Raw genomic sequence first — 144,179 nt, 5'->3', positions numbered from 1 at the left:
TCCGGCCTCTGAAAGACAAAGGCTTACCTACTCTTCGTGCGCTCCGGAGGTCTTCACACTGTATTCCGGCATCTGAAAGACAAAAGATTACCAACTCTTCGCACGCTCCGGAGGCCTTCGGCGCTGCATCCCGCATCTGAAAGACAAAACAAGGTGCGTTTAAAGACATTGGGGAACTTTAATACTCACGTGCCATTACTCCTTTCCACATCTAACCCAGTGGGTATTCCGGCACCCTGCAGCCGCTCCAAACTTGTACCTGCAAAATAAAAAGACAGTTAGAGCGCATCGTGAAGCAGGCAACAAGCGCTTACTTACGTGCTTCCAGGCGCTTCTATTCATCACACGGGCTCCATCTTCAACTCACTTCAGCCCGTCATCCGCCATCGCCGGAACCCTGCAAAACAAAAAACATCATTACTAAAGACTTTAAAGACATTAGAATTACTCAAAACTTACCGTTCGTGCAGTAAACGACGGACAGCAGTCCTCTGAAGTCAAGAGGCCTGCTCCCCTTATCCAGTGAAGAAACTGGTTACAGCACCCTGCCCCGAGGCAGATGGAGAGCACGGCGTTCACTTACCTAAGGTGAGAGCGTTAACCTTTGGGGTTCTACAGGAGAAGAGAAAGGGAAGAAGAGAGAGACATTCAATAACCCAGTTCCTTAATCCCATATTTTCTATCTGCAGACATCTTACCCTTCGAGTCAGATATACAGTGCACAGAGGTCCAGCCCAAAGAGCCAGCCGTGTGTTACACATCACCTTTGAAGATACGGTATACGCCCAGTCAAGACCGGCGCCTCTACGGGAATCAGGTGAGCGTTACAGAACGCAAAGCCTACCACAAAACTCCCGTCCAGGCGCTATGGAAACCTCGGATACCGACCAGCTAGCCCAGTTACTTGGGGAACTAAGGGCAGAAGTGCATGCAGCCCGTCAGGAAACGAACGCTCTAAGAAGGGAACTGATTATTTCCAAGGAGCGAACAGATGATCTCGCTAGACAATTGCTACAGTCACAAGCCGGACAGACCCCGTTACCCGCATCTGGGGGAAATCTTCCTTCTACATCCTCTATGAATCCAGTGCAGATCAACCTACCTGGGAATGTACCTCTGGCTCTGCCCGAACGATTTTCTGGTGACCCAAAGAGGTTTGCAGTATTTATCAATCAGTGCCGGTTGCATTTCTTATGCCGGCCAGCAGCCTTTCCAACTGATCAAGCTAAAGTAGCTTTCGTGCTTTCGTACCTTAGTGGCAATGCGGCAGACTGTTCGATCCCTCTAGTAAATCAAGATGATCTGGTCCTCCATGATTTTCAATCTTTTCAGCTCAGTATGGAAAAACTGTTCGCAAGACATTCACAGGGGCAGGCCTTGGACAATGAGCTTCTTTCGTTGCGACAAGGTAATCAAGACCTTTTGGCTTATATTGCGTCTTTCAACAGACTGATAGTGGAAACTCAATGGCCTGAGGACAAAAGGATTATGCTGTTTTATAGAGGTCTACGTGGAGAGCTCAAAGATGTGTTAGCCCAAGTAGTGAATCCCCCACAAGATTGTTCGGACTATATAGACTTAGTCGTTCAAATAGATCACAGACTGCAGAACAGGAAGGCTGATCGTTCCAAGTTTGATGCTCGAGTATTTTCCAAACCGCCAACTCCTTCCAAAGGAGTAGACTCCGGTGAACCCATGCAAATAGGGGGTCTGAAAGGTCCTCTAACACAAAAGGAGCGGGAAAGGAGAAAACAGTTGCAATTATGCCTCTATTGCGGAAACTCAGGGCACTTTCTTCGAGACTGTCCGGTGAAACCTGCCAAGAAGGCAGTAGGAGCTGCAGTTACCAAAGTTACAAACTCTGAGCAGGGAAACGACCTCGCCCGACAAGAATAGAGGTCCTCTTGCCGAGCGTGAAAACCAGTTCCGTGACCTCGCATTTCGTGATACTCATTAGCCCTGATAATCCGGATCGATTACATGCAATTGAAGCTTACGTCGACAGCGGTGCCATCGGCAATTATGTGGATCATGAAATGGTTTTGAGGATGAATCTAACTCTTTGTCCCAAGGCTGTAAAGGACGTCATTACTACGGTGGATGGTACGGAGATAGCCTCCGGGCCAGTAACGCATACCACTCAAGAGGTGACGCTAGTAAGTCAAGATGGACACCATGAGAAGATCGTGTTCGATGTGATCAAGGCCCCTCAGTTTTAGATTATTCTAGGAATACCTTGGTTAGAGAAACACAAACCTCTGATCGATTGGCGAGCAAGAACGGTCCAGTTTCCAGAATGTGTCTCTACTTGTCACCCTCCACCTGGTGTTGCACTGGCAGCAATTTCTTCAGAGACTCCCCAGTTACCTCCCGAATACCTAGAATACCAAGATGTTTTCCGGAAGGATCAGGCTAACTCTCTACCTCCTCATAGGTCTTATGACTGCCAGATAGACCTGATACCTGGATCTACTTCTCCTTGTAGTAGAATTTATGCCCTCACCGAGCCTGAGAACCTTCACCTTCGACAATACCTGGATCAATACCTGGCAAATAGGTTATTCGTCCTTCCAAGTCCCCTGCTTCTTCAGCTTTGTTCTTAGTTCCAAAAAAGGAAGGAGACCTTAGAACTTGTATAGATTATCGCTCCCTGAACCAGATCACCGTTAAGAATAGATATCCGTTACCTTTGATCCCTGAACTCCTGGACCAAGTCAGAAAAGCATGCATATATACAAAGCTGGATCTTAGAGGAGCTTACCACTTGGTACGAGTAAAAGAGGGCGATGAATGGAAGATGGCCTTCCGCACCATGTATGGGCTATTTGAATATCAGGTCATGCCCTTCGGACTTTGCAATGCCCCGGCCGCCTTTCAATATTTTATGAACGATGTCCTCAGAGAGCTCATAGATGTGTGTGTTGTTGTTTACATTGACGACATCCTCGTTTATTCTTCATCGGAATCTGAACATCGGAAACACGTGAAAATGGTCCTCGAAAGATTGCGTCAACACAAACTTTTCGCTAAATTGGAAAAATGTGTTTTCAACGTGACTGAAGTTGAATTCTTGGGATTCATATTATCACCTGGCGGAGTGCGTATGGATTCAAAGAAGGTCGATGCAGTTCTCAAATGGCCATCACCATCCTCCGTAAAAGGTGTGCAAAGCATATTAGGCTTCGCTAACTTTTACCGCAGGTTTATCCCCGAATTCTCTCGAATAATCCAGCCCATCACTGCCTTGTTAAAGAAAAACAAACGTTTTGAATGGTCTACCGAGGCGGAACAAGCTTTCCAGGATTTGAAGACTATATTTATTTCTGCACCAATCTTAAAACACCCTCGCCCCGAACTTCCCTACATCATGGAAACTGATGCTTCAAGCCTTGCCATGGGGGCAGTTCTATCACAAAAGGACCCGGTAACCAATCAGTTGCATCCCGTGGCATTTTGGTCCCGCAAATTCTCGCCTCCTGAAATCAATTACACGATTACTGACAAGGAACTTCTGGCTATCAAGTCTGCCTTTAAGGCTTGGCGGCATTATCTGCTGGGGGCCCGACACACCGTTACTGTGATTACGGATCACCGAAACCTGCAATATTTGAAAACCGCAAAAGCCCAATCCTCTAGACAACTCCGTTGGGCATTATTCTTTGCCGAGTTTGACTTCATAATTACCTATCGACCTGGTACAAAGAACGGTAAAGCTGATGCCCTTTCTCGGATGGGAGTGGAAGAACACTTGATCAACCCTAAACCTGTACCAATCATTCCCGAACAAAGAATTCTGGGTGTAATCGCCACAGAATCCATAGAGGAAGTTAAGGATAAAGCCAGGCAACTTGTAACTCCAGCAGACATACAGAATTGGCATCTGCAGGGAAAGGACTTTGCAGTAAAGGACAACTTATTGTATTTCCAAGAACGATTATACCTACCCAGCACAGATTTACAGAAAAAAGTAATCTCTTGTTATCACGATTCTTTAATGGAAGGACATCCCGGTATGGCCAAGACCTCAGAAAAGATCAAGCGCTACTTCTGGTGGCCGTCTTGGAAAAAAGATATCAGAGACTTTATAATGTCCTGTGGAGTATGCGCCCAAAACAAGAGTCAAAAGGAAAGACCAGCAGGCCTCTTACGCCCTATTGACATCCAACCTCGCCCTTGGCATACGCTTTCTATGGACTTCATCACCGATCTACCTCCATGCTCCGGATACAATACAATTCTAGTAATCGTGGACTTATTCTCCAAGATGGCGCATTTCATTCCGCTCAAAGGCTTGCCAACAGCAGCAACTCTGGCCCGAGAATTTCTCGAAAACATCGTCCGACTGCACGGTTTTCCTTCGGTTCTAATTTCGGATCGAGGTAGTCAATTTATTTCTCATTTTTGGCGAAGTTGCTGTCGGTCGGCTCAAATTGATGTGAGACTATCGACCAGTCACCACCCTCAGACCGACGGACAAACCGAGAGGACCAATCAAACTCTGGAACAGTATTTACGCTGCATGCTGCAACAAACTGAAAAAACTTGGAAAGACATCCTTTGGATAGCCGAATATGCCTACAATAACTCTGTCCATTCGGGAACTGGGAAAACCCCGTTTTTTCTTTTGTACGGCAGTCACCCTCGAACCTCGGAGTTGGATCCCCTCCAAGATCTTGAAACACCAGGAGGAGACTACCTGCATTCTACAATCACCCAAGCCTTTAAGGAAGCTGTTTCTCACCTTCAAAGGGCTAAAGAACAATGGAAGAAAGGAGCAGATCAACATCGAAAGGAAGCCCCTTAATATCAAGTAGGGGATCAAGTCTGGTTATCCACCAAATATCTACCTCTAAAAGGGCCACGCACATTCAACCCAAGATACCTTGGCCCCTATTCCATCACTACCATAGTAAACCCAGTAGCGGTCAAGTTGGACTTGCCCCCGCACATGAAGATACATCCGGTCTTCCACGTCTCTCTATTAAAACCCGTGCAACCTCAAACCCGACTAACTAAATCTCCAAAACCTATCCTAGTTGATGGAGAACTCGAGTTTGAAGTCAAAAGCATTCTGGACTCCAAGATCTCCAAATCTAAACTATTTTACCTAATTGACTGGAAAGGCTATGGCCCCCAAGAGAGATCCTGGGAACCTGCTGAATATGTCCACGCTCCTCGCCTAATCAAAAGATTTCACTGAACATTTCCTGACAAGCCAAAACCCCCGGAGAAGCCCGGTTTGGGAGGGGCCTTGAGGGAGGGTACTGTCATGATCTCTGCTTCCAAAAGATCAGGGTTTTCCCAACTCCCTTGGAAGCAGATCCATAACCCAGGTTCCGAGTGCCAACCAGTCCCAATTGGGACCTTTTGGACCCAGTCCTGGCGCCAGTGGCACCAGGCTCATAAATATGCCCAGTCCCAGCGCTGGAAGCGCCGGGCTCATAATGCTTGGGTGGACTTACCTGCAGCAGACCATGCTGCTTACTTGCCTGCCAGTTGAGCCTCTGATCCTCTTCTGTTTGGAACTACTTTTCCTGTTGGGTGGGGCAGGAGCCACTCCCTAGATTCAGAACACTGGAACTCTTCTGGAAAGCAGGAACTCTTTTCTTACCTAGGCGTGGCTGTGGAAGGAGACACCTAAGCACTACAGGAGGCTATTTAAACCACACCCGATGGATGAATCTTGCTTTGCGTTATTCTGCATCCTCTGCAGCAGAACGCTCATCGTGTCTTCTGCATCTGATCCTGGGCCTAAGGAAAAAGGCTTACCATCCTGAATCCAGTCTTCAGCAACACCTATAAAGACAAGAAAGAACAGGTTAGCATTACGGTCTTCAGTGACAGCTCTTCACTTACCTGGTCCATCGGCTGTCACCAACGCCTCGCGCTGCATTCCGGCATCTGAAAGACAAAGGCTTACAACTCTTCGTGCGCTCCGGAGGTCTTCACACTGTATTCCGGCATCTGAAAGACAAAAGCTTACCAACTCTTCGCACGCTCCGGAGGCCTTCGGCGCTGCATCCCGCATCTGAAAGACAAAACAAGGTGCGTTTAAAGACATTGGGGAACTTTAATACTCACGTGCCATTACTCCTTTCCACAGCTAACCCAGTGGGTATTGCGGCACCCTGCAGCCGCTCCGAACTTGTACCTGCAAAATAAAAAGACAGTTAGAGCGCATCGTGAAGCAGGCAACAAGCGCTTACTTACGTGCTTCCAGGCGCTTCTATTCATCACACGGGCTCCATCTTCAACTCACTTCAGCCCGTCATCCGCCATCGCCGGAACCCTGCAAAACAAGAAACATCATTACTAAAGACTTTAAAGACATTAGAATTACTCAAAACTTACCGTTCGTGCAGTAAACGACGGACAGCAGTCCTCTGAAGTCAAGAGGCCTGCTCCCCTTATCCAGTGAAGAAACTGGTTACAGCACCCTGCCCCGAGGCAGATGGAGAGCACGGCGTTCACTTACCTAAGGTGAGAGCGTTAACCTTTGGGGTTCTACAGGAGAAGAGAAAGGGAAGAAGAGAGAGACATTCAATAACCCAGTTCCTTAATCCCATATTTTCTATCTGCAGACATCTTACCCTTCGAGTCAGATATACAGTGCACAGAGGTCCAGCCCAAAGAGCCAGCCGTGTGTTACACATCACCTTTGAAGATACGGTATACGCCCAGTCAAGACCGGCGCCTCTACGGGAATCAGGTGAGCGTTACAGTTAGACAAATGTCATTCCCTGTGGCGGACACATTACAAGCTAGGAATAATGGTTATTTTGGCAGTTGGTTACCGAGGAAGAATTCAAAGGTAGCCTTGCACTAGATTGCTGTATTAATGCATAGGACTGGCGTAAGCACTTCTCAAATCTGTACGGCGCCCAGGACTACGCATGTGAGTTCTCCTGCCCCTGCATTGTAACTTCCCATCCTGACCTATTATGCATTATCATAGGCGAAGTGGATCGCTTAATAATCTCTCAGAAACAGGGCAAAGCAGCAGGCCAGATTTGATCGCAGCTGATTTGTTTAGGGACGAGGTGGGCGTCTGGGCCTGGTCCTGTGTAAGGTCCTGTGTAAAGTCTTCAACTCTATTGCTAGGAAGGGTTCAATCCCAGAGTCATGGCGTAAGGCAGTGATAGTTCCACTATACAAGAAGGGTGGAAGGAACCTCCCAGTGAATTACTGTGCTATATCTTTACTGCACAGTGTGGAATGGGAAGGTTATCCTGGCACACCTCCAAAACTGGGTTGATAACAACAATGTAATTACCGACCTAGAGGCTGGTTTTAGAAAAAACAAGGGAACTCTAGACCAATGCATTATGTTGTATCGATTAATCCAGACATATACTCTATTTAAACAAATGAAATTGTATGCAGCTTCTCTAGATTTAAGGAGGGCTTTTGATTCGGTTTACAGAGAAAAACTATGGATCCTCCTTGAGTCACGCAAAATCCCAGCCAATCTGATTAATATTATCAGTTTACTATACTCGGCAAACAGTGCCACAGTTCGCTATTGAATGGGGGAGAAAACATATCATCATTTGCTGTTAACATGGGAGTATGGAAAGGTTGCGCCCTGGCTCCCCTTCTTTTGAACTTGTATATTCAAGAAATAATTGATGTGCTGCTGAGGGGGTCGGGGGGGGCTAAAATGGCCCTAAATAAATGTCCACCATTATTTTATGCAGATGATGCTCTGTTGGTGGCAACTACCCCTCAAGGTCTTGAGAACTCCATGGCGATCATTTCAGCCAAATGTAAAGAGATAGAACTAAAATTGAATATTGATAAGCCCAAGGTACTGGTGTTCAAGCCCCGTTTTACAAAACACACACCATTGGTGCTTAAGGTGAAAACAGTACAGCTCGCCCAAGTAAAATTCTTTGATTACCTTGGAGTGAGATTCCAAGAGACAGGAGGCTGGGTTGAGCAGTGGGCCGCTCAGTCACTACAATGGAGAAACTCAGCCCTCAATCAAGTAATTACATGTTAAACATGGGGGAGGGGGCATTTCCCCTGCACTGAATTTATATGAAAAGCAGGCCCTACCAGCGGTTCTGTATAGTGCACGCCAATGTATGTAGACACCCTTATAAAAAGTGAACGCACGTTCCTAGTATTTTTACATATCATCGGTTACCTTATGTATTATGTACTATAACAACTTTCAATGCATACTAAAGATCTTTCTTGGTGAAAGAATTTCTGAGGTGGTCTGTGTTCATTTGCAATCCCACTGTTTTGTCCTGCTTTTCATAATAGGATGGGCCAGCAACAAACAGAGTTGTGGCATGAGGATAGGCCAGTGATATCCTGTGAGGGGAAAAAGGGACAAATACCTGAGGCACCTACCTTGGGAAGGGTCACCACATGGCTGCCTGTTTCAAAGAAGGGAGTGCCCCACGTTTTTTTCACACAATAAAATAGCACATGCCATGATACTTTTCAAGGTACTGCTGAAGCTCTTGCTCTAAATCTACTGCCTAGATTTTTCCGAGAAGTTCATTTCGATATGATCCATTTAGCATTGTGTGCTGTGCTTGTTGTGTGCTGTGCTCATAGTAGTAGATGCAGAATGTTCCCCCACTATAGCACACGTGGTGTAGTCTTATTTTTTACATCTATCTGGTGAATATATTGATCATGTGCAGAAAACAAAATGTAAATTCTATTAATACATTTGACAGCCTCTCTTTTATAGGAGATATCACATTGTGTTATGCACTTGTTGCAAAGTTAAGCTTGTGAGTGGTCAAACAAAACAAATGTAATCAAACCTATTTCATATATTAAACATGCACAGGCATAAGACAACCAGCATTTAGTTAAATGGAAAGTACAAAAGTACAAAAAGTGCATTCAATAAATACATCACATACAAAATACACGTAAGTGGTATTTCATTTCACAGATTAGTACATTGAGTTCACTGTTGTACATAATGTTATTGACAGCAGAAATATAGAGATGTCGACACACTGTATTTCAGCCTTATCAAGCTCACTTTGTGTTGCTCCCTTTGTCTATTAAGGCCTTTATGCAGGACATGATTATTGTAAACGTCTCGGATACTAGGCTCCTGTGTCAATAATGTCTGACCGATTCTTGTCTTGATATCTTTATTTCAGAAAAAAATTATTAGCTATATATTGTGGGACGCACACTATTACTCGCTTTGATGTCTTCGTGTTTGGTTTTGTAGACATTGCCTGCAGTGTAATAGACATATTCCTCATAAATAAATCATGAATTGCGGTGGTAAGTATAAAAATGAACCACTGTAAATAATCACATAACGATTCCGTGTGTGACGAATAGTATAGTTAAGTTATATAGTCTCACTGATACAGGTGATGAACTCAATGGAGTCATCATGGATTCCCCAGAGGTAATCTCCTCCCATGTGGCAAGGGGAAGGTTGCCGCTACCTGATCCTGACCCTGGGGGTGGTTATATGAGGGAGGATCACATGGGAGGAGACGACTACTTGGGAGATGTCATGACTTCATTGGATGAGACATGGTATCCCCCATTTGCCCATGTAGAAAACCGCTTAATACCCAATACCCTAATGGCAGGTTGCCTTATATCTGGTCCCCCAAATTTGGAGAATATTAAGACCTTTTCCCCACAACATTCAATCCAACCTTCTATTTCTGTTCAAAGCAGCACAAGCTCCAACTTCTCTTTATTGAGAAATGATTTGTATGTGGAATTATTTAGAACCATTTTTCCAATGTTAAACATCAAGTAACATCAGTGGACTTCAATTCCCCCAACCACTCAAGTAATGAGATGAGGAGCATGAGGGAATTGATGCAGAACAACAAGCATAGTGAACGTGCTACTTGTTGGAGAAAGACACTGATACCCGGGACCGTTAAATATGGTAACAGAACTAAGGACAGCAGCTCAGAAAAATACATGACCTCTTCATTAAAGGTGGTGAATGGAAGCTGGAGGCATGCGCCAGTGTGGAAGAGCAGAGAAGCTTGCCATTGGAGCGGGACAGAGGCGTGCTGCAAGAGTGACCTGCCTTGAAGACACCATGAACCGCGAGAGGAACCCTGGGCATTCGGCAGCCAAGTGAAGCAGCACAGTCCTAACTGGGAGCTGAAGAGAAGCCTGTGCATCAGAGGGTAACTATGGAACTGTGGAAGATGCTGGAAAGACATCAGAGCTTCCCGGACTGGGCAAGAAGTGGCAGAGAAAAGCTCTGTACATGCAAGGAAGGCTGAAAATGCTACAGAGAACCGTCAAGTCTGCTAAAGCAATGTGGGGCCCCCGCACATATCGGACACTGCGCCAAAGAGAGTTTTGAACATTAAGAGAATGCAAACATTGTGCATTTACGGAAAGTGAAATACAAAAAAGAATTGGTTCAAAGAAATTGAGTGGCAAAAGTGGGGAAAGCTTAAATAAGTAGATATACCAAAACCAGAATGGTATATGCTACTTGCTTATAAAGAGACACTGTAACACAAGTTGAGAAATTCCTCGCAAGCCAATACCAGGCAGGTGAAGAAGAAAAGTCCTGCCATTGAAGGCAGTTGTTAATGCAGGGTAAATCCTGGCAGGAGAGTATACCTGGAAGTTGCATAGAGTTGTTGTGAGTGCAAGAGGAATCCTGGTAGGAGAGTATGTCAGGAAGTTGCAAGCCGAAAAGATGTCCTGGCAGGAGAGTACACCAGTAAATTGAAAGTGCATAAAGAGTACTGGCAGGGGAAATTACAAGCAAAGTGTAAACATATAAGAAAAGACAAGATAAGACTGTGTTTGTTGACTAAAGAAGGAACTTGTGTTGAAGAATGACTAATAAGGTTAATCAGATTTTGGGATTGTTATAAACCAAGAGACACCTCAAGAACTGTTAGTCCAAGAGACATTGTTAAACCATTAAAAAATCCAGGGAAGGGAAGCCCCTCTTGAACTAAGGTCTTTCCACCTTGGAGAACATTGTTTTTACTTTGTCATTGTTTTTACTTTGTCATTGTATTTATAGTTTGAGGGTCAGGTTAGAACATTTGGAAACAAGGATGGCAATTGATTTTTGACATCCTGGCACACACAGTTGCTTCGTTTTTGGTTTTAGTTAGGGGAATTCCTCTGAGTTTAGGGTCTGAGAAGCATTTTTCCAACCCATTTTATTTGATAAAAGTCTTTAACCAAAACATGACAACATTGTGTCTGGCTTTCATTTCTGACCCCTCACATAATGTTTTGTGTACTGTTGCAGTGATTCACACAGGTATCAATCTTTTGTGTTCTGTGTGATTGGCAGCGTTTGTTAAATAATGTTCATTGTGAAAACGAAAGAAGGACTTACTTCGCACAATCCCATAGCACAAACCCATATTGTATGCCAGTACAGTAATTCTCAAGGATGTTAGCATTTTATAAAATAGCATACAACTCGAGTACCAGTATTATAATATATATGTGGATTTGTTTTTGTCTCATAGTGCTACATTTTTTAAAGGGACAGATTGTTTATTGTATAAGTGTCCCTGGAAATGTTATCAGATGACAGTTTTTTTGTATGAACTTTCTGACAATGTTAATAACCAGGATATATGTTGTAACACATACCAACGTATTTACAGCTTGTTTTGTTTCCGTGGATAGTCGCAGTTCTCTGTTGATATTGGCAGCTCTTTTTTTAGACTATTTTGCAATTTTTGTTGGATATGCTCTTTGTGTTAGTCGATTTTTGTAGACCTTGTACTTGTTTCTCAAAGTCACATTTCTCAGTACAATTGCATCTAATTCTTAGAAATTGTCTGAAAGGCAAACTATAATTCAGACCCATCGGATGAACGCTGTCAAAGTAAAGGAGACTGTTTTAATCTGTTGAGTTCCTGTAAAGATTTGTGTGTAGATGCCAAACCTTCTTGATGATTAATAAGTCTAGAAAGGGTAGGGCATCTGTATTATGAGACATTATCAACTTGATGTGGGGATCTCGATTATTGAGCCAATGGTGGTATTCTGTCAGATCAGTTTTGGGGCCGTCTCTATATCGTTTTCATTTCAAAATGTGCCATAAGTAAAATGGCCATTTGGGGCAAAAAACACCCCCATGGCTGCTCCTTTTAACTGTTACAATTGTTTTTTGTTTGACCACTTACACGATTAACTTAGAATAACAAGCCTTTAAAATATCCTCCATGTGTAAGACATATCAAATCTATAAGTGATACAATCAGAGAAGGACATTGGTGGACCACTCCGAGCATGATCGATAATACTTCAAGGGGCATTTTGAAGACCCACTTTGTGGAGTGGATTATCTCAGCACTGATAAATAATGATTGAAATATCCCCCATGTGTTTCATACTTGCATATTTGCGTACATTATGGTCGACGGTTGAAGGTTAGTGCACGGATACTACCTTTACCCACATTAATGAGCACCTGGAAATTGGGTACATCGCAAATGTGCCCCTTATGTCGCCAATTGAAGAAACAATACATCATTATTTGATGTTATTAAACATAACATGTTTCGTAAACATAATTAAATTAATGGCAACAGTGGCTTGACATTACATTTGTTTAAACTTAAATGGAATTTATCCTTAATTCGATCACATCGTTTGTTTCTATATTGGCACAACAATCATTGGCTAGTCATTAATGGAATATTATTAATTTAAAATGCAAATACAATTTGGCGATATCTAGTGCTGCTTTTATTGTTGATGTCTGATTATATACATCGATTTTCAGGCATAGATGATAACAGTACCTGGATTACCATTTGCATAATTACTAATGTATCCAGCTGGTCAGTCATCTGATTTCCCAAGGGGTGTGGTTTGATGAATGGATGAATAATAAGTCAAAGTTGCAAGCATAACCACATTGACTTGTACTTCCTGTATCTATTTCAATCATGCAAATAACTGTAATGAAGACTACGATTTTACTATGTTTTAATGTATTAAAACATGTATGTGTTTTTGTATTGGATAACATGTGTTTTTGCTTGTATGACACTTGTGTCAAAATAAAGATTTGTTGATGATGATGATTTAACACAAACAAGAGTTTTGTTTTCTGGACAATATCAAACTTTCTTCTATACAGCATGAATAAGAATCTGCAAGTTTGTGTGTTGAGTGTATTTAAAACTAAATTAAAACACATATAGCTTATGTTGGCCTCAAATTGATTATTATTGATATATATGCGTACTGTTCTTTAATTGATGGAGAAGAAGATTATCTACAATCTATCTCGACATGTGTCTGAAATATGTTATAAAAAATATTGCCAGGATGGTTTATTATGTGCATTTTGTAGTTTTCAAGCCATATCTACAGGGCAGGTAATTATTTTAATTGATGCAGTAAAACATTCACACATGTTGCCTGAAAGTAACAAGAGGTGGGACACAATATGGACATTTGCAGAAATAGCATACTCAGTTCTAAGCCCATCTTCACCATAGAACAAAGGTGTGTGTTTGTGGACAACTCATTCAATCTCACAGTCCCAAATTCTCTACATTTCCAGTCCTTCACTCATAATCGTCAGCATCAGCCTCTTTTGATTTGGTTGTCAGGGTAAGCTTTTCAGAAAACAATCATAGTATTATGTTGCTGTATATATAATAATGGTGACTGTTAATGTGCTGTCCACCACAAAATAACTTGTTTATTTGCTCATTAGTGAAACACCATGTGAAAACTGTGTCCTTTGTATAGACGGTATACTGTGTCTATGCTGGTATGTGAGTACAATTTTTATATGACTATTGATCTGTGGCCTGCAACTCTACTGACTTGAATGGAAGACGTGCGCATCTTTAGGCTTTTACTTGAGATGTCCTGTTGCAAAATGTTTGGGACGCAGCAGATCAATAAAGAACAAAGACATTGAAACATGTAAAGTTAATTGTAGCAATGGTGGCTGGTGTAGCTGAAGGCATGCTTTGTGAACAGACAAAACATAATTTGGGGTACAGGGTCACAGCTGGTGGGAGCCTGATCAACTTGCCACTTACATATGTATTCGGCAGACACTACAAATAAATGTGTCTGAGGCACCAATGCCCATCATTTCTGCATCAATGTTACTTCAGAAGATGTGATTAATTTAAACGAAACACTATTGGTTTCTTGTTTTTGCTAATGAAACTGTTGCAACTTACACTGTTCAATAGCAGGTGGTGACATTGCATCTTTACCACATTACTTTGGAGTAAACAGGGAGTTCCGCCTATTACCACCCCCATTAATATGCTTTATGGAGCTAAGCACATTGAGGCATTATGTCAGTGTCATCCTTAGGTTAGGGGTGATTAATAAAGGAAATAATTCATTGTGTGTCAGGGACAATATTGGACTGGATTCCAGAGGAATTGAGATGTGTGTGATGAAGTGATGGTACAGCAGGGATGGGGAGTCTGGGATACAGTCAGACAGGAATCTGATAGAAGGACATTCCAGGTAATAATGTTCAACTTTGGACTTTCACTTGGTCACAACCATATCAAAGGGTCTTTGTGGGGAGCTGGTGAATGGCATGCCATGGGATTAGAGGGGCCAGTATAGTAGGGATGGGAGGACTACTGGTTTCGGATTTATATAGGGCCCTTGACCTTTCCCGAGTTCCAATGGAACATGTATAATTTCTGTTGAACAGTTGCCTTCTGGTGACTGTTTGAAGAGGCTCACCTTTCTATTTTTTAATATGCTGACTGCTCAGGATGTCATTTGAGCATACAACATATGTATACATAGTATTGCCCTGATGCTTGGAGAGTGCAGGCAATTGAACAGTGAGGAGATGCTCCATAGATGCTCATTATTCCCTCCTCATATTTTTCTAGATATCCTCTAGATGTTGACCGTGCTACTTTGCATACGTAATTATGCTTTCTATGCATTGTTGTGATATTACTTATAGACATGAAAACACTATGGTCTTGTGCCTGGATTGTTCCCCACTGTGGCCTCACTTATGGTCTGTGCCTAGTTGTGATATAGATCCTGGGCCCTAACCGACTGTGTTCTTGCTCCTAGTTTGTGCCCTGATTTATTTTGCACCTTGGTTTAGCCCCACTGTGTTTCTGCTCACCGGTATGGTCTGGCTCCTACAGAATTATGCAAACTACAACTTTGTCCAGGGCTTGGGCACCATTGTGGTCCTGATCCTGGGCTGCACATCACTGTTGTCTTGCTTGTGGGTAGTGACCGGTGTGGTCTTGCTCGTGGGTTGTGCCCTATTGTATGTGTTTCCCTGTGTTGTGCTCGTTGTGATTTTGCTTCAATGTTGTTTTATCATTGTGTTTTGTGCTGTGATTTAGCTCTTGAGTTGTGCCCCACTGTATTCCTAATGGTAAGCCATTTCAAATGTTGATCTTGAATGCTTCTGCTCTCCATTTGGTTTTGCTGCTGGGTTTTGCCCTTTGTGTCCATTACCCAGCTCATTCAACTAACTATGAACTATGGCTCAAGGAATAATTGAGATTAATATTGTTGTTTAAAATGCAAATAGAGGTTTACAGCCATTTAAATACAGCCCTTTTACAAGCAGGTATGCTCATATTTTTAACTACACAATATGTATATTTTGCAAATTAATATCTCCCGCAACATTATACAGTGTTATTCTGTGCCTGAAATCCCTCACTTCCATTAATTAGATTTAGTCATATAATATGTTGCCAAGAACTCACAACACAGAAATAAACAAATTCCTATACCATCCCTTCTTTCATTATCCTTAACGTTTTCCTTCTTCTTTTTCCTTTTGCATAGTATTGTCAGACAGGACGGGCAGTCCTGAATTCAATCTATAAATAGTTCATTTGATTTACATAAAAAATAAAAAATTATAGGTCACAGACCTGTTAAAAAAATATCCTAACAAAACAATGCATGCACACTATCATCAACGATACGTAATCCATAATCGCCCACAACCAATTAATCATATATTTTATTTACATCCTAAGTTTACACCATTGAAAAAATGGCAGACGTACCCCAGTCAAATGGTGATCTATAGATGTCTAAAATGTAACGTTTTCCAGGGCTAGTACTAAAACTTGCTTTCCAAGTTGTTTATGGGTTGGACATAAAAACGGGCAAATGTGTTGGGTTTCGAGCGTTTCCAGAGTGTGGCTATCACATTAGCTACATTCATTTAATCAGTCATTTATTTAGCCTTATCGAGACATTTTCTGTCAATTTTGACAATTTTGTGTCGGTTGCCATTTGCTGAATACTAAAATCTGTCATTTGTTATTTGTTTCTTATAAAACCTGGCTTAATATAGCCAATATAATATTCTCCACCTAGACCCTCCATTCTTCTTCTTGAGGTAGACATATAAGGAATTCTTCTTCTTGAGGTAGACATATAAGGAAAATGATTCTTTTTCCTGCAAATAGCGTAAGCGTACATTTAGAAACTATTTTTTTTCCTTGATGCCAATACTACGGCTGCAATCATACCAATGCCTTAGGTATAGGCCAGTAAAAATATGTCTCATGTACTTAAAAAACTAAAGAGGTAAATTCCACTCCCATATTTGACATACCAGATTCAGGATACATAACCTCTCTTGTAGTTGAAGGAGCCACCTTTTTACGAAAGTCAATCCATACCCACATATGGGACCACACCTGAAAAGATACAGAGGGGTAGCATACCTGTGGGCCAGAACTGCAGAAAGTGTCCTTCTTGGAACAGGATTGGTGTTGCACTAAAAGGTGAAGGTGCTTGGAAGGGGGACAGGAACGTTAGCAAGTAGTGGGGCTGAGAAATCACATTCAACATGTGGACTAGGATGTACTCAATCCTTCACCCTTCCCAAGTCCATTTGAAACAACAGGAATGGAACATCTATAAAGATGGGTAGATCCAGCAGGCACCACCTCTACTGGATGAAGGACTGGATTAGACTAAGGTCTCTGGAGCTGAGTGAGTCATATGGTGGGAATGACAGGGATACAGATATAGGGAGAGAGGAAAAAAGCAAGAGACAACAAAGAACCTCTCCAGTTTACTGAGAAGCGAATGCCCATTTTCACCTTCTGAGAACATACCAGTAATCGAAGAATATAGGAACTGTTTAAGGACACTCACAGGTTTTCCAATACATGCCACAAATAGTCCTCACCAGGCATTAACCAACATTCACAGCTTCGTGCCGAAGCAGCATTGTGTCAAGTGGAAAGGAAACATGCAAAGAGGGTAGAGTGGTGTCTGTGTATGTCAGAGTGAGCTGCTGATGAGGGAAGAATATAGCTGAGTACGGTGCTTCCAAGAATGGCAGCCACATATGCCAGGAGCAGCCGCCTATGAGGAGAGGAGCCAAGTGAATAGGTTAAGTAGGAAATCCAAGACACCTGCATCGACAGCAGCATAGGCCATAATGTTGTTATTATTATGAGCGCAGCCATAGCTTATTGAGCGCTTTATAATCATAGGGGAAGAACACATTGAGGGAAGGAGAGAGAAGGGGAATGGAGAGCTAAGAGCACGGGCCAGAGGATGCAATTGACAGCAAAGGATCTACAAGCAACCAGGGGAGGAGACAGGGAGGAGCAGATCACTGATTCCCATGTAGGGTGGGGAGTGCAGGGTGTGTGGACCTATGTGTTAGGGAGAAGCCATTTCTTGAAGCGGAAGGTCTTGAGCTCTTTTCCGAACTGCACAAGTTATGGGGCAAGCATGATGGTGACAGGGAGGAGGTTCCAGAATCTTGGAGCATAGACAGAGAAGACCTGTCTTTTAGTTCTTTCCTTCCTGCAGTGTCAGAGTTCAAGACTGAACATTTACTTGCTTCTGGGGTTCTCAGGCCTTCAGAGATGCTGGGTTTCTCAGTGAGGTTGCTTGGGTACTTCAGGGCGACAGTCTTGTAGATGATGCAACAGGATTTGAAGATGATACAGGCTTGCAGCAGCAACCATTGCAGTTAGATGAGGGTCAGTGTGATGTGGTTGAATTTGTGGAGTCCTTTAATGAGTCTCACTGCAGCATGCAGGACACATCTCAGGGGTGCCAAGGTAGTCACAAGTAGGCCTCATGAAGGGTAATGCCACCATCCAGGTTGGACAGGACAAAGACTTTGACAGCGGATCTGAAGTTGTTTTCTGGGATGAAGGGCTTGATTTTCCACAGGAGAGACAGTTGTTACCAAGCCGTTTCTGTCTTCCTTCCTATGTGCTGTTTGAACGTGAGATTTCTGGTGATGTTGAACTCAATGAACTTGGCACAAGTGGTTTGCTGGGGTGCAAATCCCTTGAGGTTCATAGCAGAGAGCCAGGTCTGAATGTCAGGGTGGTCAGCATTGTTGGTCAGCAGTAGGAGTTCAATCTTGGAGGGGTTGAGCTTCAGGTAAGTTCTGGATAACTAGGACAGGATCAATGTGAGGCAGGCCAGCCTTGAGCCTGTGGATGTCTTCTATGGAGGATGTCTTGAGGTAGATCTGTTTGTCATCTGCACATTGGTGAATGTGGATGCTGTGTGGAGTGAGGAGGTTCTAGATGATTCTGTGTGAAGATTTAAGATCATAGGGCACTGGATGGATCCTTGAGAGACTCCACAGGAGATGGGTAGAGTTGGGGATCTGGAAGAATCCTTTTGAATGAACCGTTGGCGATTTGCAAGGTAGGATTTAAACCATCTGAGGATGATCTCACTGATCCCCATGTAGCAATGTAGATTGTGAGTAAGTGTCTGGTGGTTTACTGTGTCAAATGCTGCTGAGAGGTCAAAGTGGAAAAAGCAGTGGGAAACATCAAAGAATTTTAGTGACACCGATCACCTTGATGGCAGCCATTTCTGTGTTGAATCTGAGTCTGAAGCCAGATTGGTAAGACTGAACGATGTTATTGAATTCGTTGTGTTGGAGGAGTAGCGTAACAACTGATTTCTCAAGTATCTTACATAGGAAAGGAATATGCGTTATGGGGCGGTAGTTGCTGAGATCGTCAAGGTCCAGTGTTGGTTTCTTAAGAAGAAGGGTGATATGTACAGATTTGGGGGTCAGAGGGAAGGTGCCTTGAGTTAGGGAGCTGTTGATGATTGCCAGGTAAAGGAAGTGCTTCAGTCAGAAGGATCTTGAGTATGGAGGTAGGGAGGATGTCGTTCGCTTACAATGTGGCCTTGAAGGATGCTAGGATGGCAGTGCGGTCTTCCATAGTTAGTGTCTTGAAGGTTGGCCAGGTAGTTGTGATTTAGCGAGATGGGATGTGTAGTGTGCTTTCCATTTTGGAGTTAGTGTCTATGTGTTGGTGGATCATGTTGATCTTGTGGACGAAGCAATATTTGATGGTGGTGGATTTCTTGATATAGTGTGCTATGAGAGGGTCAGGCACTGGCCTGATGCAGTGCTTAGTGGTTTCAAAGATGGCTCTGCTTTCATTGTAGGCTTTTGCTATGGTGTCTTGGTAGTAGTTGGCCTTGATCAATTGTCTGCGTGTAGCACAGAGTTCCTTGAGCAGGGTGAGGTCAGATACGCTGCAGGATTTTCATGTTATTTTCATCTTGTCTGATGTTTTTGTTGTTGAGGTTGAGTTCTTGAGTGTACCAGGGCTCAGAAGGTTTAGGCTTGAGTATGTGACATTTCACTGGGTTATGGTGGTTGATGTTGTTTGAGAGGGTGGTGTTGAGTTCTTAGAGAAGTGAGTTGCAGTCACGGTTTGTCAGAGGTAGATTATCCCTTTTGATGTGGAGTTTGGGGAGGTCTTCCTTAAGATCCTCCACTGGGAGGTTCTTGATGGATCTGAAGAGGTCATTGCTTGGTTTGAAATGGGTTTTCCTGAAAGGTGTGGAGTGAAGTATCTCAAAGGGGGTTACCAGATAGTCTGACCAGTCAAGCGGAATAGGAGAGATGTGATGGGGGGGGAGCAGGGTGGTGATGATGAGGTTGAGGAAATTACCTTACTTGTGAGTTGGGTCTTTTGTGTGCTATGTGAGGTTCAGTGTGTCGAGTAGGCAGTGGAGATCTTCCTTATTGACTTGGTTGCTGGGTTGCCAGGGATATCGAAGTTGCAGAGGAAGATGTTGTTGGCATGTATGGCAGAAATGCTGGTTACCAAGTCAGTGAAGTCTACGATGAAGGAGATGTTGGGCTTGGGTTGTCTTTTTATGAGGTAAGAAGTGACTGTGTCCACTGGGGAGAGTGAGAAGTGTCAGGATAGGTTTCTAAAAGAGCCATGGAACTCATGTCTGGCATGCGACAGATGAACTTCTGAGGTAAGCCGGGAGAGCAGTTCTCTCGTTTTACAGAGGAGTCATCAGTAAGTGGGAAGAGCAAGTCCATGGTGGGGCATGGGGCTCCAAGGATTTGATCAAGCATGTTGCAAGATGCATGCACTCACACACATGAGCTTTAAGAGCTCACCTACCAAATTCTTCAGTGATACCTCAGCCACAGAGATACACGCAGGCACAGCCATCAGAATGTGAGCCTTCACACACACACAAATCCTCTTATGAGAACCAGGTAACTATTAAAAAAAAAATCTCTATTTCATGAGCCCAAACCACTGCCTAATCAAATTTTACTGCTCATTGTTGCTTTATAAACACTTACGGCCATATCAGAACAACCCTTCAATCACAAATACAACTGAAGGATACCCATTTTATCCTGGGACACACGGGCTGCTACCTTTAATTTTTTATTTTTTTATTTTTTTTATTGCTTTGGTTTATTTACAAACCTTTACAATATCCCAAAATACAGTGAACAGTATCACGAAATTTATCAAACAATGATTATACAAAAAGTTTAAAAGAAATGCATAAAAGTACCAAACATAGAGTACAGGTTAATCCTTTTGCATCAAAATTTCCATATCAAATTAAACTTACATTACATTCACAAAGTAAGAAAAAAAACACAAATGAGAGAATTATCCTCAGATCCTGATTCACGTAAGTCAAAAACAAGTAAAATCTTTACCCAGGTTAACTCATATCTGCATAGATCAAAACAAGTAAAATCTTTACCCAGGTTAACTCAAGTCACAAACATTTCTCAAAAAGGTTGTCACAGATATTTTTAAACCTATGCAATTATCATGCAGCATTCTATACCATATGAAGTCTCTATGCACTTCATATATAGAGGCTACAAATTTTGAGAAGTACTTTATCCTCTGAGTCTTTAAACAAGGGCAAACCAATAAAATATGCTGGAGAGTTTCAACAACATCAACAGTCTTGCAGTACCTGCACCATGGATCACCTTCAATTGTACGATTTCGAATACATTGTATTTGTTTAGTAGATAAGACGTTAAAGCGAAAGCGCATGAAGTCACTGCGCAGCCTCTTGCTCGGGTATTTAATCAGATAACCTTCAATATCAGCTTGCCATTTCCAAGTAGAACAGGCAGATTTGTACAATTTTGAGTCTAGAATTGTAGCTTTCGTTGTTTGCCAATCAAAGCCCATTAAGCTGAACTTTACTTTGCACGGTTTGTTGCACAGTGAGATCATGGATAGACCCAGCTCTTTCAAACAGGTCTCACTTTCAACTTTTAGTGCATTCATAAAAGGATTCAAAGATTCACAATAAGCATGTTTGTACAATGTTTCATCCTTGCTAGTTTTACATTTTTTCCAAAGGCAAAGTCTCTTCCAAACCGCATAAGAAGCTAGTGAGTGCAGACCTAGTTCATATCTTATTAAAGCTAGTGGTACGCATTTAGGCAGAAACCATAACACAGCTCTCCAGATTTTTCCTTCAATAGCAGTCAGATATGCATGCAGTTCATTAGTAAATAGTTAAATCCCATAGGTTAAGGTGGTATGACCTTTTTGGTATAAAATTCCCTCAGCGGGACCATCGTAAATTTTCCAAATTTGTTGTCAATAGCCCTCAGCTGTCTTATGGCTATGTCTGCTTTCAGACTTAGCTGACTTTTTATTAGGCTGGAGGAGTCCTGACCAGAAAAGTAAAAACCCAAGTACTTAAATGAGGGTTGTGCCTTAATCCTCTTACCTTCACAAGACCATGTGTAAGCATTCTCCCTTTTGTTATTTTTACCAAACCGAACAATAACTGTTTTTGCAGGGTTTATTATACCTAATACCTTTAATTTAGCTTATCTTCAGGCTAGATTATCATAGGACATCAACACCAGATTTTCAAAATGTTTGAACTCCTGTAGTTTAACTCCATTCCTAAAAATAACCCTTTTTGCTGTGTGTTTAGAGACTGACTACAACACTGCCAATCATGAGACGTTTCGGATTAACTTCTTTGCTGCCATAAAGGAGATATACCCATTAACCAGCTTCAGAAAGGTTAGCAGGGGGTCTGTGCGTGCCTCCCGTCAAAGGGACATCAGATGTCAGCTTGCTCAGCTCCCTCACCAGATCATTATGACAAAGGACACTGGGCAAAACTACAACAATGGGCAAACACACACTAAGCCTTACTCCACAAGTACCAGTGAGAGGGTCTTGTGATCTCATTTTGCTTAAAAGCCTAACTGAGCTATCCAGATTCAAATACATCTGGATAATAATGCTCAGCAAGCACTCATCCACCCCTGTCTTTCCTGACATTGCATTAAAAAGCTACATTCACATGACTGAATACTGTGGAGAGGTCCATGAATGCCAGACTGCTATATATGTCCCTCCTCCTAAATTTTTGTAACCAAATTCACACACTGTTTCTCCAACCATACATGGTGACAAAACCCAAATTGAACATCTGCTCGAACCAGTTTTGCTTTGCATCACTCCTCAAAAGCATCAGAAACATTTTGTCCATTATTTTGATATAGGAATTTGTCAGGATGAGGTACTAATAGCTAGTTAGTGACTTCCAATTATCTTTCTTAAACATAAGTGTACCAAGCAATTTCTTAAATATTAGAATGATTCTAGAACTTTAGCTATAAATCGGACCCAAACATCAATGTGTTCTTAATAGATCCCCTGGGACCCAGTCTGGCCCTGGGGCCTATTTATTATTCTGTGGTTTGGGTATTTAAGGTTCCACTTGAGCACATCTTAAGCCCATCACACTGTCGAACACTACATCAAGTACTATGAGATTATCACTCAGACACTTACTTCATGCATGTCCCATCATAAATAAAGTTTCAATTTGCCATCCTAATATAGCACATTCTCTTTGATCTACCTGTTGGATCAATAACCATTCAAAGTTCCATAAAGATTATGACTTGTCCATCCCTGCTATTCTTTTGCCAAAATTATCTTGACTTGTCTAACAATGTACCCGATTTGCCACCTCCTTCCCTCTTTCTGTATTGCTCTAGCTCCACCGTCTGGGCGTCCATGGCAGGGGTACAATACAGCAACTACTGGACAAGCATGCATGTTTTTAAATCACTCTGGAATTATTCTGGCACATTATACAAGATGTTGAACATCACATGGTTGGAGCCAGAGTTCACACATGGGTCAGATTGATTTCTGACTATTTGGTTATTGAAGGTTATTCATTGATTTTTTTTGTAAAATACAGGGGTGACTCATCCATAATGTGTGAGGGGGCTCTGACCAAATAGAACCCTTGCCCATCAAGGCGGAGCTGCACAACCTAGTAGTGCTGCATCAGCTGCTTGGTGCAGCTGAAAGAGCACTCCTGGGCTGGCTTGAACTGCCAAAGTGAAAGTCGGGTTCCCTTTAACAGTTGGACCCCAGCCATTCATGTCCAATGGTCTGTGCAAGGCCATGGGTGTTTTGCTTCTGTAGACCTGCATGGCCCATTGGGTATGCAGGCTGTTGTACTGCACATTTGTAGGCGCGAGCAGTGCTCCTGAACCTCCTTGTAAATACAAACAGATAAGGGTGTTCATAATCTCCTGTTCCTGTGCTCACGTGCAGGAAGCAGAAAGGACTCTTTGTTTCCTAGTTCCTGTTCAAGCTTTGTCATGCTTCGTGGGATCTGGAGTGCTTTTGGGTACCGGATCTGCACGAAGATCGGGTCTGTGTGCCGGTAAAATTATATTGTTGTCTATATTATATGCATGTGAATCATTGAGTGTTTGTTGTATGGGCCTGCGTGTGAATACTGTGTGTGAATGGAATGAGTGAATTAATGTGTTGTGTGAATGTGTATGTGCATGTGTGTTTGTGTTGGGCTTGGGAGCAAGTGGGGTCACAGCAACAGCACATTTGTAAGGGGCATCTCTCATAGAGTCTCAGTTAAAAATGATCATCCTATCAACCGGCTCTTGATAAAAGAAAGGATGTTGTGTTATTTCCTGGCAAGATTGGCTTTTTGGGACAGCCAGTTTATCCATTAGTGTGGCATGACATGTTTACTTGATATCTATGATAAAGCAAGCACGTTAAGTGTTATTACTTGGCTAGGCTGGCATTTTGGGGAAGTCAGACTAGAAACTTTGCACAGGTTGTGGCCTTTTTTTCTGGGCTTCTATGATAAACCAAGTATAATATGTGTTATTACTTGGCTAGACTGGCATTTTGGGGCAGCCAGTCTAGCCCTTTCCTACGGTGACATGGCATTTTATTTTGGGCATCTATGATAAAGCAAGCCTATTAAATGTTATTATGTGGTTAGACTTGCATTCTGATGCAGCCAGGTTATTTCCTACTGTGGAATGGCATTGTGTTCTGGGCATTGATGATAAAGTAATCATGATAAGTGTTATAGCGTGGCTAGACTAGCATTTTGGTGCATCCAGTCTAGCTATCTCTTATTGTGGAATGGTATTTTTTACTGGGCATCCATGACAAAGCAAACATGATAAGTTCTATTATGTGTCTAGATTGGGCTACATTGTGCAGCCAGTTTGGACATGTTTTCAAATTGTGGCATGGCATTTTCAAAAGCAAAGCTAACAGGAATGTCTTCTTATGTGGGCATACTGCCATATTTTGGCAGAGCCAGTGTGGACAGGTTATATTATGGTATGAGTATTGGCCATATGTGCAAACTTGTGTGTGTTCTTTTATAAGAATTCTAGAGTATATTGGTGCAGCCAGCATGGAAATGTTTAGGCACAGGCAGTGTGAAAATTATTTTATACTGGCATACATTGCGAGCGAAGGCATCATGACAATTATTTGTGAAACCCTCCTGTGGACCGTTGGTGACTTGCATCTAGTGCATTTTTATTTCGATTTACCCTACAAAACCAATCACAAACTGTCTGGCTTTTTACCCAGTTTTTCACAGAAAGTGGGCTGTATAATGCACAAAACCCCCTGATTCCCTCTTGGTTAATTTGACTCACTTGGAACACTTGCTCGCTCTGGAATATTTGTGGGAAATATGTATGCCCCTCCAACTGAAAAAAATCACCTCCACCAACTGGAAATGTCCATACTCAGTCTGCGCAAATTAGTTCTAAAAAATTGGCATATCATAAAAACTGAAGATTTTAATCCAGCATCCCCGAGATTTGCGTTTAAAAGACAGAAAAATCTGAAGGATAATTTGGTCCACACATACCCTCAAGTAAAAAAAGCAGAAACACAGAAAACCCTTTGGGACCTCCCATTGGTAACAGGACACTTTAAATGTGGCATGTGCTCGGTCTGTTCACTCACGAAAAGCATGAAGAGTGTCAATCTAAAAGAAAGAATTTGGTACCTTAAATCATTTCCAAACTGTAGTTCCCAGTGGGTAGTATATGCAATCAAATGCCCGTGCCAACTTCTGTATATTGGGACAACAAAAAGACACATCAAAATACGTATTGGAGAACACCGGACCAATATAAGAAATCAAACACCTAGCAAACCCCTTGTCGCTCATTGCCTCCTTTTCAAACATAAACCATGCAAAATATTCTGGTTCATTATTCAAACGGTCCAGATTTCGAAAAGAGGAGGAGACCGCGACTTGGCCTTGCGCAAATGCGAACAAAAGTGGATTTTTGATCTAGACACTGTGAAAAATGGCATAAATTCATCAGTCGAGTGGGGTATCTTCTTTTGAGTGAAAAAGTTGTTTCCTGCTGATCAGGCCAAGTCAAAAAGGTTTTCCAAAAAAAGTGGTTTGAATTATAACAAGTACAGGGGTGGCACTCTATGAATATCCATAAGGGGTGTGTGGCATTATTGCACATATGGAAAAAAAACATTTTGCCTGCATTTTGATAGCCCAAAATGGGTTTTCAATAACACACTCAGGTCGCCATACACGGCTTCTCTAAACATCAGAATGCGTGTTGTAATATTTACATTTGAAATCCAGTATTTAAATTACCTTAACGGATTACAATTAACAGAGTACAATTGTACTTCAATAAGAACAAAACAAAAAGGAGCTTTGTTATACACGCTCCAAGATGGCCGCCAGTGTTACTAAGCAAAAATGAGTAGGCGTCCAGTATCCGTATGCGGTAGTCACATGACACGCGAATACGGAAAAAACACAATCTCCTCCCACGCGGCACCAACTTCGATCAAGTCGGTTCTCTGCGCTAACACTGAGAGGAGCTGCACGACGAACAAGGAAGACTGACCTGCGGAATTCCTCAAAAGGTAAATGAATTGTATTCCTGCGACCCGCTGCTTTCTCTACCTTAAAGAAACAACCGAGGAATTCCGCGAGCTAGCGAAAATTTTGTAGTTAACATGGGGTACACGCCTCAAACAACTTTGGGTCTGTTTTTACAGGTCAACTAAATAAAAGAAATAGACGATACCTTTGAAAAATCATTCACAGCGCAAACATGCAGCGAACAGAAGATCCAGCGCGTAACCAAAATCAGAGGACTTGGATATTAAACTACCAGGTCAGTAAATAATGCAGTTAAGTCTGCACTTTGGAAAATAAGCATGTCAATAATGTTCTACCAAAAACCAATATATGAAACTTGTTGTAGGTCCAAAGTCTGAAGTATCTCGACGTAAGCCGAAATAATAGAGAAGGAATTTTTTGCATGACGACACACAGAAAATAAGGAGTGACTTCACTGTGTTTTTTACAACAAAAATCAAAAACTTGAGTCCGACCACAAAAGCATATAAAGGTCAGTGCCAATTGGGAATGTGGAAAATAGAGTATCCATTTCGCATGAACTTTTACCAGAACAGTTTTTATACTGTATCTCAGACCAAGCACTAACACGAATTCCATATTTCCATTCTTTTCAGCATTGGAAAATAAAGTGAATACCTGGGGTTTTCTGAATTTATGTCAACCTAAAAAACAGCATCCTGTCCTGCAGAGGGCCACAACTAGAGCAGCAGAACACCAGGGATGGTGTTGTTGCAAATTGTGTGCCGAAACATATGTAGACATCCTGACACAAAATAGATGTGCCTTTTTTGCAGCGTTAAAATTCTCATGCTGCGCATTTAATGTTTTGGTTTCCCCAAACAGAATAAGAAATCTAAACAAGTGATTTGGAAAGGTGTTTCATAAGAACTGTCACTTTACTAACCCTAGACACCACGAATAGAATATGTGTGTGTTTTTGCTGGACTTTTTAATTTTATGTGTTCCAATTTGTTTCTAAAGTCTGAAGGTGCCTTGTGGAAAGCACCGACCATTTATAGAAGTGTGTAACCTAACCTATTAAAATATTGTGTTTTTTTTACTTTGAACGCTCTCTGGACAATGATATGTCTTTATGCGACTCCTAGATAGATAAGAAATATATCTATCAAAAAATCCCTTGGTCCCTGACCCCTTTGCAAGGTGGACAAAAAGAGGGGTAATTGAGCTTTTGCTACGCTTTCTCTCAGAATTTAGTCCCATTGTTAGCTCAATCCCCCTTAACAAAAAATAGGAACTCACCCTTTTTCATACACACACTTAGTCTGGACTGAGAAGAGGTAGCAGGATTAAATTGTAATGCCCCAGTAACTTATAAAGACCTCTGAATACACTCAACAAGGTACCTCAGCTAGTTAAGTGCCCATTTATGACAACTTCAGTCAATTTCTGTCCTGGATTCAGACTTTCCTCCTTCTGACATAATTAAGTCATTATGCTGGTAAGATTGCTCAGTGGGTTGAGTGCTTGCTGATGTGATTTATGTGTCAACAGAACTGGGGCCTATTGTTAAGGCCCTATAACTTGGACTGCAGGGGGAATATCCAGAGGTTTCTAAGCGTGGACCCAAGGATCAAATCTGTGTTTCTCTGCTATGCTCAGGGGAAACACACTTGCCCCTGAGACAATCCTCCCGAGACAATACAGCCTTCTGGATCAAGTTGTATTGCTATTTTAGCAGACCACAGTGTGTTTCTAGCAATTGTGTTCTATAAAATAGACGACTATTAGCATTATTTCTTCTCCCTGTAGGCCATTATATGTCTTTCAGTATTAAGTTGTCATTTGCAGTCAGTCCGTCAGAGTTCCATTTGTTAGCATAATGCAGCTGTCTCCTCTGTTTGAATTATTATGTTTATTATTATTATTATTATTATTATTATTATTATTTATTATTATTTATATTATTACTTATTGTGAACGTTTTGCAGCAGCATTTACTCGTGAAGAAAGGGAAGTGAAAATAATTACATTTTAAATACATATTCTTTGATATTATGTTGGTGATTTCAGAAGCTAAACTCTACCGCTGTTCATTCTAGTCATTTTCTATCATTAAAAGTCCATTCTAAACTCAGAGAAGTCTTCGTAACCTGCAAGTACCAATTAATACAAGTACACCCGGGAAAGCAAGGCAGCATGTCCTTGTAGAAGAATCAGTATAGATGTCTTGCTAAAAATATATATATCTGTACTTCTGTAGATTTATTAGAAATACATTGGAAACAACTCCCTCGGAAAATTGGGTCAATAGCATTTTCGTAGCCATAAAAATAACTTGTTACAGAAATAATTGGCTGCTGCACAGCAGGGCTAGTGACATAATCGAATTCAGCCCCAAATACTGGTGAAATGCCCCAGCAATTAAGTGGATTTATGCGCATCCTTCGTGCTCTGTGCTGAGAAATGTGAAATATCTTTCAGTAGGATTGGGTGCAGGCAGCAGTCGCAGCGGTCACGGTTGCCTTTCTTGATCTCGGGTTCTGCAGATTAAGTAGGGACTGATTAACACGGAAATTGTGAAATTAGTTTCAAACTGTGACTAATTGCAAATTGCATGCATATAGGCCATTCAGTAAGAATGCAGCAGAAAACTTCCTTAAAGCTCGTTAGATTCCAGCCAAATGGGCTTGTAAAAATCCGTGTTTTTCATTCTAGACACAAGTATACGCTTCACATTCAGGTCTAACTGCAGAATCTTTGCACATTGCACCGACATACACAGATGTCACGTGTGCACAAAGAAGAGATAACAGATAATCAATGCAATAATAATAAACACATCCCATGCATGTCCACCAGAGGCACAGTGATGGGACCTAAACAAAAGCTAGAGACCAGAGAGGAAAGGGATAAAGGAAAGAGCACTGCATGGAGACACGTAAACATAGGTATGCATGCGTCCAAAGGATGCAACTGCCATGTTTGGTAGCCAGCACTGCCACACATGACTACCCAGCATATCCAGAGCTGCTGTATGACATCTGCATCATGCAGAAAGCACGCAACTTACACCTACACCCACAACCACGTATACAATGAAATGCCCTGTAAAACCGAAGTTTCGGTGCTTAATGTGCTATTTCTGAAGATGTGCACGTTTTCCGTGGTTCTCTGCATGTGAGGGGCCACCAGCACAGCAAGCACCACTTGATTGGGATTGCAAACCACAAGGCACCTCCCTCATGTCCCTGTGCAACCACACAGAATGACCAAGTCATGTAAACATCCAGGTAACCCTCGAAGTGGAAGGGTGTGGGCCATGGCAATAGTGTCAGAAGGCCAGAAGGATACATCATAGTAACTCATAGAGAGGGTGCATGCCAAACCAGAAAACAAGTTCCTTGTTGCAGCACTCCGTACACAAAGTACAGCCCACGCCCATCAGTATGCACAGCAGAAATGTGTACTCATAAAACAATTGTTGGCTGAAGTGTTTCATCGAGCAATCAATAATACATACTTTTTTATGTTGATCGAACACATGATTACCTCATGTATAACCTCGCAAGCAACTAGAACCTACCTACCAGTATTTCATGTACTTCTTTGGGGTTGAGAGTAGAACCCCCAGGTTCTAGAAGCGCAGCTCGCCTACTTATCTGCCTGGATCAGAGCGCACTAGCAATTGGTTTTACTCACCAACTTTGCAACAGGTCTCATATATAAACTGAGCAAATTCATCATTCAAGCAAATGCATGCAACTCATCTGGAGTAGTACATTGCACATCTTGATGCTGAAGGGATGAGCTCGGTTCCACTTCATCACACTACAGCAATGTGACAGGCCTCCACACAAGCACATTTATGCAACACATGATACAACATGTGCGCAAAACTGCCACCTTCATTTTAATTTAGTCAGCAAGTGGTTTGCAGAAGGCACAATGACACAGGAGCCATTTGGAGAAACCCACTTATCATTGTCTTCTATGCCAAGAGTAATACTGATCTGGAGTTTCACAACCTTTGTCATAAAACCATTGTGAAAGGAAATAGTACATGTTGCTAAGAGTATAGGCTGGGAAACATGTCTTACAATGGAGTAGGAGCTAGGAACTATGGTTCTCAGTGTTGTGGTCAGGAGAGTTCCCTCAAGTACATTGTTGTGTTTGCTCAGTTTTAGGCTTCGTAATTCAGGTGTAAGGCAGCAGGAGCAAATCTGAGATATTTACGGATTTGCTCCAGTGATTTTCTTTTTTTAATTTAATGATATTGGCATGTAATGCAATTATGGAAATGTGGCTAGATACACCAATACCAGCGGTGTATTTAGTATTGTAGGTACAGGTAAACACTGGTGATCAGATTACAGCCATTAATTGAAATAATACATGTCTTGAAACAGGAATAAAGCCCTCAATGAGGCATACAAATAACTCTTTCGTGGAGACTGAGTGAAACACATTGCATATGTTGTCATTTCTATATGGTTTACTGGGAATCTTTGCTATCAAACAATTCCTCTGTTGACATTTTCCTATATCCGTCACTTTCTCTAAATGCCCATTATTGATGTCACTGTAAAAATATACATGTTAATGCACTTAACTAGCTTTGTTACTTTATTGAATAAGACGTATACACCATTTAGGAGCATTTTTCTAATCATCCCGCCCAATTAACTATTTGTAGCTGAAAGATTTAGTGAAACACTTTGCTTCATTAGAAATATCAGGTAACTGAATAGAAATACATGTAACCCTTCCAAGAAGCACTTGCAATATCTTAAAGATGTTAAATAGTTAAGTCTAAGTAAAATGTACAAAATCGCATAATTGTTTTATCCTGACAGATGGTCCCAGAAGAGAGTGGCAATCTGAAAGGGAAAAAAGGGGACAGGTGCACCTCTGCCAAACCACAGTAGATTTACACCCCGAGCTCTGCAAAGTGATCATGTGTTCTAATTGAGATATTGTAGTGTGGGGAAAGCAGACATATGTGGAGTTCCCATAGGTCACATCAAATCAACACTTCCATGAACATAAACGAACAATGTAGCTTAACGTAGAACAGGGCATATTTGGACAAATGTGATTGTTTGATACACCCAGCAAGGATAGCAGCATATCTAGTAAACTCAGTGACCTGTGTGTGGACGTTCGTGCAGACCTCCTGCAGGACCTGCAACCCCTGTGTGGTGTTAAGCAGACTCACACATTTTGTTGTGACTCTAAAGGAGCTCCCAATCATCCACACAAACTAAACAAGGGAGCAAACCAAGGTGCACGAAGAAACCAGCTTTATTGATACATTCGGCTGACAGAAGGTCCACAGACTTTCTCAATGACTTCCTGGTAACCCAGAGGTTATAAACTATACAATTGACATCATCATATACATACAAGACAATGTTCACAAGCTGCCATTGGTTGTTAAAATTAAATCACTTATGTTGTTATATTACTTCTCCTAATCATGGATAATCATTATTTGTAAGCCTGCCCAGGGTCCCTCCTGCTATGCAAGATGCCAATTCCCAAGCATCATCGGACCGTGATATAATTGTTTGGCACCACAACATGCTGATGTTGTTTTAATACTGGTGTCTGTTACTGATGTGGCCTTGGATGTTGCACTTATTGACAACAGTCCAATTAACTTTGGTGGGAAAGAAGAGATTGAAACGTTGACCTGGCCAAAGAACTATCACACTCACTCCAATCTCATCTTTCCAATGCAGACCCAATGTTCCACACAGTTTGATGAACCTTGGACAGCTTGTCCCGTGCTCCCTTATGATACATGCTGCTGCTTGCAGGGGTTTGATCTAGTTGGAGCATGACATGCATAGCTTATTCATTGCAGTGTGATGCAGTGTGAGACCAGTGTATGAGACCTTTAACCTTTAATGTATTCAACTTAGTTATGTATTTATGTGTTCTTCATGTGTGCATTGTACTTGTTTCACCATTTGAGGCACTGTGGGTACATCTTGCTAGTGTGTTACTGGCAATGGTATTGCACCTGGAAAATAAAACTATGTGTCTCTCGGTCTGCTAGCAACACAATTAACTTAATTGTTGCATTTCTAAACTGTAACCACGAGAAAGGCCTAGTTGTGCAGTTTCAGCTATCCTCCCTCTTTTCTCAACCTTGCCACTTTCAGTCGTCTGGACACTATCATGAACCAACAAAATGCCTATTAAGCCATTTAAACCAAAATGTAATTCATTAATCTGATATATATTTGTTAAAGGGACGTTATGGTTAAGTTGCGCTACTAAAAACCTATGAAATTCAGTGAAAAAACTTTGTTAAAGGGACGTTATGGTTAAGTTGCGCTACTAAAAACTTCTGAAATTCAGTGAAAAAAACGTCGTTAAAGGGACGTTATGGTTCAAGTAAAACCGAAAAACCCCTGAAATTCGGCAGTTATGGTAAGATAAGCAACCATAACTCGCGCCACCGTGCACTGCTAACACTTAACACCCAGGACATCAAAGATGACATCACAAATGTCATTGATGACATCACTGATATCCCTGACTTCATATACATGTAACATAGAACATACTGAACCCCCACGTAGTGATTTTGATGTCCGCGGACTACCGCCATGTCCGCGGACATATCGAGAATCTGAGCGTGGTGAATGTAAATTTAAATAGTGTGCCCCATTTCCCCTTTGGCTGTGAAAAGAGCCGTTTTTTTTTGTTTTTTTTTACAGATGCTTGACAGACACCTGTTATTTTGTATTTTTTTTCTTGTTTTTTTTCTTACTTTACTCCTAAAATCTTCACATAACCTCCTCCAAAGCAACCCTTACATTCCAAAATAGAAAGGCATTTCCCGTAAAAGATAAAGAGATGCCATCTTCTTTAAAATTAACAGTATTACTGGCATCAATATTCTCATTATTACAGAAGAACATACCAGCTCTAAGCATGAAGGCACACATGCCTCAGTTGATGACACACATAGCAATGTTTTGCTGAGGGCAAAAAACTGAACTATTGTCCCATATTGCCCTAGGTAGTAATCCAGAAAAAATTACTTTCGCATTTGGAAGGATCTTCATTACGGCTTGAATCCAAGCGTTCCAAATCAGCCAACAAAGTAGGGGCACTGACGTTGCCCAAATGGAAAGCACCATAGTGCAAAACTACTACATGCGGACTGTTCATCGTGGCCACATCCTCACAAACTTGTACAATTCCCTGTACATTGCAATCAGGCACAATGCTCCACACCACCTCCACTCCTTTCACATCAAAGTGCTTTTCAACATGCCTGCATCGAGCGTACTGTTGTAAACCATGCACAAACATATCTCCAAGCACCAACACCCTGACTTTCTCTACTTCTGCCATCTTCACCACACACAGTCTCTTTCAACACAAATCCACAACCTCGACCTCTGATTGGTTAATCCGTACAGTCTTCTTTCCATGTTGGATTTGCTGGAAAACCCTGGATGTAGCACGCACTGTCCACGGACGGTGTCCGCGGACCGCGTAACTCTTCGACACCCCTTCTACCATTTCCACTTTACTCTCTGTGCCATTCCCTCATTGCATACAGCTAAGCAGTCACACAATACGAAGAACGTCCTCAGAACACCCCCATTTTGTTTATTTTCGGACATTTCAGGACAATTATCATTTCATTATTCAACATATTAACATTACAAATATTATACTTTCATGTTGTACGCTGCACACAATGCTATGTTTCTCCATTAGTAGCTCAGTATACTAGATAGAACCCCATAATACAATGCTATTTATATCACTGCATCGTTCAAAGCACTAATTACGGTATGATATTTATTACAATGATCTTGACACTTTTTTCGCAACATTATAATAAAAATCCCTAGTACACAAATTTCATGAAAAGTAAATGCACATGTGATGTCATCAGTGATGTCATCAATGACATTTGCGATGTCATCTTTGATGTCCTGGGTGTTAGTCTTAGCAGTGCACGGTGGTGGCGCGAGTTATGGTTGCTTAGCTTACCATGACTGGCGAATTTCAGGGGGTTTTCGGCTTTACTTGGAACCATAACGTCCCTTAAACAAACTTGTTTTATTATCACGCAAACAATATACAAAGATGTAGTGTAAACAGCAAGTTCTCACAGATGGCTTTACACAGAATGTTGCAAAGTAAGCATTTATGCTCGTCCACAGTGAAGGTCAGCTGCTTCCATTTTTTTCTCACGGCCCGGAGAGGCCCACGACTCCCAGTATAAGGTTCTATTTTTTTTTTACCTTGACAGACAGAGATTGTGCTGAGAGACTTCTTTTGAAGAAGTGTAGCAAAAACGTAAGACACGATAAAGATTAAATTTCTGAAACAAAACCACTTTTGTATATTATATCACTTTGAGAAAGATCGTTGGCACACGCGGAGTCATATTTTGGGACTGCACTACACTTGCACAATGGAAAATGCAATTATAATGTAAGTAACCCTTTAAATTATTTCATACCGGAATATAATAACAATAACGTGGGATTAAAGCCCGGTCAAGTTGTACTAATTCGTTCAATGTGGCATATTGTTTTCTACCGCGCACTATCACTGCCGAATTGATCCCCTGTCATTTAGAGGACTCTGAAAAAGGCAGACGGCACATGGTGGGTTAATAGAAATAATTTAACCGGTCTGTAGCCGTTCAAGTGCTCTACTCGCTGTGCCACTTCACTGTAGCCGGTCAAGTGGCACAGCGAGAAGAGCGCTCGCTTTGACATCCGTGCACAGCCCACTAACGCAGGTTCGAATCCCGGCACGGCCAAACTCAGCTTTTCATCCTTCCCTGGTCGATAAATGAGCACCACACACCAAGGGAAATAATAAGCAGCGCTGAGATACCTGACGGTTCTTAGCGCTATATAAATGTGAAAATATTATTATTTTATTATTAACATACTCGTTGCACTATCTTCGCTAGCAAATAGTTTCACACCCTAATAAATAAAATGAATATTTTTAATAAAGATCGGCTGGTGAGACTAATGTATGTTTTTTAAAACAGGTATGTTGCCCCATTTTGCCAATGTCACGATTTTCAGACTCCAGCGGATGGATTTTTCAACTGCCAGGTGCAGCTCCATGTAAGCAACTTCATGACCCTCACGATTTTATGGGACAATCGCCTAGGACCAATATGCCTTTACGCAGTACTAGCGGCTAGAAGCAACATACCAACCATTACGGTGGTCTAATGCCTCGTTGTTGGAGCAACCTTCCGATTATCAGTGCGACCATTTAATGCTTTTATCATAAACCAACAGCCTATCTACAGCAAATGAACAGCACATGGCTCAAAATAAACTTTTGCTGATCGGCAGCAGAGACAATTGCAAATCGCGGAATATTCACTAAACATTTCATGTGAAATAAATGTACTTTACCAAATGTACAATCCTGCTGTTTACTTTTAAAGCACAGTTTCATATTCCGAATTGTGGCGCACTGTGTTCTAAGCTGATCTAACACCCTTTGTACCGCAAAGGAACATCGCGTGGCTCAACATTAACTTTTGCGGATCGACAACAAAGACAAATGCAAATCGCTGAATATTCTCTAAACATTTGATGTCAAATAAATGTACTTTACAAAATGTACAATCTTGCTGTTTGCTTTTAAATCACAGTTTCATATTCCGAATTATGGCGCGCTGTGTTGTGACATAATGTGTGTTGTCTTCCGGGTTCTGTGTGAAGTCGCGTAGGACTGGAGGCGACTGGGCGCGTTTGATGACGCACCCTGTAACGTCACGGAGAGAGGCGGGGAATATGAATGCTTTCATAATGTCAGGCTTAGGGGCGGGAGATATGATTTAGTGTCGCAAAAGCAAGTCAGCCAGGTCAATAGCGCCAGTCATAGGATTATCACATAATGTCGGCGCACATCAGCCTGATTTATCGTTTCTTAGTGGACAAAAAGTCGGGTGAGGCCCATAGGAAATTGTACTATCAGCGGACAAAAGGGGGGTTCGTAGAACACTTTCAACCTGACAACGAACAATACAAACAATGTTCTCAGAACACCCCCATTTTGTGTAATTGCAACCATTTCGGGACACCGCGAGTGTTCTTAGAACACATTCAACTTGACAGATTACAATACGGACAGCGTCCTCAGGACACCCCCAGTTTGTGTATTTACGAACATTTAAATACACCGCAAGTGTTTTTAGCTCAATTTTACCTTCCTTGCGAACAAAAAGGACACATACTCTGTCCTCTGAACACCCCACCATTTAGTTTATTTACAAAATGTCAGAACAGCCGTGTTCTGCGCAGACAAATCGAACACAACAAAAGCATATAGCACATAAAAAACAAAACATTGAACCTATCTCATACTCCCCCACCTTCCCCAAACACTCTTACACACCAACACACTCCACTAAATACAATTTTTAATCCAAGTTTCACCACGCTGTACGCGATCGACGGCGAATACAAGATGGCGGGCGCCACAGAAAATCTGACGCGCTCCACGCCCCACGCCGTCCAATCAGCGAACATGGCGCATGTCCGCGGACATGACGCAAGCCCATGGGCCAATCGGGGTGCTGTCCGCGGAGCGAACAGGGAAGTCCGTCCGCGAAGCGAACACAGATATCACTCATTTTTTTGCCTTACATTTTGGTCATTTTAAAAAAAACTACTGGACGGATTTACACCAAATTTGCAAAAGCACGCTTTCGGGACCAAGCCCCCACTCCTGCCGCAAATTTGGTGTAAATCCGTCCAGCGGTTCGGGCTGTAGGCTTGCGCAAAGGTTTTTCCCATTATGTCTATGGGAAAAAACAAATGTTTTGGGACCCCCCCTATAACTTTGCCCCTCCTGGACCAAACCTCTCCAAACTTTGCAAAAAGAATTCAGAGTGGGCCATATACTTTTTTTGCAAAGTTTGGTGAGGATTCGTCCAGAGGGAGCGAAGTTATAAGCCGCCCAAAAAATGCTCTTCCTACGGAAACACCAACTTAACCATAACTAGCGTGCTTTTGCAAATTTGGTGTAAATCCTTCCAGTAGTTTTTTTTAAAATGACCAAAATGTAAGACAAAAAAATTAGTGATATCTCCGTTCGCTTTGCGGACAGAGTTCCTGGTTCGCTCCGCGGACAGTGCCCTGATTGGCGGAGCGGCTTGCGCGATGTCAGCAGACATCTGACATGTTCGCTGATTGGACGGCGTGGAACGTGGAGCGCGTCAGATTTTTGGTGGTGCCCGAAATCTTGCATTCGCGGACGACCGCAGACAGCGAGGTGAAACTTGGTTTAAAAATTGTATTTAATGGAGTGTGTTGGTGTGTAAGAGTGTTTGGGGAGGGTGGGGGAGTATGAGATAGGTGCAATGTTGTATTTTTTTTATATGCTAGACGCTTTTGTTGTGTTCGATTTGTCTGCGGACAACACGGCTGTTCTGAAATGTTCGTAAATAAGCAGAATGGATTCGGTGTCAAGTTGAAAGTGTTCTAAGAAGACTCGTGTGGTCCTGGAATGTTCGCAGGGGGTGTCCTGAAGACGTTGGGCCTCATTAGGACCCAGGCGGATTTCGCGGTGCTAAATGCACCGCGAAGCATGGCGGAAAGCCGCCGATAGCGCCATGGGGGTTGGCGGATTTACCGCCCCATTCCGACCTTGGCGGGGCGGTAAATCCCCAATCCCCATTCTGCCCTTCCCCATTCCCATTTTTGCCCCATAGGGTATAATGGGAGTGGGGAAGGAGTTAATTACGCCACCGTAAAATACGGTGGCGTAATTAACAACGAGGTCCCGTAGCGCCATGGTTTTCTCCGCCTGGTAAAACCAGGCGGAAAAGGCCGCCATGGCGCTACGGGAACTCGTAGTATGGCGGAGAGGTACGCCATGCACTACGCTGGCGTAAAACCCTCTCCGCCAGGGTCCTAATGAGGCCCGTTGTCTGTATTGTTCATTGTCAAGCTGAAAGTGTTCTAAGAACACTAGCGGTGTCCTGAAATGTTCGTACATAAAGAAAATGGGGGTGTCCTGAGGACGCTGTCCATATCGTCCTCTGGCAAGTTGAATGTGTTCTATGAACTTCCTTGTGCCCGCAGACATTAAAATGGTTGCAATGCTTGAATCTATGGGTGTGATATGCTGCGGTGGTTGTATTTATCATGTTATACTTACTATCTGGTTTAGTAACGGGAGTCTATGTTTTTCTTGTTCATTTCTGTGATAAAAGAAAATAGCATGTTAGTATTAGTATTTTATAAAGACTTATTACATTGTACAATCAACATTTTCTTCTTTTTTTGACCCTCATTTAGTAGATTACAATCCAGAGTACTGTGCAATTTGCTCAGTTTCTGTGTTTGTTGCTAAAATCATTGGGTCTGTGGGAGAAAAGAAATCCATGTTGGATTAAAAAAAGCAACCTTTTTGTGTTATGCTACAGTTTGTTTGTTTGTTTTCAGTGTTTACTTGTTGTTTCTGGCTAATGTTTTATACATTGGATTGTTCCAGTTTTTGGGAGCAGTACGATATTAGGTATTTGTTTGGATATTGTAAAATTTTGAAGCAGTTAGATACCAGTAGGCGTATTCTAACTGTTTATTTTTGATATAATTTCGTGGTATTGATTTATCTGTTTGGATATTTCTAAATTTTGGGACAGTAAGATACCAATTGGCGTATTCTAACTGTCTGTTTTTTTCTCTATTTGAGTGGTATTAATTTATCTGATTAGTTGTTGTAGCATCTTTGGGCAGTTAGATAGCTTTTGGAATATTGTGACAGTTTAGTTATCAAATTTTGGTTTTAAGAACATTATATAAGCGTTTGTAAGATTTGCTGGTAATCTCTGCTTTAGAGAAATGGTACTATCATTACATTCAAACCATCCACATTTCTTTTTTATACATGCAGTGTAGTGCCCTGAATTGGTTGTGGCTCCTGCGTGGTAGATTATACCTATTGTTGTGAAGGTTTTCCTACCAAGTGATATTTGACCATGTGTGAATCCAGTCAGCTTGCAGTTGTTTTTGGTACCATCTGCATTGTAACGTAGAAGCATTAGTATTACGTATTTACTATTTGTTTGTATTTCTAACGTGGAGCGATTATCTGAATTGCAGATCGAACATAATCTACCATGGTTTGCATTTTGTACAAGTTGCTGAAATGGAATGGATTCACAATTAGGTATTGATATATACACAAAGCGTTCATTTTGGATTTGTTCTTGTGTCACATTGTTGCAGAGAGTGCATGTATGTTTCCACATGCATGAAATCTGGAAGATTTCATTTATAGGTATGTTTTTGTTTTCCAGTACTAACAGTAAGTACATTAGAAATTCTTGTGGATCTTCCTGTGAGTTTATAGTGAATTTCAACATTCCAGCACAGTAGTCCAATTGTTGCCTTATTCCATAAACACTATACGTGTTGTCAGGATTGTTTGCTGCATTTCTGTGAAGTACTGACATTTGCAAACACAATGGGTCTGTACTGTGTAAGTAAATGTTCTCAACAATTGTTGGTAATTGAAATAGAATATTCATTGCTACATTTGCGTAGCAACTTACACCAACTATATTTGAGAGTTTAAATGGACCAGGTAGTTCTGTATCTGACTGTTTTTTTGGAGTTTGTCTTCCTTCTTTGAAGAAGTACCTGGTTTACTTTCCCTAATTGATTCTTTTTTGCTTGTGGCACTTGATGAAGTTTTACTTTCTTTTACTCTCTTTGGAGGATTTGCAGTGACATCCTGTTGCTTTTCTGATTGATTTATTTTTCTTTTATAATGTTTTACTTTTTGTGGAACAGAATATGTGTTTAGATGGGGAGTGTATAGTGAACAAAGTCTATTGTATTCTAAAATGCAAGGAATATCAGCATTTATTTTACTTGCATCAAAGTTGATTAGAAATAGACCGTCAAGTGTACATAAGCGTGATAGTGCTACGTAGCTCATGCCTTCTTTAAAGACTGTATTACCAATGTCTATCATTGCTTTCTCTAGGGTAAGACCTTGTGATTTATGAATGGTGACTGCGTATGCAAGAGTTAGAGAAAATTGTTCTCTGCATACATACATGTCTTTGAAGAGAAGGAATCGAGCTGTTAAGCGTCCTATTCTTTTTACTTCTGAAAGTTTGTCAAAGAGAATATTGACAAACTGAATTTTGTTGTCACGTGGGTATGTTTGAAAGCCAACAACTTTACCCAGTGCTCCATTAACTAGTCCTTGGTCCACGTCAAGGTTACGTTTCAGCATTACTCTGCAATTTAAGGATAATTTTAATATCTTTTCCAAGCCTGCTGTGTTTGAGATTGATTTTTCTCAACTATTTAGTCTTGTTGTGGCTTGGTCACACATGGGTAGTGTCATTCCATGTACATCTAGTTTGTCTGTGGCGCTAATTTCCATTATTGGTTGCGTTTCTTTACTTAACATTATTTCATTGAATTTGAAACAGCTTGCAAGAGTTGGCATTAAGGACATACAATTAACATTTTTGTGTGCTAATTGTTCCATAACATCTGTAGCACATGCATTATCACCATAAAGTGCATGAATGTGCCAGGTTTTCAATATTGCTTCTGCTTCTTTAGAAAGTATACCAACTCTGATACTTTTTAAGATGTTGGCATAAGTGAGATCTGCAGATTGGCGCATGTTTTCTGTTAATTCTCTGTATTGGAAATGTTGCCAAAGGTTCACATTTCCAATGCTGCCAACAGTTTTATGGCAGAATTTGTGTCCTAATGTTTTAAAAATAGGCTCACCTTTTACTGGTGTCAATTGAAGAAGATCTACGAAAACAATAATGTGTTTTCCTGCAAAGAGCTCTTCATAGTTTGTTTTGAGTACTTCTTGTAATCTGAGTTAAATCAAAGCCAACATTAGGTTGGACACCATGCTCACTTCATCTATTAGAAGCATTTTCATTTGTTTCAATACTCTGCGTAGTTCCATTGCAGCTTCTGCAGAAAGTTTGTAACAATCTAATTTGTTTTGGTGTTCTACTGGCAGGAGTAGTAATCGGTGTAAAGTGACACCACCTGTGTTGTAGGCAGCTAAACCTGTGGGGCCAGTGACAACAGCTGACAGTTTGTTGTTTGTCAATTGTTGAAGGAACTTACTGATGATTTTAATTAGGAATGTTTTGCCAGAACCAGCTTCACCACTGATATACAATAGTATAGGTTGGTAATTTTGACAGGTGCATTCTTTGTTTTCATGTTGTACACCATGTGCAATTTCTGTTGGTACTTCTTGAAAAATGCTGCGTTGCTCATTGTTTAGCTTTGATTGTAGTATAGTTAAGTCTTCTTTATCTTCATACTGACACATGGTGTTTTCTACTTCTATCATAGCTAATTCTGCCTCATTTGTTATTAGTGGGTCTCCCAGTGGTTCTTGGCTTCCTGTGACAGAATGTTGACTACTGTCAGGAGTGTCCTTATCTAGTTGGGCCTGGAGTTCATCTTCGTGTTGCTGTTCATTGTGCAACATTGTTTTGTACTGTGCAAAGTTTACATCAGTTATACTGATTTAATTTGCTTTGAAAGCATCTTCATATGAGTCATAGTTATCTAGTATTTCTTCTTCTTTTCTCCATGGTTTAAAGAGTTGTAGCATGGACATGTAATATACTTCTTTATGTTGAGGAGTCTGTAATGACAATTTGATATGATTAATTAAATTTGGTTTGGTGAGTTTTACTAAGCTGCCTTCACAGTTTGTCACTTTGTAGTTATGGTTTTGTTCATCAGGTTTTATATTATTTTTGTATGTGTAGTTTTGGGCTATGTGGTATAGACACATGGTTTCCAAAGTGGTACTCCTGTTTGGGTAGTATGTGTCCAATAAATTGTTTTTTAAAATGTCTTGGCTGTTGGGATCATGTTTGGCTATTGTTTCTATATCTTCGTATGATTTTAGAACTCTTTTTCTAGATTTAGCTGGACCAAGACTTAGCCATACTATATTTGCAGATTTACCATACAATGCAGTACCAGTTAATCGATCAGCTGCTTCATAGGATCCACATTCTATATGGGACAGCATTTTTATGCCCAAGCTGTATAATTTCTGAGACACTGTTTTATCTGATGACAGGTCATTCCAGAGGTCTTGGAGCTCTGTCTTTTCTGATTTGGTTAAGTATGCTGTGATATATCGTGCAACTGCAGTAGAATTGTCTGCAATGTACTGCACGTCTATGTTTGCATTCCATAAGTGGGCAATGATTGCATTGTAATCATTGATATATTTTTCTTCTTCTTTTCTTTTTATGCCATATGTATTTTTAGATGACTTACCTTTAACACTATGTCTAACTGAAGACATGAGGTTGTTCACTTCACCTGTATTTGTAACTGGTCTAGGGACACCAAATTGGCATTTGGTGTAGTATTTCCCTTTGTTTTTGAATTTGTGACGACAATATTTGCCACATTTGTGTCTTTGGAATTGTAAAATTCTTGCATGAAGATCACTATTTGTGGATTCTGATGGAATTTCACAAGTGACATATTTTTCAATAAACTGTAAAACAGTGGCATCACTGTCTTGACCAAATTTAGGAGCATCTTTAATCCATAAAAGCATGTGGACATGTGGTGCTCCTCTGGCTTGGTATTCTTTTCTCCAAAAGAAGTGTTGCACTTCTCCAAGGGGAGGAACAGTTTTATTATAAATAAAATGTAGCATAGCAATGAAGCGATGGTGAAAATATCTTGAAACATTAACAGGATCCTGAGAACAAAGTTCTCCAGGTGTTAGTATATCTATGTTTGTTTTGTTTTCGTTTGATATGCGTAGGAAAGCATGCAAATCTTCCCATGCATATTCTGCACAACTTAATGTAACAAACCAAGTGGGTGGGCCAAGGTTTCTGATCATACAATGTACATCTCCATGACATCGAAACCAGTACTCTTTAGTACCATGCATATTTGCTAATAGATTTGTAAGATTTGCTTGAAAAACCTCATCTTTTTGTTGAACTTTTTGTAATAATTGTGTAGCTGTCATATTTTGAAAGTGTGATCCTGATTTTAATGTGTGCAACTCTGTAACATAAAGTTGCTAGTTCACTTTCAAAGAGTAGGTGGAATATGTATTCCACATTTTGTCGAAATCTGGGATCTTCAGAATACATTCGTAATGAGCGATATTCTGATGCTGATAATTTGAATAGGTCTATCATCGTATCTTCCTCCTTTGGCAGTTGGAAAGAGTAGAGGAAAAGCATGTGCTTCTATACTTTTTTCCCATATGCTGATTGGTGATCCTTTTGTTTGATGCATTTGGTACGTTTCCAGTGCATCTTCTATGGTGTCATTAGAGTGCAATGGATGAATTGTATAATGGTCTAAAGTGTTTGATATTGTAGCAGGATCTAGGAGCTCAAATTGACCAGCTTCTTGTGTCTCTTGAATTATTTCAGTTGTATCTTTCAAGTTTTCTTCAATATTAATTTATTTGTAATATGCATTATTCTCTTTAAGATATTGCAGGGTTTCTCTAACTTTATGTAAATCTACCAGTCATTGCCAAATTGTTTTGTCTTTTGTGGGTACTCCATTTACCAAGATAATTAAAGATTGTTGCATTGGAGGTTGCACTCCTAGAGTGTGCACATTTTCTTTTAGATCTAATGGTAAATACAATACTTTTCCACGAATACCTTTCACTAATTCAGAGGGAGGTAATTTTGCAGTTTTTGGTTGAAGGCGTATTATTGCTTGAAATGGGTGCACTGTTTGAATTATGATGCTCTCATATAAATTAAGTTGTTGAAGGGGTTTTGGTAGTGGATATAATCCCACGTTATTTGTGATAGCACGTGAAGGAATTTGGTTGGTGTCTATTTTTGTAGTGCAGTAACTGCAAAGTATTATGGGGTCAGTTATTTCGTATTTGTTTTCTGCTATAAGGTAGAGAGATAATTCAAACCATTTAGATTCTTCATTGTCTTCTATTTTGTATGATAGGTCTACAGTTTTTGTGTTACTTTTATAAAAAGTTCTGCGGAAACATACACACACGTGGTTTGGTACTTCAGCTGAAGTACTTTCAAATTTTAGTATTTCTTTTTTGTATGTGTGTAGTGAAAGGTTGCCATGTGCAGAATTGTTACGAAGTTGGTTTACAGCACATTCATCTTGTAATGTAAGTGGGTTTCACTTCCAAAATATTTTGTCTGGATATAGTCGATTTCTTTTAGTAGGTCTTTTGCTGTACCATGTAGAAGAATGTTATTTAAATTGGCTAGTGCTAAAGCAGGACTTTTAGCATAGTACAGTTTATAAACTAGATTTCTTATACTTGCATGATGTGTTGATATCCTTTTGATATCATGGAAGGTTGTTTTGCAAGTAGGTCCTGTAATGCAGGCCAATGAATGTCCTTGTAGTCCTGTGTACTTGCGTACTGGACAAGCATCCATATTTTGCAGTAGTTTAATTTTGATTTTGTCTTTGTTTTTCACATATTGATTGAGGAATTGGCGTAAAGACTTGAACATTTTTTTGGGAATGTTACACATTGACGTGCATGGCCATTTGTACACTAGATGTTCTGATTCAGTTGAATCTACGTTTTCAGGGCATATTTTTGTAAGGAGTACTTCTTGTTCCATTATGGTATTATTAACTTGTTCATAACCTCGACCACTGCTATGTATGGCAATTGTATTTGTTTGCTTTTGTTTGTACGCTTCTTCATTAAAGTATGGTTCTGTGCTTGTAGTGTGACTCCATTCACCTCCACAGATATGTAAGAAGTTATTTCTGTTGACATTTTGTTTATTGAGAAGTCTTTTTTGTAATTTAGTTATTAGTTTTGTTAGTGGTTTTATTCTGTTTAACACTAAAATAAATAACTTTCTTTTGAGAAGAATTGCACTGTCTATCAACGCTTCTAAGATTACTTTCCTACAATAGGTTTGAAGTGTTGAACCTGCTTTCTCTCCTGTTTTCATAAGATTTTGAAGGACTTTGTGACGGAACATTTTTTCTAAAATACTTTTCTTTGTACTATATCAAGATTTATAGAAGAAGTTTTATTTGTAGTGATAGTTGATTTTCTGTTAATTGTTTTTTGGTTTGTTTTACTTTTTGATAGAGGAGGCAAAGTTTTTGTACTAGAAACTTCTTCTGTTTCACTACATGACTGTATTAGCTGTTGTGTTTCAACTTTTTTTACAAATTCTGCTAAAGATGGATGTTTATGTTGGAGAGTTTTCTTTTCATTTGCTCTACTTCTGCGTTCCTTTCTATGGAGTTGCTTTTTGGTAGACATTCTTTAGGGTCTGTTGAAAAAAATACAGAAGGTATGGGTTGGGGTGTTCTGGAATGTATGTGTGTTGTGTGCATGAGTGTTTGAGTAAGATGATAAAGATGTTTGTAATGGTGTGTGATTGTGATTTGGGAAGTACAACTACTAGGGATGGGTATTCTTGAATTAATGTGTTACTAAACTGGGGTTCAGATGACAGAAAAAAGTAAGCCAGTGGTTTGGAGAAGTATAAATAGTATATCTAAAGCTATACAATTAAAACCGTTGTTTGTTCTACAACATCTAAATTCTATCGGCTGAGTAGGGTAATTTGTGTGTCGAAAAATAGGAAGTTGTTGGCCATTCTGCCATAAATCACTGTTTAAGACAGGGGGATTTTTGGTCAGAATGGTGTAGAATCTCTATTTTTAGGCACAGAAATAGCATGAATTAACCTTACAGTGTGTTTGAGTAATAATTCAAATATTATGGTAACATTTTACTTACTTTTTTTCTAAAATGAGCAGTTTGCTTCTTAGTTGTTCTTTGTTCTTCAAATTCGGCTGCTTCTTTTCTGTAGAATGGTCTTCACTGCAATTGTAAAAGAAAGAAATTAGTAATTTGGTTTGTATATAGCACTGTTTTTAATTTAGACATAGATTTTTTAAATTGAAATGCTCAGCGCCTTCCTCAAAACCATTAAAACTATCTTATGACTAACTGTAGGAAAGAAAATGTCTTTACTATGGCTTGTGAAATTCATAATGTAGCACTGTATATCACTATTCCTGTAACTAAACTTTTCCACGTAATAGTGAGTCAATGTCATAGCCTGCTTATTCACGTAATAGTGAGTCAATGTCATAGCCTGCTTGTATTATATAAATGTAAGTAATTATATAAATTGAAAAAATTAAAACCAATTATGTGTTTGTACAAATATTATTGTTTGAGATTTGATCATAGAGTGTGCATGTAATTTTGTTTGATTATATGTAGTCTGTATATTTTATTTCAAAAATGTTGGTTTAACATTATTTGCGTGTGTGTGTGTGTGTGTGTGTGTATGAAGAAATTAAACGGTATAAAGGTTTGTAAGTCACAGTTCATTTTAGGATAATGAAAAAATTATCGTAGATACATTTTACAGATTATACAAGGTAAAAGTCGGTTAGAAAATGTGTTCATGTACTGTATAGAAAATATGCATACCTGTAGTTTGTGTTCATGCATATGGATATGGATGAAGCTGCAAGTAGAAATCTTGGAGACTTGTATAGTATTTCTCGTAGATCGTGCTTGCCAATGGTATGAGACTTGTACTCTGAGAGATTCACCGTGCATTTGCAGTGCTGATCTATGATGATGCAGTTACATGTAGAGGTCTTGGATTCGATTGGTGGATGGTCATGTGATTTCTTAGCTACATCCAATGAGAGAATGGTACGGAGAGTAAAGTGGAAATGGTAGAAGGGCTGTCAATGTTACGATATGTTCGCGGACATGGCGGTAGTTCTAGGACACCGCGTATTACATCCGGGGAATTTGGGGTGGGGAGGCATGCAAATGAGATTGAATGTAGCAAGGGATTGGTCCGTAAAGTTTAGTGAGTGTGTTGTGCTAGGAGAGGTTTTCTCAGATATTCTTTTTGCTGAGAGAAGAACAGATAGCTATGGCTGAGTGTTTCAAAAACAGATTGTGTGGATTTTGGGAGACTCGTGGATACATTGGTTGAAGGTGCATGCAGAAAGCTGTTGAGTATCTATAGATCTTGGATTCCCACATGTGGAAGTGCACTGGCATGGAGTGCAAGGAATGAAGTGGTTGGACTTGCTACCTCTCTGTGCAACTTTGAAGATAGAGGAACATCCAGACATAATTGTAATTCATTATGGAGGGAACAGTTTAGGACATGTGTCTGGAATTTCTTTGCAATTTGCAATGAAAGAAGGACTTTAGAAGATCATGGACATGTTTCCAAACTCCAAAGTAATTTTTTCACGGATTGCGCAGAGACAAATGTGGCTTTGTTCTTTCTCATGTGGTCCACAAATGGAGAAAGCAAGGGTGTAATGTCAATAAGGCTGTTTGTGCCTTCCTAAGAGATTTTGGCATGTCCTCTTTTCACAATGAAAATATTATGTTTCGTAGTACATATATTTTTCGCAGAGATGGAGTCCATCTTACTTATGCTGGCAATCAGATTTTTCTGAGAAATGTACAAAATGCATTGCGTCCTTTTTTAGAAATACAGCATCCATTTTGAAGTAGGTGTTAAGTATTTATAATTTTTGACATACAAACCCCTCCCAAAGGCTATTATCAGAGCCACCACTTGCTCCCAGAGAAAAATGCAATGGTTACAATAGGGTAGCACCCCAATTTTTTTAATGTTCGTGAACTGTCCGCAGATTTTTAAAATATACAAAGGGCCCTGCTTTATTTATCTTCACTTCTATTTTTTAACTGTGAAAGGCGGCTCTGAAAAGAGCCTTATTTTTTTTTTGATTTTTGTTATTTTGTATTTTTTTTGTTTTTTTTTATACACGACACACTAGGAGAGGAGGGGAAAGGGGGTTAAAGGGGGGACACCAACCACAGGGATAAGAAAGGGCGAGCTGAGAGAGGAAGATGTAGAGTGGGTTTTATTTGGGTAGTGAGCAGGTCTTCTCGTGCTCTGAGACGATAGTCTCAAAAGCACTCCGAAGTGGCTCCCCCCTGCAGAGTACTGTGTCACAGTACATACATACAACTGTGACCCTCGAAAGGTAAGGGTCATCAGAATTCTGTATGGCCTGTAAGGCAGCTTGAGGAAGACGCTGTCCCACAGAGGTGTTCCTTGTGGTGACAGGATCAGAAACGGAGGATGAAGTAGAGGCAATCAACCTACTACGCTCTTCGCAAGGTACAACCTGGCGAATAGCCCCAGTGTGGAATGAGTTCAGGTGTCGCTTCATGGTCGTGGTCCAAAAGCTGTACGCACCATGCCTCCCGTGACTGAGTACCATTTTGCACTCATTGCAGGTGACACGGTTCGCACGAGCCTTAGGAACATTCCCATGAACGGTAAACAACTGCCACACCCAAGAATCATGCCGAGGGTGGGTAGTAGGGATTTCCTCTACCTCATTCTCGTCATCCTCTTCTTTCTCCTCTGTATCCTCACTCCTGTTCCCCTCTTCAGGCCCTTGGGGAGATGGTGGTGGTGGAGGGGGTGGGGGTGGTGCTGAGGCAGATGTAGCACCAGGTGGCAATAGTGGAGCCATGGATGTCATCGTCTTGGAGATGGAAATCTCAAAATCTGCAAAGTATGCAGCAAAATGCAGTGTGCTCTGTGGAATAGCCAGAAACACAATGAGAATGAGCTCTAGGGCGTGGTCTTTTATAGGGTTGCTTGTGCGTGGTTCGCGGACATGCGCGCCGTCCGCAAGACAGATCGAACACCAAAAAAGGTTCAAAAAGTCACAAAAACTATGTGGAAACTTAGGATTAGTATGTGGGATTTGTGGTATGTTGAGTTGTTAATGAGAAATATTGTGGATTACTTGGAAATGTACTTTTAAAGTGTTCGGGGACACGAACAGTGTCCGCATTCAGAACACGCGATCAGTGTGGACGCGGTCACATGATTGTTTTATGAGCATGTTCGCTAAGGTAGCAGCCGTCCGCAGGACACCCAATGTACGGACATTGTTTTGCGCATGCGTGTTGATGTTCTACAGACAGTGTTCGGGTCCTGAACTAACTAAAAGTGCGTCACAAGTAAAACGAACAGTTACGGACAGCCGTTTATTCTTAGCACAGTTTAATTTACTTGTGCACAATACGGACAGACATAGCGTCTCAAGCACACTTCCATTTTCGTTCATTTACGAACAATTCAGGACACCACTAGTGTTCTTAGAACAGTTTCAACTTGCTAGTGAAAACTACGAACAGGCATAGTGTTCTTAAGGACACAATCCATTTTCATTTATTTACGAACATTTCAGGACACTACGAGTGTTCTTAGAACATTTTCAACTTGCATGAGAACATTACGGACAGATATAGTGTCCTCAGGACACTTACATTTTTGTTTATTTACGCACATTTCTGAACAACCGCGCTGTCCGTGGACACCTAAATTGGTTTTACCACAAAGAACTGAAAGTAATTACAACACAATATAAAAAAGTAACTTTATTTAATATATATGAACAATTTATGACTGAGAAGGTGGGGCAGAAACGGAAACAAAAACAGGAGAATTAGGTTTTTCAATATAAGTGGGATCAGGTGAAGAAGGGATGGAAATCTCATCAAAACGTTGTGGTCCATGGAGAGAGTTTGGGGTTAAATGAATGGGATATGGTGAGGGGGGACAAGTACAGGTGGGACAATGGTATGTTGTTGGTGGTTTTAGGTGATCTTCCACAAAGTTCTTTAAATCCGTAAAATTTGCCATAAATTGGTCCATTTTGTGGGTAATGTGTTGAAGAGTGTTATCCACCGCTTCTTTTTCTTTGGAAGTTGCAATTTCTGTATGGTCTGTAAAAAAAAAATGTAAATGTTGAATGTATACAAAATAATATTTATTTATTGGTTTATATAGTAAAGTGTGTACCATTAGGTGGACTATCTTCTAACATTTCGTCTCATGGGAAATGCTCTTCTAGCCAGTCCAGAGTACTACACATTTCTGTGAGAAAACAAAAAATTAATATGTTTTTTTTTCTAATATAGAAAGTTTATAAATATATGAGTAAAATGAAGTGCACTTACTATTTCTGGTAAGATATGTAATCAGTAGTCTATATCGTCTGGTCTTGCTGTTAGTTGTGGAGTGTCTGTGAGGTAATTATGTTGGAAGCCACTTTATCTTCTTTTGGTATATTCCATTTTAAAACATATTGTATTTAAATGAATGGTTAGTGTGTTACATATGTGGGTTACATTTCTTAAGTATTATTACATATACTTTGTATGTGTGCTGCTTTGTGAATTTGTTAAATGTTCCTATGTTATGATATACAATTACACATACCCTCCCTGAGTTTTATACTGTTGTCCGGACATGTCCGCGGACCGTCAAATTCAGTAGAAAGGGTTCAGTATGTTCCATATTACATGTACATAAAGTCAAAGTTATTATTGTTAAGTTGCGCTACTAAAAAACTATGAAATTCAGTAAAAAAAACTTTGTTAAAGGGACGTTATGGTTAAGTTGCGCTACTAAAAACCTATGAAATTCAGTAAAAAAACTTTGTTAAAGGGACGTTATGGTTAAGTTGCGCTACTAAAAACCTATGAAATTCAGTAAAAAAACGTTGTTAAAGGGACGTTATGGTTAAGTTGCGCTACTAAAAACCTATCAAATTCAGTAAAAACACTTTGTTAAAGGGACGTTATGGTTCAAAGTAAAACCGAAAAACCCCTGAAATTCGGCAGTTATGGTAAGATAAGCAACCATAACTCGCGCCACCGTGCACTGCTAACACTAACACCCAGGACATCAAAGATGACATCACAGCGGATCCATAAACAAGCCTTGCAGGCCATACGCACCACAGCAGTCCCTTACCGTTCAAAGGTCACTGTAATGTGCATGTACTGGGATGCAGTACTCTGCAGGGGAGAGAAAATTAAAAGTGCTCTCAAGGCTGCGGTCTGGAAGCATGACATACCCCCTAACTAAGTAAGGGCCACCCAACATCTTCCTCTCTCCACTTGCCCATTCTTATCCCTGTGGTTGGTGCCCTTTCCCTAACCTCCCTTCCCTTCCTTTCCTTCTGTGTTGTGTGGTACAAGGACAGGAGAAATACAAACAACCAGAAAGGAAAAAAAGGCTCTTTTTAGAGCCATATTTCACAGTTCAAAAATAGAATTCCAATGAAAGGATGCAGGCCGCTGTGCAGCCTACAAGCTCCGCGGACAGCGGGGTAAAAAATATGAGGCGTGGCTCCATCACAAACATTATACGCATTCCCGAAAGGAAGTGGTGGCTCTGAAAGGAGCCTTTTTTATGTTTGTGTTTGGAAGGTTTGAAGTGGTTAACACCTACTGGGGAAATGCTTGCTATACTTGCAAGAAGCGCTGCACTGCATTGTGGATATTATGCAGAAACAGCTGATTGACAGCATCAGTAAGATGGACTCCATCTCTATGAAAAATATTGATACTACGAAATGTAATGTTTTAATTGTGGAAGGAGAACATGCCAGAAAGGGGCAAACAGCCTTGTTCATGATTTCTGCATCCAGATTCATCCACATAGCCACCCATCACCACAAACGGCAGGTTTCAATATTTTTTATTCAGTACATTTGCAATTCTGTTATAAGTGCCTCACAACAGGCTACCTGCCACTGAACCTCCATTAAGTACGCAAAAAGCATACTGTCATTTCTCCCATCATCTACCATCAAATGCCACCTACAGTGGTATGTGCTTACAAAGTTGGCATTTACCCATATCAGCCATTGTAATATCCAAATGGTTACTCTCTTCTTTGTTTCTGTCAATTTTATTACCTTTTTCCCCACTAATGCACCTCCTATAAAATGTGTAAAAATCTCACAGAAAAGGATCACTGAATGTATTCTACCAAACTAAGCCAAGTGCATACATTGCATGCATGACAACAGGGTATCTGCCACTTACATTGCACACTTCACAGAATGCAACATTACTTAAAAACCAAAAAAATGTATGTGTGCATTGACAACAGTACCATTCATAAATGTGCATAAATAAATGAAACAACTGAAATAAGTGATCCATAATGTAGCAAGCATATATGTGAAGAAAAATAAATGGAATTGCACACACGAAAATATTCTCCTTTGCAATCTGTACATCTTTCCGAACCTTTTTCTCGCCCTTTTTGCTAGGAGACCTAATCCATTTTCAAACTAAATAGTCTTACACCAATATACGCACTTGCTAAAGTACATGTCATACAACAAACTTACAAATAACCCACGTACCCCCTTACCAAACATGCTGATCCTCCCAAGTCCCCATTCATATACAAATCCATCTATTTATACACACACACTAACTCTTCCTGCGAAGACATCCCCCTACACTTTTAAATAATTTATTCTCCAAATGCAATCACTATGCCATTGCCATTAACAAACATATTTTCTTACGATCTTCTTGTACAGTTGCAGTACCCACCTCTGTCCTCAAAGCCACTGGCATGTGAACTTGAAACTACAACCTAGAATAAACCTACTCTCACCAACCAACAAAGTAAGTACAATACCATCATAGTGTTTTATGTCTTACTGAGAGAGTGCAGTTTCCTTGTATTGTAAGATACAGAATTGTGTCAACCCACTGGTATTTGCTTCATTCTTACTCAGTGCACCTCTAGAGGTCCTCACTTTATATCACCATCCCTCCAAGATTATATAAACCCCCAGATAGTAATATAGCATTCCCAACAGAAAGTTATAGCCCATTATACAGTGACACACTTCCATTGATATGCCTATCCTCATATTTAACCACTCATGCACATAGCACACATATACATTTCAAAATCTGCACACCCACGCTTTCTTTTTTCTCCAACAGCTACTACAGAATGCCTAAAAAACAGCAACTCCGTAGAAAACAACGTATAAATAGATCAGCACAACCTAAAAGCATAAAAAGTAGCCATCCACCCCTAGCAAAATTTGTACAGAAAGTTCAAAAGAGAAGAGCTAATACAGTCACTAACAAAAACAAAACCACCTACCAGTAAGGAAACTGAAATTCCTCTGTCAAAATGTAGAAATGAAAAGAAATGCACTAAAATCAGTGTATCTCTAACTACTACTGCTAACAGAGCACGTACAAATGTTAATGTCACCACAAGAAAGCATTCCAAAAAATTCATTTTACAAAATATTTTCCACCATAGAGTCCTTCAGAACCTTATAAATAGAGGGAAGAAATCACACTCAACCCTTAAAACTTACTGCAGAAAAGTAATTCTGGAACCTCTTGTAGACAGTGCAATGCTCCTGAAATGGAAATTGTTTATATTAATTTTAAACAGAATGAAACCACTAAGAAAATTATTTGATAAACTACAACCACAACTTTGAAACAAATGCAATATCAGCATAGATACCTTCGGCAACATCTGTACAGGTGAGTGGAGTCACACAACAAGCACAGAGCCATACTTCAATGAAGAATCATACAAACAAGAGCAAACAAACCAAATTGCCATACATAGCAGTGGACTAGGGTATGAAAAGGTACACAGTACCATAATGGAAGAAGAAACACTTCTTTCACAAATATCCCCATCAAACTTAGATGCCACTCTCCATTCCACCGAACCAATACGCCCCACCTACAAATAGCCTTGCACATCAATGTGTAACGTTCGCCAAAACTCTATCAAATCTTTGCAGCACTTGGTCAATCACTGTGTGAAAGCCAACGACAAAGGTAACATGAAAATACTACAAACTATAGACTCCTGTACAGTGTGCAAATACACAGAACTACAAGGACATTGCTTAGCCTGTATTTCTGAACCTGCTTGCAAAAGCACCTTCCACCATATCAAAATGTTACCAACATGCCATTCTGCTGTAAGAAATCTCGTTGACAAACTGTGTTATGCAAAAAGTCCAGCTTTAGCACAGAAACATTTAAATGATACTATCCTACACGGTACAGCCATACAACTGCTCGAAGAAATAAAGCACATCCAAAGGAAATATTTTGGAAGTGAAGTGCACTTACAAACTCCAGCACTTTCAGACAACAGTAGCGACAACTTTGCAGATGTCAACTTTCTATGTCACACATACAAAAAAGAAATACCAAAGTTCAAAAGCACATCTGCTGAAGTGCCAATCCAAGTATGTGTGTGTTGTAGCAGAACCTTCTACAGAAAGAGCATCAAAAGTATAGATATAATGCACAAAATAGAAGACAATGAGGAATCCCAATGGTTTCAATTAGCTCTGTACCTTATAGCTGAAAACAAATATGAAATTACTAACACCTCGATACCGTGCACATATTGCACGCAAAACTTGACAATAACCAAATGCCTTCACGGGCAATCAGTAATAATTTGAAAGTATTTCCACTGTCAAACGCACTCCAGCAGCTTAATTATAATCCAAACACTACACCCATTTCAGGCAATAATATGACTTCAACCAAAAACTGCAAAATTGCCTCCCACCGAATTACTAAGAGGCATTCGTGGGAAAGTAGGTTATTTACCATTAGATCTCAAAGAAAATGTAGACACTCTATGAGTGGAAAGGCCAATAGATTAATCTTTGATTATCCTGGCAAATGGTGTACCTACAAAAGATTTAAAAAAATGGCAGCAACTGGTGGACTTAAACAAAGTTAGGAAAGCTTTGCAATACCTTCAAGAGAATAGTGAATACTACAAAGAAATAAACATTGAAGAAAACCTGAGAGAAATCCCTGAAATAATTCAAGACTCCTCAACAACTGGCCAATTTGAACTTCTAGATCCTACTACAGCTTCCAATATTTTAGATCACTATAGAATTCACCCACTGCACTCCAAAGACACCATAAACAATCAACTAGAAAAATATCAAATGCGGCAAGCCAAAGGATATCCAATCAGTATATGGGAAAAAAGTGAAGTGAAGAAGCGCCAGCCTTTCCTCTACTCTTCCGGACTGGAAAAAGTGGAAGATACTATGAAAGATGCATTAAATAACAGCATCAGAATACCGCTCTTTACAAATGTATTCTGAAGACCATAGATTTAGACAAAACGTGGAATACATATTACACACACATTGAAAACAGTTTCCCATTTTCAAAACATGTCTGCTACACAGCTACTTCAAAAGGTGCAAGACAAAGATAAAGTTTTACAGTCAAAGTGTGGCACGAAAGAGTACTGACTCCGACGGCACGCAGATGTACTGTGTATGCTACGCAACCACATGGTTTGTCACTTTAATACCATACCATCTAGTGATGGGGCAATGGGTCACTTGACTCACGTCTGTCCCTTTGGGACTCATAAACACAGGAGCCCTAGCTGGACTCAGTCCTGGCACCTTTGGCGCCAGGCTCATACAGAAATGTGAGCAGGAACACTTTATTTCAGAGCAGGCGTGCTTTTATTTTACTTCAGTGCACACTTTATTTCAGTGCAGTAGTGCTTTTATATTACTTCAGTGCTGGAGTGATTTTATTTTACAAGAACTTTCCAGGTGCTTACATCCTTTATTCCAGAGAACATCCCCATGTGCTCACTCATCGTGCGTGGCTCCCTAGGCCTTGCCTTCAGGTGCTGACTCATCGGGTGTGGCAGGGCGTGGCAGCAGGCAGGCCAGAGCTACTGGGCGTGCCCAGGAACAAGACTATATAAACCCACCGATCCCTCAAGCAAATGCTTCATGTTACTTTGCACCTTCGTGCACCGTAACGCTCACCGCCGCCTGTACCACCTACCAGCTACTTACCCCATGATCCTGCAACAACAGCATCCTTACCTGGACCCTGGCTTGCATCTCACGGCAATGCTCCATCTTCTTGACAGATCCCAAATCGATGCCACAGCACCTGCGCTCTCTGTCCCATGAAGCCAAAGTCCTGAAATGAGAAAAGAAGAGAAGACAAGGTTAGAACTCCCGAAAACACCCAACCCAGGGTCGCAACGCATTTAAAACCCAACGCACACCCTAAGGCACCATTAAAGGCTACTTATAAGCTGTCGGACCATCTCAGCCCCGCTGCTCTGTACTGCCGGCTGTGTTCCTTCTACCACAGCTACTGCCGGCACCGCTTTACCACCAGAGAAAAGAGACATTAGATACAAAGAACAGAGAATTAACTTTACAAATTAAATTACAACAGTCGGAAGACAAGCGGACAAGTGGAAACAATTAAAACACTTACCTACAAGAGAAGTGGACTAGTCGCTGCTGGCCTGGACTTCCACAACAAGGGACCAGTGAAGGAACTCGGTTCCCTTCAACAAGCACCCCTGCCGATGCAGCAAGACAGAGAGCTCATCATCATTCAGCAGGTGAGCCTCAAGGGTAGTGCAACCCCAGGGAAGCCACATCCAGCAAGAAGAGGTCTGCAGAAGGGGTCAGGGACCACAGGCTGCATACTCATATGACCCCTCCTTATATTCATGCAGGAACCACACTGCTCATCACTGCATTTCCCCACACAGATGCAGCGGGAGGAACAGACAAGAGGAGTTTCATCCCTGGGAGAGCTGTGACCGTCCCCCAACACCTCTGCAGAGACCAGGTGAGCGTAACAGAACGCAAACCCTCCTACAAATCTCTGGCTGGGCGTTATGGAAACTTATTGACCAGTTGGCCCAGTTACTGGGAGAGTTACGGGCTGAAGTTCATACCTCAAGACAAGAAACCAATGCCTTAAAGAGGGACCTCATTATGAACGCACTGATGATTTAGCAAGGCAGAAGCTCCAAGCACAGGCTGGCCAAGCCCCACTACCGGGGCTGGCCCACCCTATTCCGCCACCACAGTCAACGCCAATGCAACAGGTGGTTCTTCCAGAGGTGGTTCCCTTAGCTCTGCCCGAACGCTTCACTGGTGATCCAAATAAGTATGCTGTATTCATGAATAAATGAATAAATGCCGCCTTCAGACCTGGGGCCTTCCCCAACGATCAATCTAGGGTTGCATTTGTACTTTCATATTTGGGAGGAAGTGTGGTGGACTGGTCTATACCCTTGGTAATTCAAGATGACCACTTGCTTCGGGACTTTGGGGGTTTTCACTGCGAAATGGAGAAAATATTTGCATGGCATGACCAAGGTCAGTCTTTGGACAACAAATTATTGTTACTCCGGCAGGGTAACCAAGATTTTTTAACCTACATCACCTCCTTCAACCATCTTATAGTCCGAACAAATTGGCCAGAGGGAAATAGAACCACTCTCTTTCACCGTGGATTACAAGAGGATCTTAAGGACGTTCTAGCCCAAGTAGTAATTCCCCCGGAAGGGTGTGCTGAATATATTGACCTAACAGTTCAACTCGATCATAGATTGCAGAATCGGAAAATGCATAGAGCCAGAGCTGAAGGGCGGTCGGTCTATGTGTGACCACGTGAGAATCAGGCCAACCGTATGAATGGTCGGAACCAATGCAGATCGGGGGCTTGCTGAGCCCTCTCACCAAGGCGGAAAGAGAAAAAAGAAGACAGCAACAGCTCTGCCTGTATTGTGGCAAAGCAGGACACTTTCCCACGAGAATGTCCAGTGAAACCACCCAGGAGAACAGTCGAAGCAACTGACAAGAGTGTAGAAGAAGAACTGGACTCAGGAAACTTCAACGCCCGGCAAGCATAGGGGTCCACTTGTCGAGCGGTGAAAAGGAACCAATACAGACCTCATACCTAGTCATCCCAGTGCTCTTGGTAGACCACAAACACCCATTGAAAATGAATGCTTTAGAAGTTTCAGCAACAAGGCAAGTAAACAGCTTCATGTCTTTGGTTAGACACAGTGTGAAATGGAAATCTCCTAAGGAAACATACTGCATAAAAAGAACCAAAGCATCAAAGTACATCAATGATGACAATACAATAATTGACCTCCTAGGGAATGTGAATGTGGATGTACAGTACATTGCAGGCAATTCCACTGCAGTTGCACGATATGTCACAGCCTACTTAACCAAAGCAGAGAAAACAGAGCTCAAAGACCTCTGGGATGACATATCATCTGACAAAACACTGTCACAGAAATTGTACAGCTTTGGTATAAAAATGCTGTCCCATAGAGAATGTGGCTGCTACGAAGCCGCAGACCATTTAACCGGCACCGCCTTATATGGGAAATCTGAACATAGTGTGGCTAAGCCTTGGTTCTGCTGCATCCAGAAAAAGAGATCTCAAATCATACGAAGACATAGAAACAATAGCCAAAAATGATCCCAACAGCCAGGACATTTTGAAAAACAATTTATTGGACACATACTACCAACTATCCAAACAGAAGTATTACTTTAGAAAGCATGTGCCTGCACCACATATCCCAAAACCTCTCATACAAAAATAACAATAAACCAGATGAGAAAAAATGTAGATACACAGTAGAAAGTTGTGAAGGCAGCCTGGTGAAAGTTACCAAATGCAGCCTGATTAATCATAAGAATTTGTCATTAAGACCTCCTCAACACAAAGAACTGTACTACATGGCTCTATTGCAACATTTCAAACCATGGATAAAAGAAGAAGATTTATTAGCCACCCATCCTATGAAGATGCTTTCAATGCAAGTGAAAGTACCATAACAGATATAAACTTTACACGGTACTAAACAATATTGGACAATGAACGCCAACAAGAAAAGAACTTCAAGCACAAATAAATTTAGACACTCCTGAGAGCAGTGAATCTTCTGTGACAGGAAGCCAAGAACCACTTGGATAGTCGAGGCAGAATTAGCAATGACGGATGTAGAGACCACCATGTGTCAGTATGAGCAATCGGCAGAAGAGTTTGCTCTACTGAAATCCCAACTAAACAATGAGCAGCGTACCATTTTTCTAGAAGTATGTACAGAAATTGAACATGGTATACAGCATGAAACTAAAACTTCTACCTATGAGCACTACAAACCTGTACTGCTATATGTAAGTGGTGAAGCTGGTTCAGGGAAAACATTACTGATAAAAATGATCAGTAAATTCCTTAAACAAATAACAAACAACAACCTTTCAGCTGTTGTAACCACCCCCACAGGTTTAGCTGCCTATAACATAGGTGGTGTCACTTTACACCAATTTCTACTCCTTCCAGTAGAACACCAAAACAAATTAGAGTACTACAAACTTTCAGCAGAAGCTGCTATGGAGCTATGCAGAGTTTTGAAACAAATGAAAATGCTCCTAATAGATGAGGTGAGCATGGTTTCCAACCTAATATTAGCTTTGATTCACCTCAGATTGCAAGAGGTACTCAAACCATACTACGAAGAACTCTTTGGAGGAAAACATGTCATTGTTTTCGGAGATCTCCTTCAATTAACACCAGTGGAAGGTGAACCTTCCTTTAAAACCTTAGGATACAAACTGTGCCATAAAAGCTTTGGAAGCATCGTGAATGTTAATCTCTTCCAATACTGCGAACTAACTGAAAACATGCGTCGGTCTGCAGACCTCACCTATGCCAATATTTTATAAAACATGCAGATTGGTGTACTATCAAAGGAAGTGCAGTATACCCTAACTACCAGACACATTCATGAGCTGTACGGGCATAACACATGTGCTACTGATGTCATGGAACAATTATCACACAAAATGGCAACTGTATGTCCTTAATGCCAACTCTAGCAAGCTGTGCACAATTCAATGCAACAATGCTGAAAAAAGAAATGCAACCTCAAATGGAAGTTCACTCCACAGATAAACTGGACGTACACGGTATGACAATACCTATGTGTCAACAAGCCATAGCATGAATAAATACCTTAGAAAACTCTATCTCCAACACAGCTGGTTTGGAGAAAATGTTAACATTATGTGTTAACTGTAGAGTACTGCTAAAGTGTAACCTTGATCTAGAGCAAGGTTTAGTTAATGGAGCGCTTGATAGAGTTATTGGCTTCCAGACATACCCACGTGACATCACAGAGTACAATAGACTACGTGCACTCTACACACCCCATTTCAAAATGTACCCTATTCCTCAAAAACACAAAGGTTTTAAAACAAAACTCATGCAATCAGAGATTCTAAATGATCTCCCAACAGTACCACCAAAGACATTAAAATCAGCTCATACTGCATCAACTATCAAAAACACAGAAAAATTGACTGAAAAGGACAACACATACCCAACTCCACAGACAAAGAGAAGTACCTCTTCAAATCAACCATGTCCACTTCCATCAAAGTACTCAGACACAAAACTACCTGGTCCATTCAAATTTTCCGATAAAAATGGTGTAAATTGCAATGCAAATGTAGCAATTAATGTTCTATTCCAAATGCCACCAATTGTTGAAAACATGTATTTAAGTAGCTAGGACCAGTTGTGTTCACAAATGCTAATCCTTCACAGAAACGCAGCAAATAATACTGACAACACTTACAGTGTATCAGGAATAAGGCAGGAATTGGACTACTGTGCTGTAATAGTGAAATTCACATTAAACAGACAAGAAGATCCACAGGGATTTCTAATGTACTTACTGCAAATACTAGAAAGCAAAAACATGCCCATAAATGAAATTTTTCAGATTTCCTACATGTGGAAACATACATGCACTCTCTGCAACCCTGTCATGCAGGAATAAGTCCATAACAAGCGATGTGTCTATGCATCAATACCTAAATGTGTTTCCATTCCATTTCAGCACCTGGTACAAAATGCAAACCATAGCATATTGTGTACTTCTTGCAATTCCGATAATCGTTCTACGTTACGTATATATTCATATAGTCAATATATAATATGAATGCTTTTAAGATACAATTCAGATGGAACGAAACAAAACAAAAAACAACTGCAAACTTACTACCTTCACACAAGGACAGGTATCACTTGGCAAGAAAACCTTCACAACAGTAGCCATAATCTACCACACAGGTGACACAACCAATGCAGGCCACTATACTGAATACATTAGCAAGCAATAGTCATGGTTGGAATGCAATGATACTTCCATTACTCCAAAGCAGAGATTACCAGATAATCTTGCAAATACTGACTTAAAATTCTTGAAGCCAAAATATACTCATTGATATGCAAAATTAGAATATCCTACTCCCCAACACCCACCAGTACCTACAAATGACCTTGAACACTGTGGAACTAGAACAACTTAGCATACAGAAACTATCCAACAAATACATCAATGTGTCTGTTCTACAATTTTTCCCCAATTAACCCAATAATTACAATGAGAAACAATAAGTATACAAAAACAACAATAATAGTGTTTCCTACATGATATGTAAAAGAAACACGACTAAGTAGGAGGGTTCAAAACTATCCTCAGTAACCTCTGAAACCACCAACTATGCAAATGAGTCAACACCTGTCTAACAATGCCCATACAAATTCAATACATATGCAAACATCATTACATAAACCCATCATGGTGCACCACCACTTGAGAATGTGGAAAGATGTGAAACTAACAACAGGAATGCCTTAGCTTCTAAACGTACCCTGTGAAAATGGGAAACTGTAAACAGTTAGAATACGCCAACTGGTATATAACAGCAACTTCAATATTACTTGCAGCATTGAAACTGCCAAAGCAACCTTCAGCAACCAGTGTGCTACAAATATATCCTCAAACATTTCCAAACTATGAACAGTTACAGTACGCCAACAGTTACGTAACTGCCCTAACAATTCTGCAATAGCACAGTGCAATGACACAATACTTGCAAAACAACAGAAGCAACCAAATGCATAAAGAAATGGTGCTAAAAAAGGAACCAGGTAAACAGTTAGAATACACCAACTGCTATATAACTGCCACCATACTACCAACACGTACAAAACAGAAATCGTGCACCATTACAATACCTCCTACTGCAACAGTGCACCTTTAACATTGCTATAATCAGTGCAAACGTTACTGTGATGGACTATGCAATGTAATAGCAAATACATTTAGAAGGTTTTATTTGAATCCAGCATGGATTTTCTTTTCCACAGACCCAATGATTATGCAAAGAAACTGTGCACATTGCACAGTACACTTGTTTAAAGCATAGTTCTTATGAAGTACTAATTACCAGGGTCCACAAAGTGTAAAAATATCTGCAATGTAATGAACTGCAAAATAGCAAAATACCTGGTCTAACATGGTATGTTCTCTTTTTCCACAGATAATGTAGCAACGATTACTGAAACGTTTCACATCCCTTATACAAAAACTGCACAGGCCCTCGACATTTGAAACAGTAAGTATGACATTATTAGTGTCATACTTCTTTATAATCTGCAAAGTGTAATGTGCAATGTGTCCACATATTTCTGCAATCCACATACCAATGGCACAATGTTCAATGTACAGCTATATTACACTGTACTGCTTGTGCCCACGGCCTACACGCTTCACTACACACCGTACAGTGTACGGGCTCCAGCCATACACTCAATATTGTAGACCCTGGCCACACCTACCACAGCACAGTACAACCCTGCAAAGAAACATCTATCCACTTAAGACAAACCTGACACATCACACAGCCACCTACCCCTTAGCCAGTTCAGTTCAAATTGTATTACATTACTTCCACACAATGGACAACCTCTTTGCTGAATGCCCTCTTCACCCAAGCCTGTAATAAGTAGACACATTCAATGCACTATACTACAGTAACCTACCCAATAATCTGCACAATCACAACCCAAACACAAAAATACATCCATGTGTCTTACTTAACTCTCCTATGTTCTGTACTATTTGCCTCATTGCATGCCACTCACACCGTTTACGGCATTAGTTCGTCTTTGTTGTTATGTACACCATTTGACCATAAGGTATAGAACACACAATAGAGTGGAGCACATGGTGCACAACTTGGCAACAATATTTGAAAGTCTGCTTTACTCCTTAAAAGTTCAAACTTCTGCTTCTCTTTTTTAATGTGTAATGGAGACACAATTTGTAAACCATACCCCTCTTACAATGTTTGAAAGAGTTGTTAAGTAATTCCTTTTGTTTGATGAATGAGAGCCCCAAATAGCTAAAAAACACAAAACTGCTTAAGATGGCCATTGCACCCACATATGCAGAGCCATCGCACACAGTCTGCCAACGTACACCGTTGCATCGTAAGAAACTGCACATATAAGTAGCACATAGGGGCTGTAAATGTACATTTATGTATTGTGTCATCTGTGCATTCAGTGCAGCATGCATAAGATACCATCATCACTCCATGTACATCATACTAACTTCTACGTAACTGCACTACTGACATTCAGAAATGCACAGTGAAATCGTAACACAGTGCCGCCTGAATAATTCCACATGTTCACCAGAAAGCGAAACCTAACATACCTCTCTTTCAACAGGACAAATGCTCTTTGTAAAACAGCCTTGAGTGGTATGCATGAATTGCTCCAAAGGCAGACATTGTATGAAATACTTATAATACAGTCGCAGCGCACATGTTCCGCAAAGGTTGTCTGCAACTGAGCAATACGCTGTACAGAGCAATTTTCCGTCCACAGAGCATAGCCATGGAATTTCAGAAGTTATGTAAATTCAACTATTCATTACATGTTTATAGGTATTCAAATTTAGTAGGATACAGTTTTGTATGCATAATTATGAAGGTATCATCCCGTAGACTTTGTCCATGTGCACTGTACTGGGGTTTGTAACAGAAGTGGCCACACTGCGTTACAATGCCATGTGTCCACCATTCAGCGTAAATGACAGCTATGATTATTGTTACTTTTGTTGACATGGTTCTCCAGCCCATGGAAATCAATATATAAAGCACAACACTGAAAGTGAACGCAACTCGTGCACTGAAACAGCACACCATATGTTCAATCGTGTGCTGCTAGATTGTCTGCATTGTCCTTACAATGACCTTTCTAACACTTAAGAGTTGTACGCGCCTTCATTCTATTAAAATAAATAAGTGCTAGAAGCCCATATACTACTCGGCCGGCACTCAAAAGTCGACAGGTAATGTTGTAGTGTTGCATCTTTTGGCAAAACAGCTCCTGCATTGTCCTGCAATCGGAGGGGACCAGCATGAATATGTTTTTCTTTTGTATGTTTGTTTGGACACACACACAGAGAATGTGCTGTGGGTCTGACAACATCCGCTGGCACTGACATCTTTTGTGAAAAGCAAACACATGAAAGGAGGGTGTGTTGGCAATGTTTGAAAGATGATTCATATGTGTGTAGCCATAGAAGGAGAGTGCAAAACAGAAAGCAAGGCAGTGGGTGAACATCCAACGCTACTCAATAACACACAGAAGGTCACTCAAATGTCCATGACCCGGCCAACTATGACCCATTCACAACATCCTTCCCTCAGACCATTGTCCTTTATGCTGCCACTGATAACGGCTACTTAGATGTATTCTTATTCCTCTTTGTTCGCAGATACCTTGCACCTTACTGCCGTTGTCACATCTTGCACTTCCCAACAGACGGATGGTGGAGCAGTCATTACAAGATTACCATAAGAGGTGTGTTCTCGCTCATTGTTGTCTGGGATGACCGCTATGGCCCTGTATGTCTATTTGCCTTTCTGGCAAAAAGAAGCAACATGCAAACCTTTATGATATAGGGCATCACAGAGACAACAACTGTCACCTTTCCTAATTTACAAAGAAAGTGTGTTCTCCCACACGAACCACCAAGGACCATAAATTAATCATTTTGCTACTTTGCGAGATGTCAAGAGAAGTACAGAAAAGCACAGATGGCATTCTACACTGGAATATACCCACAAAATGAAAAAAAGTGGTCATTTCAGGCAGCTTTCACTTACTTGTGAACATTCTATGAAAAAAAAAAACACTAGCAAGAGTACACAGAGATAAACATCCATAGGGGCCAGAGGGGGATATTAGTAAGGAATGTTCTTTCTTAACAAAAGTGCACTCGGAGTGATTACAAGCGGCAGTGTAGCATGTTCTCTGTAAAGTAAGACTGTAATTTTCAGAGTGAAGTGTACATTTTTTCTCCAACAGTAGTGTATCTAGTACTGCTGTGCCTTCCATGCTGGATGGGGGAGAATAAAATAACAGCATACTAATTTCACTGAAGTTATTTCTGTGACCAATTATATAGTGCAAGGTTATGTCATTGTGAAATGCTCCTTTTCTTGTAATGGGATATGTGTTCTTTCCAAAGCATTTCTATAAGGAAAACATTTCATACATATGTATGTGAAGTAGACCTTCAATTATAAGTGGGTAGCTGCATTCATTATCCATATTTTAAATGTGTGATACTAAGAAAATCATTCCATGTTGCAATATCTTACTTCACGCCCCAACTAAAGGGTTTGATCAGGGGCAAACCATAGCAAATGCAAATAGAGCATGTCACTCCGTAAAGTCCAACAAGTCTAATGAAGTGCAACATATGGAAGTGCATGCATTTCAGGTCACCTCTGGTGCTCTACCAAGTCAAAAATGTCCTCCACAACCATACTGTAATTGGTGATCATCCTAGGAGAGATGCATATTTGAAAGTGTGTACGATGGAGCAACATATGGTTATTACAACTTACTCAAATGAGCAAAGGGAAAAAATGCACTCCATAAAAATATTTGTGGAATCCATACACCAGTATCACAGTGTTTGCATGCATGGCTGCATTATGTTGTGGTGGGCGTGCCCAAGGCCTAGCCTCTTGGGTGCATGTGGAGGCCTGAGGCCTCTGGCCATGCACCCAAGAGGCTTTGTCCACAACCACTGCAATGTATTGCAGCCATGCATGCAAACATCTGGCCAGTTACCACAACCCACAAACATAACACAGCCACCAGCAACCCAAGCTAAACCTCACAACATAATACACTCATGCATGCAAACATCTAGCCAGTTAGCAGAACACACAAACATAACACAGCCTCCGGCACCCCTACCCACTTGTGTTTACATACTATTTTACCTCTTCGAACCAAAGCAACAAAATCTTCAGAGCATTGCCCCTGCACGCAAGACTGTATTAAGTACTGACCACCAATACATCGTAATACAGTGAATTACTCAGTCATCTGGCCAATGGGCAGAACAAAAACACATAAACCATCCAGTGGAACCCTATCTGCTGATATACACAAATTATTGCAACACTTCACCCAGTGGACACACTGCAGGACTATTGACTCCATCACCTCCAGGCATGGACCGAAAACTGTAGGACATGCTAACAATCACTACAGCAATGCAACCAACAATGTGTACACTGTGCACACATGACACACACAAGCCAACAGTGTGAAACATACTTGCAACCAGTGGGCATACTCTTCGGTGCAAGGCCATGCGCCCAAGGCGCTAGGTGCATACCACACTCAACACAAAATACTACACCCAATGCAAATATCCTGAAATCATATGCAATCCACACCCCATGCCCAATTGAGCCTTCCTGCAGTCACCACAGAAGCTAGTCACCTAAGGAGCTACCCGCAAATTGCCGCAGTACTCACGGACACCGCTCGCACACCACCTCCTTCTTTCACCTAAAACAAATATATCATATGAACTACTTTTCACTCCCCCACCCTTTCCATCCCCTTTTCCCACCACCAGATGCCTCAAACCATGTTTTCCTGCCACTTTCGGTGCCACGCTATCCTGTGATACAACATGGCAGCGTTACCCAAAATTATGATGCACATTACGCTTCCCTCCAGCCAAACACTGGGGGAGTGTCCAATGTTCACTGACATCACGCCACACTCCAGGGCAATCAGACCTATGACCGCGGAGCGAACAGGGAAATGGGACCGCGGAGCAGAGCCAAATATTACTTTTTATTGAGACGTACATTTTAGCTGTTTTCAAAAAAAGCACTGGACGGATTTTCACCAAATTTACAAAAGCACACTTTCGGGACCTTGCCGCCGCTCCTGCCACAAATTTGGTAAAAATCTGTTCAGCGGTTTGAGCTGTACATGTGCGCAACGTTTTTGTCCATTCACTCTATGGATTAAAAAAAAATGTTGGGACCCCCCACTAACTTTGCCCCCTTCACAAAACCTCACCCAACTTCCGGAAAAAATTCAGAGTGGGCCATATACTTTTTTGCCAAGTTTTATTGGAATTCGTCCAGTTGAACAATTTAACCATGACTACATGGCCGCTACCAAAGGCTGTATAATATATATACATATATAAAAATGTATATGGCCCACTCTGAATGTATTCGCAAAGTTTGGTGATGTTTGGTCCAGGGGGGAAAAAGATATAGGGGGGGTCCCAAAACATCTTTTTTTCCCATAAACTGAAGGGGGGGAAAACATTGCGCATGCCTACAGCCCAAACCGCTGGACGGATTTTCACCAAATTTGCAGCAGGAGCTTGGTCCCGAAAGTGTTCTTTTGTAAATGTGGTGGCAATCCGTCCAGTAGTTTTCTTTAAACCAACCAAAAAGTATGTCTCACAAAATTAGTGATATCTATGTCCACTCTGCTGTCACAATTCCCTGTTCGCTCCGTGGACAAGATAACGATTGGCTAATGGGCTCGCGTCTGGAATGGGATGTGGCAACAGAAAGAAAAAAAGTGGGTTTTTTTGTCACGAAAGTCATACGGTACATTTGAAGTTGTTGCTCAATATAATGTCCCCAAAGTACAGGTGAAGAATTAATGTGTCTGTGTTACAATGTATTTCAAATAATATTGCAGACAGACTGGCACCCTAGAGTTTGAAATCTGAGGCAGCCACCTGCATTGTTTGATGGAAACAGCGGGTCTGCAAGTGTATGGGGGTACCAGTACTCATGAATGCGTTGAGCCATGTTGTTGCAAAGTGAGAATGTATTTGGATTTTGAGTGAAGGTCACTGGCTTTGCTTTTTTGGTTGTGAGCTCAAGAGGCCCACGCATGGGACTAAACCCATAAGGATCAATTGTTTTTTTACCTTGAGCGAAAGGGAATATTCAGTAAGAATGCAGGGAGTGGAAGTTTGCAATAAGGCAAATTTGATAAGGTTATGCATTCCAAACGTTTGTAAGGCACATGTAATATCAGTTCATGAAGATTCTTTGGTGCAAGCACATTGCTGTCTGAGTTTCACGAAGATAATGGAGACGGTCAATATCGTGTAAGTTTGCTTTTGATGACTCTACACCAGAACGAGATTTAATTTATTACCTGAACATTAAATTCGGCAATGCAACTGAAGTACTATCTTTCTGTGTAGTTGTCATTTTTTTGTAGTTATGGGGAGTCCAGAATCTTGGCGTTTGTAGACTATCACTAGATTCACCAACGTTCAACGCTAATATTTCTTTAAAATGTCATGTATGACCACAACGATTTGTGTATCAGTTTCCACTTTCTTTTTGTCATTTTTGAAATTGTTTGCTGTGTGTAGTAATCGTTACTTTAAACTGTATGCTGAATTAATAAATCAATAGATGTATTGTAATAAAGGGTAGGTATTGATACATATTTTCTGTTATGTTTTCCAAATAGTTACATGCTGCCTTACTGCGATTGCCATGGATTCCAGATGCCAAGTGATGGATTTTTTGCACACCAGGTGCACATACTCGTGAACGGCTGCATCACTGTGACTATTTTGTGGGACGATAGAATAGGGCCCATGTGTCCATATGCTGCACTGGTGCTTAGGAGTAACATAACACCTTTTATGGTGGTTTAGGCCCAAGTTCATGCCGACGCCCTGGAATTCACTGTGCGACCGAAGCGGTTCTTTTATCGAAAACGAATACTTGGTGTGTGGGAAAATAACAACGTGTGCCTCACGATTAACATTTACGAGCGCAGAAACAATTTTGCAATTTGCTTGCATATGGAAATAGTCCGATGTTCTCAGACACTTTATTGTGAAATAAAAGTGCTTTATTATTTCAAATTGCGATGTGCTATGTTGTAAGTCAATGTGTGTTCGTTTTCAGATTCTGCGTCACGGCACGTAGGTGCTTATGGGCGCATTTGCCTATGCTGGAGAGGAACGTTATCGAGAACGGTGTTGAACATCACTAGGGTTGGTTATGTGAGGGTCAGGGGTGGGCCATATGATTTAGTGACGTCAGGGCAATTTATCTTAGCCAGATGCGGCAATAGACAAGATTAGCACAAGATGGACACGCTCTGCTGTCAGATTTCGTATGTTTCTAAAAGAGGAAAAATTAGGTAAGGTGCACTGAAAATGTTTGCAATAGATCAACGTTTGTAAAAAAATACATGGTCGAACCCTCGGGATAATAATATTCTCTGACCATTGCACTTGTGAAACCTATGAAATAATGTGTGGGGAGGTGAGGGTTAATGCTGATGGTTGGAATACTTCTGAGGTGATTGCGAATGAGTTTACAAAGTTTGTTGGGATTTTGTGCATACCTAATATGACGAATCATTTGTGTATTTTTTTGACAGTTTTGAAAAAAAAAACCTGGGTGGATTTACAGTAAATTTGCATAAGGCTGATTGGCAATGACCGAAAAGCATGGTGTTGGAGATGTGCCAGAGTAAGTGTCATAATGTAGTTAAAAAAAATAGCAGTACAGCTTCAGTCACTGAGGGGTAGGCTGTAGCCATGGGCAGTCTAGTTTATTGAGTAGTGCAAAGGAGGTGGAGTCTATACATGTTTTTTGATTATTTGTATTTTTTTGCAGGAGATTTAAGAAAGTAAGGTGGGGAGTAAAATGAGACAAGTGGCACCCACAACAAATGTGAAGCGGCAGGTGGACAGGGAAGATGTTGCGCATGTGTAACATCTAAGCTAGGGGGCAGTGTTTCAAATTGTCATTGATTACTGATTCAAAAGCACTTGGAAATCGCTCCCCCCTGCAGAGTGGTGTATTGCAGTATATACAGAGCACTGTTGTTTTGGAAAGATATGGATCAACAGCCTCTTTTATTGCTTGCAAGGTAGGTGGTGGGATTTTGTGTTGCACAGAAGTAGGCTGTGTGGTTACAGTACTGGTTGAGGAAGATAAGGTGGGGGAAGACAGTCTACTACTTGCTAAGAAAGGAACAGCCTTTTTGAGAGCATTGTGGTGGTTGGATTGGGTGTGGCGGTGCATGGAGGTGGTGCCGTAGGAGTAATGTCCTGGTAGTCCACGACTGAGTACAACGTATTCAGTGCATTTCACTTTCGTAGCTTTAGAGTTTGGTACATTCCCAATTGTGGTAAAGAAATACCACACCCATGATTCTCTCTTGGTCCTAGAGGTAGGCACTTCCTCTAACTCATCTTCTTGGTCCTCTTCATTGTCTTTGGAAGTACTGTGCTTTTTTTGTTGTGTAGGTCCTCCAGCTGGTAGTGGTAGTGTCTCTTGGGGAGGAGGTATGGCAATAGCTTATATCATTTTTAAGATAAATAGCAGTTTCACTAATATTCTTCGAAGTATATGCTCAGTACTATATTGTTAATGGATAATGAGTAAGAATAGGTGCAGGAGCTGTGAAAGGGGAACATTTTGAGCTTGAACGTTCCTAGATCAGTAGAAAATGCAGTTTGAAACTGTCCACGAAGCTCAGACCTGATTGCGCAGAGCAGCCACTTTCGCAGAAACGTCATCATGCTGTTCATGGATGTTGACAAACACAAAAACAGTGGCAACAGTTGAAAAAAGTGTATAGAAGTGTTAAAAATTATGCTAGAAGGTGGGTAATTGCAGGGTTTTAAGTTGAAACTTTGTAAATTGGAGAACAATGTTGCTATATTTGGTTAAGTATGATATCAGTAAGTTTTAGGAAATTAGCATGCACTGATAAAAACCCATAAAATTCACTAAAAAAAATGTTTTTAAAGGTTTGTTATGGCTACGTTGCACTAATATAATCTAAGAAATTCAGTGAAAAAACTTTGTTAAACACAAGTAAAACCAGAAACCTCTGTAATTTGCCAGTTATGGTAAACTAAGCAGCCATAACTCATGCCACCACTGTGCACTGCTAAAACTAACACCCAGGACAACAAAGATGATATCACAAATGTAATTGATGACATCACTGATGACATCACATATGAAATTAATTTTGATGAAAAGCGCCTGTACGGGATTGTGTTCATAATGTTGGTAACAGGATGTCAGTGGTGATCAGGAGACCTATCATTTACTACATAATCTTTTGAAGAATATACTCATCTAAACAAAACATTATATTGGAGTATTGTTAATACAGGAACCTAATCATACATAAACATAGGCAATATTTATAATCTTGTACTTTTGGATACCAAAACAATGAATGCTACCTTATCAGAGTTTTGAGTAATGTTAAACATGTAATAACCGGCTAGCAATTCAAAACTTACTACACACTTGTGCTACTACAAAAAAAAATATGAAGACCCACAATGCAAACAAATTAGAGGCACATACAGGGAAACTAAAGTAAGGAAGAAAGAAACAGCATCACCAGAAAATGTCAATAACATTAAAGTTTATCTTCATGTATACAAATAATTTGTGTTTTTGAGGCCTGCCTATTGCCCCATGAACGTGCACCATGAGCTGAGCCCAGGCACTAAGGAAATCACTTTAAGTACAAATAAAAAGGTTAATGTGTAGATATTTAGCACCTTTTAAACGTTCATTATGGGGCAAAGGTTCCTGGGCATATGGTAATCTTGCAGCAGATAATTTTTTACCCTTTTCCAGGCGATTAGTTTGGGTCGTGTGATGTATCACAACAGTCACCAAGAGACCCGCCATAAAACAAGGGGCTTGTAGCACGCTGCTTAACCAAAGTGTGTGATCCTCTGCAAATAATTTAATCACACAGGTACATTAACTAAACACATTGGGGGTTCTCAAAGCCTGCAATCTTTTACACATAATAAAAAATAGATATTTTTACATCTACAGTGACATGGAGGTTGATAAATCACTAGTGACCTGGGTATCCCATCCATGCAGTAACAAGGAGCAATCCTGATTAGCTTTAAAGTGAGGACAAGGGCGGTCCCCTAAGGCCACAGAGTGTAACAAGTGAAGTAAGTTTATAAGACCACTTATAGCAACATGGCATGGATGGCTATATTCCGAATTAAATGGAGACATGAACACATATGCACACACAAACAAACTGACACTGAAAACTCACACTCAACGTGTCACAAATGCTCACATATATACACGGGTGCACACGAATGCACACAAACACTCGCCTTCACGGAGCAAATGCAAACTGCACACACAATCCCTCACAAATAACTACACAACATGTACACACACACACACGCTCACATTTGACAAATACACATTGCATGCACACCCTTAGATGACAAGCACACCCTCACACCACACATTCCCCCTTACACTGCACATATATTCAAAAAGGGGACTACACTGTTTCTGGGCAACATTATAAAACAGAAACAAAAAAGAATCACATTTATGCTGAACTCAGAGAACCCTGGACTGAAGAGGTTTGAGACACAGTACTTAACCATTATGCTACCATGATGTTATTATATGGATTCTCACAAGTTTCATACCTAACCTTTTATCATTGAAGATATTAAATTATAGTATCAAATTTATGCCCACGAAACACCAGGCCTTTGTGGTTGAGTGGTTAAATGCAAGGCATTTAACTATGACAGACCAGGGTTCAAATCTGTATGTTTTTCTTTTTAATTTAACTAATTAAATGTAATTTAAAGAAAAGCAACACAACTGGGAGGTTTTGAGGTTTGTTGCAGTGCAATCCTGTGATCTGATTTGGCATGAGGGTGTTTAGATGTGGCTGAAATGGCAGGCATGTCCAAACATCCCTTGTGCCAAAATAACACCTGCGGAATAGCTTTCGCACCAAAAAGGGCACGCCAAAATGGGTACTGCAGTGGAATGGCCATGCCAAATCGGCCCATGCCAAAATTATGGTGCAGAAAAGGGGTGTACCGCTTTGAGCATGCTGCTTAACCAAAGTGTGTCGACCTGGCAAATAATTTTATCTGCGCATTGCCTAAAAATAATTGTGAGTTCTCAAAGCCTGCAATCCAACGGCCATGGCTAGAGGTCTGGTAGCATTTGAAAATGGACAGTCAGCACGGCCTTGGCCAAAGGCCTTGCCCACTGACCATGGCCGAAGACCATGCTAGTGGTCTGGAAGTGTTCTAAAAATCTATGGAATAACAAAACCCTTGAAATTCAACGAGAACATTTTAGTTGCAAAGACGTTAAGGTGAGCAATGCATTGTAACACAACCTTTGAAATTCAATGAAGAAACACACGTTTCTGGGACGTTAAGATGAGCAATACATTGTAACAAAACCCTTGAAATTCAAGAAAAAAACCTTTAGTTGCAGGGACATTAAGGAGGGAACTTAACACAACAAAACCCCTGAAATTCAGCTAAAGCCACCTTAACGTTGTGCCACCTGTTGTGCAGTCTATGACCACAATGATGACATCTCAGATCAGATCACTGATGACATCACTAATTACATTGTAACAGTAACTGGCATTAAGCATGGCCTTCAGCCATGGTCAGTGTGCATGGCCAAATATATTTTAACACATGAATGGGTACTTGTCATTGCCTTCAGCTATGGACAGTGGTCACAACCTTCAACCATTTACACAGAATATTTAAAACACTAACAGGCTACCAACCATAGATTTTGGTCTTTACCAGTGAAAAAAGCATTCAAACGTGTCCACTGTATATTATATACACTGATTAGGCACTAGACATGGACTGTAGCACAATACTGGCCACACTCTTTGGCTGTGCCCACTATATATTCTAACATATAAATGGGCCACTAGCCATGGCCTTAGACCTTGAGTAGTTTGTACACCTGTTTGCCATGTCCACTGTATATTTTAAAATAAATAAAATGCAGTAAGCGATGGCCTTTGGCTGTGCCGACTGTGTATTATGCAGCACTAACCAGCCACTAGCTATGCCCTTTGGCCTTGCCCACTGTATATTATATACACTAACCAGCCACTAGCCATGGTCTTCAACACAATACAAGCCAGTGTGCCAACTGTATATTCAAACATATTAATGGGCACTAGCTATGGCCTTTAGTAATGGCCACTGACTACAACATTCAATGTTTCCCACTGTATTTAAACCATGCACATTGGTATTTCTGAACACTAACCGACCAGTAGCTATGCCTTTGGTACTGGCCAGTGACCCTATCCTTTGTCATGACCAAGTCGGCGGCCTAAATTGTTATTAAGGTAATCAAACTTCTCATGAGCTAACATTATTGATGTAATTAGTTAGAGTCAATGTAATTAGTTTTGTCTTCAGTGATGTGATTTTTAATGTCATCAGTATTCTCATACAACATGTAATTAGTGATGTCATCAGTGATGTGGCCTGTAATGTCATCATTGTGGTCATAGGCTGCATAACAGGAGGTGTGAAGTTAAGGAGCTTTAGCTGAATTTTAAGGGTTTTGTTGTGTTAAGTTCTCACCTTAACATCCCTGCAACTAGAGGTTTTTCGTTGAATTTCAAAGGTTTTCTTACAATGTATTCCTCACCTTACCATCCCTGCAACTAAAGATATATTCAAACACATATATTACAGGGCCTGCCGTAGTGGCATTGTAGTTATGGTTAAGTTGCTCAACGCATAGGAAGAACAGTTTTTGGATGGCTTATAACTTTTCCCTCCTCAACAAATCGTCACAAACTTTGCAAAAAAAGTATATGGCTCTCTCGGAATGATTCTGCAAAGTTTGGTGTATTTTCGTCCTTGGGGGGCAAAGCTATAAGATGGTCCCAAAATGTGTCGAACTCCTCATAGATGGAACGGGAAAAAAAGCCCAAACGCTGGATTGATTTTCACAAAATATACGGCAGGAGCATGAGCTTGGTCTGGAAAGCGTGCTTTTGCAAATCAGTCCAGTATTTTTTTTTTAAACGGCCAAAAAGTAGGTCCCAAAAATGTGTGATATCTGAGTTCATACACAGACTCACTTCCCGATTCGGTCCGCGGACAGTCCCCTCGCCCAATCGGGGCAGTGCGATGTCTGCAGACATCAGACACGCCCGCTGATTGGATGGTGAAAAGGGTGAGGTGCATCATATTTTAGGATACGGCCGCCATGTTGCATCCGCAGACAGCCGGAGGTGTCCACAGAAAGCGTGGTGGAGAAAAGGTTTAGAAAACATATTTGGGGTTCTTTGGTGGCTGAAAGAGGGGTTCGAAAGGGTGGGTGGAATAAAGATGATTTGGAGCTCTTTTTGTGGGTGAAAAAAAGTGGATGCAGGCGCTGTACGCTCCGTGGACAGTGCGGTAGTCTGCGGACAACGCCGTAAATGAGCGGCTTGGAAAACACATTTAAGGGTGTTTGATGGCTGAAAGAAGGCAGAGTAAGGCTAGGGCAGTGGAATGAAGATGATATGGAACTGTTTTTCTAGGTGAAAAAATGGGTTGCAGATGCTACCATGTCCACGGCCAATTTTGGTGTCACCTGACATTATTTTGGATGGCAGGTAGTTCAGGGCGAGTTTTGATATTTGAAGGTCTATTGTACATACTTGTTATATGGTTTAATTCTATTGTGGTGGTTGTGGCCAGTGGCCAGTTTCTTGGGGGTTATGGTTGTAGGCCATAACCCCAGGAATCTGCCCACTGGCCACAACCACTACAGTAGTAATATGTGTATGGTAATTATTAGTGATGTAGTGGTAGTATAAAATGTTTGTAGTATGGTGGAATTATATAATTAAACTATATATAGTATTTATGAATGTAGTTCAATTGAGGTTAGTGATTATGGAATATGTATTTGTTTATAGTTGGTATGGGTAGTTAGTTGCATGTAGTGATGAATATGGAAACACTGGTTAATTTGCTATGGAGGAAAAAAACAGTATCATTTGATAAGCAGTATAGTTTAAGAGCTTTAATTGTATAGAATAATACGTATACATTTATTTGTTTTGATCCTCATAAACAGTCCATCGTATGTACTATTTTTGGTATATTAGTGTAAGATACACTGTTGTTGCATTGACATTACATACTCATTGAATCATAGGGAGAAAATCCGAACAGGATTAAAAAAAAAACTATCACATTATGTGAGTATAAGTGTGATAGTATGTTTGTTTGAAGTATGTTGTGATCAAGGGAATGTTTAAAGTAGCTAGATACCCGTTGGCATATTCTAACTACATTAGCCTTTAGGAGATATTTTGTAGTAAGAAGAATTCTGATGGTGTATTTGCAGTCATTTGTAATAAAGGATATGTTTGAAGTAGTTAGATACCTGTTGGCATAATGTAACTAGATTGACTTTTAAAAGTACTATTATAATATTATGGATGCAGCTAGATACCTGTTGGCATATTCTAGCTGTTAATTGTGCTACAGTTTAGTGGGTACATTTGGGTTGAAGGAATATTAAGTATGCATTTGTTAGGTTTGCTGGTAACCATGTTTTGGAGTAACGGAGGTGTCATTTCATTCAAACCAACCACTGCTTTTTTTTTACCTATGCAGTATAGTTCCCCGAAGTGTTTGAGACACCAGTGTGGTATATAATTCCTACTGTGGTGAAGTTTTTCTTGCCAAGAGATACTTGGCCGTGTGTAAAGCTAGAGAGTTTATAGTTCTTTTTGGTACCATCTGAATTGTACCTTAGAAGCATTAGTAGGACATATTGGCTATTTGATTTAATTTGTATGCTGGAACAATTGTCTGAATTGCAAAAAAGGCATCATATGCGATGGTTTGCATTGTGCAGAAGCTGATGAAATTAAATGAATTCACAATTTGGTATGGAAACATATACAAATCATTTGTTAGGGATGTGCTCTTGTGATACATGATTGCAGAGAGTGCATGTATGTTTCCACATGTATGAAATCTGCAAGATTTCATTTAAAGGTATGTTTTTGGTTTCTAGTACTTGTATTCCAAGTCTTAGCTTATACCTGAGACACTGTAAGTGCTGTCAGGAATATATGTGGCATTTCTATGAAGGATGAGCATTTGTAAACACAACTGGTCTGAGCTGTTTAAGTAAATGTTGTGAACAATGTGTGGCAATTGGAAGAGAAGATTGATTGTTACATTTGCATAGCAATTTACTCAAGTTTGTTGCTGAATTTAAAAAGACCAGAGAGCGGTGTCTCTGCATCGTTTGATGAGCCTGCACATTTTTGGGGAGAAGCAATATTTCTCTGTTTCTCTTCTGATGGATGTACAGTTCAATTTGTAGTGGACGGTTTTGTGGTTGTATTATTTGATGGATAATCAGTTGGTCATTGTTTTTTTAGTGGTAGTGTTGGGAGATCCGTTATAGGTTGTGTTTGTATTACTTTTCTTTGTAAAGGTTTTCTTTTTTGAGGTACATGGTACATATCTACATGGGGGTGTTCCGTGCACACAGCCTGTTTTAGTCTAAGATTCAAAGAATGCCAACATTTAGTTTGTTTTCATCAAAGTTAACTAGGAATAGACCATTGAGAGTATGGAGACATGAAAGTGCTACGTAACTCATACCTTTGATCATTACTTGATCACATTCTCCCAAGAGCCTGTACTATCGCAGCCTGACAGTATAGCTCCAGCTGTCCCGACCAGAAATAAAAGAAATATTACTCCTGAAAACCTTATCCCCTTGATCCTACCTACTGTTAATGCCATTCCGGACCATACAGATCCATCCACCATCATAGACCTATATAATATAGTAATGCTATCATCCCTTGACGACATTGCACCACTGAAGATGAGAAAGAGTAAACCTTGCAAACATGTGAATACCTGGTTCTCTCCCTATCTCAAGGCTATCAGACAGGAGAAACGACGTTGCAAAAAAATCTGGAGATCAGATCCTTCAGAAAACAATAAGAAAAACCTGAGCAAACTAGCCTCCCAGTATAAAAAAGAAACATCCTTGCTAAACAAACGTCCTACAACCTTCAAATTACTCAAGCCAAATCCAACACCAAAGAGCTTTTTGTAATTCTGAAAGAGGTAGAATCCCCTGTCCAGGTGCCTGACTCTTGCCTCAAGGATAAAAACTGGTCACAGGTATACAAAATGCGCTAGCTAATAAAAATACCTCCCTGCAATCTAAGATCAGTATCAAAAAAGATTCCCTTCTTTCCACCTCTAAACCTAGCAACACTAGCTCCATCCTGACGCCTCCTCCGGTGCTGAACCCCCCCCACTTTAACGTCCATAAAGTATCCATTAAAGAGGTAGAAAAGGTCATTCTTACTCTCAAACCTTCCAATTACCATGGGGACCTATGCCCTGCACAACCGATAAAAGATGCAGCTAGTGAACTTGCACCGTTTATCACCAAACTAATAAATGCATCCTTTACATCAGGCACCATACCTAATAATTTGAAACAATCTCGGGTCCTCCCTCTCCTTAAAAAACCTAATCTAGATCCCTCCACCCCCACCAACTACCGTCCTATCACCACAGTGCCGTTCCTACTCAACATATTTGATAAAATAGCGTACCAACAAATCCAACACTACCTTGAACATTATCACCTTCTAGGAGTCCGACAGTCAGGCTTCAGGCCCCAGCACGGAACTGAGACTGCACTCATAGATCTTAAGGCACAGACAGATGAGCTGAGAGATGAGGGTAAGACAGCATTACTGTTACTTCTTGATCTCTCAGCTGCATTTGATCTGGTCGACCATGAGATCCTCTGCAATCACCTACAATCGGCAGCCCACGTTTCCCAAGAGGCAACAGACTGGATCCAATCCTTTCTTAACATCATACCATGCATTCTTTTCCCCACTAGCAGCTGCTGACCCAACGCCCATCACCTGCGGTGTGCCTCAGGGCTCTTGTGTCTCTCCCACACTGTACAACATCTTCACAAAGCCCCTTATCGATGATCTAGATGGTCTGGGCATCACCTACACAAACTATGCTGATGATACCCAGATATTCATCCCATTGATGGGGATTATGACAAGGATTTGGCCTATGTGAATAGAGTGTACCTCATCATCCAGGCATGGATGGCCTCACATGGTCTATGCCTGAATGATGACAAAATAGAACTCCTCATCCTAGGCACCACACGCAACATTAATAAACTAGGCCAAAACTACTCCTCCTTTGTAATTGAAAATAACAACATCACAGTAGCCAAGGAGGTCAAATCCCTTGGTTTCTATCTAGATTCCACACTTACCTTGAAAAAACAAGTCAATGCCATGGCATATGCCACTTCCTATACATGCAAACGTATTAGAGCAGCCAAACCATTCCTCTCACCCATTAACTGTATCACCCTAGCCAGAGCCTTGATCCTGTCCAAGTTGGACTATTGTAATGCTCTCTATGTAGGCAGCAACAAATACATCACAAATAAAATCCAAATCTTACAAAGTAATGCTTTAAGAGCTGCTCTAAGCCTCCCGAAGAAAGCCCACATCTCAGAGACTAGAAGATCTGTCAATTGGCTTTCAACGAAAGACAAAATCTTCCTCAAATCTGTCTCTCTGACCCACAAATGCCTCTACCAAGCTGCCCCTCAATACCTGATAATAATATTCACTCGACCGGCATCCTTCCGTCTTTCCAGAAAGGTCAACTCTAACCTCCTTCTAGTGCCAAGATTCAAACGCACCATGTCTGGAGGGAACAGCTTTCCTGTTAAAGCAGCACAATTCTGGAACTCCCTACCACCATCCCTCAGGGAAGACCTCCCATACTCACAATTCAGATCTAACACCATCCTTTGGCTCAAGGAACATGACACTTAACGTTCTTCCTTACTGCGCTTTACTATAAATACTGTAAATTGTGTATATTCTCCATGTTAAGACACATTATATATCCTGTAAATATTGTATATCTCCTGTAATTATAACCTGTCGTATTGGTCCTAATTGTTTTTGATGTGTCTAGCAATGTAACCCGAGCTGGATTCCATCTATTTTGCTCCCTGTAACCTAAGCTTTACAATCCTCTTGTTGCCTCTGCGCCCTGCTACCCTTGGGTTAGGTGCACACTACAAATAATAAACATAAAAATAAACATAAACAAACATAAACCTTCTTTAAAAACTGTGCTGCCAATGTCAATCAATGGGCCTCATTATAACCATGCCGGTCCAGTAACAATGGTGCTGGTAGGCTTACTGGCACTGTTGTTACCGGACCGGCAGAGTACAAGTTTGTGGGTTGAGGTCTGACCTGGCCGGCGGAAAGGCACCCGCTCACAGACTTTGATGGTAGCACCGGCACTATTATGAATGGTGCCAGTGCTGAATCTTCCCCATTCCCATTGAGCCCAATCGAACTCAAATGGGAATGGGGAGAAACTTTTTCTGACCCCTGGCTTCAGTTACCGCCGGGGCTATAATGCCCCGGTGATTCCCCACTGCCAGGTGCCAGAAAAAATATACAACTCCTGCGGCAGCCTGCTGTTTTGACCGGCACAGCTACCGCCGGAGTAGTAATGAGGCCCAATGAGTGATCTAGGGTTCTGAATAGTTACAGCATGTGCAAGAGAGAGAGAATTGTTCTCTGCGTACGTACATGTTTTTGAAAAAAGGAAACATGCTGTGGTGCAATACATTTTTTTACCTTCCACAAGTTTACAAAGTGGATGTTGACAAACTGAATGTTGTTGTCATGTGGATATGTTTGGAAGCCAACAACTGTACCAATTGCTGCATTGACTAAACCTTGTTCTACGTCAAGGTTACATTTTAGAATTACTCTGCAGTTCAGACACAAAGTTAACATTTTCTCCAATCTAGCTGTTTTGGAGATACATTCTTCTAAGCTATTTAGTTGTGCTGTTGCTGGTTGACACATAGAGTGTATCATGCCGTGTACTTCTAGTTTGTCTGTGTAGCTGATATGCAATATGGATTGCATTTCCTTTTTTAACATTGTCTCATTAAATTGTCTACAACTTTGAAGGGTTGACATTAAGGACATGCATTTATATTTTGTTCAGTTAATTATTCCATGACATCAGGAGCAGATGTGCTTTGCCCATATAGCTTTTGGATTAGTCTACTATTTAAGATGGATTTTGCATCTTTGGTAAGCAGACCAGTTCTAATGCTTTTTAAAATGTTATCACAGGTGAGGACTGCAGACTGACACATGTTTTGAGTTAGGTCGCTGTACTGAAAATAATGCCAGCAATTTACATTTCCAATGCTGCCGAATGTGTTGCGACATTGCTTGTGTCCTAATGTTGTGAAAATAGATTGGCCTTTAACTGCAGTTAATTGTAGAAGGTGTCTGAAAACAATAACGTGTTTTGCTCCAAACCATTCTTTGTAGTCCTTGTTAGGACCTATTATATTCCGAGTTGAATAAAAGCCAACATGAGGTTGTCAACCATGCTTTGTTTCAGAATTCTGCATACTTCAGTAGCAGCTTCTGCTGATAGTCTGCAGTATTCTTATTCATTTTGCTGTTTTACTGAAAGGAGCAGTACTCAGTGTACAGTTACACCTCCTATATTGTAGGCAGCTAAACCTGTGGGGGCTGTTACAACAGCTGAACAGGCGTTGTTTGTTAGGTTTTGTAGAAATGTGCTGATTATTTTAATTAATAATGTTTTACCAGAGCCAGCTTCACCACATAAATAAAGGAGCTGGGGTTTATAATGTTTACAGCTACAGTTTTAGTTTTATGTTTACAACCATGTTAAATTTTTTCAGTGGCTTTCAGATAAATGTTGAGTTGTTCATCATTTAGCTGTAATTTGAGCACTGACAGGTCTTTTTTCAGATTGTTCATATTGAAACATGATATTTTTGACCTCAGTCATGGCAATTTCTTCTTTATTTAGAATGATTGGTTCTCAAAGGGGTTATTGGCTTCCTGTGAGGGAAGGTTGATGCCTTAAGGAGTGTCTTTATCTAGTTCAGCTTCAATTTCTTCCTCTTGTTGGTGTTTATTGTCCAACATTTATTTGTAGCGATTGAAATTGACATTTGTTATACTGCTTTCATTTGCTTTGAATGCAGCTTCAAGTGAGTCATACTCACCTAATATTTCTTCTTCTTTTCTTCAAGGTTTATAAAGTTGTTGTGGGGCCATATAATACAGTTCTCTATTTTGCGGTGATTTAAATGATAACTTTATATGATTAATTAGGCTGGATTTTGTAAGTTTTACTAAGCTTCCTTCACAAGTTCAGACTGAATATTTGCCAATTGTCTCATCTGGTATGACATTGTTTTTACAGGAGTAGTTTTGGGCTATGTCATACAGGCACATGCTTTCCAAAGCAGGACTTCTGTTTGGGTAGTATGTGTCAATGAAATCATTTAAAAAAAAAAAAAATTCTAGCTGTTGGGGTCATTTGTGGCAATTGTGTCTATCTCTTGGTAGGATTTTAGTACTCTTTTTTTGGGATGAAGCTGGAACCAAAGTTTAGCCAGACAATGGGCCTCATTACAAGGTTGGTGGTACAGTAATAACGATGCTGGTAAGGCAATAGCGGCATCGATTATAAGACCGGGACATCACGACCTGCAATGCCAGTTGTACCAGCATTGACACGGACCCGCAGTGACCGTGCACCTCCGTACCGGACTGTGCGCGGACATGCGGCCACCATGCGGCATGCCGGTAACACTGGCATGCCGCAAGGAAGAGGACATTACGAGTCACATAGACATGCACTTACCGGCATCCAGATGGTGGTAAGAAGGGTCACCATGATGCCGGTAACAACGGCATTGCAGGACAGGTGTTAATGGCAATCTTCTGTGCACAGACCTGCCACAGGTGCACACAATCAGCACAGGTGGAGGCAATGGAGTTTGGCCCAGCACAAAAGGTGCACACCCACACATCACACCCCTTCCAAGACCAACATTATTCCACTAGTTGTTGGGATACAGTGGCTGGAGGACTGTTACTCACCACGCCTATACTGCAAGGGGCAATGTCATCTCAGAGGTAGGCGAAGCCACAAAGCCAAGATCAACAACCAGCCTGATTCGAAAACGACTTCCCAGAATACAGGCCTCCTCAACTTGAGGGAAATTCTTTTTACGATACACCCCTCTGCTGTTGTAAAGAGACAGACAGAAGAGTTGATCCCACAAAAGAGTAGGGGACACACGCACCACTTACACCAATGCTGAAAAAGAAACAACAACTGTTAATGGTCTGCACAAGTCTCATCAAATACAATCCCACTAGAGAACAGAGTAAGTACCTTGTATTATCTTGTTAAAAGCAGGAAATCCCAGACCTAAGGAATAGGGAATATATTACTGGATGGATAGAAGTTCTTAATGCCACCCCCCTCCTATTCAAGAATAAGTTCTTACCAACTAATATGATGCCACAGGTCAAGTGAAATGAATACAGGCCAACCCAAATTTGGAATCAACGGAAGGAAAAAATAACAAATAGGAAGGTTAGTATGAGAACATAACCCGGGCGGCACGAGGGATGCACTGGTGACGGGATGGTGCACTGGTTCAGCAGAGCGTTCTAAGTGCTCTTGAATAATTCAAGGTTTTTGTAGTTCGGTATGGCCAGGTCTGGGAAATAACCAAATGAGTTTCATTAAATAGGAATCAGAGAGTAAGTTGGCTTCTGGGAAATGTAGTTCGGATGCACTAGTAAGAGAAACCTGGAGAGTAATTAAAGACTAGAATACTGTCCCCAGAAAAACTCAGATTCGCTTACCACAGCTGGGAGAACCTGCCTCTGATTCAAGAGATGCCGAGGATGTTAACTGGGCGATGCTGTTCTCCCGATGCCGTGTGCAGAAGGTAAGCCATTTGGAAGCAGGACCTCCTGTGGACTGCGGTGGAAGCAGTACTCGGAACGAGTTACAGAAGAAAAGGATTCCCACGGAGGTAAACGCCGTGACCAGAACGGTAAGGAAAAGCAGGTCGAATGCAGTCCGGGGATCGTTACCAGGTAGACCAAGTCTGTACTAATTCGGAAGGCAGGAGCTGGTCGGAGGACGAAGCAGGGTCGAAAGCCGGGATATCAAACAAGGAGAGGAAAGGTAGTTCACAGGTAAAGGTCAGAGGAGTAACTTCAATTAGAAGCACTGGAAAACAGGAAGAGAACCTATTTAACTTCCTGAACTGGGCGGAGCATGAACGTGAGTAAGCCACCGTGGCGTATACGTCGGGTCCTCACGTGACTCGGACAACGGGTCTTTGTTGTTATTCTCCATGGCAACCTCCATTTATTCCAGACGGAAGGATTTCTGGACATAAACTTACCACAGGAGTGAACCCCGATCTTGGATGTTGTCTGTGGTTGCTGAGCGGCCAAGGTCCTGCGCATAACAAGGACATGCCTGCACTGCTACTCCTTGAGAAGGCAGTACAACAGGGATTACAGAGGAGATGCAGGAAGAGGAGGAGGAGGGTGAGACAGGCCCAGCAAATGTCACCAGTGCAGGCAGCGGTTCCCAGCAGGCAGCCACGAATCCCATGCATAAGGGCCAGTCCATTCGACTTAACCCCTGCACAGATCCACACCCTGTACCGCCTTGGATCTCCTAGATGATGACCTGGTCAGCCTGATCAACATCTGCACCACCATCTACCCTGTACTGAAGGTGCTGAGTGTGTTCCACTTCCTGGCCACAGGCACCTACCAGCACACAGTGGGGCAGCTGCATGGCATCTCACAGCCATGTTTTTCCGGGGTGCTGAACCAGGTGCTGGAAGCACTCCTAAAGCATGCAAGTGCCTTCATATCCCTACCACGGACTGCACAGGAGGTGAATGACACCAAAATTGCATTCCATGCGCTGGCAGGCATGCCTAACGTAATTGGTGCCCTCGACTGCCCCAACGTGGAGTTGGTAATCTGGCATGCCGTGGAGGTGGTGTACCGCAATTGGAAGCAATACCACTTCCTCAATGTCCAGATAGTGTGTAATGCAAGCAAGATGATAACACATTGGTGTGCCAGATACCCATGATACACACATGATGCAATGCTGCTGCAGAACTCCACGCTCCCCCGCTATATGGAACGACATGCTGCCTGGCTGCTGGGTAAGTCTGACCACAGGCCAATGGGGTTCATTTTTGGGGCAGGGGGTCACATGCCTATGCAACCTGTCTGCGTCCTGGGCCATGCGGTTAATATGGATGGGTAGTACCAGCTTGCCAGTTGACAGCCACACCATAAAAAGGATGTATCCCTACACTGGCAGACCATACCACCAATCACATTGTGTCATGGTTACATGGGTGAAGATGTCGAGGGACATGTGCATGGCGTCATCAATTTCTTTAAAGCATGATAGTCAAACCCACATGTATCATGTTGTACATCAGCCAAATGCAGTGCTCAACATGCATTTGGTTTCATTCCCGGCCACACACCGCTCACATGTGAGTACATCATGTACCTTCACACTTCATCTTGGTGAGTGGTGTATCTCATGTCAAGATCCCTAAATTGTGTACGTCACCCATGCCCCCCACCATGGCTTGCCGAGTAGTACACAAGCCTAATATATGTGCAGATGTGAAGGCAATGGCTGACGATTTATAAGTACTGCATATGGACAGGAACAATGTACAGGCAGTGCACACATGGAATGGCATGAATACACACAATCACTTAATTTTCATGCAGGTGATGCTAGTTATTCCCTGAAGCTGTGGCTCCCACCCCTGTCAGGCATCCACTGACCCAGCACGAAGAGGACTACAATTGTGCACATCCACGCACGCATGTGGTAATAGAGTAAACCTTTGTCCTTTTGAAGGCACGGTTTCGCTGCCTCAGCAGGTCAGGTGGGGCACTCATTTATGGGCCCAAGATAGTTTTGGCATGTGCCATGCTGCACAGCATGTGCATCCTGTGCAACATACCTGTGCCACCTGACATGGACCAGACCCCACCAGGTGAAGATGATGATGATGAAGAAGATGCTGCACATCGGCTATGTCGCGATGCACGTGAGGGACGTACTGTATGGCAATCATTGATAGCACAAACTATTTTTGATGCACTGGGTCACAGAAACAATGTCCATTCAAGTAGCTTTTTTTCACACAACAGGTGTATTAATGAAATTGAACTGTGTACATGAATTAACCCTCCACCTGCTTCACACTACAGACTACTCACCCTCACCCCCAACACCCCACACACCCATGCCCCCAATATCCCTGCACACCCACACCCCCCACACCCCAACTCCCCTGAATACCCACAACCCCTAGCCCCCAACACACCCACACACCCACGACCCCTCAGCCCAAATTGAGTCCAACAGGACTGCCACATTACATGCCCCAGTGTCCCTGGCTATTTGTCGACCCTTTTTCGATGGAGGGGTTTGTAGCTTTGTGCGGCGCACACTACGCAGGGACCCGTGCACAGGGCTTGTATGCGTCGAGCTTACAGGTGTTTTGCTCAACGATGATGGTGGTTGTTCGGTGGGGCAGGAGGTTGTTGCGCCATGTTTCCAGCCATACGGTCGACAATCTGTGTCAAGGCCAAGATGCCCTCATATACCCAGCTCGCTAAACGGTTCACTGCATGGATGATTGCCTGAGTGTTCTCCCTGTCAGCCCTGTGTGTGGCCTCCCCTTCGGCAAAGTGCTCTTTGACCATGTCATGCATGGCTTCCTGTCTGGCCTCCATTCAGCTCAGCCGACCCTCGATGTCATGTATGGACATGCTTCTAGATGGTTGTACGGGAGGTGGTGATATGCTCCTCACAGGGATAAAGCAATGTTCAGCCATCTCCTCCTCAGTGCTGTGGACACCAGCCACATGTTCAGGGGAGTACTGTGGTGTGTCCTGCATGCTAGGGGTGTGTTGGCCATCCCCCAACATGGTAGGTCCTGCAGTGAGTTCATCTCCAGGCCCATCATCCTCCTCAGCGCTATGTTGTGCTGAGGCTGTCACCTTGCCCATGGCACTTGTGGCCGTAGAATGTGTACCCTCCAACTGTGGTTGGATCATTGTCAGCAAGAGGTGTCTGCTGGGGGGACAGTTTCCTCATTGGTGCGACCTTTCTGGCCGCTGCATCTTTATGTAAGTGGGCCTTGATGGAATATGTGTCTCCGGCATGGTGCTCCTGTGTGACTGTTGCAGGTGGCTGCTCCTCCTGGTCTTGGGGGTGTGCACCCTGTTGGGCACTGGTGCGTGATTTAGGTGTGCCTGTCTTACGTGTTGCAGCCATAGAGGTTGATGGCCTGCTGGCATCATCCTCACCCCTGCCCATGCATGCAGGTGTCTTCCCTGTTGATGTGGTGTGTTCTCCGTCACTGTCTGGATCCGTGCCTGTGGGGGATGGAGAGGCAGGGCATCAGTCATGGGAGAACATACATCCTACATGCATCGATGTTGGTACAATTTGGGTCATGTGCATCGTAGTTTGCAAGTTTGAGGGGCACACATGGTGCCTGCAGGATTGGGGGAGGGGGATGTATTAGTAGCTGTCTGGTGCTGCCATGATGCCCATGGTGTCTGTTGGGTGGCCTACAGGTGTGTTGTGGCTTCCGTGCTGTAGCCATGGCTCAGGGGCTGTGTGCCATGTGCTGTTTGGTTGTGTATCAAGTGTGTATTCGGTAGTGGAGAGGCATGCAGAACGCAATTTAATGGGACAGTGGTGATGACAGCATCACAACAGGGATGTGTGTGTGTTTGTGTGTGCATGCATATGTTGTTTGTGTGTGCAATTGTGTGGTCATTTTGTTTGTGGCATTGGGTTTGCTTGTGTGTTTTTGTGGCTGGGATCTGGTGTTTGGTTTAGGGATGTGTTTAGGTGGGGCTGATGGGCCATGTATTTGCTCTCATCTACTTCCCTTTTGGAGTCCAACTTTGTACTTGGGATATCAGGTGTGTGTGGTGGCTTCTCTATTGCACAAAGGGTAACTCACTGTCATCTTCTGATGATGGGACTCCCATCTCTGCATGGCCAACTCCTTCAATTGCCTCCATATTCATCACGGAGCTACACGTCTCCTCCCACCATGCCAACTTCATGGGTGAGGTAGGTCCACCACCTGTCGCCTGCCCCTGTTTCTGACTCGCAGCAGCAGGTCATCCCATCTCTTCTGACAGTCCTTCACACTGCATGGGGTTGTCCCCATGGCAGATACCTTCCTGGCCACCTCCTCCCATATGTTTCTTTTCCCAATTAGCGCTGCACAGCGCAGTTCAGTGCAAAACACAAACAACATATGCATGCACACACAAGCAAACCCAATGCCTCAACGAGTATATCTGTAAGCATGTTCAGTTCATCATCGTTGAACCTGAGTATTCCAGGCGAGGGGTACCTTTTCTGGTTGCTTTAGACACAATCTAGCAGGCAGGGTAGTGTGTTTTCTGAAACAGGTCCTGTCTGCGTTGGATGGCAATGGATTGTGTTTTTAAAGATGCCCGTCGGTGCTTTTCCAGTTCCGGTGCGATGATGTTGCTTCCGGTGGCTGTAATAGAGGTACCAGTATCAGCAGTACTATTGTGAATGATGCCGTTCTGAGCAGAAACCGCGATTCCAGTGGAGGTCTCTGCACATTCAATGATTGCACTGTCGGGGCGGAAAGGACCTTACCGTCATGGCAGACCTTCCATTACTGGCATGCCGGTATGCGCGTACACACGGACTCGGAATCACCCGTTCATTACAGGGGCAGTAGAACACGGGCTCATTAGTACCGGCATGCCGGTAATTGCTGTTTCTTACTGCCTAACTCGTAAAGAGGCCCAATGTGTTCATATTTGCCATACAAGGCTGTACCTGTTAAATGGTCAGCAGCTTTGTAGCATCCGCATTCTCTATGGGAGAGCATTTGTATACCAAAGCTGTACAATTTTTGTGACAGTGTTTTGTCAGATGATATGTCATGCCATAGGTATTTTGGCTCTGTATTGTCAGCTTTGGTGAGACAGGCTGTGTCATATCTTGCAACTGCAGTGGAATAGTCTGCAATGTATTGTATGTCCATGTTTGCATTCCACAAGAGGGAAATGATTGCATTGAAATATTTGATGTATGTGGATGCTTCGTCCCTTTTAATGTTGTATATGTTTTTAGGGGATTTGGCTTTTACACTGTGTCTAAAAGAAGACATCAAGCTATTTACTGGTCCTTTTTGCAAATTGGTCTAGGAAAGGCAAATTGAAATTTGGTATAGTATTTACCTTTGTTTTAATATCTCTGTCGGCAGTATTTGACATACTTATGTTTTTGAAAGTGTAAGATTTGTGTACGTAGGTCACTATCTGCGGTTTCTGAAGGGATGTTGCAGGTAATGTATTTTTCAATAAACTGTAAAACAGTCGTATCATTGTCATGGCCAAATTCGGGAGCATTGTTTATCCACAAAAGCATGTGGATATGTGGTGCTGCTCTGGATTGATAATCTTTTCTCCAAAAGAAGTGTTGCACTTCTCCAAGTGAGGGGTTAGTTATATTGCAGATGAAGTGCAGCATGGCAGTGAAGAGATGGTAAAAGTACCTTTATACATTGAGAGAGTCAAGAGAACATAGTTCTCCTGGTGTTTTTACATCTATTTTATCTTTATTTTGGTTTGCAGTGCGTAGGAAGTTGTCCAAGTCATCCCATGTGTACTCTGCACAACTTTAAGTAACACACGATATGTGTGGGCATAGGTTACTGAGCATATAATTTAATTCAATGTGATGATGGAACCAGTATTCTTTTGTACCATGCATGTTTGCCAAGAGATTTGTGATACTTCACTGCAAAACTTAATCTTTGTCTTTTACTTTTTGAAGGAGATGGGTAACGGACATGTTTAAAAATGTAGAGCCTGTTTTTAATGTGTGTGCAACTCCATAACATAGAGTTGCTAGTTCACTTTCAAAGAGGAGGTGGAAAATGTATTCAACAATTTGTCTGAATCTGGGGTCTTCAGAATACATTCTTAAAAAGAGATATTCTGATGCACTCATTTGTGCAGTCCTTTCATCATATCTTCCTCCTTTTCCTGTAGGAAAGAGTAGGGGTAAATAACATGCTTCTATACTTTGTTCCCATATGATGGAGTGTAGTGGATGAACTGTATACTGGTCTAAAATGTTGGCTGCAGTAACAGGATCTACATGTTCAAATTGGCCTGTTGCTGGAGTCTTGAATTATTTGGGTGGTTTTCCTCTGTGTATATCTTTATAATATTCATTGTTTTTTTCAGATATTGTAGGGCTTGTCTAAGTTTAAGTCAAGTACTTGTTGTCAAATTGTTTTGTCTTTTGCTGGCACACCATTAACTAGTACAATCAAAGATTGATCTATTGGTCATTGTACTCCTAGAGTTTGTACATTTTCTTTCAGATCTATTCGCAAATATACTACTTTGTCAAGGATGGAGGTAATTTGGCTGATTTCGGTTGAAGGCATATTATAGCTTGAAATGGGTGCACTGTTTGGATCATAATGCTCTCCTACAAGTTAAGTTGTTGGAGAGCTTTCAGAAGTATTAGTGATAGCATGTGATGGCATTTGGTTATTGCAAATTGTTGAGGGGTCAGTTATTTTATATTTAGTTTCTGCTGTTAGATATAAAGCCAATTGGAACCATTGGGATTCTTCATTGTCTTCCTTCTATTTTGTAGGATATGTCTACTATATTTGTGTTCTTTTTTATAAAACTTTCTTCAACAACAGACACATATTTGGTCTGGTATTTCCGCAAATGTGTTTTGAAACTTAGCTATTTCATTTTTGTATGTCTTCATTAGGACGTTGTTGTTCATGAGGTTTTTGATAATGTTTTCTGAAGGCACAGTATTGTCTAAGTCAACTTCAGTTCCATAGTATTTACGTTGGATGTGCTCTATTTTTTAAGCAGTTCTTTGACTGTTCCATGTAGGAGAATCTTATTCTCCTACATGGCTAATATTCTGATACATCATAGATTTATGTTCTGTTACCCAATTTTTGTGCTTGGATTTAAGTTGTCTTTTTTATTTAGTCTTTCTTGTAGAGGCAGATTGTGAGTTAACCTTATTTCTCTGCGAAGAATTCTTTTGCGTTAATGAATTTCCGGCTCATGAACGTGTTTGTGTCTGAAACTCGGTTTGCTCTCTTGGCGAATGACTTCAGTAAAAATTTGCAAAGCGGCAAAGTCTGTCTCTATTTCACAGTGGTTCTAATCTGCTCAAGATAATGTCATAAATGTTTGGCAATTGAAGATTAGACCAATGTAACCGATTGCGCCCTCCTGTCATGGTTACTTTTGAGGGGTATCTAGGAGGCTTTTCAATGTTTGAAGCGTGTTGCCATTTCCTGGTCAATACTAGTTGGTTATGATTGCTAGTATCTTGATGTTTTACTTCAAATGTATCTGCTGAAATGAAAAATGGTCTATCAGTATAGATATAGTCTATGATAGCATGCTGATTAGATCTTTTCCACATACTGTTTGGAGGGATGTCAATTTTCATTGTTCCATTTAGCATTATCATTTGCCTGTTGTTCATAAGGGTATTCCATCGCTGAGTCGCAGAAGTTTAATTTTTCTTGGTTTTAGTTAGGCAATGTATATTTAAATCCCTTTCTATTATGGTCATGGTTACAGAGGATGTAGTGTGATGGTGTCTAGGAGGGTTTCCAAATATCTGAACAATTGCTCTATAGGGATACCACAATGGTTCCAGTAGATGTTTACTAATGTGATGACTCGCATATGTATTGATATTTTCACTAGTTGCATATATTTATTAGGTTCTTCCCATCTCTGCAGCTTGCAGCCTGTCGAAGATTCTTGCAGGTACCATCAGTCCGGCCATTGGGCAACCTTTTGCCTGAGTAATGACCTGTAGAAGAAGAACAGTGAAGTCATCCCATATCAGTGGGAGAGACAACCATGTTTCCTGCAAGGCCACAATGTCGGATTGGTGTAAACTATTTATTACAAAGTTGAGTAAGTACTTATGCCCTCGGGTGTTCCAGTTGATAAAAGTGAAACTTTGTAATTGTTGGAGTTTTCATTGCTAAATTTCTGTAGGAAGTCATTTTCATGAAGGATATCGACACTCGCTTGCTGTCTGAGTTTGGTGACAATCGTACATCGGTTTCTGCATTGATATAATTCTTATATTGGGTATTGGGTCTGGTTGTACCCTCCTCAGATTTCTTCTTGAATTCAACGTTGTTATTGGGAGCCAGCACTTCATTATCAAGTCTCGAGTGACTTATATTTCGCTCTTGTTGTGTGCTTTCTTGGTTGCTAGGCTCGCAGAAGATATCAAACCCAAGATTGTAGAGGTTGTGCCTAGTGAGCCAAATGGTGTTTAGAACTATTCCAAATTTGATACATAATCTTGCTGCTGTAAGGTCCGGTTCAAAGAGGACTTCCGCTTGAGTGATTTCAGTGGTTGTAAGGTCCTCGAGGCAAGGGACATCGCTGAATATGTTTATAATACATGTTCGATTTAAATCGTAAGCAGGGAAGGGTCCAGATCTGCATTGAATGATCAATTTATAGCAGTGTGAAGTTGTTCTGAAATTTGTTTTTGAGTTACTGAGCTGTGTTGATAAACCCTCCGTGAAATATTGTTTCATTGTATGTTTAGGCCTGGTCATTGAGACTGAGGCTTTATTTACAAAGTTGACAGGAGCTGAAGGTTTGATGTCAATTATCCTGTTTGTAGGTTGAGGATTGTGAAAGAATTGAGCTACTGATTTTTCTATTTCCGACCTCCGTTGTTCCAGTGTTTGAAATATTGGTTCATTTGATAATTAAATCTGTTCAATATGGTTTATAGAGAGGTCCACAGTGCTTTAATTTCCTCCAATAGCATGTGAAGTGGCTCTGACTTAATGGTGGACGAATCGTTTGTCAAGTCATTGATTTTTGTGGCTGCATTGGAGCATGCTATTTTGATGTACTTCTTGGTAATTGCTGTGGTGGTGTTTAGTTGGCTTTGTCTTGGTTTTGGTAGGGCTTTGATTAATTTGTTTGGGGCCGTATGATTGTGAAGTTAAGTTGACTTGATGTTCTTGCTTTTGTTTTGCTCATGATTGCCATCAATTCTTTGTTTTCTCCTTGTCTTCTTTGAATATGATACAATTCATTTTTTGTTCAGCCTTCTCTTTAGTTTTCTTAACATCCTGTTCAATTATCAGCATTTCTCAAGTTGAGGGAAGTGCAGCATCAGGGCTACAAACAGAGATTATTTCAATCTCTTTTGTTTGAATAGTCGAGTTGGATGGTTGCATGTTCCCAACTATAGATGGCCGTTCAATGATGATGACATTGATTGATTTTGACAGTCTCTTTGTGTAATCGTTTTTTAAGTAAAGTGGTCTGATTATTTAGTTTTGTATCCATGGCCTCATAGAGTTTATTGAGTGATTGAATGGCTGAGTTGACTGAGTAAAGACTGGAGGGGGGTGTCTGTACTCTGCTCTCTACATGGTAGAGAGAGGCACAGAGGACACCAGCCAAGATTCTCTATTATTGGTAACATAGTCGAGCAATCAAGGCCTAGCTTCTCAGGAGGTGAAGCAGGCTGGTTCTTAAGTACAGTGTAGTCCCCAAGCACCCACAAAGGAATGTCCGCACATTGTATCGGTTAAACACAGTCTTTATATAATTAATATTCAAGGTTATTTACAATATCACGATAACGCACTTTGAGATCAGAAAATGAACAATGGTAAATATATACAGTTCTACAGTGGTACCACAAATATTATCAGATCTCATTAAAGTGCATCAACTATACTGTCAAAATGTCACACAGATCAATAAAGAGGAAACCAGCAGTAGAGAGAGGAAGGAAAGCAAGATGGTTGAACAATTGGCAGAATACTGGTCACTACCGTTAAACACAGCTCTGTGTGGAGATCCCCCCACCTGGGCAACCTGTAGAATAAAGATACAAGCCCAATCCATATATTGTTCACACTAGACTTCCCAATAGTTCTGCAACCCCAAAGTACCTGGCGTTGCAGCGTTCCTCGGCGGGGAATCGACAGCCCTTCTTGAGTGCCCTCCCTTTAAGGCAGGAGTCACAGGTCATTGAACATCTGATGGAGAACAGGGTGGGCAACGTCGGTGAAGTGGCAGCTTCATTCCTAGTGGTGCTCGTTGACGGGGAAGCGTAAATGTCCTGCAAGGAAGAGGCATGCGGAACACCTCAGTGTCGATAGTTCTGGACCGCAAAGAGTTTGAAGAACGGTGGCCCAGCAAGGGCGTCCAGTCGTCGGCGTATCTGTGGTCCTTGGGTGGCGAGAAACCCACCAGCGTATGCTCCTCGGCGCGTCGACGGTCAAGCTTTCTGCAGCAGGATACAGCGGTGACGATGCGGACGAAACCGTCCCTGGATCAAATGACATTCTTAGGCAAATGGGAGCATGGCAGCTCCGGTCGGCGACGGCAGTCGTCGACAGTGGCAGACAACAGTCCGGGCGCTTCTCCTTGGGATTCTGCAGCAGTCCTCGGGTAGGCAGCCTGTCGAAGGTCTGTCTACCAGGTAGCTTTGGCTAAGATCTGCTGGTGCACGATTGTCCCTCGTAGCTCGGGAAGAGGGGGCCTTACCAAGTCTTCTCTGGGTCAGTCCTCGGTGGCACAGCAGCTTTCAGATTGTGAAGGAGAGCAACAGTAATTCTTCTCGTCCAGCAGGGCTTCAAGGTCAAGCTTCAGTTACTCCAGGTACTCGTAGTGGACTTCAGCTTCTGAACACGATTCCTAGCAGTGAGAGGTCCCCAGATATACTGTTCATCTCCCATTCATTCCGCTGGGTCATACTCAAGCATCCAATCACAGCAAAGTGCATTCATGCGGGCAGACAGCCAATCAGGCACACAGTGCATTCAGAACATTCACCTCTCTCCAGGCACTCAAAACAAGTTATGTGTATTGGGACAAGTACTTAGCCATTCAACACTCCACACTGCATTCATACCGGTTTCGGGCAGGGCTGGCTCAGTCATTGTGTCAAAAACCAGATACGAGACACCCACAACATAGAATGTGTATTTGTCACACACTCCATTCACCCAGGTCCCACCCACAGGTGTACCCACAACATACAGTCGTAGGGAAGGCTCCAGCCAGTCTGGTCAGCACTTCCCCACACTACCATATATGGAACTTCCACCCAACAGCCAGTCAAGGGGAAGGGACAGAGCCAGAGCTTCCCGGGACTTCGGGAAGATCAAGGTAACAGGAAATGGAAGGCAAGAGGCCATGGGGCCATTTTGTCTCTATCAGGAATCTACCGATTCCAATGACAAGGCCAGGGCATCCCAAAATGGAGGACGCTCAGGGCACCAGTCAATTCAGCACAGAGCTGCCACCAGCCCATACCCTGATCTGTGGGTCACACACAGGTGCCCAAAAACATACACTAGGGGCACAGGGTTGCACCCCTACCCATGGGTGCCATAAGGGTATCCCATGGGTCTGTGCACCAAAACCAAAGGAGAGAGCTGCACCGCCAAGAGTCCCACATGAACTCCTGCACGGAAAACCCAACAGAACACACAATAAAAATGGTAAAGGACAAGGCTACAGAGGCCCTGTCCCTCCGATGCATTTCCAGCATCACAGACTGCCGTTAGCGTCACCTCTAAAAGAACATTGTGAGAGTGTGGCAGAGGATTAGAATTTTGCTTGGTCCTGTTTTATTGTTTGTTCTCTGGAGCAGGATTGCTAAAAGAGGCTACACAATTTTCAGGCAGGCAGGATCGCCCCCTCCAGAAAGGAGGAGGGGTAGCTCTCATAGCGAGAGAGACCATCCCTATCAGAAAAGTGCAGAGTTGACCTGGGCTCCAACAACGATTACCTGCCCGTAAAAATTCAACCATCCCCCAGCTGCACAATCACCATCCACTTAGTATATTGACATCCAGGATCAGCCACAGACTCCCAAGACGGCCTCCTGGACGCCATTTCCAACAACCTAAAAAAAAAAAACCTGCTCAATATGCCAGACTCCCAAGCCATCCACCTCAACATATCCTTATCCTGCCTAGGATTGCAACAAGCAGTGAAACTCTCCACACACTGCAAAGGTCCCACCGTAAACTGACCACCACAACTGCTCCCCCCACATCTCTGCCATCTCTCAGATCACCATGCTATCTCCTTCGAGCTAGGCATCAACAAAGAACCACCTCAGCCAGTCCAAGCACTCCAGCCAGCCATTTTCAGGAGCTCTAAATAGCTAACCAAGGAAAGGCTCCTGTCCTACCTCCAAACACCTGCCCTCCAGGCTCCCTTTTCAGAGGACCCAGATGCCCTGGCTGCGACCTACAACACCATCATCACCAGCGCAGTCGAGGCCATTGCTCCTCTCACTCTCAGGAAAGCCAAACGAAATAAACACACTAATGCCTGGTTCTCCTCTGATCTCCTAGAAATGCGTTCCAGAAAATGAGCCTCTCATTCGGCATGGGTAACCAACCTCTGTCACGCCATGGAAGCATCTTTTAAATCCATATCCAAAGAATACAAAAAAAACATCACAGCCAAAAACAACTCCTTCAACACAAGAATAGCTAACGCTAAATCAGGGTCCAAAGAAATGTTCTCTATATTCAGAGAATTAGAATCACCAGCTCCTGCCCACCTTCTACTCCAAAATACGCAGAATGGTGCAATGGTATCCAGTCTGCCATGTTGGACACCCACACCCAATTTATATAATTTTTTTAACCCCCCCCCCCAAAAATGCGATGATTTAAAAAAAAAAAATCCACGGTAAAGAAACCCACGAAAATACATCCGGCGATGAAATGATGTCATACCGACTCATAGACCCTGGCAAACCAGCCCTCCTCTTACTTCTCAACCTATCGGCAGCTTTTAATCTGGTCGATCATAGCACCCTTTGCCGCCTACTATCATCCTCAGCCAACTTCTCCCCCAAGGTCACTGAATGGATTGCCTCATTTCTCCAGGGCAGAGCAATGAAAATCTTTTCTGACCAAGCATGCGCCAACCCTGACATTATCAAATGCAGTGTTCTGCAAAGCTCTTGCATCTCGCCCACCCTCTACAACCTCTTCATGAAGCCCTTATTCAAATATCTGGATGAGCTGGGTATATCATATACAAACTATGCGGATGACACGCAAGTGCTCATCCCCCTCACCGGCAACTACGACACCGACTTGGAGCAACTAAACTTCATCTATTCCAAAATTCAAACATGGATGGCAGAAAATTGCCTTTGTCTCAACTGGGGAAAAACCACAACTCCTTCTCATCGTGGCCCCAGCAATCCTAAAGAAACTAGACAAAAAATACAACTCCTTTTCCATTGACAGAACGCCTAACCCAGTGCTGCATGCAGTCAAAACACTACAGGTTTAACTAGACTCGAATCTCACCATGAACAGACAAGTTAATACAATTGCAACAGCCCCATACCAATCCAAATTGGTCAATGCAGCTAGACCCTTCCTGTCCAAAGACAACTGTCTCACTACAGCTAGGGCTATAATTAGATAAAGGCTAGATTACTGCAATGCCTTCCTGGCAAAAATCATCAAGAAACTTCAGACCATACAAAATAACGCGCTGCGTGCGGCCACAGCCATATCTAAAAGGGAACATATCTCTACCACCAGGCAACAGACTTCCCATCAAGGAACACATTACAGTAAACATTTTCACCATCTCGCACAAATGCCTGAACGACAAAGCACCACTGTATCTAGCCCACAGATTCTCCAAACCCACCTCTGACAGGCCTACTAGAAATGCATATTCAAATATGGTCCAAAAATACTCATGTCTCGCGCAGGTGGCTCAAGTTTCCCCTTCATCGCTGCCTCTCAATGGAACTCCCTGCCCACAAATATTAGATGCATTGAATCAAACACAGCATTCAGGAAGGTCATCAAAACCTGGCTCTTTGTTTAAACCGCCCCTGTTGTCACCAGCTACCTGACCATCTCAATTGTCTTTTTGTACTGGAACACCTCTGTGTATGATGTCTGCTGTTTTGTCCATTTGTAACTGTTCACATCCTCACTATGTCATGTCCGCTCCCTGTAACCCTTTGAGCGATCCACCATGAAATCTTAAGTAAGTAATTTTCTTGCAACAGCGCCTCGATGCCTTTGGGTTGCAGCACGCTTTACAAATTAAAAAAAGAAAATAAATAAATAATGACGGCACCAATGAGTTTTGTATTGATCTGTCGTACTTTAGTGGGGATTGAGATAAATTGGAGTGTTTTTTTGAGTTTAGTTCAGCGGTTAAAGACGTCAGTGTTCGAGGTGTTGTATGTAGGGTGGGAGTTTCGATTGCAGCCTCATCTCCCACTGAGCTTATAGTTATTCGTTCCACTAGTTCTGCTACAGCTGTGCTGGAGGCCTCTGGTTTTAGACTGGTTGTCCCAAGGCCATTTAAATTATTGGAAGGCATCATACGGTTGTGTATTAGCGCTGTGATCACAGTTTGATGGTCTTGGAAATGATCAAGGTTTCTTTTTTTGCAAATAGTTTCTTGTTCATTGAAAGGGTCAGAGTTTGAGTCCAGAGTCAGGGTTGCCATAGCTTATTTACTAGGATTCTGAACAGAGATCTGGGTTGAGAGGTTGAGAGGTTGATTAGCAACAGGGAAGATGGTAGCTCAGCCTCTTCCTGCTCTTTCGGTGGACAAATATCAGGCGGCTTCATCCCCATGTTCGGGTGAGTTGCTTTAAATGAATCAGTAAATTAGAAGAATCTTAAGTCAGCAGTCATTGAGACCGCACAAGCCCGCGGGTGCGACATGGGAGAGGTAAAATTAACAGTAGAATGGTCACTTTTAACGGTAGTTCGCTTCAAGCGTTTTACCAGTTTAAGCGTTTCCATTTTGGAGAGAACATCAGTTTTCAAGGTGTATGCAATCGCCAGTTTTAGTACAGAGTCACAGGTAAAGTACAATGTAATAGGGAAACAATGGGCCTCATTACACGGTAGGTGGTAAGGGTTTACTGGTACCGGTATTTTACCCTTACCGCCTTACTACGAGGTCCCTTTGCAGGTTGGGGAATTTAACGCCTGCTTTTTGCAGGCGTTAAAAACCAACCCGCAAAGGGACCAGGGAGCTAATTACGGTACCGCAATTTGCGGTGCCATAATTAGCACCTTCCCCATTCCCATTATGCCCTATGGGGCAAAAATGGGAATGGGGAAGGGCAATGGGGGAAGGGGGAATTACCGCCCCACCAACCTTGGAATAGGGCGGTAATTCCCCTTTCCACCAAGGCGGTGCCGGTATTTTACCGGCATGGATCAAGGTGCTAATAGCCATCCGTGTAATGAGGCCCATTGTTCGGTGCCACTGGGACAAAACAATTATCAGAGAACTCAAAGAGGCAATCAGCCAAAATGCTGTAACATCAATGAGTGAATATTTCAATGGTTTGCCTATCAAAAGAAGCTAAATTAACAACATCCAAAACCTGACAGTGCAGAGACATAAGCCGGCAGAGCTGAGTGCACGGACATTTTACTGGCAGCCAACTCCCGTGGCAGTCATAAGGAAAAAGAACAGGTTAGGAATGAACTGTAAACATACACTGTCAATTGAATAGTTGAGAGTATCAGAGCTGACGGGGCTGATGGAGCTGGGTGTACCGGGATTCCGCCAGCAGCCAGATCCCTCAGCATAAGAAAGCAAAACACGTGAGCTGTGAGAAGTTTGTGTTTGTAATAAACAGAAGAAACCTTTATAAGCTTAATGTGGATCAGTGTTATACGTGAGGCACAGAACACGGAAACAGGGAAGAAGGAACTGGAACTCACAGCCCACTTGGGTGCCAACAGCCACACAGCCCAAACAGCCTTAACAGCACTTACAGAAAGGCGTGCGCTGTTGTATTTGTAAGAGAACGTGGGCAGAGCTTAGATCTGCTCAGTTTACGAACAATTTGAGTATGAATTACACCTACAATAACAAAAGAAAAGAAGTACAAGTGAAAGTGATACAGTTCGTTGGTTCATAAGTGCTCCAGTAAGCTTGGGGTCAATGCCAACATACTGCAATGGTAACGTGGCAGTTATAGATGCAAACAGTGTTCTGAGCGTTCTGAGTACAGTAAAGCTTCCAGCCTCAACAGCACTTGCAGAAAAGCACTTTCTTAAAAAGCGTGTGTGAGAAATGCACGTGCGCTGTTGTATTTGAGGAGAAAGTGGGCAGAGTTTATATCCGTTCAGCTTACGAAAAAAACGTGTATGAATTACACCACAGTGGTAACGTGGTATTTATAGATGCTAACAGCATTCTGAGCGTTCTGAGTCCAGTAAAGCTTCCAGCCTCAACAGCACTTACAGAAAAGCACTTTCTTGAAAATTCTAGAGCAGAACTTTTTGCTTAGTATAGTCGATGCACAAGATTCCGTATAGTAGAATGGTGTGTTGCTAACATTGTGATGTGGTGGAAAGTGCTTTTGCAAGCAGTTTGTTAGGATTCTGTTCACCCCTGTCTCCAAATCGCTCCTATCTGCTACTGCTAAAATGGGTTCACTACGCCAGCCAGAAACACTGAAAAATCCCATTTACATCATTCACATCCCAGGTTCCCGTCCATTCACAAAAACGTACGCTTTTATTTCCATTCGCACTATCCTAACTACGGCACCGAGAGAGCAGTGTATCCTGGACGTTACACCCGCAACTGGAGGTTGCCATGGAAGTTGTGGCAGCCGTCATCTGATTCCCTCTCCAGGCACGTTTCCGACGCCATGATCATCTCACGACATTTAAGCGTTGCGTTCCCTGGTAACAGTGCTTCTGAATTTGCGAAAGTGCGTTTTCGATTCCTGTATTTTGCCTTGTTCTTGGATTCCGTTGTTTTTTTTTTTAGATTTTATTTGTGTTTGACTCTCTTAACAAGTAAGAGAGACTTTACAAAGAAGATATAATAAAAAAGGGCATTACAACAAATGCCTACATACGTGAAATCTTACAATACATAGACCTAAAAGACATCATACAAGTAAAAGTTTAAAACCCATTAATTCCTATGACATAATGGTAAAAACATAGAAAACAAGAGGAATACACAATGGGGTTATCTATACGCTCAAATGTACATACATCATCAATTTCGTACTGATTTGCAAGGAAGAAGAGAGTAAAAATAAGTGATTCAAGAGATATTCATGTAGCAATCTTTTTCCAATTCTCTTGCAATTACTTTACATAATTTCGTTACAGCATATATCAACGGTTTATGGTTACCTTGCATCATTCTGGCCCAAAAGAAAGGTAGGCAATCAATTAAATTAATGTTTACAAATTCCATCAATAATAACGATCTTTGATTCCTAAAATGGGGACAATTTAAGACCAGATGTTTTAATGTTTCAGTGGGTTCGGTACACATGGGAAATCTGCAGTGCGGACTCGAGGCATACAGCTTGTGACCGATCCATTTTACTACTCTTTCTTTGGTATGAAACAAATTGAGTTTGAACCAGAGATACGTCCTCCGCGTGGAGTTACAAGGAAAAAGCACAATGTAGTCGTATCTAGGGATACGTTTACGTGTGAATAATTGGTATTCCTTGTAAAGATAGTACGATCCCATTTTATCGAGGGTTGTGCACCAATCAAGTTCAAACAGTTTTTTTTTAGCATAGCCTGGTCTATGATAGACATCGTCCACAGTAATGTTAGCCGTCTTGAGTATAGCAGCCATTTTTGTCACATAGAGAGCCATGGAAGACGTAGGTGACAGCTTGATGGTACGATTCAACTCAGCATATAAGGAGTTCGCTATGGGATGCCCGATCTTAGCAAAGTTGGTTAAGAGTCGCCATTTCCAACGAGTAGACAATGCTACTAGACCCAATTCATGCCTCAAAATTGCATTGGGGAGGGACATCGGAAGCGACATGGCACGTTTCAGGGCAGTACCCTGCAGTTGGTCTAGAATTGGGCCCATTTCACCCATGCATATGTCAAGAGAATACAGAATTACACTTTCAATTTTCAAAGTAAAGAACTCGATGAGGGGAATTAATGAAAATTTGCAGTATTTTGCATAGATTACTTTGGATTGTGATATCAAGGGTCTGATCTTTTTGCTGAGAACGTCATTCCACATTGAGATGGAATTTTTCTCTGTTAAATAGTATCCCAAATAAATCGTTTCTCTAATGATTGAGATGGGACTCTGCATGAGATGCCACTGTGACTTGCCAGTTCGTTTCCGTACACCAAATTGCATTACTGCTGTTTTAGCAGGGTTAGGCATCAAATTGTGTGCTAATGCAAATTCTTCAAATAGTCGTAGTTTAAGTTGGAGATCTGACGGGGTGGGATCAAATAAAATAATATCATCTGCAAAGGCGAGCCACTTAAGGTGGATCAAGCCGATTTTAGTAGAGAAGAGATTTTTTTCATCCCAACCTTTATCAAGATCAGAGAGGTATAGGTTAAAGAAGGTAGCAGCAAGATTGCAACCTTGCTTCAAGCCCACCTCTGTATTGATATCTTTAGTAACGCGTCCCTCTGAAGTGAGCTTGATTCTGTAAGAGGTGTTGGTATGCAAGGCTTTAAACCAATAAATGAGAATAGGCGGAATTCCCATATTGGTCAGCTTAGCCCATAATATGTTACGGATCACTGTATCGAAAGCTGAGGACATGTCGATAAGAGCAATGTAGACCGGGTTAGATGTTGGTTTCTTGGCTTCTGCGATAGTGAATGCCATTACCATAGCATTTAACGCGGTGGACATGCCTTTTCTAAATCCAGTTTGGTATTTGGAATAAAGTCCTAGTGCCCCGATGTACTTTTCCAAGTCATGAAGAAGGAGAGAGGCGAATAATTTCGCCGCAGTGTCAATTAGGGCAATGGGACGATAGTTCTGCGGCAGCGCAGCATCTCCTTTCTTAAAAATCGGAATGATGTTGGCAGTTAGCCATGAAGCTGGAATAATTCCTGTGTTAAAAATGGACTGAAACTTGGTATTTAGGATACAGGCCCACAGGTCCGGGTCTTCTTTATAGAGGCATGGAGGTAGGCCATCGGGACCAGATGATTTAGAGTAACTGAGTTTGGAAATCGCCCATTTAATGTCAGCGATGGACCAACCCAACCGCGGCAGTTCATGATATCTTATTAGCGGTGTCGAGATATTCGCAAATTGCACAGGAATCCGGAATTTGTGCCAGATATACTTATACCAAGTAGATTCCGATATAACATTCGGCATAGAGAGTGATACTTGCGAGGAATGGCTCTTAATCGTTCGCCATATAATTCGAGTGTCATGGACAGAGATGGCTCTGATGAGTTTACAATTTATTTCGTTGTACCTTATAAGCCTTAACTGCTTCAAGCTATGTTTATATTTTGACAGAATGGATTTGCGCCGCGAAAGATATTGTTCCTGCGTCAGGTCTGGAAGTTTTTTCAAGGCCCTAAGAGCCTTGTTTTTTTCCCGCTTCTGTACTTTACAGAGCGGATCAAAAGAATGACAGTTTTTGATATCTGTTTTTTTCTTTTTGTTGAAGTATGTTAGTGCTATATGCGTTATTTCAACATATCGCTGCTCAAGGGCATTCATAGGCATACAATCCAAGTTATGCCAAAGTGCAATGGCTGACTTTATAAATTGAATAAATTGCTTGCAGAGAGCCGTGGACCATCTGATAGAGGTCATAGGACGATCTACTTCACATAGTGCAGTAGCATGGTCAACTCCAGTAATAGAAAAATCAAGTTTCAAATTGCCTAGTAGCGCAGCATGGTCACTAAAAGGCAACATGGAGATTCTTAGGGGAGAAGATCGTAGGAACAAGTTATGACTAACAAATATAAAGTCAAGAGTTGACATTTTACCATCTCTTGACCATGTGGTCCAATTCAACAGGTCGGCGGGTGGAATAAGATCTAGATCCCAATCTTTCAGAAAGGACCTCCATATGTTGCCTCTATTTTTAGAGAGAAGGTTTCTGGGGGGTCCTCCAATTTCATTGATGGTTCTGCAATCACAGGTAAAGTCACCGCCTAGAATGATTTCAATATTTTCATATTCGTGAGTGACATATTCCAAACAGTTCTCGACTATCTCAATCATCTCATCAATCTCAAGGGTGGACGGATTCCAATACATGGTCATAATAATTAAATGGGGATAATTATGGATGTTCGTATCCAGTAGAACTGCTAATAAATTGTTAGCATGCCATACGATTTTTGAATTGAACATAAGAGCATTGTCTATGGCTATCATAATACCACCAGAAGGACGACCAACCGGAGCGCGTGTAGCAGGAATGTGGTGCGTTACATAATCGGGCAGAAGAAAGGAAGAGGTTTTCATAGTCTCCTGAAACATTAATATTGATGGACGACTCAAACAGTCGAGAGTTGAGTGCCATTTCATAAGATTAAGGTATCCACATGAATTCCACGATTGAAAAGAAAGGAGGTCTTTGAAAGACGGCTATGAAGAAGAGAAACCGTCCGTAGTTTTTAAGAGGGAATTAAGCATAGGGGCAAGCCAAGGCAAGTCATGAGAAATGCCTACTTTGAGCAAAAGCTCAGAGATTGCATCATTAGCAGCTGGATGGTTGACAGCTTGTAGTGGAACAAGCGATTTGGGGCTCATAGCCTGGGGACACTTAAATTGAATAAATTTGGTGGCCTCTTGTTCATTTTCCAATGAGGTTAAGATGAGGCCTTCTTCATAAATGCCATCCCTATTAAACCATAAATATTTCTTTACGGTCTCTGATGCTAAGTAAATTACGGCACGATAGTTATTGTCCGTAACTAATGACACTCTTAGAATGTCTGCCGATTTGAACATCCGTAGTTGAGGGATGCGACCAAATAGTGCCAAAAGAAAGGCGCGATTAATCCGATTTCTGCCTAGTAGATCACTTTTCCCCTCAAATCCTATTAAGTGGTGTTTTTCCGGAATAATTGGTTCATTCGTGACAGATAGTTGATCGAATGATTTTGTGTGGGGATCAGAGGCGATTTCGCAGAACGGAACATGGTGGGAGATCGTGGAAGCCGCATGATGGGAAATTACATTAGGAAGGTTCGATTTCGATGATCTTTCATCAAGTTCCTTCCTAAGGATGTCCAAAATTGCATGATGGGATAGCATGGTAGCAGCTTGAGGATCAAGGATGCAGCTACACGTTGGTCAGAGGTGCAATTCGGAACAAGAGGGGGGGGATATGATGCGTTCGAGCTGACTGTTAGGAGTAAGAATGGAGGGTACCATGGTAGATTCGGGGGCCCATAGTGCTACCTTTCCTAGTCCGTTACCGGACATCACAGAGCTAATACAATTAGGAAAATCAGCATTGCTGTGTAAGGCAGTGCAACAATTAGGATCATTGATCAGTTGAGGAAATGCACATGATGAGCCCATAATGCTACTAGATTGTAAGTCAGTCGAACGTGGAAGTGCTAAAAGCACAGATGGCAAGCAAGATGGTATCAGTGCATTAACTTGGTCCTTGACAGTGTTCGTTGTATTGCTAGTATTGGCATTTAAATTGCTTCCAGGGGGTGGGGTACATACTTCACTGCCGGTTCTGGGGATGGAATTAGCTGGGGGATCGGCCCGTACCATTTCGGCAAACCGGGTGGTACGGTTTCTCCCGCAGACCGGAAAATAGGTAATCAGATTTGATTTAGTTCCTGTCAAAAGTGATGGTGCTTGTCCGTTGGAAGATGAATTGGTTGACATTGCATTAGTGTTTTTTGTTTTTCGTTTTAAGGTGTGTGTTTCAGTGAAGTCAGCTTGCTGTTTCTCGACTCGAGTGATATCCAGAATGGTCAAACTGGAGTCAATGGTTGGAAGTGTAGCTGCATGGGGCCCAGTAATTTTACAGGGGCGAACTGCAGCATCACTTTCAGACAGATCCAGTATTATGGATGGAGTTAAGACATCTTGGCTTTCTTTCGAAAGTTGATTAAGGTCAATATGATCCTCATCTATTGGTACGTTGTCATAGATCCTAATAATCGAATCAGGTGAGGGATTCAAGTCTTTTGTGGCGATATTCTTCTTTCTTTTAGCATTTCTTTTTACAGCTCTTTGATGGAGTTTCTTAGCCCTCCGCGACATGAAACCAGTATAATTACCACCGGAATCAGGAACCGGAGGTGCAGATTGCATATGTTCAAGAGCTGTGAGAAGAACAGTGGGGCTATCGGGGCCATTCATAGGGGTCGGAATTACCGGGGGGTATAAAGCTAGTAATGTGTTCATTTTTTCAATGGCAGATTTCAGATCGCAAGCGGGATGGTAATATTTGCACGGGGAAGAGTCTATTGGCTTTACTAAATGCGTAGCAGGCAATTCTGGGGTCAGGTCCAAGCAGCACTGTATACTTTTATTTTTCGTAGGCCAGATGGTGGCAGATTGATGAATCGTAGGGCATACATTTTTGGAATTTTTTAGCATTTCGGCTGCTATAATGAAACCCTCGATCCGATCCATCTTAGCAGTGATAAGTGACTGCATTGACTTGATCTCCCTCAATGCAAGATGGGTCAGATCATGACCTTTATCCAGGAGATCCAAAATATGGATAATCACTGGAAACGAGTTTGGGGAGTATTGGGATTGAGTCCCCTCACAAGGGTGCTGGATTTGACATTCATGAGAAGGTGGTACCGAATGTTCCACATTATTAGCTTGAGAAATGGGTTCAGGAGAGAACAGTGAGTGCGGAAAAGAGAGTTTTTTATTGATGGCATTAGCTGAACTATCGCTCTTATCCAAAAGAGTTTTGGGATCATGTAACGCGTGAGCTTGGGAAACCATACGGTTTGATACAGAATTAAAAACTATAGGTGTCAAAGTGCCTATCGAGCGGCAAACCGCCTTGTCCAATGCCTCCATTTTCGCCATGGTTAGATCAAATTGGCATTGATCAGAATCAGTGACCAGCGGAGATTCAGAGCAACTTCTGAAGTCATCAATAGCCTTGCGTACTTCAGGACTGATGGAGGGGGAGGAAATCGAAGGCACCGGAGAAGTCGGGGGTGAAGAAAGAAAGGGAAGTAGAGGGTTTTTTTGTGCATTTATTTGCACAATATGTACTGCAGGGCAAGGTGTACACGGCGAGTCTTGGATTGGTAGAGACGCTTGAGCTTCCGGGGCAGGTAATTCAATGTAGGATGGAGTGCCCGGACATACCAGTGAGTCAATGGTTGTTACTGAGAGCGGGAAAGGGGCGATGAATTTGCCCTTGGCGCTTCTCAAGCCATTTGCCATTTTCACAGAAACAACCTCGCAAAGGATGGGAGTGAAAAAAATGTACAGGAAAGAGATAACTTTCTCTTTTATTTTTGGACGAAAGCAGACGAAAGCAGTCGTGAGAGCGACTAAGTCAGCTAGAAGTAGGTTAGCGCTTTAGAAAGTCAAAGGGTATTGGACTGCGTAAATGGGCCGCAAGGCTGATAGAAAACCTGTAAGAAGATGGAGATCCAAGGGGGAGACCGCACCCCGCAGCGGAGCAGCGAACAGCAAACAGCGCTACTTAGAGCGCGTACTTAATGCGCGCGCGCAAATGCGCGCAGGGAGAAGGTTAAGAACACTTCCGGTAGCGGGGGGCGGGGCCAGCTAGAATAATAGAAAAATAGACATATATAAGTATCATGTACTTATGGTAAACGGTATAATATCAATGATAATAGCAGGGGAGAGATATACCAAAGTCCAGGCAAAGTCAGGCAGTCCAGGCGGGTCCAGGCGGGTCTTGAGCTCGTAGGACAGCGTGGATAGCCAGCAAACAGCGCTACTTAGAGCGCGTACTTAATGCGCGCGCGCAAATGCGCGCAGGGAGAAGGTTAAGAACACTTCCGGTAGCGGGGGCGGGGCCAGCAAAGTCCAGGCAAAGTCAGGCAGTCCAGGCGGGTCCAGGCGTGTCTTGAGCTCGTAGGACAGCGTGGATAGCCAGCAAACAGCGCTACTTAGAGCGCGTACTTAATGCGTGCGCGCAAATGCGCGCAGGGAGAAGGTTAAGAACACTTCCGGTAGCAGGGGGCGGGGCCAGCAAAGTCCAGGCAAAGTCAGGCAGTCCAGGCGGGTCCAGGCGGGTCTTGAGCTCGTAGGACAGCGTGGATAGCCAGCAAACAGCGCTACTTAGAGCGCGTACTTAATGCGCACGCGCAAATGCGCTCAGGCAGAAGGTTAAGAACACTTCCGGTAGCGGGGGGCGGGGCCAGCAAAGTCCAGGCAAAGTCAGGCAGTCCAGGCGGGTCCAGGCGGGTCTTGAGCTCGTAGGACAGCGTGGATAGCCAGCAAACAGCGCTACTTAGAGCGCGTACTTAATGCGCGCGCGCAAATGCGCGCAGGGAGAAGGTTAAGAACACTTCCGGTAGCGGGGGGCGGGGCCAGCAAAGTCCAGGCAAAGTCAGGCAGTCCAGGCGGGTCCAGGCGGGTCTTGAGCTCGTAGGACAGCCGTTGTTTTGACCTTTTGCTACTGTTTTGCAAGGATTTCCCTTGCCTGCTCCTTGCCTGTTACGTCGCCTTGGCTATGCTCTGTCTTGTATTGATCCTGACCCCGACCGGCTTCATGGATTTCCTTGCTTGTTCCTTGCCTGTTACATCACCAAGTTGTTACATGCTAAAGACTTTGCCAGACCCACTGTTTGCTGGATTGCCTCTATGATGCCCTCGACCTTCATTCCATGCACTGTTCCTCAACTACCCTGTTTTCTTGTTGGAAGACTCACTACGAATTGGCACAGAGTGACCTCCCCACCATTTGATTCTGCCCGCAGCACCCAGACTAGAGACTGCCTATTGTGTGCATGCGGCTGGCATTCGCTCGTCATCGTTCCATCAGGTTTCTACGTTTAGACTTGAGACATTCCCGTCTAGACGTACTCCTTTCATCGGAAATAGGTTCCGGGGGTTGCCCTGTTGAACCTGAGGCTCCATCTTCTAACAGCTGCTGTGCATCAATCTTCTCTTATTGAAACTCACGGTAAGAATCGTTCTCCACTGTTTACATTCTAACTACCCTGACCACTTTCCAGTCATTAAACACTAAACACCAGAATATATGTATTATAGTTTTCCATTACCATAGAGAATGGAATAATAGAAGAGGCAGTTCTGCTATCCCTCGCTCTCACCAGTCATCTTCAGCAGATTATACACCACACAGAGGTTAGTCTGAGTACAGGATTGATTCATAGGTAACCTGGTGTTCTGTTTGATTCCTTCCTTCGAGGACATCATCCTGCTGTGTTCGTGGGGTTCCTTCCTTCCAGGAATACCTCCCGCTGACGGACGTTCAGTACATTCAGTTGGTGGTGTTGTTAGGAAGAAATCTTCAGCTAAACTACATGGTCATGTAGCCACTGGATTTCTGACACAGTTCCTAAAATGCAGGCTAATGAATGCCTTTACAGAACAGTGTGGCTGCACACTGGACAGGAGTCTACGGTTTGTAAAGTTTTCATTCTACTTTTGTCTTTTATTTTCACATAGTGATTGAGGAATTGTCATAAATATTTAAAGGATTGTTGGCGTACATTACACATTGAGCTGTGTGTCCTTGTGTACGCTGGACGGTTTGTTTGGGTGAAAGGAGCATTTGGTTCAAAGTTTGTTGGGGACTTTTTTTCTATAAGGGTTTCTTTTGCCATAATGATGTGTTCCACCATTTTATACCCTCGACCATTATAGTCTATGGCAAATGTTTTTTGTTGTTCTTGCTTATAAGCTTCTTCATTGAAGATGGTTCTGTGCTGCTTGTGTGAATCCATTCACCATCACAGAATTTTGAAAATGTTTCTATATTGACATTGTGCATGTTTAGAAGTACTTTTTGTAATGTATTGATTAATTGAATTAGTGGTTTCATTCTCTTTAAAATCAATATAAACAATGTTCTCTTTAGTAGAAACGTGCTGTCAATTAGAACTTGCCTGATTAGTCTCCTGTAGTAGTTTTTAAGGTTAGATCGTGACTTTTCAGATGTTTTTATAAGATTGTGAAGAACTCTACAGTGGAACATTTTCAGTAACATAAATGTTTTGGATTGATTTACTGTGACTACGTTAACACTGGTTGATAGCGGGTTAGGTTTGTTAGTAGGTATACTTTTCTTGGTACATCATTTTTTACTTTTAATTTTTACAAGAGGGGCCTTTCCTTTTTTAGTTGTGGCTGGTTTAGTTGTATTGAGTGAGGTTACTAGCTCTTTTGTTTTAATGTTTTCTATAAATTGTTTTAGAGGTGGATGACTACATGGTGTAGGTTTAGTCCTATCTGCTCTATTTATTCCTTCTTTTCTACAGAGTTGCCTTTTAGTAGACATGTTGTTGTGTCTGTTGGGAAAAGAGAGCATTTGTGTTGGAAAGTGTGCAATGTATATGCATGTATGGTGCATGGGTTTGTGGGTGTGATTGTAAATATGAATAGAGCGCTTTTGATTGTGAGGTGTGTATGTCAGGTGTGGTTGGGAAGGTTGTGAGAGTAAGAGTCTACATAGGTAATATGGTGATGGGGTAGTGAGTAAGGGAGTGGTGGTGCGCGGAATCCGTAGGGTAATTGTGCTATTTTGAGCAACAGAGTTGGTGTAGCGTTGGTGGTGTGCAGATGGGAATAGTAAGAGTGTGAGTGGTAGACTATAATGGGCTAGAGTGAAAGAAATGTTGGTTTGGAAAGAGTAGTCTAGGGTAATATATAGTGGAACTGTGGTGCTGTAATTGCATACATATATATGGTACATTAATGTGCTTACTTTGTTGGATGCAAAGGGTACTCATTGTTTGGTTGTTGACTTCAGTGATGTGTTTTTTTCCTGTAAATGTAAAAGAGAGTTAGTGGGGATACGTGGTAGTGGCAAAGTACTTTTCGTAAGCAAGGTTCATATTTATAAAGGAAGGCGGATTGATGAGGAAAACCAGTTCATAAAAAAGGTGCACGCTTAAAAACTGTTGCTTTTAGGAGCATTTTCATGAAAGTTAAGACATGTGTATGTTTTTTTTATACTAGCTCTCCAACATTTTGTAAAAGAGAAGAAAAGTTGATCGAAAAGATTTGTAGTATACTTTTAAATGACAGTTGGTGTGTGGAAGTTTAAGATGTTAGCAGTATATGCATACTTTGCAACATGACGACTTTCTAATCTGTAGGTGTTTATGCAGTCGTAAATGTTTTGTTTGCGTTCTTGGACTTGCAGTTCCACTTTTCCCATTGTGAAAGTTGGAGTACAAGTCACAGAATGGAGAGAAAAAAATTAGAACATGCCTAAGCAGCTGAAGATTTGAATGGGTTACTTTATGAAGTATACATGTACTGTCAATATATTAAACTGACACACACTGAGTGCCAATTACAAATGGTGTACAAATCTATTTTATGTGCTTTTAATTTCTTTTATAAAAAAAGTGATACAATTCTGCTGTAAATGCAGATATGCATTTTTTACTTTCTTCAAAATGTTTCCCCAAAAATATTTTGAAAAGCACAGCTTTGTAAATGTTTATTTGATGTACATGTCACAGTTTTGAATCTTGAAGTTCTGTCGTGTTTTTCCTTTGCATTCTGGGATTTGCAGTTTGAGTTTTATAAAAAGAGAAGTGGAATTGGAAGTGACTAACTGCAAAGGAAAGAAGAACGACTTAATAAGCACCTATAGATTGGAATGGGTAATGTTGGGATGTAAGGATGTGCTGCCAACATATTTAACTTGAAGACACCATGGCCTGATTCATAGAATCAGGTGCATAAAAGGCACAAGGGTCGTGCGCCGAGAAGGAGTCTGCGCTAGCTGTGGTGCAGGGAAATTGTTGTGCGGTACGCATATTTATGGATTCCCAGAGACATCAGTAGCTGTCATGTAAGTAACAACAAGCTGTGCGAGTAATGCCCCGAACACGCCCCCATGCACAGTAGAAAGCAAGTGAAATGCCTAACAGGGCGCAAGCCTCTGCATCATCACTGGGCCAGCATACAGCACCCCCAGCTAAATCGTGCCGAAACACCCCGCCATCCCTGGGCGCACCCCATAGATATTGTGTGCCCTACCACGCAAGGCTTGCCCCCCAACAGCCAAATCGCATGCCAACACCTTGCAAATCCCTGTCCACACCCCAGCATAATCACACGAAAACACACCGCAATTCCAGCCTGCACCCCAGCATAATCACGCAAAAACACCCCGTAATCCCGGTCCGCATCTCAGCGTAATCGTGCAAAATCACCCAGTGATCCCTGGCCACACCCCAGCGTAATCACGCAAAAACACCCTGCGATCTCCAGCCGCACCCCAGCCAAATAGTGCGAAAACACCCTGCAATCTCCGGCTGCACCCCAGCCAAATTGTGCGAAAACACCTGGTAATCCCTGGCTGCACCCCAGCGTAATTGCACGAAAACACCCCATGAACCCCGGCCGCACCCCAGCCAAATCATGCAAAAACACCCCGCGATCCCCGGCCACACCCCAGTGTAATCGCACGAAATCACCCTGTGATCCCCAGCCGCACCCCAGTGTAATCACTCGAAAACACCACGGGATCCCTGGCCGCGCCCCAGCCAAATTACACAAAAATACCCCATGAACCCCGGCCGCAATGCAGCATAATTGCGCAAAAACACCCTGCAATCAACGGCTGCACCCCGCCAAATCATGCGGAAATACCCCGCGATCCCCAGCCGCATCCCAGCGTAATTGTGCGAAAACACCCCATGATCCCCGGCCGCACCAGAGCAAAATTGTGCGAAAACACCCCATAATCCCCGGCCGCACACAAGCGTAATCGCAAGAAAACACACTGTGATCCACGGCCGCATCCCAGCCAAATTGTGCATCTGCACTTCGCAATCCACGGCATGCAGCCCCCTCCAGATGGGACCACACCCTTCAGACAGCCCCCTCCAGACGGGACAGCCCAGCTCCCATCACCCGTGACCCCACCCTGCAGGCATCCCCCTCAACATGGGACACCCCACCCCATCACACGTGATCCTCCCTGCAGGCAGCCCCCTCCAGATAGGAAACCCCCACCGCAGCACCCATCACCAGTGTCCCCTCCCTGCAGGCAGCCCCCTCCAGATGGGACACTCCCACCCCAGCCTCCATCACCCATGACCCCACCCTGCAGTTAGCCCCCTCCAGATGGTTCTGCATGCTGTACCCTGACATAGTGACACATCATCAGTCCATCGATTGTGTGTTGTGCACCTTCACAGCCGTGTTGTGATACCACTTAGAATATCCACCAGAACATGTATCCTGCAAACCAAAATGAATGCATTCACCTGGGTATGGCAGCTGCTCAAACACAATTGCTGTCTGCAACCATTTCCCAACATACACATGTAACAAGTTAATGTTAAAGTGAAGCCCTGCTGGCCATGTGACAATGCCATGTCATCAATCTCCAGGGACAAATAGTCCCACAATGACAGAATTAAAACCACTCTCAATGTGTGCCACATTAACAAACACCGGCCAGGTGTCTCACAGCCTGAGCCTCATTGAGCTGCTATTTCTAGAAGCGATTTCCTAATAAATGCATCACTGGCTTGCCCATGTGTGAAGGACATGGCAATCAGGCAGTTCACCACGCACAGAGACAGCTGCATTGGGCAGCCAATGTGTAAATAAAAGGAAATGCCAATATTGTACCCCAGTTCAAGAGGTTTACCAACACCAGAGATAATCATAAGTGAACACACACATGCTGGTGAAGGGGAAAGTACTACATGTGTGTTACACAGCATCTAGCAAAGCATGTGGCAATATGCTGAACTTGTAGTACTCCTGCAGTCACCCCTCCCACCTCCTACACAACACAGTGAGGGCTAATACACAGTGATACTATTTGACCATGCACACCCAAACTCCCACTTTACACACCAAACTAGCCACATGTGTATACTCACCCCGCAAATAAATACTGAACATGATACATGCATGTAAGGAACCACACACATGACTAACAAAGGTCTGTATGAGGGCTACTAAATTGACTAACAAACCAGCACTTTGCAAATAGAACTGTGACAAACGATGACCGTGAGAGAAAAGAATATATGTATTTAATAGTTGTATTGCTTGCATACAGACTGTAAAACCATATTTCAAAAATGTCCATGTAAAAATTTGAAATATAAAAATGTTCACGTGTATAAAAATATTTACAATAAAATAAAATTATAAATACCAATAACGCATGGTGAACAGACCCAATAAAACACACACTAAAAACAATAAACACTCCAAATAAAAATAAAAATTAAAGGAAACCTACACATAAATAACTATGTACAAAGAAATGGAGTAATGTCCAAAATTCAAGCTCCAAATTATATAAAAAAATCAACGGAAACCTACATCTAAAAAACGATGTCCACAAGCTAGTCCTCCTCCTCACCAATCTCACTCAATATCTGGGTCAGGGCATCATCGAGCACTCTGTCTAATTCACTGCGTGGGCCTCTGTGCTCTCCTCGAGGGCTTGCAGGGCCACCAGCATGAACCGCTCCATCCCCTCCCACTCCCTGCAAGTACCCTCGAGGATGGCAGCCTGCCTCCTTGCCCGACGCAGTGCAATCTCTGCCCAGGCCATGGTGACTCTTGCCTCCCAAGCCTGCAGCCTCTCTGCCCCGATTTGCTGCCGAATTGCACAAACACGGAAGGCATCCTTGATCTGAGGTCCACATTTGCGTCCTGCCTGATGCTAGATACCTGCCCCTTTGGGATGGTGTGCCCTGAGTACATAAGCCTCCTCTTCAGAGCCTGCTGCTGCCAAATCGCCCGGTGCCTGCTACGGATGGACACCCTCTGTCTGTTGACACTATACAGGGGTGTCTGGCCCGTGCTCTGCTCCTGGGTGCCTGCTTTCCCTCCATTGACATTGCTCCTGTCATTGCCTGGATCGGCATGGTGACCACCTCAGCTGATCCACTGTTGACTCCCAACTCATGCAGGCATGTTTGCATCACCAGACGGACCAACATGGGTGGGACTGGTACACAGGGGGCCCTGGTGGTATCTGGGCCAGAAGGCACCCAGGAGGACAACTGGAGCACAGTGGAGCAAGATGAGGAGGGGGTTGCAACAGTGGTCAGCCCACGCAGAACACTCGAGACCAGGAATGCTGCTAGCGAGTTGAGTAGACACTAGACGTCATCCAGGTAATGTGCAAGCACCCGACAGGAAGCCAGCACCTCATCACGTATGTCGCTGGTATGCCTACCAATACCGACAAGCAGCAGGGGTACCGCTTTATCCTAAATGGCAACAGCCGTTGGCATTGGGGTGTCGGTTTTGGTGGAAGCATCTGACACCTGGGGCTGGGTCCGGGAAGAGGAATGCTGGCAGGTGCATACTGCTGCAGGCGCTGACACAGGGACAGGATTTAGCACAGGCACCTCCACAATGACATTTACAGCCTCATGTCCTTGCGTAAGGACTGCAGCAGTCACACCCACCTCACCACCCCCGCCTGTCCCCATGGACTGGGTTACTAAGGCCCCCTCCTCCTGCTCCTACCCCGCCATCCTGGATGCCTCTTGAGCATCTTCTGCAGTGGAAGGCCCCTGTGTCTGCTCACCTGTCCCCCCCCGCTGCGGAGGAGTCTACATCCACCTTCGCCCTCTTGGACTTTCCCTCAGCAGCTGTGGCCAATGGTCCAGACACGGCACCAGCCTCCTCGCTTCCCGATGATGTTGTGTCCAGGGAGTGTGGCTGGGCCTTGTGCCTATGCTTCTTGGGGCATTCCTGCTGCCTTGCTACACAGCACTGTCTCCATCCTCTTCTTCCAAAGCAACTGCAGATACAGAGACACAGAACACAAACATCAGGGTAGTGCACCGATCTGTGCTTCACACCAAAAACATTTGCATTACGTACACTGGTAAAGGGCACAACCATCATCACCCTCCACAACACACACGTACATACAATGTACATACACGCACATACATGTATGTCCTTCACAACAGACAATCACGTCTGTGGACATGGCACTGTCATAACCTATCAATTGCACATGTTACACACACATGCATCATGGGCTCACACACATCACCTGCCAGTCCTTAAGCAGTGCACTGAGCAATCACATCAGAGTCCCCTCAATAACAATCACGCAACATTACTAGGTCGCACATTGAAAAGCACCTGTTACATCCATCCAGCAGTGATGGCCAGTCACACAGTCACATCTTAGAGACATACACATGAAGACCATGCATGCACATGAGGTTGACAACACAAACTCATCTGTCACACCTCTCACACGGGCACGTCTCAGACACATGTAACAAACCACATGTACATTGTGAAATGCTGCAGTACAACATACAATGCTAATGTAAGACCATTGTAATCACACATGGTTCACTGAACACATGTAGAACACTGTCTGGGACATGCACACAGACATCCATACAAGAGGTATACTTGCTGTAAGTCCAAGGTGCACACTCACACCATACATGAACATGCACATGCCCTGTGGAGGCCAGCAACACATGGACACTGACCTGACGACTCCAGATGTTGCTGCAAATCGCTGACCTGGGTGTGCAGCACCGGGTAGAACTTCTCCAGGACCTGCAAGTCGGTGGTGTTAATCCGGCCCCTGTGCCCCCCGCCCCATTAGGCACCAGCCTGGAGGAAGTGCAGGGCCTTGCTGTGGGTCCTGGATTTCAGGTCCTCCCAGCTCTTGTGCACGTGGTGGTGCCACGGGATGCCACCCCGATGGTATCCACAATCTGGTCCCAGATCAGCTTCTGTCCTTCTTTGCTGACTTGCTTTGGGGCATTGAAGAGGGCATCATAATGCCCCGGGACATGCTCCACCAGGATGTCATCATCCCTGGCAGGGAAGTTGACAGCCCTCTACCTCGCTGGCATGGGTGTCTGAAGCACATGCTACACATCATGCACTGCATCTAGTAGACAGTCCATCTACACATGTCTGTATGTGGTTTCGCATCAAGCCATTGAGAGTGGAATTTCCATCAACTTTTGATTATGTTGACATTATAATGTTGTTATGCAATTTCTCCTGTCTTCACTACATTTTTATGCATAAATAAATAGGTGCTCACTTCATCCCTGTACACCTAAAATACAAAAACCATTGTTCCTCTGTTTGATGTTATACATTTTGTCGAATCAATTCTCTAAAGAGTGCTTAAAAACGAATATTGCTAACTATATCCTCAAGAATCTACGCCCTTGTTGCGTAGTCCAAGAGTGTGCAGGGGACGGCAGGACTCGAACTTTGGGTCCTCTTCCCTTGCTCTTATTTGCTATAGGGTTTTTGTGCCAAAACCCTCTTTTCCTCCTCTGCACCTCATAAAAGTATCGACACCACTCCTTGTGGTTTTCAAAATAATATTTTCAAACATCTCCTCTATTTGGGTGTGCACTCACTCCACCACTATACCTTGTTGTTTGTTCATTGGATTCATTCCAGTGTGGCACAATCAGTGGTAGCACCCCTTTCCCTAAACATCTAACTAATATGTCATTTTCACGCATTAATGAACTGACTGACAAACACGCTACAACCCTCGCTTTTGACACGGAGGAAGCAAAACGCATTCTGTCTCTGATCAAGACCACAGAGAAAAACCTACAGTCTATGTCAAATCCGGAGAGATTAATTTCACAGTTGGAAAAACTGATTAGACGTGAAATATCACAAAAACTTCACGCTACAACATTAGTTGAGTACTATAAATCCCAGAGGACCCCTAGAGGTCTAAGGGTATATCTGAGTCCGACCCTGTGCAGCGAGAGTAAAACATTTATTGCCAAATGGGACCAGATCCTAAACAAGTGCTCTCTTGATCTTATTCTATTAACTATTGAAGAACTTTCAAAGTCATTGACTACTTTAGATACAGACATTGAGGCTCTAAAAACGCAACTATCGGAATTTAAAACAGCGGAAGAACTTACAGGTCTTCTGGAGGACATTAACGAAAATCTAAATAACTATAAGGTGGACATTAAACAAAGAAAGCTAAGAAAGTTCAAAAGAGACACCTTCGACTACTTGAACGACATTGTCTACTCCTGGCAAGAGTTTTACCACCACCGGAAACAGAACAGAAATAGACCACCACACCCGAATTCACCCAATTCGGGTAGCGATAGCAGCAGTGGGAGTATAGGAGATCGGATCAGTCAAGCCTCAAGACATCAACCAACAACATCACAGAGTGACATAGAGAATGCCAGAACAGAGACACCAATAGATCAACACACGGGACGAATAGCAACACCGTCTGGGGCTTTTTTAGGCCTAAGAGATTGGTTAAGAGAAAGACCAGAAGAGGTAAAAAGGCCACAAAAAACATAAAACAAATAACTGAAAACATAGTGATGAATATTTCAAGTAAACATCTATCAAGTGACCAACTGTTTATTCTGAATCGGGGCCTATCATTCGTACCCACGAGTAACACATCTATGTTTGAAGAGCAAGTCTGTCTACACCGACTTATGAGAAAGATTAGATTAAAGATGTTTTTTGAAAATGATCCAGGACAAGATGATACTCCTGAAGACAATCTAGAACTACGACCCAAGAGCCTGTTCGATCCACCTATCCAAAATCCTATACTCAATCTATTTGAGAAAAAGGTACTTAATGACTTGAAACGGATCAACTACCGCAAATTATCTCCGATCAACATCAAGAATAGTCAGCTTGAGCATATTGAGACCTTGGCAAAAGATGAAGATATCACCATTAAACCGGCAGACAAGGGCGGAGCCATAGTAGTCATGGACACGACTTACTACACCACTAAATGCCTCGAACAACTCAACGACCAGACAACTTACAGTAGATTGAATGGCGACCCCCTTCAGGGTATAAAGACTATTATCGAGACCTTAATTGACAATGCACTCGACAATGATTGGATAAGTGTTAAAACCAGTCAATTTCTCATTAATAAACATCCGATAACACCAGTATTCTATGGACTTCCAAAAATTCATAAGGACAATCAGAAACCTCCATTAAGACCCATAGTTGCAGGAACGGAGAGCATCTTCGAACCCCTAGCTATCTATGTTGACCGCCTTCTACAGCCTTCAATTCAGGAAATTCCTACCTACCTCAAAGACACCACAGACTTCCTCAACTGTCTAGCAGAAATCTCGGCTATCAGTAGCGACGGCATCATATTCAGTATGGATGTATGCAGTCTATATACTCTATACCACACGATGAAGGCATTAACGCTGTGGAATGGTTACTCTCCAACTCTGAACAAATACGAGGTAACCCAGAGTTCATTATTGCACTACTTAAACTCATCTTACATATTAGCTACTTTTGATTCCAAAAGACCTTCTACAATCAAATATCCGGCACATCCATGGGCTCTGCTATGGCACCTGTCTATGCAAACTCCTTTATGTATAGATTTGAAACAGAACACGTCTTAGATAATCAAATATGGTCATGTAAGATCATACTGTGGAAACGATTCATAGACGATATATTTGGAATCTGGTGCGGCACAAGAACTGAATTGGACGAGTTTTTACTCTACATGAACACAGTACACCCAAAAATCAAATTCACGATGGACGTTGGAGAACCATACCTCCACTTTTTAGATGTCAGCTTGAAGATCTATGAAGGAAAGGTAGTGACCACCATTTATCACAAACCCACAGATACCAATAATCTCCTACACTTTACCAGCTTTCACCCGAAACCCATGCTAAAAAGTCTCCCTTACAGTCAGATATTGAGACTAAAAAGAATCATATCAGACCCAGCTGGCCTTGACATTGAATGCACTCAACTAATTGAGCGATTTGAGAAACGAGGATATCCTCAGGACATTCTACAAGAAGCCAACGATAGATCGAACGATCTAACACAGAAAGACCTGTTAGCACCTAAGTCCAGAACTAATTCTACTCCATTGATGTATATTTCCAAATATTCACGTCAAAGTTTCCAGATTGGCAAATCTATAAGAAAGCACTGGTCTTTACTACAAAGTGATGAACACCTGAAAGAACTCTTCCCAAGAGTACCAATGATGGCATTTAGAAGGGGCTGCAACCTTAGGGACAGACTCGTGAAAGCTGAAAGACCAAATAAGGATAAACAGATGCTTTTACAGACTAAAAAAATTGGCACTTTTCCATGTCTTAATTGTACCAACTACAACAATGTAATTAAGGGTAATACCATCTCTCACCCATCAACAGGCAAAAAGATAAAGATCAGAAGCTTCGCCACCTGTATAACAGCAGGCGTCATATACACTCTGAGATGCCCTTGTGGCAAATTATACATTGGACAGACTACGAGGTCTTTGAAAGAACGAATATCAGAGCACAAGTCCACCATCCGGTGCCAAAACCAGAAATCACCAGTAGCCAGGCATTTTATGGAAGCAAAACATAATATCAGTCAATTAAGATTCCAGGTCGTTGAAGTTGTAAGCAAACCACAGCGAGGTGGCAACTACATAAGACTATTGGCACAAAGAGAAAAATATTGGATATACCTTTTAGACACCAAATACCCAAAAGGTCTCAACAAGGAGACATCCTTGAACTGCTTCATTTAGATACTTTTTACTTTTTAGATATTTCTGTCCTGTAGACCCTGCACTCTCTACCATGCACCAATAATTCACTATGCTTTTGGATATGGGAAGGCAGCAACGTCCCCACAATTGACTGTCTAGTGAATGGGATAATTAATATCACAAGGGCACCCTATTGAAATAACTAGACATTTGATAGATCAGCAGCACTAATCAAGTGGTCATAGCCATTGAAGAACAGTCTTCACGCCACGGTACATATTATGCATATTTTAATGCATTGTTGCATGCTAGGACTTAGTATTGTTAGTCCTAGTATATGATGGAATTTACAGCAATGTACATTCGCCACTTGTAATATTGAACAAGTAAACAGTGTGCATAACCAAGAATGTGAGGACATCTGGTACCATGTATCAGATTGTCCAGCAAATTAGATAAAGGAATGTAAATGGACATATTGTGATGTTTGGATACACTCGAACGATACAGAAGTGCCATATGCATAAGTAGCACCACGTGTAGAAAATGTTTGGTAAAATAACTTTGTTTTTCGACCGCTGCTGTTATCATCATATTGTTCAAACTTATGCTACTCTTAATAGAATTTTGATTATGTTGTCAGAAGATGATTTGCAGAATTTTACACATGTAACCACCTTTACTAACAGGGTCCTTTTACATAGCTAAAGATGGCCGCCACATTTCTCGAACATCGGGTTAGTCCGTTGTTGATTTCTACCCCCAGAATCTAGCCCGCCAAATACTAGGCTGTTCGAACACGGTCCCTCGTTTCCATGGGCACCGTGCAAACAACGAGCAGAGAGAAGCACAACTGGATGTACATAGAGGCTGTACAGGTACGCGCTATGTATAGAATACTGTACACGTTTTTGACCGTGTGATCAATGATCCATATGATCTTGAATACTCACTAGCACCACACTGTCCTCCACAGAAAGCATTCGCACTTACGAGCTCCCAGATCTATCTGCACCCGTTCTTCCTGCAATGTTAGATGCAACACAGAGGAATCCTGCACGTCCGCCGTACATTGAACCCTGCCTCAACATACCCGTGTGCTCTACCGCACGAATTATAGCAGGTATATGGTCATTTCCTCACTAACGAATGCATTATTGTACTTGTGAATAGATATTTAGTCACACACAGTGACCCGTACATTAACATTGCTATCCACAGAGATTACCGGAAGTATTGAAGTACCTTTCTGTACCAAGAAAACACCTAAATCGAGGTCTTGGCACTGCAAGCATGTCCACTTGGACTTATTTTTCGCCATAGATGGCTTTTCTGCTACAACATTAAACCTCAATAGGTTAGTACTTTTTTATGTAAAATATCCTCTTTGTGAAAAAAACGCTTCTTTGGTGTGTAGTTTGTATTTACCATGCTTAACAGTAAACCTACACTGGTTGAATATGCCCTTAAAATCGAATATGTTTCATTTGTTGAATTGAATTTTAGAAGCCTTCATTATAGCTTCCATTTTTAGTTTACTATTGATATTCTATTTGGTTGGATTCCCATTAGAGGTGCACGGGATTATACTAGACAGTGTTTTGAATTTTTAAAAAAACATGGCCAGATAGTTACTCTGGTCAAACTAAATTGAATGTTGGCACTGTTTAGCACACTACATGTAGATACTTAATTTGAATGAAGTAATGCTGCTTGTTGTTTATTTGGTTGACGAATTTACAAGTATACCTTCTGTTGATTTTTTTCCCTAAATGCATTTTGACTAGACAGTAGATCCACAGAGGCTTCTGGAGAAGAGGTATCACCTCGAAACGCGTCAAGCCATTGAGAGTGGAATTTCCATCAACTTTTGATTATGTTGACATTATAATGTTGTTATGCAATTTCTCCTGTCTTCACTACATTTTTATGTATAAATAAATAGGTGCTCACTTCATCCCTGTACACCTAAAATACAAAAACCATTTTTCCTCTGTTTGATGTTATACATTTTGTCGAATCAATTCTCTAAAGAGTGCTTAAAAACGAATATTGCTAACTATATCCTTAAGAATCTACGCCCTTGTTGCATAGTCCAAGAGTGTGCAGGGGACGGGAGGACTCGAACTTTGGGTCCTCTTCCCTTGCTCTTCATTCTACTCATACATCCCATGAACACTGGCAGCGGCCGTGACATTGTGCCATGAGGGAAATAGCAATTTTCTACACAGTGCAAATCCCATCCGCAGCTATGGCACTGACGTCCTTGTGAAATATTTGTCAGGAGTCATCCCTGTTGACATGCCACACTTAACACACACTCGATGGGTCCATGGCCCTGTCCCTCTTATGTGTCACTGTCCCCTCTTCCTATCTCCCCGCACATGTCATTACTCTCTCCACTTCAAACACCTGGGACTCCACATTCGGGGCATTTCCATATTGTGTGCACCTGCTGTGCCACTGGTACACTGGTGTTAGATGTAATTGTAACGTACTTGGCTGTGTTTATGTGTGGACATGTTCTCATGTACCTTAATGTCACGTTGCATATCCACTTGATGAGTCACAATTACCATGTTACACTCAACTGTTTGCTGTGCCATGGGACAGGATGTGCGTCCACAGATACATGTGTGTTGGCAATGTGTGCAGTGCTTACATGGTCAGGGACATGGGATGTAGTGGCAAGTCTGCAAACACCATCATGTCTCATGGTAACATGCATGGCAATGTGTTGCAGGACAGCATTGTGATACCTATGTATGTAGTCGATGCAATTAACATGATTCTTCATGTCTTTATATGTCAATGTGCAGGTGAAGAGCCACTGGTTGCAGTAGAGGAGGTTGAGGAGGAACGGGATCCTGAGCCGCCACAGCGCACCACTAGAGGATGTGTTGTGGCAGCCCATGAAAATCCACTGGTGCTACAGGCCATCCGGGGCATGTCTCAGTATGTAGCTGACTCTGATGAAGCCAGTAGCTCTTGTGGTGAACCGGATGTCCATTCCTCTATGCTGTCGGAGGTGAGTGCATTAAGTGTTGGAGCTGTTGGAGCCGGTGCGTCTGCAGGGGGTCATGTCCCCTCACAGGGCCAGTCAATGTTGTCACGTCCATTTGGTTACGGCTGCAGGGTCACGCTCCACAGTATTGGTTTCTCGTTCTTGGACAGATGACCAAGGGAGGGATACAGTCCTGCAGCCACAGAGAGCAGCTTCACATCAAGGGCCATGCTCCCTTGGACCCCACACATGGTGGGCGTGTGGAGGCTGGGGAGACAGTGTGAGAGCAGTCCATGTATATTATTGCACAACAACAAGGTGCTTCCTATGAGATGTTGACTCAGGGCATGGATAGGGTGGCCAATTCCATGATCCCCCCAGCAACACAGGTAGAGCACCAGCTTCAGGCATTGCGGTCCACGTGCCACTCACACAGGCTGCACATGGAGGCTAGCAGCAGGAGCCGATGGGCTGAAATGAGGTCTCTGCAGGCATCCCTGCTTGCAGAGGGTTGGGCCCACAGGGAAGCCCTGAGGCGAGAGTATCTGGCCCTCAGAGCTTCAATGGAAGTGCTAGAGGCAGTCCGCAATACACAGTACCACCAGCAGATGCAACTGTTGAGTCATATCATCTCGGGGGAACTCTGTACATCCCGTGAGGTGTTGCATGCGGACCTCCAAGGCCTCATGTTGCAGATGCATTCATGTGAGTCCCACCTGGCTGCTGCCATTGAGGACCAGGCCAGGGATCTGCATGTCAACCTCCCTTACTGCTTCCCACCTTTGGGTTCTACACAGGAAGGTGGTCACAGCAGCGGCAGGCCTCCCAATCCAAGATAGCTGTGCGGTCCATGAGCCTATGGAGGGAATTGTTTTTTCAACATCCACCCATGTGGGTGTTAATGTGCACCCTGCCCTTCCCCCCTCCTTTTTTTATTTCCACCCCCTGGCCAGATGTTGGCATATCATATTTTGTTTTGCCTTTTCCTGGTTAGGTTCTTTGTTAATTTTTTGTATTGATTGCCCTTGAGGTGTGCCATTAACTCCTCATGAACTATACATGTGCAGTGGTGTACGTGCAGGCATGCCTAGTGAAGTTATCTAGCATGTTTGCATGGGGGTGCACAGGATGGCATGTGCAGGTAATTATAGGTTTGTTGTTCCATGGCACTTGTCTGCTGTGTCAATGATACTGCACAATGGGTGTTTTAATATGTTCTCCCATGTTGTTCCAATAATCTGGGATGTGGCGGTGACTTCTGTCCCGGGTGAGACTTCCTGCACCATTCGAAGTCCAAACTCCTCATGCCCTCCAACAGACACTGTCCTTCTTCTGACGAATTAGGAAACACACTTACTGGTGAAGGTCATGTGGGATTTACAACATGTAAACACAGTCATTTGGTAAGCATTTGCACTGTCTTGCATGTTGGTCATGCTTCATTGTTGGGCATCATTGCTGAATGTGTCGGTTGTCTTATATGTCCTTTGCATGCTCACATGGCATTGCGGTAATTCGATTATAGCTCATGTCACTGTGTAAGCTACCAATGTGGATACCTCAATGGGTGCACCGACTGTGCTGTGCAGCATTTCATTGTACATCGTAAAACCAGGCCATGGACTCCTTGATCTGTCATTTTGTTGGTATTCACTATCTGTGTCACTCTCTCTCTCCCTCACTCTTGGGTGGTACACTGTACTCCTGTACAAATCTATTTCTATAATCATTCACCATATGTCACCCTGTGTTGCTCCTGCTTTCGGTGAACAATTATGATCATGTATGTGCACATAGTTTGTGCTGTTACTCTGCATTGCATTGCATTTAGGTAAAGCGTCTCCAGATGGTGTGCATCGTATGCAAGGCAGGTGAATTCCATGGACAGGTGAGTACATGCCATTTGCTGATACTTCTGTGGTGTTTGCATGGGAGCGGGACTCTGTGTGTGTGCACTCTGGATTTACTTACCTTGGCCTCTATCACTATTGCTCAAAAGGTGGAATTGATCACACGGGGCTGATTCCAGTGATGGTTATGGTCATGTTAATCGGATGGATTGCTGGGACCAATGTTCACTGATTATGATAACTGTGCTTTCTCACTGTGTGTCTGGCTTTCATGGCTGTTTTGGAGTGTGTAGCATGGTCAACAGTTTGTAGACTGTGGCAGGTGCAGATGTTTCAGCTGAGGTATGCCCAGTTAACCTTTATCAGGTCTAATGAGTGACACATCTGATCCCTATCAGGGTCTGTGGGATTAGGGATGTTTCTCACATTTCCTCGGTCGAATGTAATGTCTGCTGGTATGTGGGCTATTTGGTCTTACAGCACATCAGGTTTAGTATTGTTAGGTATTGTTCCTTTTCTCAGGCATATGGCTACATAGTGTATGCAGCTGCTAGTGCAACGCATCTAGGTGCATGGTGGTGCGGCATTGGAATAGATGCAGCATTACGCCGTTGGTATGCGGTGACAATGAAGTCTGCATTGACCATGTTCTCATTTTTTTGAATGTTTAGAATTTTATATGTTTGCTTGTTGTTGTTGGCTTATGTCTTCCCTTGACGCTCCATCAGTGTGCAGGAGTACTTTGTGCCGTCAAGTATGGTTCTGGCAGAGGAGCAAAAGGTGAGTGGCTGATTTATTGTGAAGACATCCACTGTATATTCTCCTAGACCACCTTCACATTACCTTTGTTATGGGTTACCAGTCATTTGGTCGAAAACCAAATGGTTGAATGACCATTTGATCGAAGTAAAATGGTCGGAAAAAAAAGGTCGATTTTTTTTTTTTTAATTTATTTTATTTTATGAGGGTGTTCCCCCCCAACCCCACTTTTTCTTTATTAAAAATATTTTTTAAGCAACCAAAACTTTCAAAAAATATATAAATAAATAAATAAAAAAATTCAACCTTTTTTTTCGAGCATTTTGATTCGATCAAATGGTCATTCGACCATTTATTTTCGACCATTTGACCGGACACCTTTGTTATGTGCTCACACCACAAATGTCTTGATAATACACATGACTGAATGAACCAACTACTGAGAGACACTTCATACACAAACCTCCGCGCCTCGACACATCCTGACACTCTTCATCATCATTACTCATTCTGCTCATTCACTCATGTCTCCACTGAAGAACTCAACCAAGTTGACAAGTACATGAAGGGGTCATCCCTATTGGTGTACAGTTGCTCTTACAGAACCATCATTGCAAACTTCTCCTCTAGGTCTAATGCTCTTGCTGATCTATGCATACTCTCCTTTACTGGTGTTATGTTTCAATCCTCCATCAGGCACTCACTTCTGCAAAACATTGCTAATATGACATCTGTACAGCCTCCCTGGCCACCAACATACTGATCAATAGCTTGATAGCCTTCCGGGTGAAACTGCTAGCGAAGTTGGTCCACATACAAATGTACGCCCATTAGAGCATTCTTGTGGATGTACGTCAACACAAGTGTGCATTGTAACAGTCCAGAAACCAGTCACTAGGGTCATTTGATGAATGGTGGCATCCTTCCATTCATAATGCCCTGATGTCCTCATCATCCTTGATGTCTCATTTGCGTTTCACACAGTGACGCATTCCATCCTCATTTTGATGATCTGTGAGCGGACAGTGGACTTGCTTATGTCATTCGTGAAAATATATTCCATGAAATCCTCATACCGTGTCCTTTTTCTGCCCTACTTCAGTCACCACCTTTGGCATCTGCAGGTGTCCATTCCTTTTCCATGTATCTTTGACATATACATTTGCCAGCTGCAAAACATATTCGGAACATTTTCATTATGATGAATGTGCTATGATGAGGACAGAGTACTGCTCAGCACTGTTTCTAGTGACACACTGGCACCCTTAATCACCATGTCTGCCACACAGTCATCTTGGACTGGTGCCCTCAAAATGACCTTGGCTTGTGTGCCATTTACAAATGCGCATGTCCCTATTGATTCCACTGCAGCCTACTTCTGCCATTGACTTAGTCCTTCCTACATGCTCTCACTCCCTGCACACTCATTCCAAGGCAGGAATGTTGCCTTAATGTTCACCTACCCCCTTCCATTACTGCCACATATTTGGTGATTGTGAAGGAGTCCGACTTGCAGGTCTTGATGCACACAGTTAATGTACACTTCCAGAACATCAAACAGAGGTGCAATGTTACACGTGCTGTGTTACTCTCCAGGTTACACTACTGCTACTGCCTATTGCACCAACTCCATGCTTTTAATTCACACCCTGTGTAATTAATTCGGGACAAGACCGCAAGTATTATGCTTGACATCAAGGCCAGGAACCACATCTGATTGCCACTGATTTCCCTCCACTGGCTAGCTGTGGCAGACAGTGTCGAGTCATAGGAAGTATGCATTGTGCAGTGTCATTTGTGAGGCCTGCTTACTCCCTATCTGCTAATGTTAATTTCTCAAAGCTGTCCCTCCACAGCCATTTCATCATGTTACTTCAACGTTCTTCAGGTGAGGCAGTTATTGATGGAGATGTTTATCATCAGCAGGGGTCAACCTCTGGGATACCCATCCTGCGGTCCTCTGTTTGGGGACTAATTTCCTTACTTTTTATGAACTACCCATGTGTTTCATCTTCTACTCTTCCGTCTCTCTACCTCCTCCCTGCTAAGCAATCCCTCTGCTCTCTCACTCTCCCCATTATTTTTGTCCTTGCTGCTTGATGAATATCTGCTTAATGTGCATCAAGGTCTCACATGCCCCTGTCAACCTCAGAAACATGTGGTGCAGTTTCCTCCATGACCTGGACTAGTATCATCATCACTGCACTTGGGGAATGACCCGCGAGAGATGCATCTCTCTGCACTTACCCGAGCATCCACTGACTGGTTGCACTTGAACCACCCCTGAACTTGTTAGCACCCTCTGAATACCACACTTCTCTAAACATCTGTGCACTTGCTCCTTCTGATAGCACCATGCATGTACAGTGTCTGTCTGTTCCACCTTGTCCTCGGTCCCTGCATGATGGCACATTGATGCACTTGTGAAAATATGATGAATCACTGTCCGACAGACTCACTGTTACATTCACTGTTAATAGTATAATATAGTATGCAATTACTGTTCCTGTCCAGAATATTATGGATGTCTATGAGCAGGTGTTATGTTTGTACTTTTTTCATAAATCGTTGAGCACTTTAAGACACTTTTATTATGTATTGCCCATTTATCTATCTCCTTTGACATTGCATACCATGGCACAGTCTGGTGATAATTTAACATGACATATGGGATGGTTTATGTGACACACAGGTGATTTGATGTCTAGGTTGGCATGGCGGTAGTGGCACACTCCCTCTCTATGTGTTTCTTTTGGAAATCCAAAATTAAATTAGTTTTACTTATAAGGGATGAACACAATATTGCACTTCCAGGGACACATTCTCAGGGTGGTTTGGTGGGCACATATGATTGGCCCATTGTCATCATTGAATGACACCTGGAAAATGCCAGGGCTGTGTGCACTCCACAGGAGTTGGATTTTAGGTGAAAAATGTAGCCACAAGCTTGGTACTGGCAGCCTTGCCACGTGCCCTTTGACTAACATGATCTGCGGACTCATTAAAACTGCATCACACAAAAACAGACATGTCGGGACATCGCATCTGTCTGGGAGCACCTCCATTTTGAGTGTGGACACCCCAGACAGTCGTGGTGTCCACGGACTCATATTGTGAGTTTAAAAAAAAATAGAAAACATTACAAAACAGTAAACAAATCATTTATAGTAATATATTTATTTAAGAAAGGGATGGGGTATCGGAATAGCAAACATAAATGGGAGGGGAGGAATTGAGTGGGGTTTCACTAAAACGTCTTACATTAACATTTTGGGAATTTGCTGGGGGTGATTGCTGGGGACAAGTGGGACAGGGGCAAGAAGGACAGTGATAGAGAACATTTTTAATCACATGATTTTTCACATACTGTACACGTTATTTGAAATCATTACTAAGTTCATCTAATTTATTGGACAAGTTCATGATTTCATTATTTACAGTTGGGGATACGGCTTCTGTTTGTGATTCTGGGGTTTGGGTATAATTAAACTGGGGGGTGGTTTCTTCATGAAAACTATGTACTCTAAGACATATAGGGCCTCATTCCGAGTACGGCGCTAACCAATGGCGCTATTAACGCCTTGGTTGACGCCGTACCCGGACCGGCAGCGCCTTGGTGGATGGCAGAATCACCGCCCCATTCCAAGGTTGGCGGGGCGGTAATTCCCCATTCACCAAGGCTCTTCCCCATTCCCAAATGAGCCCCCATAGGGCTCAATGGGAATGGGGAAGATGCAAATAATGGTGACCGTTCATTACGGTCACCGTTATTGGCTTGGAGGCCCCTTTGCGCCCTCGACTTTAACACCTGCTCAAAGCAGGCGTTAAGGGCGAGGGCGCAGAGGGAACTCTGAGTATGGCGGTAAGGGATTACCGCCACCGGTCTCATTACCGGTGGCCGCTATCCCTTACCGCCATACTCGGAATGAGGCCCATAGAAATTATTATTTTAATAAGGTGTGTACAAAATACATGATTTGTTTACATTAAAATATCTATTGTATACCATTGGAGATGCTATCGTCGGTCATTTCTTCTTTTGGGAAGTTCTCCTCTAACCATTCAAGTGTGCTTGCCATTTCTGTGGAAAAAAAATGGCTTCTTTCTTCTAAAACATGTTTATATAATGAAAGCTAATAATAGAGAAATACATACATTACACTTACTACTTAGTGAAAATGTGTTGCCCATTAAGCACCTGGCTTTTCTCTATCTGTATGCAGAGTTGTAGTGAGGAGATTATATGAAGTGTACAGTTGTGGTTTGTGATCAGTGCATTCCATTGGAAGGTATGATAAATAAAAAAATAATATTGGTATTTATACCGTAGGTGTTTGTATAAAAAGGTACATTTGCATGCTGTAAACATTAGTTGTGATTTTATGTACATCTTTTTGTTGGTTGCTGGGTACATCTTTTTGGTTTTCCAGTATGATTCCGTGCGTTTTAAATGCAGCCCAAAGCCTGCGGTGCTGTCCACTGCCTCCATATTTGAAAAATTGGGCGGGGCGTATAATATAATAAACTTGTAGCAATTTGAAGGGGCACTAGTAAAAACCTGTGAAATTCACAGAAAACCTTTGTTAAAGAGACGTTATGGTTAAGTTGTACTATCAAAAACCCATGAAATTCACTGAAAAGATTTTGTTAAACTTAACCATTTATGGTTAAGTTGAACTTACAAAAATCCATGAAATTCCGTCAAAAACTCTTTGTTAAAGGGACGTTATGGTTAAGTAATACTGGAAAAAAAAACTTGAAATTTGCCAGTTGTGGTACGCTAAACAACCAGAACTCACACCACCACTGTGTACTGCTAAGACTAACACCCAGAACATCAAATATGACATCACAAAATCCATTTATGACATCACCGATGACATCACATATCTGGGCCACTTCTTTTTGTTCACTGACTTATGTAGGCCAAGGATTTTGTTCACTTATAGTGACAATTTTACAAATTAAGAGGTGTTACATATGTACATATTAACATTCTTGTATCCTGTTAAGGCATTTTCCTTAGGATTTGGCCTCAGTTCATGATATACACACATGGGGGTCGATTCATGGAGCAAATGTGCGCTGAAAATCCCAGCGCAAGCAGGCGCAAGGTAGCGCAAGCGTGAGAAACGCAGCGCACGCGCACGCGTGCGATTCAAGGAAGACGCTGCGCGTGTTTCCCGCTGTCCGTGCGCCCAATCCTGCCATGGCGCACGCAGGCACACACAGCGTGCGCTACGCGCACAGCAAAAGCGCACATAGCGCGGCGCACACAACCAAAGTGGGCGGAACAGTGGGCTTACAACACGCGGAATGGGGAATAACGCGTGAAAAAGAAGGCGTAACTGGGGAAGTACTGCAGGGAACTACACGGAACGCACACACGCACCCCAACAACCCGTATTCATGGATTCGAATACGGGAAACCCGTGCACGGCAAAAGACGCACACAGGCGTCAACACGTCCACCACACGAAGGCAGGCGGAAGCGTCCCCGCGCACAGTATAAAAGTGCGCGCAAACAACAAACACGTATATACAGCTACGATGAATGCCCCATTTGTCGCAGCACTGATCGTGGGACACCGCAGGAGGAGGAGAATAGCCAGGGCACGCATTTTCGCAACACGGACAAGCCTTTTTGGGATGCCTGACGACCAGGTCTACGGCAGGTATAGGTTTCCACCCCATATCATCCTAGACCTGGTCAGGGAGTGGGAAGATGACCTTACATCCCCCACCCTTTGCTCCCAAGCATTGAGCCCCTTGGAGAAGGTGCTCAATGTCCTGAATTTTTTGGCCACTGGGTCATTTCAGCAGACTACTGCCATAGTGGGGGGGGTCTCACAGGCCACGCAGTAACGCTGCCTACACCAGGTACTGGCAATCATGACAGCGCGCCCCTCAGTCCGCAGGCACATATACATGCCCAGAACACCCGCAGAAAGGCAGGCCGTTGTCCTGGATTTTTTGAGGGTGGCACACTTCCCCAAAGTGCTCGGTGCCATAGATTGCACCCATGTGGCCCTACGTCCACCTAGGGCCACTGAACACATCTACCGAAACCGTAAGCACTGGCATTCCATCAATGTACAGGTGGTATGCGATGCAAAGGGAATCATCACCTCTGTCTATGCAAACTACCCTGGCTCCACCCATGACAGTTTCATATACATAATGTCTGCCCTGAGCCGGGCCCTGGGAGCTGGGCAGCATGGCGACACCTGGCCCCTGGGTGAGTACAAATGCCCTTGCACATGCATGCATGTCACACACACACACAAATACACAAACCCCAATAATCACAATGATTTACACCTCCCCAGGGGACAGTGCCTACCCTCTGAGCAACCACATGATGATGCCAATCCGGAACCCCACCACACCACCCCAGGTAAGATACAACGCTGCCCATATTGCAACAAGGGCCATAGTGGAGCGCACATTCGGAGTGCTCAAGTCACGTTTCCGCTCCCTTGACCGCTCTGGCGGGCAGCTACTCTATGCACCACCAGTAGTGTGCAGGATCATTGTGGCAGCATGTGTCCTCTACAATGTTGCAACACGGCAGGGCGTACCGGTGGACATGGTGGTGCCCCCACATCCCCAACCACAGGCACAGGCGCTGCCCATAGGAAGGGACAGGGCACGTGGCGAGGAAGCCCGGACCCTGCTTGTGGCCACATTTTTCACCTAAACTCCCACCCCTGCAGAGTGCACACAGGCCTGGCACATATCAAGTGACAATCGATGATGACAAAGAGACAGTCAACTGTCACAACCCTACCACCCTGAGATAGTTGCCATGGAAGTGCCACATTGTCTGCATCCCTAGCTACTTAAACACAAGCTATCCTGTGTGACCAAAAGGCACACATATGACATGACATGATATGGCCTATACACAAGTATTTCAAGGTGCGATGAGGCAGGGAGGGGGAAACAAGGGAAGACAGACAATGATACTACTAGGCCAGGTGTCATTTAGATTGTACAAGTGAAGGGGTAGGGGGAAGGGAAAAGTGCAAGGGGAAGGAGAGGGGGGAGTGCAGTACAGGGTAAGTAGACTAAAAAACAAATACATAGGCCAGCTGCTGGCAACTGCAAAGGTAAGTGCAGACAAGTGCTGGGAAGGGGGGGCTGTAGGGATAGAGAGACAGTCCTGCAGTGCAGGGGTTGCCAGGGAGACAGTGCAAGTGGAGAGTGGCTGGGCCAGGGACTGAGGTCGGTGAGAGTGGCCCAGTTGCAGATCCAGTGCAGTTCCAGTGAAGAATTTTGCAACGGAGAGGCAGAGAGAAAGCAGAAGCAAAGAGGAAGGTCTTGAGGTGCTTCCCGAACCGGAGATGGTTCTCCTCAAGTTCCAGTGAGGCAGGAAGGCTGTTCCAGAGGGAGGCCCCTGCCGCAGCGAGAGATCTACCCCCAGCTAGTTGCTTTGAGAAGCGGGTGACCCTGACATGCAAGGTGTGAATCACACACACCTGCAAAACAGGCCATGCCCATCACTGTTATGTCACTCAAACCCTCGCAAACCGCAACATGACATGGCAAGCAATACCCATACACCAACACAGTAACAATAAGATACACATTGCCATGTCCAAAATGTACAGTGGCATCAGACAATGATGCCTGACATGGAATCAGATGAAATGACTGACCAATAACCTCCCACCCAAAATAAGTCATTTCCAAATGCATTACAAGAGTTAAAGACGTAACATAACAATGAATGCCTGTCTACATGCACATTGTGCATTGCAAAATCGACACTGCAGCTTCTGTGTGCTGTGTCCAACTCCTGCAACACACTGCTCAGCGCACAGCACAGTGAACAGCCATTGTGTGTGATGCACACCCTGAGCATCACATCTAAGCGACAGACCACATCAAAAAGCAAATTGGGCATGTACAGGATTCATAATTGGTCACAGAACATGTGCTGCAGGGACACAGTGGGCACCAGAAGGCAAACAGTGTACACGTGGATATGCAAGGGTGGTTGTACATGTAGTGCATCAGAGTGCAAATGTGTGGGTCAGTAAGGACATGCACTCATCATATGCATGTGCAATCAAGTGACCATCAGTGTCCTCTACACATCACATGTGAACATTCTCCATGTGTACACCCCAGCATGCCAAACCACAACTATCCCCTCGCACCTGAAAGGTAAACACAACACATGAACAGGCATTGATCAGCAGAACACAACATGTACATAGGATACCACCATTACAATGTCAGGGATCCCATCACACTGCAGGGCAAGGCAACTATCAACAACAACCCCCCCCCTCACAAATGACCATGACCCACTGAACAACTGCACCTGGGTCATGGAGCCTTCAACCCTCAATTCCACCTGGCCACAGGATCACCTTTCCCCTTTGTCACCATCTCCCACCTTGTTTGTAAAAAGGTGCCTGCACCCTCAGAGTCCACACTCATTTACAAAATCACAAAATCCAAGCCAGAAAAACTAACCAGAACACCTTCCAGTAGATGACTTGACGTAGCAGTACCTCACAAAGGCCAAGTACTACCACAATGATGTAACAACCAAGGTAGCACAGTAAAACAATGTCACAACAGGATGTGAACCATGTGTGGTACATAACATAGAATGATGCACCATGAACGGATGTGTACTGTCACAGGTCCCGTGTACAGGGGCAGGAGTGTCACGAAACAACCACCCCCACAGTGTCCCGGGTGCCTGCAAGGTCAAACTCACACAGACCTCTGAGACCCTGGTGGGGAAGGAGGGTCAGGGATATGCAGTCGGGACAGGTGTTGGCACACTGGATAACTGGAATGAGTGGCAGGAGAGGGGAGGAGGAATGACACATGAAAGTAGTGAATGCACGAAAATGTACTACCTGCATGAACACATACACAATTCAAACAAACTTGGACATCATTGTCATGGCCTTCTGTAGTCCAGGCTTAGCAGTGTAACGAACCAACCACCCCCTCTAGGGTTTTGGCGCCTGCAAGTTTGGGGCTTACACAGGCATCCACAACCCCAGCGGGGAAAGAGGGTTAGGGAACGTTGCTTGGATAGGTACGGGAAGCAGGAACACCGGGTAGAGGGTACAGGGTTCAAAATTGGATAGGATTCCGGGTGATTAGGGGGAAAAAACATACCAAATTGAATTACACATTCATCCATGCATTAGTGCACCCCCCAGCAAGCCTATGCAGAGCAGATTGAAAGAAAAACAACAAGACACTTAGCTCTGGTTTTGAGTGCTGGCCTCCTGCCTGCACACTCTCAGGTCCGATTACAGGAGCACTGCAATGCTGCAAAGAGAGCCACAGTCAACAACCTGTGCGTGCCCATTACACATAAACACACCACCAAACATGCCACATAGCAACAAACTACTCTACAAACAGACAATCTGGTGTAGATGCTTCGTACCCATACATAACATTACCCCTGTGATGGGTCATACACAGTCAATGCATTAAGTCAGCCGCCGGTGGGTGGTGGCAAATGGAACACCAATGTGTCACAATTCACACAACATGCAATGTTCCCTGGGTAAGCAGACAGACCCATATAGCAAGGCATGACTTCAGAGAAAGTTGTGTACCACCATGACCGAAACAAAGTTGGCAGTGCATTTATCAAAATGTACATGGAAATGAAATGCACTGCACCCGAGTATGTCCCTTGCTGTATGTCCCTGTGAGCTGCCCCTTTCCATGTCTCGGAAGGCTACATGGTTGATACAAGTGCCTCAATGGACCTTGGTGTACCGGAGGGTATGTGCCACTGCCCCTGCAGGTGTCCCAGACAATCTTACAATCAACAGCCATCAGTCCACCCACACATCTGAGTTGCATTGTGTGTTTCAACACCAATATTCGTCCAAGCTCACCCTCAGTGCTGTGACTAAGCCTGCATGTGCAACTCGCCTGGTGCAAGCTTTGCTGTGTTGTGGCCCCCCTGTGCTGCTCACCTTGCCTGGAGTTCCTTGGAACACGTCAGCAGTTCTAGGATGTAGGTCTGCAATCCCTGTGCCTCTGCTTGTGCACACATGTGCATGTGGGCACCAACAAACGTGTCCAGAATTCCGACGTCCAATGGGCCATGTCTGCTGGCAAAGGTGCGCTGGAGGTTCATTCCCCTGCAGAAAGGGCATGAAACACATGATTAATGCTTTAAAGTCATCTGTGTGTGTCTCTTCAGGCATCTCATTACTTGACCATGTCAGAGAGTTACATCAGAAATCACACCATCAGTCCGTCTTTCACATCCAAAGTGTGGAACACCATCTACGGCATGAATTGCAACAAGCACATGTACAGGAAAGATAAGAAACATACTACACAATGCATAGCAATGAATGTACACATTAATCATGAAACACCCCATCTAGCAAAAGCTGAACAGTGGACAATAACTCCGAAATCATCCCCACTAGGGGTGTCAACACAAGTCACACAGCACCAGACATGCCACAGATATGACAGTCCAAAGCCCTTGTGTAATAGGTTGTGACACCGAACCATCCTTGCGAGCCCATGGATAAGGGAGGCAGGAGTGGCATATGTGAGTCAAGGACCCCAAGCAGCAAACACATACACAAGACAAGCCCGAAGGGCCCAGCTGGAACAGACAGTGGATGCCTTCAAAAGCCACAAAGCACTGCATCGTCACATGAAAGCACAATAGACAAGCAATTTTAAACTATATTAACTAATTACACTAACTATGGAAACCGTACATTACCTAATTAAACTAACTATCAAACAGAAACTTAACTAACTAAACTAAAAGAAAAATCAAAAATGGCCACATACGACCCGGTGGGGAGGGGAGGCACCCAGGAGGGGGGAGGTACAGGGTGCTGCTCAACATCCACATGCGATGATGCTGAGCCAAAACAAAAACCTCCATGGGCTCAACACCTGCACAGCCCAACCTATGTGGGAGATAGATGGTCGTCCGATTCTGGCTCATCCTGGAAAGGAGGACATGGCACAGTAGCCTGGCCACGCCTAGCCGCAGCTTGCCCCTCATCGGCAGCAAGTCTGCCGGACGGGTGAGCCTGGTTCTGTGTGGCGATGTGATGTAGGTCTGCATGCAGAACCTCACGTGATACACGTGCTTCCTCTTGCAAGGTAGCATGTGTAACACGGAGTTCCTCCTGAAAGGCCTGGCTGGACAACCGCTGCACCTCACGGCAAGCCTGTAGCTCAGCTGAGATGGTACGCTCAAGCTGTGCAAACCTCTCCTCTGCCCGCTGCCTCTGGGACATCATAAGGACACCCAGACTGGATTTGAGGGAAGCATACTCCTCCCTCAGGGCATCCCTGTGCACCTCTGTGTGAGCAGCAATTGCTTGACGCAGAGACGACATTTCACCCTGGCGTGCCCTGTCTGAGGCCGCCATGCCCAGCCTGAGCGAGCGGGCCATGGACCGTGCTGCCTGCTGCTGGAGAAGCACCTGCCTAGCAGGGGGGAGCACAGATCGGGCCACACGCTCCATGCTCTCAGCAATGTTCTCCATTGCTGCTCCCTGCCATTCGGAATTGGCAGTCATGTCTTGCTCCCACCCAGTATACTGTGGTTGCGCGCGGCGACAGCGTTGCCGGGCTTGACCCCTGCGGGACCCAAGGACCGGGGGTCCTTGCTGTATTGGCACCGCCCGCAGGTGCACGACTACATGCCCCCGTCGACGTGATGTCCCAGGCACATCAGTGACTGATGTGGAGGGTGACCCTGCGTCCCGATCCACCATGGGCGGAGGAACCAAGACTGTCTGATCCCTCAGTGCAGGTGTCGCAGACAGAGGAGTGTCCACATCAGAATCACTCACCCCTGACACATGGACTTGATGCTCATCCAACTCAACATGGACGTCAGAGTCGTCATCAAGGCTGGACTCATAGGCAGCCAGAGACAAGATGGACTGTAGCACTTGGGGGTTTTCGTGGCCTACCACCCCACGACCCCCACTAGTGCCGGGTTGATGTAGTGGTAACAACCCTGTGTCTGGCATGACAACACCATCCTCCGCCTCCATTGCATCATCACATGAAAAATAGAGAGAAAAAAGGTCACTACACATGTCAGAAGCACACAACACACACACACACCGACAGCAAACGCATCAGGCAGACATGTGACACACAACATATAACCTGGCATGCATGCTGGGTCAACTTTGAATTGCTTCTGTGATCAGACCTGTTGAAAGGTGGCAGTTTCCATGGAAGTGGGTCTATGCAGTGCAGAAAATGTGTATGCCACTCACTACCTACATGTACAAGGACTCCATGGTGTGTGCCAGGAAATGTGAAGGCAGTGCAAGGTCAAATTCAGGCATCATGTGCATTGTGCATTCAATGTGTACCATATCTAGAAGCCAAGCACCCCTCCACCCCAGTACCAAAGCAGGGATGCCTAGCATGGTTTCAAAAGGCTGACCATACACCTGTGTATTGACAGGCAGTGTTGACTGGCATCAACAGCTTAATGTGATTCAAGTGACAACACTGCAAATGATGATGGGACAGGAAGCAGGACACATGATGAAAACTCTGGAGGCTGCCCATGAGTGAAGAAGACACAACAACACGTGGACAGAGTCATTGGCCATTGAACAGGCTGAGGCCTGTGAGCCACACAGATTGTCAGACCCTAAACATGTGTGCAACGCAGTACTGAGCCACAGTTGACATGGGAAGGCTGATGAGATACCATGCAATGTATGTAACCAAGGTCTTGTATTACAGTGATCATCCAGTCAAGGACACATAGGGGCATGCGTGCAATGCACATGGAGCATGAATGGGCACTCATGTCCCTGTGGGACATCTGACCTATGCACAGTACAAGTGAGATACCCTGCATCAAGTACTAAGGCTGTACCACACGGCATATTTCTGGCAGATTCTGCGCTGGAAGTTAGCATCTACACAGGACGCATGAACAAGAAAGTACACATTGGCAAGATTGAAGCAGACCAGTGCAAAGGTGGAACTGGGGTGCAGAGTGGCGGAGGAGGGGCAAGGGAGAATACCTACATGGAGTCCCTGCATGCAGGCAGAGGAGACATGCATCACGGAAGCATTGCATTACTTACACATCAGAACCATGTACACGTCACATGTAGTGGCAAACACATCCCACAAGTGAAACACACACGTCCTCAACAAACACGCATCAACACTCACTGGACTGGGCATCAAAGTCCAGCATCTCTCCCACTCCTTGGACCAATTCAGGTGGTATGAACTCCACAAAGAGTGCCTCATGCGGAGTGAGCTCTTCCTCCTTTGGTGCAGGCCCACCGCCAGTCACCAGAGTCAAGTTGTAATTAGAGGCATGCTTAGCCTAAGTGTTGCGTTTGATGTCATTCCAACGCTTTTTGCACTCTTGCGCCGTGCGCACCTCATGGCCGAATGAACTGACATATTCCGCAACATGCTTCCAGTGGGTGTCACGTTGGGCAGCCGTAGTCTGACTGTTGGCACCCACTAGCATGTCACGGCTTTGGCCCCACACGTAGTCCACGAGGAAGTCCAGTTCCTGCTTGCAGAAAGGCTTCTTCCTCGACGTGCAGGAGGTTGTGGCTGTGTGTGGGGTCCCAGCCTGTTCTGCAGGTGCAACCTTCCTCCTCTTGGACTGTGGCGCAGACCCTGGCTCGCTAATGTCGCCCTGACCAGTATGGCTAGTGGGTTTGTTGGATTGAGCCGATGGAGTGGCAGGTGGAGGGACGACCAAAGGCCTGACTTGTGTCAATGGCAGCTGGGTGCCCTCTAATGGACCCTGCGCAGCAACATCAGCTGTGGCAGGGTCATTGACCGCAACGGTCCTGGTTGGCAGACTCACAGCCGGGGTGTTGTTGGGTGCATCTGCCCCAGCACTTGCCAACACCCAGCTGTTCGGGGCAGCAGATGACATGACTGCCCCAGGGACACATGTCTTGGTCTGAGCAGCCCGGCCTGCCCCTATGGTTTCCCTCCTGGCCTGTTGGAGATCTACCAAGGGCTCCTCAAGTGCCAACGCAGCCTGCGCTGGCAAACCCTGAGCCTGAGTGGCGGTGTCCACAGCTGCACCTGCAGCTACCACTACCCTTGGGCCCGTGGCAGTCGATGGAACGGACTGCTGGGTCACACAGGCGCCAGTGCCAGATGCAGAAGCTGCATCCCCGGAACCACAGGGGGTGGTGGTATGACTGCACCGACACATGACACAACATTGTGCTCAAGTGGTGCACCCCTGCCTCTTCCCCCTCTGTGGCCGCCCTGGACACCCTGGAGTCCCCCTGCTCCCTGGTCACCACAGCCACGTCCCCGACCACGCCCGCCACGAGGAGTAAGCCCAGCTAAGGCGCCCCTCACCTTTGGTGGCCTCCCGACCATGGCATAGATGTAGTAGTGCCGGCACAGATGGAGTGGTGCCAATGGGAGGTGTACACCACAATTGACCTGGGCAATTGGGGTGAAGGGGGTGGGAAGCAAGATGTTAACAGCCCCCCTGCACCTGCAAGGCTGTATGTGACCCCGGTGATGTAGTGACGGGTCACGCAATGCTCAGGCACCCCAAAACTGCAGTAAAACGCACTAAGGGCCTTTCCTCTAATTACACGCTGACGTGCAGATTTTTCACGTGCCAAATCACTCCGTATCAAGCTGGCCACGCGTAAGCACACGGAAGACCACGCTCCTGCCCAGAAGGCCGAATTACTGCCCCCCAGAGCCCCAAGCACGCTCCCACCTTCCATCTGCTGCTGCCTGACTGCCTGCTGCCCACGTGCCCTGCCATTTGCTGCCTGCACATCAGCCAGGGGTGCTGTTGCTGTGACCACCCCTGCTGGAACCGAAGACTCCCGACTGGGATTCCATCGCTCCACAGCCCAGCCCCAGGACCCAGTTGCCCACCCACTCCTGCCTCTGGGGTTGTCATGTCGGGCACTGCAACATCTGGCACCACTGACAACCCCCGACCAGAGAGGCAGAGGGGCACCAGCTTCACTGCCACCGAAGTTGGTGTCCTGGTGGAGCAAGTCCTGGGGCAGTATGATGCCCTCTTCGGAAGTTCCCGCGCTGACAAGGAAGGACGGACTCGGATCTGGACGGACATCATGACTGCCATCAACGCGGAGGGGGTGGCAGTCCGCGACTTCCAACATGTCAAGAAGCGCTGGGAGGACTTCAGGTCCAGGACCCTGAACAAGGCCCGGCGCCTCTTGAAGGCAGCAGATGCTAAGGGGCGCCGGGGCCACTTGTCGGAAGATCAGATGAGGGTCCTGGAACGCATATCCCCAGCGCTCCACGTCCAGGTCCTTGAGAGGCAGACCCGTCTGGTGTCGAGCGGTAAGTGTACATGCATCCTGATTGTGAGCTGTGCGTGTGGTGCAGGTTGCACATCTGTTTGTATGGGGTTGAGTATGGGTGGGGGTGTAGAGGGCCGTGAGGCTAACACATGCGAGGGCTGTAATGTGTGAGACATGGATGGTGCTTGTGTGTGTAGGCTTGCATGCCAAATGCAGTTGTGTGGGCACACATGTTTGCATGAATGTGTATGTAAGTAGACATGTCCGTGATGTCACGCATGTATGTTGTTTTCAGATGCATGTATCCGCACTGTGTACATGTGCATGTGTGTGTATTTGACAAGGGTGCAACAGTGATGCAACATGGATGCATGTGACAGCGGGATGTGGAAGCCTGATTGGCAGATGTGACATGGATGCCCATCTGAACACTGCGACACTTGGCAGAGATGTACACATGCATGCAAGTGTGGTGGTGTGTGTACATGTGTAGTGCACTCCCTGTGTTGCATGTGATGTCTGGCTCACCATTGCCTGCTCTTGCTGTTGTATGTGTATGGATGGTGCTGGCAGTTGCGATATGGCTGTGGAATGGCTCATGTGTGCAAGTTGAAATGACATGTACAACTGTCATGTGTGTATGTGTCCATTGTACAGTGCCCTGATGCCTGTGTTTTATTTCTCCCTGTCTGAAGCGTCAACTGATGAAGAGGGCGGAGATGGTGTTGTGGAGCACAGCGGCGGGGATCCCACCGCCAGCCGGAGTCGCAAGGCCCGGCTCTCCTTCCAGGTTGTGATCTCGTCAGGGAGTGAGGAGTCCGTTGCCGCGTCCCAGGCCGCAGCTGCCGGGGGGAGGTCCAAGAGGCGGAGGTTGGAGTTGGACTCCTCGGCAGCAGAAGGGGCAGCTGGGACCCCACAGGGCCCAACGGGGGAAGATGGCACGGAGTCATCCAGGTTGGTGGAGGGTTTGGTGGAGGAGGAGGCCGTGCAAGCAACAGAGACAGGGTCTGGAGGTGGGGATTCCACTGGTGCTAGTGGTGCAGTGCAGGACCAGGGACAGGAGGCAGCACAGGCTGCCGCGGAGGTGCCTGTGTGCAATCCTGTCCCTGATCCTGTCCCTGCATCATCTTGCACCAGCAGGGATGCCTACGTCCAGACCCGTTTTCAGGCAGGGGATGAGCTCATGACAACTGGCCTTCCTCTGCCTGTGGACGTGGCTATCCGGGTCCGGGTTGAGCCTGTCCTGACTGGTGTGGCGTTGCGTCAACGGGCCATGCGAGGTGACCTGCAGTCTTTTCATGAGGAGACTGCACGTCATCTCGAATGGCTCGTTGACCACGTCGGCCTACTGTGACAGGTCACCCATGCCGGATTCCTCTGTTTGATGGGGCTTGCTGCGACCCCCTCCTCAACTGAACCCCCTATGCGCCAGTCGTCCTCCGTGCCATCTTCCCACCCATCAGTCACCTGGGTGCCCTGTGGATCTGCCTCTGACGGTGTGGCCAGGCTGGTGGAGGAGGCATCCCTGCCACAGTCGGGAGTCGGACGTCCAGCAGGGGTGGCCACATCAACGACTGCACCCCAGCCAGCGGAGGATGTGCAGGCAGCAGGAGGCAGTGCACGGGCAGAGGCACAGCAGCAGCAGCAATGTGGTGGGAGCCATGATGGCTCGGGGCCTTCGACATCGGAGGGGCAGGCATCGGCCGGAAGGCAGGAGGACCCCGGACAGAAAGTGTCTTCCGTGTGGCAGCGATTGGGCCACGCCATAGATGCGGAGCGGAAGAGGCACGGCTCACGATGGTCAGGGCGGAGAACTCCATGCGGAGGGCCCTGAGGCGGGCCGAGTGCCTCGAGGCAATCCGCAGGGGGTTGGAGGTGGACACGTCGACGGCCCTGCAGACCCTAGGGGCCATGGAGGAGGACCGCCTCCGGGACATTGAGCAGGAGTTCGATGATGCCCTGGCCCGGGACATCCAAAAGTGAGCCGTCGGACTAGCCCGCTGCCCTTGTAAATAGTTCTGTAGTTAGTGTTAGGTTTCCTTTGGTTTTGCAATTTCTTTGGACCTTTTAGACAATGGGCCACATTTTTGTATATAGTTTTTTTTTATTAGGTAGTGTTATTAGATAGGTTTCATTTCTTCTGTTGGGATCATGGACCCTGGCTTGTTCATCTGTATATAGTTGACTGTTGGATTTTCTTTTTTTTTTACAATTTACCCATGGAGCAATGGCTTTCAATTATAATTTTCCATTGGATTTTCTTTTGTGGACTGTGACTTTGGACACCATTCTTTTGGATTATGATTTTTGGTTTTGCATTATTTCACGGACATGCTGCTTTTTATTTTTTTGAATTCCCATTTCTGTTAGTTTATTTTTGATTCAATTTATGTTTCCTTTAATACATATTTTTTGTTCAAACTTCAATGTGTAGTATCATCTCATTGGTTTCATGCATATCATGATATGGGTTTTGAGATTCACTGACACCCATTGGG

This window comes from Ambystoma mexicanum, chromosome 1q (genome assembly GCF_040938575.1).
Source record: "Ambystoma mexicanum isolate Mex_15411 chromosome 1q, UKY_AmexF1_1, whole genome shotgun sequence".
NCBI lineage: Eukaryota > Metazoa > Chordata > Amphibia > Caudata > Ambystomatidae > Ambystoma > Ambystoma mexicanum.
The sequence above is the reverse complement of the archived record's forward strand: the minus strand, read 5'-3'. Positions refer to the sequence as shown.